The sequence below is a fragment of the Heptranchias perlo genome, chromosome 3, assembly GCF_035084215.1.
Source record: "Heptranchias perlo isolate sHepPer1 chromosome 3, sHepPer1.hap1, whole genome shotgun sequence".
Lineage (NCBI taxonomy): Eukaryota > Metazoa > Chordata > Chondrichthyes > Hexanchiformes > Hexanchidae > Heptranchias > Heptranchias perlo.
In genome coordinates this window covers 13,306,464-13,447,952 of record NC_090327.1, presented here as the reverse complement: position 1 = coordinate 13,447,952, position 141,489 = coordinate 13,306,464, and the positions used below count along the sequence as shown (strand labels likewise).

Genomic DNA, 141,489 nt, shown 5'->3' with positions numbered 1-141,489 from the left:
ACCTAAAATAACCTTACTAGGCACTTTGCATTCTTCAGACCTGAACCACAGCACCCCTGTTATCGACATGCTGTTCCATCAGACTCCTCGCCTACTGGAGCCTGCCAAGTTTTCATGCTTCCCTCTCCACTTAGCTATCCTGCTTTAACTATTCACACATTCTTTGGATCTCATTTATTGCTTCATTTCTTTAGTATCTCTCATTATGTCTCCTTTTGTCTTATGCCATTATCACTTCTGTCATTTAACCCTCATTTGTTCTCAACATGATCACTTTATATGTCATTCCCTTCCTTGCATATGTGGTCTTTCTCTGCCTACCTTTGCTCTGTTCCTTCTTACAGGGGTGGACTGGCCATATGGGAAATCAGGGAATTTCTTAGTGCCCCTGTGAATGGTTCCATACTACTGTATTATCGGCGCCCGCGCCCCCACCCCCAACCTTTTCCAGTATTTTTGGTTTTTGTTTCAGATTTTCAGCATCTGCAATATTTTATTGTTTAATTCACTGCCACTACTCTTCCAGAAAGAAGGTATATTTCTCTGTTCAATATGATTTCCTTTTACCCTGTTTACCTTCTCTGCTATTTCTCTCCCAGTGTGTGTTTGATTATGTATTTGCTAAGACTCGTTTTCACAGCCACATCTCTTCTCTTAGAAACTGTCTCCAGCTCCAACTCATTCCACGTGAATTCCAACTTAAGTTCCACCCTTCCTGTTTAGGATTCATCCATGATCATAGATATCTCTGTGATATTTAATGTTACTCTAACCACTGCACTTGCCTCATCATGAGATCCATCCTCTCCACCATGCATTGCTGCACACATGCTCTCGACCTTTCTCTTCGTTTCACTTTATTTCAGAACTGATCTTGTTCCTAGTTCCATTTCATCCTTCATCTCATCCGGCACTTTAACAATAACTTTTTTCTTCTTTTTAGGTGACAAGGTTCAACAACTCTTGGATGCCAGCGTCTCTCCTGATCCCTCCTCCTCTTGACTTTCTTCTGACTTCATCCCTCCTTCCATTGCTCCCCATGTTGTTTTCTCACTATCTCCTCTGACCTTCCACTCTCTGACCCTGACTGATCTGTCCTCAGCAAAGGTCTGTTTCATCCTCTAATCCCCACACCGCAACGATTTCAAGCTCGACATGACGCTGAGCTCTTCTTTCACCGCCTTCGTCTCTGCGTCCACTTTTTTGGCCAGGAGGCTTCCTTCCACACAGCGGACCTTTTCTCCTGGCTTTAGAATTCCCATTCCACCTGGACCGCTCTCTCAGTTTCTCCCCTCATTCACGCTATCTCCTTCTGAACTGGCAGCACTCCGTTCCCTTAGAAACATAGAAAATAGGAGCAGGAGTAGGCTATTCGGCCTTTCGAGCCTGCTCTGCCATTCAATATGATCAAGGCTGATCCTCTATCTCAATACCATATTCCCGCTCTCTCCCCATACTCCTTGATGCCTCTTGTGTCTAGAAATCTATCTAGCTCCTTCTTAAATATATTCAGTGACTTGGCCTCCACTGCCTTCTTGATAGAGAATTTCACAGGTTCACCACTCTCTGAGTGAAGAAATTTCTCCTCACCTCAGTCCTAAATGTCCTACCCCGTACCCTGAGACTGTGACCCCTCGTTCTGGACCCCCCAGTCAGGGAAAACATCCTCCCTGCATCCAGTCTGTCTAGCCCTGTCAGAATTTTATATGTTTCAATGAGATCTCCTCTCATTCTTCTAAACTCGAGAATGAGGCCCTATCCTAACATCATCATCAAATCTGCTGACAAGCCAGTTGCCATTGTTGTATACCGGAAGGACCTCTATCTTGCTGAGGCTGAATGCCAACTCTGACAACTCCTACCTCCCCCTGGACCATGACCCCCACAACTGAACACCAAGCTATAATTTCCCTAACCATTATCAACCTCATCTCTTCTGGAGCTCTCTACAGCACAGTCTCCAACCCCATAGTTCCCCAACCCCGCACAGTCCGCTTCTATTTGCACCCTGGTATCTGCAAACAGGACAGTTCTGCTAGACCTATCGTTTCAGCCTGCACTTGCTCCACAAAACTTATTTCCTCATACTTCGTTTTTTCTCCCTATGTTCTGTCCCTACCCGTGACTCTTCTGATGCTCTCTGCCACTTCAACGAATTCCAGTTTTCTGGCCCTCACTGTCTCCTTTTCACAATGGATGGACAGTCCCTCTACACCTCTATCCCTCATTGGGACAGCTTGCAGGCCGTTCTTCCTTGAACAGCCCATCCACCACCACCCTCTTCCGTCTGGCTGAACTTGTTCTCACATTGAAGGACTTTTCCTTTAACTCCACTTACTTTGTCCAGATAAAAGGTGTTGCTATGGGAACCCCAATGTGTCCTATCTATACCTGTCTTTTGGTAGGATGTGTTGACCCTTTTTTGTTCCAGTCCTTCTCAGGTCCACTCCCTGATCTCTTCCATTACATTGATGACTGTGTCAGTGTTGCTTCCTATTCTTGCCCTGATCTAGAGAATTTCATTAATTTTGCTTCAAATTTCCACCCCTCCCTTACCCTTACATGGTCCATTTCTAACTCTTTCCTTCCCATCTGTCTCATTTCCTGTAATTTTGCCGTCATCCCCTCTCCACCCTCCCAAAACCATGTCCTTAACTTCCACCACATCAACCTTCGTATTCGACAGATCATCTTCTGCCATGTCCCAGCTCAGAACAACCCAGCAGTGTGGAGAATGCACCCTTCAGGAGAAACTAAGACACAAATTGAGAGCGCAGAGGACCAGAGGTAGATGAGTCAAATAGGATTAAAGTTCTCACAAGTAAGTATAATAGAATTAAAGCAAGGGAGTTCTGGTGTCCTGGCTACTATTATCCCACAACCAATACCCAAATTATCTGGACATTTGTCTCATTCACTGTTTTGGGGGCCTTGCTGTGTGCAAATTGGCTGCTGTGTTTGGCTACAAAACAGGGACTACGCTTCAAAAGTAATCATTGGCTGTGAAGTGCTTTGGGACTTCTTGGAGGGTCTGAAAGGCACTGTATAAATGCAAGTTCTTTTTAAAAAAAATATTAAGACAGTGACTAGAAATTATTAAGAGGAAATAAGTGTTAGTTGCAGGAAATGCATGCTATACAAAAGACTTTTAATGTTACTACTAGATCTCCCATGGCATTGCTCACTATGTCCGAGCAATATGGTCTGTCTTGTCTGCATTGGATTTGTGCTGTTGTTTCAGTCTCCTGATTCTATTTTTTCTACTCATCTCAATTTTTCTTTTCTTCTTTCCTTTGGAGTACCAGTTGATGGATGGTATGGCAGAGAAGGAAGCTGTCTAGGGTGTGGCTGGCAGACCTCAGGAGCTCCGACACCATCCCATCCTTTCACCCACAAACATCTTGATTCTATCCTACCCTTCACACCCTCCCTTTGCGCTATCCTTGGAACTCTCATGACCCAAATGTATCACACTGCATTTATTGACAGTGAAGGACTTCTGCCACATCTGGACCCATTCTGCCAATGTATCAAATCAGGCTGCATTCTATTACTTGCCCAAAGTTCCCCTACACCTTCGTGTCATGGGTAAACTGAAGAAACTGCTACCTTCATCCAAATCATTGATAAAGGTAATGAAGAGTAACGGTCCTAACACAAATCTCTGTAGGATTCCACTAGTGACAGAACCTCACACTAAAACCTGTTACCTTTAATAACCACCCTCTGCCGACGCAAATGTAACCAATTTGCGATCCAGTTTAAAATCTGACTGGCCAACCCACAAGACTCAACCTTAACAGCCTTTTGAGCAACACTTTATTGAAGACTTTTTGGAAATCCAGATACAGGAATAGAAGTGTTGACTTCTGCATATAACGATCTGAGAGGGCTCGACAGCTTAGATGCTGAGAGGATGTTTCCCCTGGCTGGAGAGTCTAGAACTAGGGAACATAGTCTCAGGATAAGGGGTCGGACATTTAGGACTGAGATAAGGAGGAATTTCTTCACTCAGAGGGTCGTAAATATTTGGAATTCTTCACCCCAGAGGGCTGTGGCTGCTCAGTCATTGAGTATATTCAAGACTGATAAATCGATAGATTTTTGGACTCTAAGGGAATCAAGGGATATGGGCATCTGGCGGGAAAGTGGAGTTGAGATCAAAGATCAGCCATGATCTTATTGAATGGTACAGCAAGCTTGAGGGGCCCTGTGGCCCACTCCTGCTCCTATTTCTTATGTTCTTATAATTTACTGGTAAGCAACCAGCTTGACGACTCAAAAGTCTTTTCAATTGATTGGTTACCACTTTCAAACAGTTATGATATTTAAGAGGCAAATAATACAACTACAGTCTATTACATGAGGGATTAATACTTGATGACTTGATTACTGACACCTCCCCCCCCCCCCCCACACGTGCATGTGTGCGCGCACACACACACACACACACACACACACACACACAAATATAACCAAGTCGGTTGTTAGCATATATCTTTATTGTTTTAACAAAAACTTATAGCTAATTTTACACTCAATCCATTTATTCAGTGTAATTCAATGTACTTTTGCCTGTATAAATTTTGAGCAAAACACTGACTACATGGTGGTGTACTTCATCTCGAACACAGGAATGGCAAATACCAGCAGTTTCCATGCTCATCCTGCCAACAGAAACACTGCAAGCACCATTCCATTTGAGGCTGTTAACATATTTAAAACAGACAGAATTTTCTCCCAAACATAACACAAGAAATTACATTCAGCAAAAATTGACATGGTCAAATAATTTCAAAAATGTATATTTCTTTCAAAATTCACTCATTATACAGATTAATCTCCATTAAAAATCAATTAACAGTAGGCATTTCTAAGGCACACCACAACTCTTTCAGTTTAATTTGGCCTATTAGCTGTCATCGTATACAGTTGTCAATTGCAGCTTTCCAATCAAGTATTTCGGAGCTACTGGATTGATTGAGAGACTTTTCAACATCAGATTATCTACACAATTCATATACGAGTGACAGAACTAATCCAATAAACCATCTATTGAGAAACTTACTCTGTACAGTACAAGTGAGGAAAGGTGAAAATATGTTAGCAGAAACATACACAATTACCAGTTCTGCATAAGTAGGCCTTTTTTATTGCACCCCCTCATTCTCTGACAAGGAATTAAGTGTTCTGGAGGAGTATCGACTGTGAGGGTTACGATACTGAAGGTGGGTTGTATCAGCATCACAAGACTGTTCTGCCATAGGAGGAGGAGGAGGAAGAGGAGGAGGAGGAAGAAGAAGGTGGGCATAACTGGACCATCTTGATCCAGCCCGAGCATGGTCCGAAGGGGGAAAGAAATACCTGAAACGATGTAGACGGGAACACACAGGAGTGAGAAAAAATGGGAGAAAAAAGAACAGAAGACAAAGAGAAAAAGTGGTGAATAAGAAAATAAAAGATACACATGCCTAAAAAAAAATAAACAAAACTAAAACGCTGGGTCTTGGTTCAGGAAACAGTGACTACATTAAGGCAATTCCATGCAACAGTTCAATGTCCTTTAAAAGAACAGTTAACTATCTTTCACCTGTATCATCAAACAGATCCTACATAATTGTATAAACAAATATTTATGAATCAATATAAGTATTAGGAGAGAGTTCGGACACTGTGAAACAAATTAATTATAAATACAACACTGATAAAACAAGCACACACGATACTATAGATGTGATCCTTAATTTATTTAATCCATTCTAATTGGAACACATAGAATACTGGTCCCACACTGGAAATAGGGCACATATTTGCTTAGGTTTCTATATCCTCATCAGTAATTTCCAAGGGTAACATTGAAGTGCTCACTGGATGTCTGGTGTCATATGTGTGCAGTTGCTGTTTAGAATGAAGGTTACTGCATCTCAAAATTCAATTTAGTTAAACTGTATTCACCTTTCAGCTGTAATACTTTTGCAGGGTTTTCCTTAAATTTTTACAAAAGAAGTCATTTTTATTGTCATCTTAATATTATATATACATGGCAACAAAAGATGCAAAATAGATTTATTCCAAGCCTGCCTCTGTAATGTAAAGCAACATGTGTCTCTCCTCTGAGTTTCCTGTACATTGATGCCAACTGTTCAAGAACAAAGTCAAACTCATTCGGGAAAAAAATATGTAATTTTATAAAGCCTTCCATCCAAGGTTATTAGTAAGCAGGTTTCTGGTTGGTCTCGGGAGATATCAGAAGACGCTGGGGAGGGGAAAAGGGAGTACACTTTTCATTCCTGTGTGCATGCAACAAGCAGCAAAACAGCAAAGTTATTCCAGTTAGCTTGAGATCAGCTGTGTTTTCTTTCTGTTGAAAAGGGCATAATATGTGCAGAAGGCAAGATGTATCAAGGTTTCCTAAAAGAAAAAAAACGAACATATACCTCTGCTTAACCACATTTCAAATTTGCAAATGTTTGTAATCCTTTCTATTCGATTATATATTTTTGGGTTGGGGAAAAGAGAACATTTCGAATGCAACTTTCACTTCCTTAAGCTTTTACTTCTACAGTTAAGTGGTGAAATCCAAATGTTCTACTGATAGCTCCAAAGGTTTGTTTCTTAGATAAGTCAATACAAACCTTGTACATAGAAGGGATGTGAAAGTCCACAACCACTGTTCTGTACCACAGTATATACAAACTCAAATTAAAAAATTGAGTATTTCTAGAGGGGGGGGGGGGGGGGGGGGTGGGGAGGGGGGGGAGGGGAGGAGGGTGGAGAGGTACTTCCAGATGGCACACTGCTTTGGAACCAATGTTCTGTGCCACCAAGTGAAATATTGTTTGCCCCAACAATTTTCCACACTGCCAAGCTCCTGAGCTTAACCAAATCATAAGGGAAGCACTGCTTCCTCAGAAAGGGATGGGAGAAATCAGAGGCTGAATCGCCAATAAGTTGGGTGAGGGCAGCATTGACAAAAGACTTGGGATCGTGTTGTCTCCCCCCCATTGCCAAGTAGTGGGGCCAGAGAAAAGAAGATTTCTGGCCAGAGAAAACACCCTCATGTTTTCTCCCCTACGAATACTGAACAGTGCTCATCCAGCACCATCTTTATCCGGCTCAAAAATCAGCAACCAAGCAGGTCCTGATTGCAGTCTCCAGGATTTTCTATGAAGCGACTCCAATGCAACCATAATTGGGATAAAAATGAAGTGCCTCCGTAATGTGACAGAAGAGCTTAAAAGGCCTTAGAATCAGTAATGAAATTAAAACCACCTCCAGCTAAGTAGGAATCTTCTTTCCCCCCACCCCCCCCCCGGTTTTTCTTTTAATTACATTGTTTGATATCTGGGTGTTATTTACATTGAAAATGTTCCTCCCCGACGTGTTCCTTTAAGACAATAACACTGATCTACAATAAATTTTACTGGTCTTCACATCCCAATTTCAGCCATTCATTGGGGTGGAAGAAATGCTCTCACATTAAAGAGACCACGTGGCTACTAATGTGTGAAAATAGTGATTGAGTGTCGGTCAAAGAACACGTAGTCCCAGAGCTCCCCTCAGCAAGTTCGTCCAGTGAGTAGCTGAGTTACACAAATCATGAAGGTCCCAGTTTTGATATCTGGTCAGTGCTGACCTCCCTGTGTTAGTGAGGGGAAACCAGCCAGAGTTCCTGCTCTCATTCATTGGCAAGCAACCCATCTCTGACAGGGGAACTAAAAAAATAAGCACTCATAATGTCTGATCTAGATATAAAACAACCTGTGTACACTTTACTATAAACTCCCAGACTACTGCTGTCTCATACATTTTTGGGGTTGGTTTACAATCAGGCAAATTAAATTATAAAATATTTTAACCCATTAAGTACAAGTTCAGAGTTGTGTACATTTAAGTGCAGCAGACACCATTGTGCGCATGAGGATGGTTCAAGTTCTAAGCTTTTGCAATAATGTACAGAATGTATTTAGTGCTTGTCATACTGTTTTTTTTGTTTCTTTTATAAGATTGGACTATCAAACTGTGTTTCATTATTTCAGTGTTACATACATCAATACTTAAAGATAACAACTACATCAGAATTATGGACATCTTGTAGTAAACACAGCATGGAGGTTCTATTGTTATTTCCTCACCGTGACAAGTTTATTGTTATGTCACCTAGCACGTGACTATGACCATATTTTGTTTTTTAAAAATTAATCTGCAGGAATAAATTAAGAATTTAAGAGCAGGTCCTGTTCATTTTTGGAATTTATGCCAGGGGTCAGAGAGATTCCTCTTTATAACTTTGTAATTTTTTAGAAAACAAGAAAGGTGCCACTATCACTCAAAATATCTTCAAAAGTTAAAGCTAATGTAGAGTCAAAAAGGAGCAATAATTTAAAATAAGTAGCAGCATAATTGCATAGCATCTTGATTTTTGAACACAGCTTGCCACAGTACTCAATTCCCCAAATGGGAAGATGCCCATTGGAAGCTAGAGGGTGATCGACACCACCCAGCAGCAGGTTACTGAGTAGCACTGGCAGATGCCCAAATGCAGGTTACCCGCCCACCTTCTCAGTGGGGTATCACTCGCATCACCCCTTACACATTCTTCTCATCAGAAGATTTCTAGCCCCCCCCCCCCCCACCATAAAGAGAGAAAAGTTTCAGTGAAGCCAAAAAGCATTTGCTACAAGATTTGCCCCATGGTCCTAGTTTCCATGGGGCTGGACCCTGTGTTCAAATACCGCAGTGTAATGCCAACATGGCTAACACTTGAAACAGAAGAACAGTCAAAAGAAACTTATTAGCCCCCAAATAATGACCTGGTGGCTACTTTTCTCCAAATCTGCATCCGTGCTTCTGAACCGAAGGCACTTTCAACCTACCTTCCTCCAGCAGATGTTCCATTAAATGTGTTCAGTAAGGATGTATTGCTTGCTGAGGAAGAATTAAGAATTCCCAATGCCTGTTGGCTTAAGCCACCATTTACAGGACTTCCATCGCCTTTCAATACGCCAGTACATTTCCAATTGTCCATATAATTAGCTGAAAGATAAAAAAAAAATCAGAACTTCAGTCAACAGTTTTAAGTATTTCTGCAACCCAGTGAACACAAATTAACATTTTATGCATTTGACAGGATGGATCAAAGTGCTTTCAACCTGAGGCCTATGCCACAGTTACACATAGCGCAGTTATCGTAGTAAAACGTCCCAGAGCGCTTCACCGGAACATTATCAGTCAAAATTTGACACTAAGCCACGTAAGGCGATATTAGGACAAAAGCATGGTCAACAGCAAGTGGATAAATCACCAGGGCCGGATGAAATGAATCCCAGGCTGTTAAAAGAAGCCAGGGAGGAAATAGCGGAGGTTTTAACAATCATTTTCCAAACATCACTGGATACAGGTGTAGTGCCAGAGGATTGGAGGACTGCTAACATTGTACCATTGTTTAAAAAGGGAGCGAAGGATATACCTAGTAATTACAGGCCAGTCAGTCTAACCTCGGTGGTGGGTAAATTATTGGAATTGATTCTGAGGGACAGGATACATTGTCACTTAGAAAGGCACGGACTAATCAAGGACAGTCAGCACGGATTTGTTAAGGGGAGGTCGTGTCTGACTAACTTGATAGAATTTTTTGAGGAGGTGACAAAGAGGATTGATGAGGGTAGCGCAATTGATGTAGTCTACATGGATTTTAGCAAGGTTTTTGACAAGGTCCCAAATTGGTCAAAAAAGTAAAGGCCCATGGGATCCAAGGGAATGTGGCAAATTGGATCCAAAATTGGCTCAGTGGCAGGAATCAAAGAGTAATGGTCGGAGTGTTTTTGCGACTGGAAGCATGTTTCCAGTGGGGTGCCGCAGGGCTCGGTGTTAGGTCCTTTGCTTTTTGTGGTATACATTAACGACTTGGACTTAAACGTAGGGGGCATGATTAAGAAATTTGCAGATGACTCAAAGATAAGCCGTGTGGTTGAAAGTGAGAAGGAAAGCTGTAGACTGCAGGAAGATATCAATGGACTGGTCAGATGGGCAGAAAAGTGGCAAATGGAGTTCAATCCGGAGAAGTGTGAGGTAAGGCATTTGGGGAGGGCAAACAAGGCAAGGGAATACACAATAAATGGGAGAATACTGAGAGGTGTAAGGAAGTGAGGGACCTTGGAGTGCCTGTCCACAGATCCCTGAAGGTAGCAGGACAGGTAGTTATGGAATGCTTTCCTTTATTAGCCGAGGCATAGAACATAAAAGCAGGGATGTTATGCTGGAATTGAATAAAACACTAGTTAGGCCACAGCTTGAGCACTGTGCAGTTCTGGTCACCACATTACAGGAAGGATGTAATTGCACTAGAGAGGGTGCAGAGGAGATTTACGAGGATGTTGCCAGGACTGGAGAATTTTAGCTATGATGACAGATTGGATAGGCTGGGGTTGTTTTCCTTGGAACAGAGGAGGCTGAGGGGTGATTTGATTGAGGTGTACAAAATTATGAGGGGCCTAGATAGAGTGGATAGGAAGGTCCTACTTCCCTTAGCGGAGGGGTCAATAACTAGGGGGCATAGATTTAAAGTGATTGGTAGAAGGATTAGAGTGGAAATTAGGAAAAACTTTTTTACCCAGAGGGTGGTGGGGGTCTGGAACTCACTGCCTGAGAGGGTGGTAGAGGCAGAAACCCTCAACTCATTTAAAAAATACCTGGATGTGCACCTGAAGAGCTGTGACCTGCAGGGCTATAGATCAAATGCAGGAAAGTGGGATTTGGTTGGGTGGCTCGTTTCTCAGCTGGCGCGGACACAATGGACCGAATGGCCTCCTTCTGTGCTGTAAATTTTCCATGATTCTATGACCTTTTATTCCTTACATATGAAATGCTAAGGCTCCAATACAATCACTAACAATACTTTCTAATGTTGGGATATGTGGTAAATGATGAAACTTGTTTTGAACACGGAACATCACAAAGGCATCTACAACAGGCCAAGTAATGAGGACTAAGTCTTAGAGGCTGTGCACGGGGAAATTTTCCAGTTTGATGGTATGGTACCAGACTGATCCCTGGGATGGCAGGACTGTAATATGACGAGAGATTGGGTCGACTCGGCCTGTATTCACTTGAGTTTAGAAGAATGAGAGGGGATCTAATTGAAACATAAAATTCTGACAAGGCTAGACAGACTGGATGCAGGGAGGATGTTTCCCCTGGCTGGGGGGTCCAGAACGAGGGGTCACAGTCTCAGGATACGGGGTAGGACATTTAGGACTGAGATGAGGAGAAATTTCTTCACTTGGAGGGTGGTGAACCTGTGGAATTCTCTACCACAGAAGGCTGTGGAGGCCAAGTCATTGGATATATTTAAGAAGAAGCTAGATAGATTTCTAGACACTAAAGACATCAAGGGGTATGGGGAGAGAGCAGGAATATGGTATTGAGATAGAGGATCAGCCATGATCATATTGAATGGCGGAGCAGGCTCGAAGGGCCGAATGGCCTATTCCTGCTTCTATTTTCTACGTTTCTATTGCCAAAACACCACTCAGTGGGACTTTAAGGAGGGGCTCATAAAAACAAACTGAGCACTGCTGAAAAGTAGAATACCCATGAGCTCTCTCTTTCTTCCGCCCCCCTCTCTGACTTGTAGTTCAACCAACATTGGTTGAAAAAAGATTTATATAGAAGCCTTTCTGCAGTTCCCACAGAGAAGTAGTGTGGAGTCTCTGATATACTGGAGATGTATTCACGTATATACATATACGGGCATACTAATTCACAACTGCTAGTTATGCAATACATTCACAAATAGCAAAAAAAAAATCACAATGACCTTCATCAACAGGTGAAAATCAAGAACACTTTTGTTATAAATAAAAAAATCTTTCAAATTAGTGTTTCTTCCAGTGAAACCATTCTGATTTCTCCCACTGCTTCTTAATGATGTTCTAGAACAACTTTCTTTTTATTTCTCACTAATTTTTTCCCTCCTCTCTCCTGAAGGTGTTGGGTCCTTGCTGGAGTACAGGCTTACAGCACCAGTTATTGTCTGATACCTTGTCTGGTACCAATAAGATGGTGAGTGTAGGCAGGCTTTTCTAATGATGTTGCTCTTCACAGTCATGCCTGAATCTGTCATTCATCAAGATTCACTCCCAGCAGTGATCACTGGACAGCAGTCAGGAGCTAGAATCCCAGCCACTTTCCTCCTCCCTAACCCAGGGGACTGAGGTTAAGTGTAGTGCTTCTTCTGCAAATCCTGATCTGTTGTTACTCATTGGATAAATTTGATGAGCAGTTGAGGGAGCCCGCAATTTGTCTTTTAATTTTAACAAACAATAAGCAAGAGGAAAAAATAGGTGCAGAAGAATGTTGTTTTTTTGTATGTCCCGATTCATAAAACTGCTCTACAAAATAAAATCAGGGAATCAAATTGCATGGCTGAAATTAGATTACAAATCCAGAGCACAACTATAAAATGAGGTCCAAGGAAAGTAGCACCCAATTTCTAGCTGGTGTTTCAAAACTCAGTTTAGCAGCAAAGTAATCAGCTACAAAAGGTGGTACATCTCTCCTTTCCAATTCCTTGGGGCGTGATTTTATCATGGTGGCGGGATCAATGGGTGTGTGGGAAACCCAGGGAAAAAATTCTTATCTCTCTCCACGTGATCGTGACTTAATTGTAGGCCCTTAATGTGGCTTCTGGGTTTCCCACGCACCAGGCAGCCATATTGACAGGCTGGCTGCCTGTCGGCGGTGAAAGGAACTGCAAATCAGAGAGGGGAGTTGGAGAGAGAGCACATGGGGCCTGGGAAAAATCGGAGTGGGGGGGGGGGGGGGGTGTGGTCAGAGACGGCATATTGGGGGGGGGTCATCAGGGGCTCAGGCATGGGGGAGTTGGTGGACATAGTATGAATGCTGCAGTCGAAACCAAAGGTTGAAATAATGCTTTTGCATTATTTATAGTAATGTGACATTTTCAGCTGAGAATGTCACATTACTATAAAACTTGTAGTGAGTAGTTAATGATGTTAATGTAATGTGAGTAGTTAATGATGTTAAATATTTATGTGACAATTTCCCTGTGTAACAGGGTAATAATGTCAACAGCACAATGGGAAGTCACAGTGAAATAAAACCACCCCAGTGATAGTCACTCACCTGGTCTTATTCCTGTCCTGAGATTGGCAAATTACAATTTTCAACCAAACCTCTCAATAATTACAATATTATATAATCAAAATAATTGTTCCACATTATCCTAACTGTGCTTAGAAATTCAAGATCACCTTTCCATAATCTGACACATCCATCATCTCCAGAGGACGCCAGGACTGTACCAGTGATGTTCCAGCTCACGCGCCATACCTGTGAGTTGTGGTTATCGAACTGAGCCACTGTCTGAATTTCAAATTTTGTTGGCCCTCCTGAACCACTCAATTCTTTTCTGGGGGAAAAGATGAGGATAAAGGTTTAATGCTTATTCTTTATTGGTTGTGCAACAGTTTAGAAGACATCAGATTACAATCAAAAGATCGGGGTGAAACAAAATCCAGCTGTCTTGGCGCTGGGAGTATTCATCAAAAAGATGTTTTGAGTAGTATTGTTAAGATTCATAGAATCTTACAGTACCGAAGGAGGTTGTTAAGTTTAACAGCTCTGTGGCTCACTGAAAGCTAGCCAGTTAATCCCATGCCCCTGTCCTTTCCCAGTACCATTTGTTTTTCTTCTTCATTTATCCACTTCCCTTTTAAAAGTTTTATGGATTCTGTGGCGACTGCAGTTTCTAACAACTCTGTGTAAAGAAATCGCTCCTAAGCTCTCTCTTCGTTCTTTTGTTAATAAAACTAACAAAAACATTTGTAAATGTTATTTTTAATTGTTATTGCTTCCTGTCCTAATTGCTGGAATCGCTGTCTTACAATTATGAACAGTTGTAACAGGGAGAGGTACAACTCAACTGGCATCGTAAAATAATGATTACGTTTAGACATACATTAAATTAATAGACAAAATAGAAAAATTTATTAGTACAATTTTACATTCACAGGATATTTTACTTCTGGGAGAAAGTTTTTAAACATTGTTCACATGCTCAGATAAAGTGCTAATCAGCTTAGCTCAGTTCTTGGCACTCCTGCCTTGTAGTCAGATAGTCATCAGAGTTAAGTGGCTCCTTGGTAGCCTCTCGTCTCCAAGTCAGAAGGTTGTGGTTTCAAGTCCCACTCCAGAGACTTGAGCACACAATCTATGCTGGCACTTCAGTGCAGTACTGAGGGAGTGCTGCACTGTCGCGGGTGCCATCTTTCAGATGAGATGTTAAAGCGAGGCCCTGTCTGCCCTCTCAGGTGGACGTAAAAGATCCCATAGCACTATTTGAAGAGGAGTCCTGGCCAATATTTATCCCTCAATCAACATCACTGAAACAGATTATCCGGTCATCACCTCATTACTGTTAGTGGGACCTTGTGTGTGCAAATTGGTTGCCGTGTTTCCTACAGTGACTGTATTTCTAAAATACTTCATTGGCTGTAAGCATTTGGCAGACCATTTGTCTTCAGCCCCCGCCACAAACTCCGATCCCTTGTCATTTATTCCATCCCCTCGCTGGCCACTGTCTCAGGCTGAACCAGACTGTTCGCAACCTTGGTGTCCTATTTGACCCGGAATTCAGCTTCCGACTCCATATCCTCTCCATCATAAAGACCGCCTACTTACACCTCCGTAATATCGCCCGTCTCCATCCCTGCCTCAGCTCATCTGCTGCAGAAACACTCATCCATGCTTTTGTTACCTCCAGACTTGACTATCCCAATGCTCTCCAGGCCGGCCTCCCATCTTCCACCCTACATAAACTTGAGCTCATCCAAAACTCTGCTGTCCGTATCCTAAATCGCACCATGTCCCGTTCACCCATCAACCCTGTGCTCGTTGAGCCACATTGGCTCCTGGTTCGGTAACGCCTCGGTTTTAAAATTCTCATCCTAGTGTTAAAATCCCTCCATGGCTTCGCCCGTCCCTATCTCTGTAACCTCCTCCAGCCCTACGAAACTCTACATTCTTCCAACTCTGGTCTCTGGTGCATCCTGCGCTTCCTTCGCTCAATCATTGGGGGCTGTGCCTTCAGCCGTCTAGGCCCCAAGCTCTGGAATTCCCTCCTTAAACCTCTTTGCCTCTCTCTCCGCCTTTAAGACCCTTCTCAAAACCTACTTCTGTCCTAATGTCTCCTTCTTTGGCTTGGTGTCAATTTTTGTCTGATTACGCTCCTGTGAAGCACCTTGGGACGTTTTACTACGTTAAAGGTGCTATATAAATGCAAGTTGTTGTTGTTGTGGTAGTAGTAGTAGTAGTAAAGTGCTTTGGGACATTCTGAGGTTGTGAAAGATGCTATATAATTGCAAATTCTTTCTTTCTTATTTTTGAAGGAGTGCTCAATGTTGGAAGTGCCAACCTTTGGATGAGACATTCAGGTGGACGATAAAGATCCCATGGCACTATTTGAAGAAGAGCAGTGAGTTCAGGCCAACATTCTTGTCTCAACCAACACATCATTCAAAAAATATTGAACAACTAGTTATCACTACTATTTGCTATTCGCAAAATATCTACTCCTACAAAACAACAGTGATTACAATTCAAAATTATTGTATGTGAGGTACTTTGGAATTCCCTGAGATGTAAGATGCTGTATAAATTCAAATTCTTTCTATCTCATAGCTTAAATATTAAATTGCTTTGGGGATGTTAGATAAATCAGAAATCATGACTGAAGTAATTCCCACCTTAAGGGTTTTAGTGTGAAAATTCGAACATCTTTATTTGCTACTGCAAGAATATGGAAAGATCGTCCCAGGTTTGGTGCAAATGCAATATCGTGCACAGGATCGGTAACTGTAATTAGGGTTTCCGCCTTTGCATACTTCCTAAAAACAAAACACAAATATCAAAATCAGAATTCATATAATTTATTCTTCTTTGCTCATTTTCTTTTTACTTCAACCCTCAAACTGAAAATGCAGCTGCATGTCATAAGCGTTTGATGTAAAGCACATGGATTTTAGCAAGGCTTTTGACAAGGTCCCACATGGAAGAGTGGTCAAAAAAGTAAAAGCCTATGGGATCCAAGGGAAAGTGGCTAGTTGGATCCAAAATTGACTCAGTGGCAGGAAGCAAAGGCTAACGATTGACGGGTGTTTTTGCAACTGGAAGGCTCAGTACTAGGTCCCTTGCTTTTTGTAGTATTTATTAATGATTTGGACTTGAATGTGAGGGGCTTGATCAAGTTTGCAGATGATACAAAAATTGGCCGTGTGGTTGATAGTGAGGAGGAAAGCAGCAGACTGCAGGAAGATATCAATGGACTGGTCAAGTGGGCAAATGGAATTCAATCCAGAGAAGTGTGAGGTAATGCATTTGGGGAGGGCAAACAAGGCAAGGGAGTACACAATAAATGGGAGGATACTGAGAGGTGTAGAGGAACAGAGGGACATTGGAGTGCATGTCCACAGATCCCTGAAGGTAGCGGAACAGTTGGTTAAAAAGGCATATGGGATACTTTCCTTTATTAGCCAATGCTTAGAATATAAGAGCAGGGAGGTTATGCTGGAACTGTATAAAACATTGGTTAGGTCACAGCTTGAGTACTGCATACAGTTCTGGTCACCACATTACAGGAAAGATGTGCTTGCACTAGAGAGGGTACAGAGGAGATTTACAAGGATGTTGCCAGAACTGGAGAATTTTAGCTATGAGAAAAGATTGGATAGGCTGGCGGGAGATTTAATTGAGGAATATAAAATTATGATGGGACTAGATAGAATGGATAGGGAGGACCTATTTCCCTTAGCAGAGGGGTCAGTGACCACGGGGCATAAATTTAAAGTAATTGGTAGAAGGATTAGACTGGAGCGGAGGAGAAATTTTTTCACCCAGAGGGTGCCTGAAAGGGTGGTAGAGGCACAAAAGTACTTGGATGAGCGCTTGAAGTGTCACAACCTACAGGGCTATGGAGCAAGAGCTGGAAAGTGGGATTAAGCTGGATAGCTCTTTCTCGGCTGGCATGGACACGATGGGCCGAATGGCCTCCTTCTGTGCCATAACTTTCTATGATTCTACGAAGAGTTCCTTCACGAGCGGGAGGACAACTAGAACAAGACAGTGACAAAAATGTGCCTCAGTAGACTAAAGTAATTGCTTTAGAGACACTGAATGCATTCTATAGACCTGCAGATTACAAAACTGGGATGAACTGCAGTTACTCTTTTCATTTTCATGCTCATTATTTAACACTGCTGCCGAGGAATGTGGTATCGGTCGCACCCACAGAATAAAAGTTATAATTGTATAGTTATCAGGGAATGGTCCACTGTTTCTAAACTAGTGTTTCAAGTTCCATTATAGTCGTTCTACAACCTAAAATGAGATGGGTGCCACATCTTAGCATCATTTGACAGCTATAGCTTCTGGAAGGGGGCTGAGGGAAAGATATTAATTTTATGTATATATTGTATCATTGCACATCAGCACCACTTGTACTTTCTATAGACAAACTACATCTTGCTCAAGGGATTTTATTGAAAATAATTTGTTCTTTAAACTAAAGTCAAATACCTGCCACAATGTTACAGTTTTAACTCTATTTCAAAAAGAGAAATCAGGGAATTGACCGCATGGAGAAATCTCGGATCGTTACCTGCATTTAATTTTTCAATGATGGCCTTTCATTGACTTTTTCCTTTCTTACAATCCTGCCAGGGCTCAGTCGAACAATAAGATCAGGCAGAGGTAACTTATTTTAAAAATGGCCATAAAGACCTTTGATGGTTCAGCAAAAAAATGCACTTTGTGGAGGGATCCTGAGCTGGACACCCGAGACCAGAAACGTCCCCGGTTTCATCAATATTCTGCGCTTTAAGCAGATCTCAGTTGGGACAGCAGTGAGATAATGCTGCAATTGGTTTCAGAAGCCCCAGGTTAAGGAGGAGATAAAACCCAGCCAGGGTCCAGGGTGTCTGCTTCCGAACATGATCTATTGATACTTGCTGAAATTCCTGGTGTGTCTACGCGGGCTGAGGACAGGTTCAGGATCTGACTTGGTAGGGGTGTTTCCCACACTCAAAAAGCCTGCTGACAACTCACTGTCTGGGTTCACACATGAAGACTGGGCACCTGGGTAATGTCTTGGGGGCAGAAACTGTTTAGGGAACTTTATTCCAGCATGGGTCAGCATCATCAGGAGAGGATGGGAGAAAAATGGCAATAAAAGTATACTTTCCATGCACTCCTTTAAAACTTACCTGGTGTTTTCATTGTATTCATAAATTTGAACTTTCCCACCTACGTTTGTGCTGCTATCGTCACTTCCCACAGCTATCATAGGAGGGTGAGAGCGGGAACTGTGAAGATAAACAACATTAGAACAAAAAGTTTAACATGTGATTCTTAAGCCATATATACACAAACAATGACAGCATGCATTCTGACGATAGGTCATCGACCTGAAATGTTAACTCTGTTTCTCTCTCCACAGATGCTGCCTGGCCGGCTGAGTATTTCCAGCATTTTGTGTTTTTATTTCAGATTTCCAGCATCTGCAGTATTTTGCTTTTGATGCAATTAAATCTGTTGGGTGTCAAAAGAAGTTGCCTCGCTCTCACCATAATAACCTTCGCTGTGCTTGAAGGGCACACTTACCATTAGTAAAAAAAAGAAGTTTGCAAATGGACAGGGGAAACAGAAGGAAAAAAAAGAGAGAATTTGGGCTGAAAGCTTGGCGAGAGCTTCACCGTGGCCGAATGCACGCTCAAATGATCTGGCCTGACACGGAATTGTACGGTGCAGTTCCAGCAGCTCGACGTTCCAATCTCAATTCACAATTTTTTGTATATTTATCCTCAAAGATCCAGCGAGAATTTTTCTTTTACGCAGTGTTATTATGATCTGGAATGCACTGCCTGAAAGGGTGGTGGAAGCAGATTCGATAGTAACTTTCAAAAGGGAATTGGATAAATACTTGAAGGGGAGAAAATTGCAGGGCCATGGGAAAGAACAGGGAAGTGGGACTAATTGGATACCTCTTTCAAAAAGCCAGCACAAGCACGATGGGCCGAATGGCCACCATCTGTGCTGTAAGATTCTGTGAAAGTGAGAGATATTAGTGCTGGGAAATGTAACACGTTTTAATTTTTGCTATCCATTGAACACTCCTTGGTCAAATACAGTAGAAAACAACTGGTGCTGATGGCAGGACAAAACTAATTGACGCTTACCACCTGAGGGGCAGTCATGTAAGATGCAGAGGTGATCATGCATTTCTGGTCAAAATCTCTCTAAATGGACAGTGGTCCTAGTAATATTCTTGGTTTGCAATGGTGTACACAATACAGTGACTGAAGAAACCTCATTAATTTTATCTGCATTTAACAGCCTCTACGGTAGTTGCGATTTTATCCACAATTGGGTTAAGTTAATTTTTCTCAAGTGTGCTGTTAGGTGCACGTACCCATATTGCTTGTGCACACTCTCACCTGGAGGGGTTCCAGGAAATACAGCTGCAGCTCAATTTGCACGAGATCTCGTGCTGTAACGACCACTGACTGAGGTTCATAACATCTGGGGCCTCGTATATTCGCACAACACCGTCTGCAGAACATGTGGCTAAAACCAAACCCATGTGCTTAGGAGCAAATTTCACATCTGTCACCGAGGTTCTGCTGTCCACAAGCGTCGTCCTCTTCACCTGTTTGGATGTAGGCAATTATAGGCCTGTTAATGTGCACGTAACTAGTGACAGTGTTTTTTTTGTTTTATTCCAACATTCTTCCCCATTTTCCCTCTCCTGAAGTATCTGGCTCTTCCTGGGTACAATTCCATGGGTAAAGAAACTCTCCAGTACTTCATCTGCGGCCATTCCTCGTATGTGGGCTCTTACACGTGGCACGTTATTGGATTGTGAGGGGCATCACAGCTGAACCGGACACTGATGCAAGTACATTCCAGTACGGAACTAAGGACAACAATCAGGAGCTCAAATGGAGGAAGCCTCACTGACTTTATTCCCTCTCCCTAATGCAGGGGTAGGCCAAATTGTGGAGGCTAACGGCAATGTTTAGTTAAAGAGAACATTCACCACAGCCACAGCCTTCTAGTGCTGGCTTAATAAGACGTGGACGTAGGGAATATTTTGTCTCACTGAGAGGACTTTGCTTAATTTGTTACAGAACGGTTAAAGAGGGTATTAAAAAATAAAAATCTGATAAAACAGAGGATGGCTAGGCACACCATTCACGCCTCTGAGTCAGAAGGTCGTGGGTTTAAGTCCCACTCCAGAGACATGAGCACAAAATCTAGGCTAACGCTCCCAGTGCAGTACTGAGGGAGTGCTGCACTGTCGGAAGTGCCGTCTTTCAGATGAGACGTTAAACCCAGGTCCCGTCTGCCCTCTCAGGAGGACATAAAAGATATCCTGGCACTATTTCGAAGAAGAGCTGAGGAGTTCTCCCCGGTGTCTTAGCAAATAGTTATCCCTCAAACAACATCACTAAAACCGATTATTTTGTCATCATGTTTGTGGGACCTTGCTGTGTGAAAATTGGCTGCCACGTTTCCTACATTACAGAGACTACATTTTAAAAGTACTTAATTGGTTGTAAAACGCTTTGGGACATCCTGAGGTCGTGAAAGGTGCTATATAAATGCAAGTCTTTCTTTTTTCTTTAGCTAACATCTACCGCATTTCACAATACATCTATCAGCTTACAACCCAGAGTTGACTGACAATTAAGAGATTTCTGACCATTTTTCTAGATGCATAAAAATTTGTAGTTCAACTCGAATCATTCTTTTGCCAATTAATAGAGCATTGTCTTAAGATGATATGATGAGCTTTATAAATTGAAAATTTTTGCCTCAGGTGGATTAGTTGACCGGGGGACTGGAATTTGGTAAAACGGTCATTTATCATGATGCCCCAGTGCAAACATAGTAGCACTGAAGGTCACGAATAGATAGCCTGCAATTCTGTCGGAGACCAATCCCAACCAAAACCCAGCATCACCAAGAAATGAAAAGATCCAAACTTACCCAATGACTCTGTCCCCGCAGTTTGTCATTAGACTCTCCCACTATCTCCTCCCACACAGCTGCGGTCCGATCGAAGGAGCAGGAGGCTAGCACTTGGCCAAACTCAGGATGGGCCCATGTCACACGCCATACTGATCCACTGTGTGTCTACAAAATAGATTTTTTATTAGACACCGTACATCAGGATACAGAGAGCAGAGTTGCTCTATTGGTAAGCACCTCAGTTAGAACGGTAATCATAGAATTAACAGCACTGAAACAGGCCAGTCGGCCCAACTGGTCCATGCTGGTGTTTGTGCTCCACACGAGCCTCCTCCCTCCCTACTTCATCTAACCCTATCAGCATATCCTTCTATTTCTTTCTCCCTCGTGTGTTTATCTAGCTTCCCTTTAATCATCTTTCTTTTGATCAATACATGGTGCATTTTCCAGCTGGAGTCTTTCTACTTCACAAGTGTTCAATTGCTTGCATTAAAAGGTTTACTTCCTCCACTGCCCCCCCCAACTATGACACTTCCCACCAGGACAAGGTAGCACAGCACCCTGGAACTCTCATTCCTGCACCAGAGTGGTAGGATGTTGGTTTTCACTTGCAATCCCCCACAATCCAGATCATAACGATGCCACTGTGTGGAGTTGCTATGTGGAGGTTGGGTGCCTTTCCCACGAGCAAATAGAGGGATTAAGAAAGAAATGGATTTGAGGGAGAATAACTGCTCTCACACTCTCCACCTTCCGGTTAAAGAACAGCATCAGAGACAGACAAATATCTTTCCTCTTTTATGTGTAAAGCTTTACACTATATACCTCTATTCTCTACAGTGTAAATACTTATTTATAATTATTATGTACTAGCGTCTTGCTTGTAAAACTAAAATAACCTAAACTCTTTTAAGCGGTAATACAGAGTCCTGTTCTAGACAAGAAACAGTATTTTATTTAAACAAGGTAAATATTTGAACAACTGCACACCTTGGCATTGACTCAAAAGAACTAAGATTAACTTTAGCAGTTTGATTTTTTAAAATTCATTTCTGTTTTTCAAGATTATTGTACAGGGTTGGAGGATTTACTGATTTGAACATTTGAGCGTTAACACTAGCAGATATGATCACTAACACAGGGTGCTTTAGCTCATCTTTCACCTGTGAACTCAGTAACTCCTCCAGTCATGTTGTCAGTATTTTTTGATGTTTAAGCTGAAACAATGATTATTTGGGAGGAGAGAAGAATGTGGAGTCTGATTTTCTCTAAATTCAGAGTCCTATGAGATTGAGTACAGTGTAAGTTCACATAAAAAGCAGTTGCAATTTGGTATACATGTCAACATGCAAACAGCGTAGTTGAGGTAAGAGGCACTGATCCCTCCACAGCTTATAAGCAACAGGCAGCAGTTCCTTACCTTCCAGCTGGCCGTGCAATGCCACTCCCCAGTTTCACCTTTGTCCCACACCTGTCAAACCAATATTAAAAAAATATTCAGCGGATTCACAAACAGAGATTGTTACATCAATAGTTTCCCCCACATCAGCAGTATCTTTGCTGGTAACAAAAGCTCCTGTAATGGCAGCTCACCAATTGATAATGAGATTTCATTAGACATGATGAAACGAATGAAGTACAAAGTGTGTGGAACATGGGACCATTACAATTGACCACTGATGGACCAATGGGTGCTACTGTTGTAGTACGCCTTGTCCTGAGTGGAGGCCAGGTGCGTCCCCACAGGGAATTATTAGGAGGGAAAGTGCTCTCTTCCCCGCTCCCATATGCCAAGCAGCTCATTACAGGACAATACTGGAACAAACCTAGGATTAAGTCCCTTAAAGGCCAGGGAATGAAAGGCACATAACCAAGGGACGCCAGGAAAGAATTGGAGAAAAAAAAATTGTACCCATCTTCTCTGCTTGTGTCGCATTGTGGCAGCTTTGAACATTTTGCAGGGAGTAATACCTGTACTTTTCCTGATAGCATAAACGAGGCACTAACACTGAAAGTGTAAGAGACCCTTAAGGGACAAATACACGGTGCAATGGTCTTACAGTTAAAGTCACTTCATAAAATATTCAAGCTTTGTTTTTATGGTTTACAATGCCATCTGAACTCTGTAGCTGTATTGCAGCTTGTAACACTTTCGAGCACCTATTAGAATATAGCCAGCATGTTATTCACAAGCTGAAGAGATCAGCCCATTCTAGCTCATCCTTTATGAAAGAACCTCCACCGCAGCATCTGTTTCTTAAATGATTTCCACGTTTTTGCCTCAACTGCCCTACTCAGATATCCATTCCACACATTGATCAAGAGGAATCAGGGGATATGGGGATCGGGAAGGAAAGTGGAGTTGAGGTCGAAGATCAGCCATGATCTGATTGAATGGCGGAGCAGGCTCGAGGGGCTGTGTGGCCTACTCCTGCTCCTATTTCTTATGTTCGTGTGATCAGCTTGGCTCAGTATTCCCACTCTCATCTCTGAATCAGGTGTGGGTTTAAGCCACACACTTGGGATTTGAACACACACAATCTATTCCGATACTAGAGTGCAGTGCTGAGGGAGTACTGCATTGTCAGAGGTGCCACCTGCCTGTTCAGGTGGATATCAAGGATCTCAAGCATCATTCACAGAAGAGCAAGGAAGTTCTCCAGGTGTCCCAGCCAACAGTTATCCCTCACCCAAAGCAGATTAGCTGGTCATTAATTTTATAGCTGTTTGTGGTACCTCATTGTGTGCAAATGACTGAAGCACTTCAGGCCAACCTGAGGATGTGAAAAGTGCTACATAAATGCAAGCTTTTTCTCACTCCAGAATTTGAATGCATAATCTAGGCTGTTACTTGCAATGCAGTGCTGAGAGAGTACTGCATTGCTGGGAGGTTCTGTCCTTCTGGGTAAGACATTAAATAGAGGACGTCTGCCTACTCTGGTGGTTTGGGTGGATGTAGGATCCTATTGCACTATTCAAAAGGACAGAAGGGTGTACTCCTGGTGTCCTATCCAACATTCTTCCTTCAATCCACAGTAGGAAAAAAAAGATAAACTGGTCATTTATCAGTTTGTGCGACCTTGTGTGCAAAACGGCTGCTGTGTTTACCCACACAACAATAGGAATGAATTCCATCCGCAGGGCTTTGGATCAAGAGCCCAGGTTTCTCCCGTTTTTCTTCCTAACTCAGCCGTGACTCTGAGGAAGAGCCTCGCGACTCCACCGTTCTCCCTGGTAGGGTACACTCTTTTGTCCGCATCCACTTTTTCTGTGTTTAACCAATTGATAACTGCACCAGCCAGATTTCTTCAAACCAAACACTGAGCAACATCCATTTCATACAATACTGACACATCTCCTATCTAGACACGTCCAATGCCGCCAACACTCAGCAGGTCAGGCAGAGGGTGTGGACCCATTGCCCATATAGCGTTCAGTAAAAGTAATGGAAGATGTGTCAGTATTGTATGGAATGGATGGATGTTGTATGGAATGGATGTTGCTCAACGATTGGTGGCTCAAGAGTGTGGCGAGATCCCGTCTGAACTTGCCCCTGTTCGGACAGAATGTCTCATCGTGCGAGGCTCCGAATCCTCCCTCAGGAAGCTGCGCCTCACAACTTCAACTGTCTCTCTGAAATTCCCTCCATGCCATCATGCAGTGCGGCGGGATTTCCTGTACAGGCTGCTCCTGCACACTCTCCGCTTCCTCGCCCTCGTCTGGACTTGACGTGCCATCTTGCCGTCCGGCAGAGGCTCCTGCAGCTTTGGGGATCTGGGGTGAAGAGTGTTGCACGGATCCTGTAATTTTTGCGGCCTGGATGAGACTGTCCTTCATATTTTTTGTGTATTGTGAGAGGTTGCAGCCCCCCTTCCGCTATTTGATGAGGCTGCTCCTCAACTTCTGGCAACACTTCAGTCCCACGATCCTGAACTTTTACCTGGTGCGGGCAAGTCGGAGGACATCCTCGTGGGTCTGTTCCTGGGCCTGGGCAAAGTAGCCATCCACAGGTTCAGTCTGGATGTGGCCCACAGTGGAGGGGAGGGGAGGGGGAGTTACCTTCCTCTCTTCTGCAATTGTAAAATTCTCATCCTTGTTTTCAAATCTCTCCATGGCTTCGCCCCTCCCTATCTCTGTAACCTCCTCCAGCCCTACAACCCCCTAAGATCTCTGCGCTCCTCCAATTCTGGCCTCTTGCCCATCCCCGATTTAATTGTTCCACCACTGGCGGCCGTGTCTTCAGCTGCCTGGGCCCCAAGCTTTGGAATTCCCTCCCTAAAACTCTCCACCTCAATCGCCTCCTTTAAGACCCCCCCCCCCCCCCCACCACTTAAAACCGACCTCTTTGACCTGCTCACCTGTCCTAATATCTCCTTACGTGGCTCGGTGTCAAATTTCGTTCGACAATTCGCTCCGGTGGAGCGCCGTGGGACGTTTCACTACATTAAAGGCGCTATATAAATGCAGGTTGTTGTCCGCGCCCGGGCGGCCCTGGAGAGGGAGCGCGCGCGGTGCCCGGGGCGCAGGGGCTGGAGTGTGTGGTGGACACGGGTGTCAATATTATGATTTAATTTTATCCTTTGTTTTGTGATTTAGTTCTTTGTTTAGTTCATAGTTTTAATTTTTAAAAAGGGGCACTTTTGTTTGATGACACTGTGGTGACCCCGGCGGTGTCAGTAACGGACTCTACCTGGCGGTGGAGGGCGGACACGGGCTGGTCGGCCCGATTCCCGGTTGAATTTCCCGCTTTCCCTCCCCTCACTCGCACGGACCCGGGGCCCACTTTCTGGAGCCAGCGTGGGCCGGCGCTCTGTCCGTGGTGAGAAAGACCCACATTCTCGGGCCTCCCTCCCGGACATTTCACCCACGGTGATTCCGTCAGATTTACACTCATCTGAAGGCCGGCCTGTGCGAGGCGAACTAACAGCCCGAGGCCGAGGCCGAGGCCTAGGCCGATTCCCCCCCCCCCCCCCCCAACAACCCCACCTTCACGCTCTGATCGCTGGAGCAGGTCGCCATCCTCCGCCCGTGGAAATCGAAGGAAACATCGTGGATCAGGTCCTTGTGATCGGCCGCGATACTCCGGGCCACGAACATCCCCACCTCGGATACTCGATCGAAATGAAATAAAAAATAAAACAAACCGAGGCGGATGTGCCTCCGCTCAACGACCTCTTACAGGGGGAATCAGGGACACGAATCTTTGGCGCCTCACACTCGGGCTGTAATAAGAGTGAAGCCGGCAGGCGGCGCTATACCCGACTGTTATGGCTCATATGAGCCGGCAGGCGGCGCTATATCAGACTGTTATAGCACATATGAGCCGGCAGGCGGCGCTATATCCGACTGTTATGGCTCCAATGAGCCGGCAGGCGGCGCTATATCCGACTGTTATGGCTCTAATGAGCCGGCAGGCGGCGCTATATCCGACTGTTATAGCACATATGAGCCGGCAGGCGGCGCTATATCCGACTGTCGTATCACTGGCTGACCGAATAGCTAACTGTTGTAGCATAGACGGCCGACAGATGGCGCCGTATGAGGATGTCAAGCTGTTGGAGGAATGACTCAAATGCCAGCAGGTGGTGCTGTGTCAGGATGTCATTTATATTTAAAACAACAGGGACGGACAAGTGGCGCACTCAGGGGATGCCGATGGATCAATGAGGTTGCCTAACAGGGGGTGCCGTGCTAGGATGTTATGTCACACAGGAGGCGACAGGGGGCGCCGTGCTAGGCTGATATGTCACACATGAGGCAACAGGGGGCGCCGTGCTAGTCTGGTATGTCACACATGAGGCGACAGGGGGCGCCATGCTAGACTGTTATGTCACACAGGAGGCGACAGGGGGCGCCATGCTAGGATGTTATGTCACACAGGAGGCGACAGGGGGCGCCGTGATAGGATGTTATGTCACACAAGAGGCGACAGGGGACGCCGTGCTAAGCTGATATGTCACACATGAGGCAACAGGGGGTGCCGTGCTAGGCTGGTATGTCACACATGAGGCAACAGGGGGCGCCATGCTAGGCTGGTATGTCACACATGAGGCGACAGGGGGCGCCATGCTAGGCTGGTATGTCACACAGGAGGCGACAGGGGATGCCGTGCTAGGCTGGTATGTCACACGGGGGGTGCTGTGTTAGGCTGGTATGTCACACGGGAGGCGACAGGGGGCGCCGTGCTAGGCTGGTGCGTCACACGGGAGGCGACAGGGGGCGCCGTGCTAGGCTGGTATGTCACACGGGAGGCGACAGGGGGCGCCGAGCTAGGCTGGTATGTCACACGGGAGGCGCCGTGCTAGGCTGGTATGTCACACGGGAGGCGACAGGGGGCGCCGTGCTAGGCTGGTATGTCACACGGGAGGCGACAGGGGGCGCCGAGCTAGGCTGGTATGTCACACGGGAGGCGCCGTGCTAGGCTGGTATGTCACACGGGAGGCGACAGGGGGCGCCGAGCTAGGCTGGTATGTCACACGGGAGGCGACAGGGGGCGCCGTGCTAGGCTGGTATGTCACACGGGAGGCGACAGGGGGCGCCGTGCTAGGCTGGTATGTCACACGGGAGGCGCCGTGCTAGGCTGGTATGTCACACGGGAGGCGCCGTGCTAGGCTGGTATGTCACACGGGAGGTGACAGGGGGCGCTGCCTCGGGAAGTGAGGCTCAGCCACTCTCCAATACATTTTCTGTTTTTAAGTTAGAACTTTGGAGTAATTGTAAATCACACCACCCACATTACAATCTATGAATTGTTTTTTTGGCAGAGCTTTTTGAAGAAGAATATCCAACCCAAAAACCCTCCAGTAATGTTTACAATGTTTCAGCAGGGCACTTTGGATTGACAAGTTAAATTCCAAACAACTAAGACATAATGGTGAAACTGTAATTTACACAATTTCAGTCAAAAAAAAACATTAAGAGGATGTTGTAAAATCTAGACATATTCAAATATGCAAAGAATTGAGAACAGGATTAAACTGGATAGCTTTTTTTCTGCCGGCACAGACACGATGGGCCGAATGGCCTCCTTCTGTGCCCAAAATTTCTATAATTCTATGAACTGAAGCAAATCCAGAGTTTATGTAGAAACCAAAAAGTTACAGAACACATCACTTAAAGCTCACATTACATTCCTGCCGCCGCCCCCCACCATCAGAGACCTTCTCTTTTTTTCTTTCTTCACCTCCCCCCAACCCCCTTTCCCTGGCTCTGTACTTGCTTAAAAACTGTTTAATCTTCAACTTCTTCCCCTGAAACAATAGCTCTGTTTCTTTCTCCACAGGTGCTGCCTGACTTGCTGAGTATTGCCAGCATTTTCTGTTTTCATTTCAGATTTCCAGCACTTTTGCTTTTGATTCAATGTTTAATTCACCGTCACTTCTCTTCCAGGAACACCCACCTTGAAGAAATTCTGCTCCACTCTCTGGCAGGATTTACGTTTGTCTCTTTTACCTTGTTCACCTTCGTTGCTTTCTGTTTCCCGTCTCGTGTTTGATCAGGTTTCTTCTAAAACTCTCTTTCACAATCACATCTCTTTCCTCAGCAACTGTCTCCGGCTCCGACTTATTCCACGTGGATTCCAGCTTAAATTCCACCCTTCATGTTTCGGATCCATCCGTGATTACAGATATCTCCATGATATTCAGCGTTCCTCGAACCGCTGCTCTCGCCGCTTCCTGAGATCCACGCTCAACGCCATGCGCTGCCACATGCACGCTCTCGACCTCTCTCGCTCCAGCAGCACCGACTCACTCTACTTCAGAGTTATCCTGGTCCGCAGTTCAATTTCATCCTTCGCCTCATCCGGCGCTTTAACAAAAATCTTTTATTCTTCCTTTCAGGTGTCGAGGACCGCAAGCTTCAACAACTCTTAGATACCAACGCCCCTCCCGATCCTTCTTCCCCTTCACTTTCCTCTGACCCCATTCCTCCCTCCAATTTGTCGTGTTATCGCTATCCCTTCTGACCTTCTCCTCTCCGTCCCCGAGCGATCAGTCCTCAGCGAAGGCCTCAGCTTCACCCCTTACGTCCCCACCTCAATGAATTTCGAGCTCAACACGATGCTGAGCTCTTCTTCTGTCTCCTCTGCACCCACTTCTTTGGCCAGGAGTCCTCCCCCCGCACAGCGGACCCTTTCTCCCATCTCCAGAATTCTCGTTGCACCTGGACCCCTCCCTCTGGCCTCTTACCCTCTCTTGATTTTTTCACTGGGAACTGCCGGCGTGACATCGGCCGTGCCTTCATGGAAGAGGACACAAATAACTTCCCAGAAATGCTAGGGAACCAAGGGACTAGTAAGAAAGAGGAATTAAAGGAAATTATTATTAGTAAAAAAAATTGTGCTGGAGAAATTAATGGGACTGAAAGCCGATAAATCCCCAGTGCCTGATAATCTGCATTACAGAGTACTAAAAGAGGTAGCCATGGAAATAGTGGATGCATTCGTTGTCAGCTTCCAAAATTCTATAGATTATGGAACAGTTCCTGCAAATTGGAGGGTGGCAAATGTAACCCCACTATTTAAAAAAGGAGGGAGAGAGAAAACAGGGAGCTACAGACCGCTTAGCCTAACATCAGTGGTAGGGAAAATGCTGGAGTCTATTATAAAGGATGTGATAACAGGACTTTTTTTTTATTCGTTCATGGGATGTGGGCATCGCTGGCAAGGCCAGCATTTATTGCCCATCCCTAATTGCCCTTGAGAAGGTGGTGGTGAGCCGCCTTCTTGAACCGCTGAAGTCCGTGTGCTAAAGGTTCTCCCACAGTGCTGTTAGGAAGGGAGTTCCAGGATTTTGACCCAGCGACGATGAAGGAACGGCGATATATTTCCAAGTCGGGATGGTGTGTCACTTGGAGGGGAACGTGCAGGTGGTGTTGTTCCCATGTACCTGCTGCCCTTGTCCTTCTCGGTGGTCGAGGTCGTGGGTTTGGGAGGTGCTGTCGAAGAAGCCTTGGCGAGTTGCTGCAGTGCATCCTGTGGACGGCACACACTGCGGCCACTGTGCGCCGGTGGTGGAGGGAGTGAATGTTTAAGGTGGTGGATGGGGTGCCAATCAAGGAGGCTCCTTTGTCCTGGATAGTGTCGAGCTTCTTGAGTGTTGTTGGAGCTGCACTCATCCAGGCAAGTGGAGAGTATTCCATCACACTCCTGACTTGTGCCTTGTAGATGGTGGAAAGGCTTTGGGGAATCAGGAGGTGAGTCACTCGCCACAGAATACCCAGTCTCTGACCTGCTCTTGTAGCCACAGTATTTATGTGGCTGGTCCAGTTAAGTTTCTGGTCAATGGTGACCCCAGGATGTTGATGGTGGGGGATTCGACAATGGTAATGCCGTTGAATGTCAAGGGGAGGTGGTTAGACTCTCCCTTGTTGGAGATGTCATTGCCTGGCACTTGTCTGGCACAAATGTTACTTGCCACTTATCAGTCCAAGCCTGGATGTTGTCCAGGTCTTGCTGCATGCGGGCTCGGACTGCTTCGTTATTTGAGGGGTTGTGAATGGAACTGAACACTGCAATCATCAGCGAACATCCCCATTTCTGACCTTATGATGGAGGGAAGGTGATTGAAGAAGCAGCTGAAGATGGTTGGGCCTAGGACACTGCCCTGAGGAACTCCAGCAGCAATGCCCTGGGGCTGAGATGATTGGCCTCCAACAACCACTACCATCTTCCTTTGTGCTAGGTATGACTTCAGCCACTGGAGAGTTTTTCCACTGATTCCCATTGACTTCATTTAGAAAATATCAATGGGATTAGACAAAGTCAACATGGAGTTATGAAAGGGAAATCGTGTTTGACAAACCTACTGGAGTTTTTTGAGGATGTAACTGCTAGAATAGATAAGAGAGAACCAGTAGATGTGGTTTATTTGGATTTTCAGATGGCCTTCGATAAAGTCCCACATAAGAGGTTGGTGTGCAAAATTAAAGCACATGGGATTGAGGGGAATATACTGGCATGGATTGAAAATTGGTTAACAGACAGAAAACAGAGAGTTGGAATAAATGGGTCTTTTTCAGGGTGGCAGGCAGTGACTAGTGGGGTACCGCAGGGATCAGTGCTTGGGCCCCAGCTATTCACAATATATATCAATGATTTGGATGAGGGAACCAAATGTAATATTTCCAAGTTTGCTGACGACACAAAACTAGGTGGGATCTTGAGTTGTAAGGAGGATGCAAAGAGGCTTCAAGGTGATTTAATCAAGTTGAGTGAGTGGGCAAATACATGGCAGGTGCAGTATAATGTGGATAAATGTGAAGTTATCCACTTCGGAAGGAAAAACAGAAAGGCAGAGTGTTATTTAAATGGTGATAGATTGGGGAATGTTGATGTACAAAGGGATCTGGGTGTCCTTGTACATCAGTCACTGAAAGCAAACGTGCAGGTCAGCAAGCAGTTAGGAAGGCAAATGGTATGTTGGCCTTCATTGCAAGAGGATTTGAGTACAGGAGCAAGGATGTCTTACTGCAGTTATACAGGGCCTTGGTGAATGCACACCTGCAGTATTGTGTGCAGTTTTGGTCTCCTTACCTGAGAAAGGATATATTTGCCATAGAGGGAGTGCAGCAACGGTTCACCAGACTGATTCCTGGGATGGCAGGACTGTCATAGGAGGAGAGATTGGGTCGACTCGGCCTGTATTCACTCGAGTTTAGAAGAATGAGAGGGGATCTCATTGAAACATATAAAATTCTGACAGGCTGGATGCAGGGAGGATGTTTCCCCTGGCTGGGGGGTCCAGAATGAGGGGTCACAGTCTCAGGATACGGGGTAGGACATTTAGGACTGAGATGAGGAGAAATTTCTTCACTCAGAGGGTGGTGAACCTGTGGAATTCTCTAGCACAGAAGGCTGTGGAGGCCAAGTCACTGAATATATTTAAGAAGGAGCTAGATATATTTCTAGACACAAAAGGCATCAAGGGGTATGGGGAGAGAGCGGGAATATGGTATTGAGATAGAGGATCAGCCATGATCATATTGAATGGCGGAGCAGGCTCGAAGGGCCGAATGGCCTACTCCTGCTCATATTTTCTATGTTTCTATGTCAATTTCTCTACTCACCTCACTCACTCTAACCTACCTCCCTCTGAACTTGCAGCATTCCGTTCTCTCAGGTCCAACCCTGACATTGTCAATAAACCTGCTGACAAGGGCAGCGCTGCTATTGTGTAGCAAATAGATCTCTACCTTGCGGTGGCTGAACGCCAACTCTCCGACACCTCCTCCGACCTCCCCCTGGTCTATGACCCCACTGCCGAACATCAAGCAATAGTTCCCCAGACTGTCACTGACCTCATCTCCTCTGGAGATCTTCCCTCCACAGCCTCCAACCTCATAGTCCCCCAACTCCACAGAGCCCACTTCTACCTCCTTCCAAAGATCCACAAACAGGACTGCCCCGGGAGACCCATTGTTTGTTGCCCCACGGAGCTTATTTCTTCCTATCTCAACTCTATTTTTCTCCCCTTGCCCAGTCTCTTCCGACCTACATCCAGGACTCTTCTGACGCCCTCTGCCACTTTAACAATTTCCAGTTCCCCGGCCCTAACTGCCTCCTTTTCACCATGGACATCCAGTCTCTCTACACCTCCATCCCCCATCAGGATGGCCTGTGGGCCCTCCGCTTCTTCCTTGAACGGAGGCCCAACTAGTCCCCATCCACCGCCACCCTCCTCTGCCTGGCTGAACTTGTTCTTATGTTGAACAACTTCTCCTTTGACTCCACTCACTTCCTCCAAATAAAAGGTGTGGCAATGGGATCCTGCATAGGTCCTAGCAATGCCTGCCTTTTCATGGGATACATGGATCATTCTTTGTTCCAGTCCTACTCAGGACCCCTCCCTCACCTCTTTTTCTGGTACATTGATGACTGTATCGGTTTCGTTTCCCTGCTCTCGCCCCAATCTGGAGAATTTCATCAACTTCGCTTCCAATTTCCACCCCTCCTTCACCTTCACATGGTCCAGCTCCGACTCTTCCCTTCCCTTCCTCGACTTCTCTATCTCTGGGAATAGGCTGTCAACCAATATCTACTATAAGCCCACCGACTCCCACAGCCACCTGGATTACACTTACTCCCTCCTTGCTTCCTGTAAGGATTCTATTCCCTTCTCCCAGTTTATCCATCTCTGTCGCATTCTGTTCTGATGATGCCACCTTCCACACCAGTGCTTCCGATATGTCTTCCTTTTTCCCCAACTGAGGATTCCCCGCCACTGTAGTTGACAGAGCGCTCGGCCATGTCTATCCCATTTCCCGCACTTCTGCCCTCACCCCTTCCCCTCCTTTGTCCTCACCTTCCACCCCACCTGCCTCCACATTCAACGTATCATCCTCCACCATTTCCGCCACCTCCAGCGCAATGCCACCACCAAACACATCTTCCCCTCCCCTTTCGTTTCAGCATTCCGAAGGGACCGCTCCCTCCGCAACACCCTGGTCCACTCTTCCATCACCCCCAACACCCGCTCTCCTTCCCACTACACCTTCCCGTGCGAGTGCAGGAGATGCAACACCTGCCCTTTCACCTCCTCCCTTCTCAACATCCAGGGCCCCAAACACTCCTTCCAGGTGAAACAGCGATTTACTTGTACTTCTTTCAATTTACTATACTGTATTCGCTGCTCACAATGCGGTCTCCTCTACACTGGGGAGGCCAAACTCAGATTGGGCGATCGTTGTGCCGAACACCTCCGCTCAGTCCGCAACCGTGACCCTGACCTGCCAGTCGCATGCCGTTTTAATTCCCCGTCCCACTTCCACTCTGACCTCTCTGTCCTTGGCCTCCTACACTGTTCCAATGAAGCTCAATGGAAGCACGAGGAACAGCACCTCATCTTTCGATGAGGCTCTTTACAACATTCTGGACTCAACATTGATTTCAATAACTTCAGATCATAACCACTGCTTCCATTTTTTCAGACAGCTAGTGCTGGTAATGGTTCTGCTGTTGCCATTTATAGCTCCTCTAGACCCACCTTTTCTTTCTTTACTTGTCTCATTACCACCCTCCTTGCCTTGCACCATCATCCCTTTTGTCATTTAATCATTCCTGCCCTCCACCCTATCAGAGTCATTCCCTTTTGTTCTTTTCTCCCCTCTCATTCCTCTCTCCCCCCACCTTTTCCCTCGGCTCTGTATTTGCTTAAAAACTGTTTAATCTTCAACTTCTTCCAGTTCTGACGAAGGGTCATCGACCTGAAATGTTAAGCCTGTTTCTTTCTCCACAGATGCTGCCTGACTTGCTGAATATTTTCTGTTTTTATTTCACATTACTACTTGTGTCATAAAAGAGCGTTTGTTATTAGCCGATTGACCAGGATCTGAAGATTCTCTGATTTGGTCTGTTAGTTGCATCATTAGTTTCACTGATAAATCGATTATTCACAGCGGGGGCACAATGAGAACTCTGATGCATTGCACAAAGAGTGCACTGCTCTGTTGAACCTGTATGAGGAACCTGGCAGCCCAGATACTGCAGACTACCTGCTTCAATCATTTCCTGCTCCTCATTGAACCCGCTGGGAAGATACAACTCCACAGATGGATTTTACTCGCTCGTGTCGGAAAAGCTGGAACCTCGTCTGCCGCCTGGGTGCTACTGAACACCCACCTGCATAGGCCCAACCACCTGTGTCGACCAATGCCTTTGCCCGCCACCTACTAAAAGTGGCTTGAGCCCTCTTGTAACAAATTCTTCGAACGGAAAGTACGTGATGAATGGCATCATCTCCATCAAAATGCCCCAAACCAGGAACCCCACCAACCTCATCCATGCCTTTGTTACCTCCCGACTCAATTATTCCAATGCTCTCCTAACCAGCATCCCACCTGCCACCCATCGTAAACTTGAGCTCATCCAAAACTCTGCTGCCCGTACCCTAACTCGCACCAAGTCCCATTCACCCCTCACCCTTATGCTCGCTGACCTACATTGGCTCCTGTTCCGGCAACACCTCGATTTTAAAATTCTCATCCTTGTTTTCTTATCCCTCCATCGCCTCGCCCCTCCCTATCTCTGCAACTTCACCCGGCCCTACACCCTCCGAGATCTCTGCACTCTTCCAATTCTGGCCTCTTGCACATCCCCAGTTTTCTTTGCTCCACCATTGGCGGCTGTGCTTTCAGCTGCCTAAGCTCTGGAATTCCCTCCCTAAACCGCTCCGCCTCTCTACCTCTTTCTCCTCCTTTAAGACACTCCTTAAAACCCACCTCTTTGACTGAGCTTTTGGTCACCTGTCCTAATATCTCCTTATGTGGCTCACTGGCAAATTTTGTTTGATAATCGCTCCTGTGAAGCGCCTTGGGATGTTTTACTACGTTAAAGGTGCTATATAAATGCAAGTTGTTATTATTGCAGTTGTGCTGCGTAACATGAACCTGGTGCCACAGCTGGATACGACAGAATACACCCTGATTTTTTTGAAGAACTTTGGTCCACAAGCTTGTAATTGGCTGTCATGTTTCTTCTCTTGGGTAGTCCTTTAAGGCCGAATCCCAGCTGTATGGCGTTGAACGAAGATCACTGGCCTACTTAAGCCAGGCAGGCCCAACAGTTAGCAGCGAGCTACCGACCATTCTCCCCCCTGAGTGTTTTCCATAAAATGCTCGAGCGACTCGTCGTCCAGCGTATATCTCCAGTAATCGCTGCTGCGCTAAGCTCAGATCCAGCTGGTTTCTGCCGTGGCCGCAGCTCCTGTGACAAAGTACTTGCTCTAACCACCTTCGTTGAAAATGACTTTCAGAAAAGCCTTAAGACTGGTGTTGTCTTCCTCAATTTAACAGCAGCCTATGACACTGTCTGGCATACTGGTCTTCTGGCAAAATTATCGACTCCTGCCGTATTGGGCCACCTGCTTGGTTGAATTGCTGCTAGGAGGCTAATGATTCAGAGTGCACGTGGCCACCCGCACCAGCTCATGGAGATTCAAAACCGAAAGCTTCCCCCGGGGATTAGTTCGAGCATCACTCCTTTTTAATCCACACATAAATAACCCACCTGTTACCAGGTAGTGGAAATTCATCTCTGCTGATGACAGTGCCTTTGCTACTCAAGCTAGTGCCTTTTGCATCCTGGAACCATCACTCACCAATGATATAAATCTTTTGGCGGAGTACTGCGTGAAATGGCATCTTCCATCAAATACCACAAAGACTGTGCCCTCCGTCTTTCACTTGCACCATACCACTGCCTCCCGTGAACTCACTATCATCCTAAATGGTCAACTTTTCAAACATGATGCTCACCCTGTTTACATAAGAACATACGAACTAGGAGCAGGAGTAGGCCTGATGGCCCCTCGAGCCTGCTCCACCCTTCAATAAGATCATGGCTGATCTTCTACCTCAATTCCACATTCCCACCCGATCCCCATATCCCTTTATTCCCTTAGTGTCCAAAAATCTATCGATCGCAGCCTTGAATATACTCAGTGACTGAGCATCCACAGCTCTCTGGGGTAGAGAATTCCAAAGAGTCACAACCCTCTGAGTAAAGGAATTTTTCCTCCTCTCGGTCCTAAATGGCTGACCCCTTATCTTGAGACTATGACCCCTAGTTCTAGACTCTCCAGCCAGGGGAAATAGCCTCTCAGCATCTACCCTGTCAAGCCCTCTAAGAATTTTATACGTTTCAATCAGATCACCTCTCATTTTTCTAAACTCCAGAGAATAGAGGTCCACTCTACTCAATCTCTCCTCAGAGGACAACCCTCTCATCCAAGAATCAATCTAGTGAACCATCGTTGCATTGCCTCCAAGGCAAGTATATCCTTCCTTAGGTAAGGAGACCAAAGCTGTACACAGTACTCCAGGTGTGGTCTCACCAGAGCCCTGTACAATTGCAGCAAGACGTCCTCACTCTTATATTCCAACCCACTTGCAATAAAGGCTAACATACCATCTGCCTCCCTAATTGCTTGCGGTACATGGCTGTCACCATCAACCGGTCACCAACCTACAAAAACCATCATAATTGCTAAGAAACTCAAAACCCAAAATAATCTAAATGGCAAACTTTCTGGCTCTACCAGGGGAGCAAATGTCTCCACTTTACAGTCATCTGCTCTTGTACTCTGCTATTCAGTTGCGGAATGCTGGTTTCCCAGTCGTGCTCGCTCACCAACACTAATCAGGTGTAGACTCAACTGTGTGCTACTATGCGTCTTGTGTCAGGCACATTGCGCCCTATTCACTTCCCATGGTTACCAGTCCTCTGTAACATAACTCTTCCACATCTTCGTCATTCAGATGCAGCTGTAAAATAGACTTAGTGACAAAATCATGTTGTCAATTCACTCTGATTTGTTCTATCCACTAAATGCACAGCTCTCTCCGAGACAGGCGACATGGTTAATATTTCCTGATTCCTTTGACTTTTCCCCACCAACTCGTTGGCGCAAACAATGGACAGTAGATGCTCCTATAAATCACCATATCATCTCTGACCCAAACAGTCCGTCAACCAGGATTCAACTGATCACATTGTAGTCGGGCGCTTCTCAACCACTTTCAAACTGGACAGGGACAGCGCGAATCAAACCTTCGCCTTCGTGACGATGACAAATGTGCTTGCGGACAAATACAAACCATGTCCCACATCGTTGAATCGTGCCACTAACTAAACTATTTCGTGGCCTTACGTGCTTGGCATGCTAGTAATGACAATGCTCTAAGATGGCTGGAATTATATGCTGAGACTGCACATGCTAAATAAATAATAAAAGAGCTTTATACCATTTACATAGATATATACCAAATAGGCTATTGTACCTATCTGAGATGTTAGATAAAAAGGTACTGCTTCTCCATTGCCAATAGCTAAACCTGCTTTCAAATATCAACTTTATTTTTACTGGTAGACACACAGCTTATCTCAGTTTACAGAATACTTTACAAGTGTTGACACTGAGATATACACAAGCCATAGAGCACAATTGAATAGATCATTAATTTTTCCCAATGTTTACTGTACTTATCAATTGCATAATTAATGCAGAAAAATGAAAACATATTATTTTTTCAAGTAATATAACACTTTGTACAACACAAAATTCTCTGTTCTGGCCAAGAATTGGATAGGCCATGAAATTCCTTAAGGCTTTTGAATACATTTTTCAGATTGGTAGGTGCATGTGTTCAACAGTATTAAAATCAATAAACATACTAATTAACAAAAGCAAAAACAAAAACTGAGACTGAGACTTTTTTCCCTGGAGAGTAGGAGGTTTAGGGGTGATCTTATAGAAGTCTATAAAATAATGAGGGGCATTGATAAGGTAGATAGTCAAAATCTTTTCCCAAAGGTGGGGGAGTCTATAACGAGGGGGCATAGATTTAAGGTGAGAGGGGAGAGATACAAAAGGGTCCAGAGGGGCAATTTTTTCACTCAAAGGGTGGTGAGTTTCTGGAACGAGCTGCCAGAGGCAGTAGTAGAGGCGGGTACAATTTTGTCTTTTAAAAAGCATTTGGACAGTTACATGGGTAAGATGGGTATAGAGGGATATGGGCCAAGTGCAGGCAATTGGGACTAGCTCAGTGGTATAAACTGGGCGACATGGACATGTTGGGCCAAAGGGCCTGTTTCCATGTTGTAAACTTCTATGATTCTATGATTCTAAAAAGCAAAAAACTGCAGATGGCAGAAATTTGAAACAAAAACAGAAAATGCTGGAAACATTCAGCAGGTCAGGCAGCATCAGTGGAGAGAACAAAGGAGCTAACATTTTGGGTGTGGACCTTTTGACAATGTTACCCCCTCTTCTTTCCACAGATGCTGCGTAACATACTAATTAAGGTGTGTGGTATTGCTAACATTGCCGCACAACATATTTTCACTTCACGCTTTCGTTGTTAATCATTGTCACTAATGAAACCAACTTTCTCCTGGTTTAATGATAAAGTAACATATAAAAATGCATTTGCAAGATTATGCCATACATAAGAACATAAGAAATAGGAGCAGGAGTAGGCCATCCGGCCCCTCGAGTCTGCTCCGCCATTCAATTAGATCATGGACTGATCTTCGATCTCAACTCCACTTTCCCTCCCGATCCCCATATCCCTTGATTCCCTTAGATTCCAAAAATCTATCGATCTCAGCCTTGAATATACTTAATGACTGAGCATCCACAGCCCTCTGGGGTAGAGAATTCCAAATATTCACAACCCTCTAAGTGAAGAAATTCCTCCTCATCTCAGTCTTAAATGGCCGACCCCTTATCCTGAGACTATGACCCCTAGTTCTAGACTCTCCAGCCAGGGGTGCCTCTCAGCATCTATCCTGTCAAGCCCTCTCAGAATCTTATGTGTTTCAATGAGATCACCTTTCATTATTCTAAACTCCAGAGAATATAGGCCCATTCTACTCAATCTCTCCTCACAGGACAACCGTCTCATCCCAGGAATCAATGTAGTGAACCTTCGTTGCACCGCCTCTAAGGCAAGTATATCCTTCCTTAGGTAAGGAGACCAAAACTGTACACAGTACTCCAGGTGTGGTCTCACCAAAGCCCTGTACAATTGTTAACAATTTTACAACACCAAGTTATAGTCCAGCAATTTTATTTTAAATTCACAAGCTTTCGGAGGCTTCCCCCTCGTCAGGTGAAGAAGGGGGAAGCCTCCGAAAGCTTGTGAATTTAAAATAAAATTGCTGGACTATAACTTGGTGTTGTAAAATTGTTTACAATTGTCAACCCCAGTCCATCACTGGCATCTCCACATCATGTACAATTGTTGCAAGACTTCCTTACTCTTGTACTCCAAATCCCTTGCAATAAAGGCCAACATGCCATTTGCCTTCCTATTTATGATGTGGAGATGCCGGTGATGGACTGGGGTGGACAAATGTAAGGAATCTTACAACACCAGGTTATAGTCCAACAATTTTATTTTAAAATCACAAGCTTTCGGAGATTATCCCCTTCGTCAGGTGAATGAGTGAAATGTTCTCAAATCGCATATCTTATATTAGGCTGGGACAGCATCACACCAATCAAAAGGTGTCGTTGTTGTTCAAACAGGCCAGTCACAGAGAACAGTACGTCCCAGTACACTGAATATACATTGTGTCAATTACACAGACAGAGAGAAAGAGGCCCAAATGGCAGAGAGAGAGAGAGAGAGAGAATATTAAAAACCGATAACTTTTTTTTCCCTTTTGCTGGTGGGGTTACGTGTAGCGTGACATGAACCCAAGATCCCGGTTGAGGCCGTCCTCATGGGTGCGGAACTTGGCTATCAACTTCTGCTCGACAATTTTGCGTTGTCGTGTGTCTTGAAGGCCGCCTTGGAAAACGCTTACCCGAAGATCGGTGGCTGAATGTCCTTGACTGCTAAAGTGTTCCCCGACTGGGAGGGAACCCTCCTGTCTGGCGATTGTTGCGCGGTGTCCGTTCATCCATTGTCGCAGTGTCTGCATGGTTTCGCCAATGAACCATGCTCCGGGGCATCCTTTCCTGCAACGTATGAGGTAGACAACGTTGGCCGAGTCACAGGAGTATGAACCATGTACCTGGTGGGTGGTGTCCTCTCGTGTGATGGTGGTATCCGTGTCGATGATCTGGCATGTCTTGCAGAGGTTGCCGTGGCAGGGTTGTGTGGTGTCGTGGACGCTGTTCTCTTGAAAGCTAGGTAATTTGCTGCGAACGATGGTCTGTTGAGGTTAGGTGGCTGTTTGAAGGTGAGTAGTGGAGGCGTGGGGATGGCCTTAGCGAGGTATTCGTCGTCATCGATGACATGTTGAAGGCTGCGGAGAACATGGTGTAGTTTCTCTGCTCCGGGGAAGTACTGGACGACGAAGGGCACTCTGTTGGTTGCGTCCCGTGTTTGTCTTCTGAGGAGGACTATGCGATTCTTCGCTGTGGCCCGTCAGAACAGTCGATCGACAGAAGACAAACACAGGACGCAACCAACAGAGTGCCCTTCGTCGTCCAGTACTTCCCGGAGCGGAGAAACTACACCATGTTCTCCACAGCCTTCAACCTGTCATCGATGACGACGAGCACCTCGCTAAGGCCATTGCCATGCCTCCACTACTCGCCTTCAAACAGCCACCCAACCTCAAACAGACCATTGTTCGCAGCAAATTACCCAGCTTTCAGGAGAACAGCGTCCACGACACCACACAACCTGCCACGGCAACCTCTGCAAGACATGCCAGATCATCGACACGGATACCACCATCACACGAGAGGACACCACCCACCAGGTACATGGTTCATACTCCTGTGACTCGGCCAACGTTGTCTACCTCATACGTTGCAGGAAAGGATGCCCCGGAGCATGGTACATTGGCGAAACCATGCAGACACTGCGACAACGGATGAACGGACACCGCGCAACAATCGCCAGACAGGAGGGTTCCCTCCCAGTCGGGGAACACTTTAGCAGTCAAGGACATTCAGCCACCGATCTTCGGGTAAGCGTTCTCCAAGGCGGCCTTCAAGACACACGACAACGCAAAATTGTCGAGCAGAAGTTGATAGCCAAGTTCCGCACCCATGAGGACGGCCTCAACCGGGATCTTGGATTCATGTCACGCTACACGTAACCCCACCAGCAAAAGGGAAAAAAAAGTTATCGGTTTTTAATATTCTCTCTCTCTCTGCCATTTGGATCTCTTTCTCTCTGTCTGTGTAATTGACACAATGTATATTCAGTGTACTGGGACATACTGTTCTCTGTGACAACGACACCTTTTGATTGGTGTGATGCTGTTCCAGCCTAATATAAGATATGAGATTTGAGAACCTTTCACTCATTCACCTGACAAAGGGGATAATCTCCGAAAGCTTGTGATTTTAAAATAAAATTGTTGGACTATAACCTGGTGTTGTAAGATTCCTTACATTTGTCCTTCCTATTTAGAGAGTGTTATTCCCATCCCGGTGAATTGTACTAGGTTATCACAGAAAGGTGATGTTATATCTAAAGAGGTGACAGAGCAATTACGAAGCTTGGTTGGTCAGTTGAACTGGTTGTGCACTCAAACTAGACCAGGTGCTAGTTTTGATGTGTTGGAGTTAAGTACTTCAATAAAACACCCCATAGTAGAGAATGTTTTAAGAGCAAACAAAACATTATGAAAATTAAATACAGATAAATGTATGCTTAAGTTCCCATCCTTAGGTGACCCAAAGAAAATGAAGCGAGTTATCTTTAGCGATGCTTCATATGCTAATCTTCCTGATGGGTATTCTAGTGCAGCTGGTTTCATAGTGTTTCTTATGGGTGAGAATGGGAAATATTGTCCTTTAGCTTGGGAAGCTAAGAAAATAAAAAGGGTTGTTAAAAGTACTCTGGCTGCTGAAACACTGGCTCTTGTCAACTCAGTGGATATGGGATTCTATTTGGCAAATAATTTGAGTGACATCCTGTACAATGGGAGGACTGAAGATAGTATACCCATTGTATGTTATGTAGACAATCGTTCATTGTGGGATAATGTACACTCTACGAAAAATGTGAGTGAGGAAAGATTACGGATTGACCTTGCTAGCTTGAAAGCAATGCCGGAGAGAAAGGAAACCTCTAAAATTAAATGGGTAGATTCAAGCCATCAACAGTCGGATTATTTTACTAAAAGAGGTCCAGGTACAATGAATTTATTACTGGTCCTGGAGAAGGGTCACCTCACAATGCAATGCTGTGAATAGTATAGTTTATAAAGAGTTTGGAAGATTTTGATTTTTAAAAAAATATTTGTTTGTATTATATATAAAGTTTATTTTTTTTATTTTAAGAGAGCAGGGAATCTGTTAATTGTATGATTTGTATCAATTGGGGTTAATTATATTCAGGTGGTGGGTATCAATTGGGGACTCTCTTGGATTATTTTTATAGGAGAGCTTAGCTAGGGTGTGTGGTGTGTGCAAGAGGAAACACTGTGAATAAAGGCTTGGAAGCAACTAAAGACCAGGCTCTAGTATTCTTTCCTTCAACATGTGGCTATCCAGTTTTTGACACAGATGCCCTCCCTCCATCACTGCATTCAACAGCTTCTTAAATGATTCCAGGTTGTTTGTTTCCACTACCATATCTGAAAGTCAATTACATGTGTTGCTAACACTTTGTGTTACAAAGAACTTTCTGACACCAGTCCTAAATATGCATTTACTGGTTCGAACCTGTGCCCATGATGTACTGCAGAATGTATAAATGCAGAGATTAGACAAGCATGTAGCAAAGGCAGTGTGGTTTTAACGGGGGATTTTAACTTCCATATAGATTGGGATAAGTGGACGAGTTCATGTCAGAAAGGTAAAGAATTTCTTGACTGTGTTCAGGACAACTTTCTGCAACAATATGTCCTAGAACCAATAAGGGGGCAGGCCACATTAGATTTAATAATGTGTAATGAGCCAGATTTAGTTAACAGCCTAACAGGGCGTGAACATTTATCTAATAACGATCACAACATGATCAAGTTTAACATTGTATTTGAAAGGGAGAAACCCGTAACAGCTCCTAAGATTCTAAATTTAGTTAAGGCCGACTTCAACGGGATGAGACAGAGACCGTCCACAGTAAACTGGGCAAATCTGTTAATGGGTAAATTGACAGAAGATCAGTAGGAAGTGCTCAAAAAAGAATTTAACGTGATACAGAACTAGTTTATACCCTTAAGGGGCAAGAGCTCCACTTGCCAAAAAAAAAGCCATGGACAAAAGAGGTAAGGGACAACATAAAACTAAAAGAAAAAGCAAACAAAAATGCAAAAAATAGCACTGATCCTAGCAACTGGGAAAGATACAAAGAACAGCAAAGGGTGACAAAACAGATAGTAAGAGCTACAAAAAGGGAATATGAAAAGAAACTTGCAAGGGATATCAAAATCAACATTAAAAATTTTTACAATTATGTTAGGAAAAAGAGGGCAGTCAAGAGCAATGTGGGCCCCTTAAAACCTGATAATGGTGATGTTATAAATGAAAATAAGGAAATGGCAGACATGTTAAATAATAACTATGCGTCAGTATTTACACTAGAGGAAGAGGATAACATGCCAGAAACCCCAAGAAAACTAATTTTGAATCAGGGACGGGGACTCACCATAATTAACGTAAGCAAATTAAGAGTAATGAAGAAAATAATGACACTAAAAAGTGACAAATTCCCAGGACCAGATGGTTTCCATCCCAGGGTTTTAAAGGAAGTAGGTGAGAACATTGCAGATGCCCTAACTATAATCTTCCAAAGTTCTCTCGATTCAGGAACTGCTCCTTTAGACTGGAAAATTGCACATGTCACTCTGCTATTTAAGAAAGGTGAGAGAGGAAAACCAGGGAATTATAGACCAGTTAGCCTAACATCTGTTGTCAGGAAATTACTGGAGTCTATAATTAAGGATAGAGTGATTGAACACCTTGAAAAATTTCCGCTGATCGGAGAGAGCCAGCATGGATTTGTAAAGGGTAGGTAATGCCTGATTGAATTTTTTGAAGAGGTGACTAAAGTAGTGGACAGGGCAATGTCTATGGATGTTGTTTATATGGACTTCCAGAAGCATTCAATAAAGTCCCTCATAAGAGACTGTTAGCTAAAGTTGAAGCTCATGGAATTGAGGGCAAATTATTGACCTGGTTAGGAAATTGGCTGAGTGGCAGGAGACAGAGAGTAGGGATAATGGGCAGGCACTCAAATTGGCTGTAACTCGTGGTGTTCCACAGGGACCTGTGCTGGGGCCTCAACTATTCACTGTATTTATTAACGACTTAGATGGTGGGATAGAGAGTCACATATGCAAGTTTGCCAATGACACAAAGATAGGCAGCATTGTAAGCATTGTAGATGGAAGCATAAAATTACAGTGAGATATTAATACTTAAGTGATTGGGCAAAACTGTGGCAAATGGGTTTCAATGTAAGCAAGTGTGAAGTCATCAACTTTGGACCTAAAAAGAATAGATCAGAGTTCTTTCTAAATAGTGAAAAGCTCAAAACAGTGGAGGTCCAAGGAGACTTAGGGTCCATGTACATAGATCATTAAATGTCATAGACAGATACAGAAAATAATCAAAAGAAGCTAACGGAATGCTGGCCTTTACATCTAGAGGACTAGAATACTAGGGGACAGAAGTTATGCTACAGCTATATAAAGCCCTGGTTATTCCACACCTGGAGTACTGTGTTCAGTTCTGGGCACTGCATCTTAGGAAGGATATGCTGGCCTTGGAGGGTGTGCAGTGCAGATTTACTGGAGTGAAAACTGGACTCCAAGGGTTGAATTACAAGAAGAGATTACACAAACTAGGGTTGTATTGGGGAGTCCAGGACTAAGGGATATAGCCTAAAAAATAGAACCAGGACTTTCAGAAGTGAAGTTAGGAAACACTTCTACATGCAAAGGGAGGTAGAAGCTTGGAACTCTCTTCCGCAAACGGCAGATGATGCTAGCTCAATTGTTAATTCTAAATATGAGATTGATAGATTTTTGTTAACCAAAGGTATTAAGAGATATGGGGCTATGGTGGGTGTATGGAGTTAGGTCACAGATCAGCCATGATCTCACTGAATGGTGGATCTGGCTCGACGGGCTAAATGGCCTACTCCTGTTCCTATGTTCTTATGATATAATTTTCTGTGTTCCAGATTTACCTTCACCATACCATTTACTATCATAATATCTCAGCTATATTACCTATTTTTAAGGCAGAACACCCAATTTTCTCCAATCTTTCTTCACATATCAGTCCTCTGATGCTTGTACTAAGTCTCTTGACCCTTTTCTGTACTGCTTTCCAAGGTTGAATGTTTCAATAAGCAGAAATGGACACAGTAGATGTGTTCTGATCAGAGTGTTGTATGATTTCAACACAATTTCCTGCAACCTTTACTCTGCTGTTGTGGCTATATAGTTCTGCATTCTGTATGTTTTGTTGATTGATGTTTTGCAGTGATTAGAGACATTGAGCACTGATCCTACTAATATCCCTAGACCTCTTTCAACTTTACCCTTAGCTAGTTCCTTTCCATTCATGAGTGTGTATATTGACTATTTTATTCCAATGTATAGTACCTTTCACTTCTCCATAGTAAATTTAAACTGCCACTGTTTTTCTCAGTTACATTTTTAACTCATTTGAAGTTCTCTCGGTGTCTCCTTAGGTTTAACTGCTCCCACCCTGACATTACTCCCGTAACAATTAACAAGTAGCCATTGACAATTTTTATCTATTCTTAGGTTCCACCTTGAATCCCCAACGCATTAAGATAAAGTCTCAGCCTTTCATGTGGAACTTTATTAGAGGCTCTTTGGAAGTCTAAGTATGCTATGTTACATCACACAGTCTACTTGGGATGTCACTTCCTTAAAAAAAGTCATGTAATATGTAGCTAGGACCTTCTCTTCTGAATCCATGTTGGTTACTATTTACTAGATTATTGTAATACAGGTAATTCTCAACTATACTCAAGTATAACTCTACTGCCCGTATCCTAACTTACCATGTCCCGTTCACCCATTACCCCTGTGCTCGCTGACCTACATTGGCTCCCGGTCTGGCAACGCCTCAATTTTAAAATTCTCATCCTTGTTTTTAAATCCCTCCATCGCCTCGCCCTTCCTTATCTCTGTAACCTCCTCCAGCCCTACAACCCTCCGAGATCTCCGTGCTCCTCCAATTCTGGCCTCTTGCGCATCCCCGATTTTCTTCGCTCCACCATTGGCGGCTGTGCCTTCAGCTGCCTGGGCCCTAAGCTGTGGAATTCCTTCCCTAAGCCTCTCTGCCTCTCTACCTCTTTGATGTGGAGATGCCGGTGATGGACTGGGGTGTACAAATGTAAGGAATCTTACAACACCAGGTTATAGTCCAACGGTTTTATTTGAAAATCACAAGCTTTCGGAGGCTTTCTCCTTCGTCAGGTGACACTCACCTGACGAAGGAGAAAGCCTCCGAAAGCTTGTGATTTTCAAATAAAACCGTTGGACTGTAACTTGGTGTTGTAAGATTCCTTACAGCTCTACCTCTTTCTCCTCCTTTAAGATACTCCTTAAAACCTACCTCTTTGACCAAACTTTTGGTCACCTGTCTTAATATCTCCTTATGTGGCTTGGTGTCAAATTTTGTCTGCTAACATTCCTGTGAAGTGCCTTAGGATGTTTTACTATGTTAAAGGCACTATATAAATGCAAATTGTTGTTGACAATCAATGCCGTTATTTTACCCGATGTCGATGTGAGACTGATAGGTCTGTGGTTGCCTGGGTATGTTTTGTCACCCTTTTTTAAAAACAGGCACCGCGTTAGTTTGGCAGGAGCTGCCAATAGCTTGCACAACTCTTCCCCTATCTCTCTTAGCACCCTGGGGATTTTATTTATTTTTATCCCTTTCAGCTTCTTAAGGGCCTTCATCTCATTGTTAGTTTTACTTTCAACTCCATTCTGAATCCTGAACCACCAGGATTTTCTGTGTGATTGATCAATGACAGCAGAAAGGCTTAGCTGGCGTTTCCATAGATACTTGAAGAGCTGGCAGACTATTGAATGTAATAGTCCCCATCAAAAGTCTTTGAAATGTTTCAAGTTTGACTGATTGAGTTCCTGGAATTTGCAGTTCTGAGTTAGCCTTTACTAGAAAGTTTAAGGGTTTAACTGTGAAAAGAGTCTGATTCGCATCAGGCCACAGGAGAGCACAATGTATTGACTCCAGCCTGGACTGAGTTCAAGGGCAGACAAGGTAGCTCCCATGCCAATCTGGAGTGAGTGTTGATGTATGTCCTGAATGTTTGGCGGGGCGGGGGGGGGGGGGGAGTTTCAGGAGGAGGTTGGAAAGAACAGCCATTCAAGCTTCCTTATAGTACAGCTGCACTGCAAAAAGTGTCATGCTGACATCACCCTTCTCAGAAAGCAGCACATAGTTAGGAACTCTATGCAGAGGATTTTATTTCAGACAACTATTGAATTATTCCAATTTTAAGAATACAGCAGTTTTCCCTGAATAACATACAACATAATTCTAGGTTTAAAAACAGTTCAGATAATTATAAAATTACTTGAAAGTTTAGAGGAAATTGTTACAATCAGAAATTTAAACAAAGAAACCTCTTTTCTGCGCAGAAGCTCTCTTTGTTACATTACAACAGTGACTCCACTTTTTAAAGTGCTTCATTGGCTGTAAAGCGCTTTGGGACGTCCTGTGGTCGTGAAAGGTGCCATATAGATGCAAGTCTTTCTTCTTTCTTTAATTTATACAGAGAACAGAGTAATAAAGCTCATCCTACTCTTAGCTACCTTTATACAGTGATGTGGCCACAGAACCTGTTACAACTGCCGCTTACCTCCCCCCAAAGAAGACGGTCACTAGTTGAGTCCTCACTAACGAGACAGAAAGAATATTTTTTAAATGGTGAGAAACTATTAAATGTTGGTGTTCAGAGAGACTTGGGTGTCCTCGTACAAGAAAACACAAAAGGTTAGTATGCAGGTACAGCAGGCAATTAGGAAAGCAAATGGCATGTTGGCCTTTATTGCAAGGGCGTTGGAGTATAAGAGTAAGGAAGTCTTACTACAATTGTACAGGGCTTTGGTGAGACCTCACCTGGAGTACTGTGTACAGTTTTGGTCTCCTTATCTAAGGAAGGATATACTTGCCTTAGAGGTGATGCAGCGAGGGTTCACCAGATTGATTCCTGGGATGAGAGGGTTGTCCTATGAGGAGAGATTGAGTAGAATGGGCCTATACTCTCTGGAGTTTAGAAGAATGAGAGGTGATCTCACTGAAACATATCAGATTATTAGGGGGCTTGACAGGGTAGATGCTGAGAAATTGTTTCCCCTGGCTGGAGAGTCTAGAATTAGGGGGCATAGTCGCAGGATAAGGGGCCGGCCATTTAAGACTGAGATGAGGAGGAAATTCTTTAGACAGAGGGTTGTGAATCTTTGGAATTCTCTACCCCAGAGGGCTGAGGATGCTGAGTCATTGAATATATTCAAGGCTGAGATGGATAGATTTTTGGACTCTAGGGGAATCAAGGATATGGGGATAGGGCGGGAAAGTGGAGTTGAGATCGAAGACCAGCCATGATCTGATTGAATGTTGGAGCAGGCACGAGGGGCCGTGTGGTCTACTCCTGCTCCTATTTCTTATGTTCTTATGTTCTTACTAGCAGTTCCTCACAAGCAGCATGGTGACCAAACTGGTAACCACAGCCTGGACACACATACTCTGTGGAAGAGTGATTCCACTAGTTAGAGGTAAACAGTTTCAACAGCAGCTGCTTGCCTCTGTAATGCAGTGCTGACCCCTGGGTATATGAACACACATTTTTACACCTGGCCTCCAGGTAACATCTTCCTTTAGCTGTTGTTCCAATTCTCAAGAGTTTCCTCAAGAGGTATACAATGGAAACCTGTCTTTAGCTATGGCTTAAGTGTTTAATGCAGATCCTCATGTGAGGACTTTGATAAAGAGGCAGGCATGACATAAGGTTGACTCCCCCTCCAGAGTGCTTAGTGAGAGTTTGGTGCAGGCTAAAGACCTCCCTGCCTGCAACTATTTACCCTTTTTGCTATTGGTTCATCTGACAGCTTGGTTTTGGATCTTGGACATGGGCTGGAGGAAGCCCTTGTGTTGTATGCTGCAGAGTTCTGAACCATGATGGAAAACTGTTTGGACATTTGTCTTCCATGTCACTTGATTAATTTGCACTGGGACTTTGCTGTCATTGTTGAAAGACCAAAGTGCCCTTAGTACCTTCTCAACATGTTCCCGTAGCACTGTGTCCAGGATGAAGTTGGTATCCCCAGGTACCAATATCAAACAAATGGGACAGATGCTCCTTGTATCTTCCAATTAGTACCTTTGAGATCCTGTCTTGAGTCATGCAAAGTCATAATAATAGAGAATGAATTAGAAGCACTAACCACCAAATCCCACTGGTTTCAAATGGCAATTACAGCATACTAGCTTCTCAGGTGAATCTGCCAACACAATATCATGTGCAAAAGAAAGCACTGTGGTGCTATCAGACATCCTGTGCTGCCATTACAATGCCATCGAACACATCATTGATAAAGATGTTGAATAGGAAGGATGAGGTGGACCACTTGCCGTACTCCTCTTTCAAGAGCGATAGTTTTGGTGAGTCGCTTATCTACCCGCACAAGAATCTTGGAACTGGACTACTTATCCCAAATAAAATCCAAGATTTGGCCATTTACTTCCATAGCTACTAACTTCTTCATGAGGGCTGCATGGGGAATGAAGCGAAAAGCCTAATGAAATCAATGTAAGAGCAATTCCCCTGAGCTTTACAACGCTCCACTATCTCGTATAAGAACATAACATAAGAAATAGGAGCAGGAGTAGGCCAATCGGCCCCTCGAGCCTGCTCCGCCATTCAATAAGATCATGGCTGATCTGATCCTAACCTCAAATCTAAATTCATGTCCAATTTCCTGCTGCTCCCCGTAACCCCTAATTCCCTTTACTTCTAGGAAACTGTCTATTTCTGTTTTAAATTTATTTAATGATGTAGCTTCCACAGCTTGCTGGGGCAGCAAATTCCACAGACCTACTACCTTCTGAGTGAAGAAGTTTCTCCTCATCTCAGTTTTGAAAGAGCAGCCCCTTATTCTAAGATTATGCCCCCTAGTTCTAGTTTCACCCATCCTTGGGAACATCCTTACCGCATCCACCCGATCAAGCCCCTTCACAATCTTATATATTTCAATAAGATCGCCTCTCATTCTTCTGAACTCCAATGAGTAGAGTCCCAATCTACTCAACCTCTCCTCATATGTCCACCCCCTCATCCCCGGGATTAACCGAGTGAACCTTCTTTGTACTGCCTCGAGAGCAAGTATGTCTTTTCTTAAGTATGGAGACCAAAACTGTATGCAGTATTCCAGGTGTGGTCTCACCAATACCTTATATAACTGCAGCAATACCTCCCTGTTTTTATATTCTATCCCCCTAGCAATAAAAGCCAACATTCCGTTGGCCTTCTTGATCACCTGCTGCACCTGCACACTAACTTTTTGATTTTCTTAAGTATAAAGTCACAAGGTGCCCTAGTGAATCTCAATCTCACACGGAGACAGTTACCGGTGAGTCTGCATCTCACACAGAGTAGACTGACAGTGAGTCTGCGTCTCATACAGAGTAGACTGACAGTGAGTCTGCGTCTCACACAGAGTAGACTGACAGTGAGTCTGCGCCTCACACAGAGTAGACTGGCAGTGAGTCTGACAAAGAGTAGCCTGGCAGTCTGTCTGAGCCTCACACAGAGTAGACTGGCAGTGAGTCTGCGTTTCACATAGAGTAGACTGACAGTGAGTCTGCGTCTCACATAGAGTAGACTGGCAGTGAGTCTGACAAAGAGTAGCCTGGCAGTCTGTCTGAGCCTCACACAGAGTAGACTGGCAGTGAGTCTGCGTTTCACATAGAGTAGACTGACAGTGAGTCTGCGTCTCACATAGAGTAGACTGGCAGTGAGTCTGTGTTTCACACAGAGTATACTGGCAGTGAGTCTGAGTCTGATTCTGTTCTCAGATGAAACAGGCTCCCAGTGAGTCTGTGTCTGTGTCTGTGTCTCATATGGACCAGGCTCCCAGTGAGTCTGTCTGAGTCGGAGTTTGGGTCTCACATGGGCCAGGCTCCCAGTGAGTCTGAGTCTGAGTCTCACGTGGGCCAGGCTCCCAGTCAGTCTGAATCTGGGTTTAGGTCTGACATGGAACAGGCTCCCAGTGAGTCTGAGTTTGAGTCTGGGTCTCACATGGACCATGCTCCCAGTGAGTCTGGTTCAGTGTTTAACATGGACAAGGCTCCCAGTGAGTCTGAGTTTGAGTCTGGGTCTCACATGGACCAAGCTCCCAGTGAGTCTGGTTCAGTGTTTAAAATGGACAAGGCTCCCAGTGAGTCTGAGTTTGAGTCTGGGTCTCACATGGACCAAGCTCCCTGTGAGTCTGGTTCAGTGTTTAACATGGTCCAGGCTCCCAGTGAGTCTGAGTCCGGTTCAGTATTTAACATGGTCCAAGCTCCCAGTGAGTCTGAGTCTGGTTCAGTGTTTAACATGGACCAGGCTCCCAGTGAGTCTGTGTCTGTGTCTGTGTCTCACATGATGTGGAGATGCTGGTGATGGACTGGGGTGGACAAATGTAAGGAGTCTTACAACACCAGGTTATAGTCCAACAGCTTTATTTGAAATCACAAGCTTTCGGAGCTTTCCTCCTTTGTCAGGTGAGTGTAGGATTCCATAAAGGTACAGCATATATAGTCAGAGAACAATGCCTGGTGATTACAGATAATCTTTCCAACTGCCCGTTATCACACCTCGGCAGAGATATAATCAAAGCAATCAAAGGAGTGGATGGTGTTCAGACAGAGAAACATTACATACAAGACTACTGAATACACAAACGGTCAGAACACAAAGACGGAGAGAGAGAGAGAGAGAGAGAGACGCCCGAAAGGCAGCGAAAGAGAGAGAATGACCAGTTGTATTAAAAACAGATAACTTTTTTTTGCTGGTGCGGTTACATGTAGTGTGACATGAACCCAAGATCCCGGTTGAGGCCGTCCTCATGGGTGCGAAACTTGGCTATCAATTTCTGCTCGACGATTTTGCGTTGTCGTGTGTCTCGAGGGCCGCCTTGGAGAACGCTTACCCGAAGATCGGAGGCTGAATGTCCTTGACTGCTGAAGTGTTCCCCGACTGGGAGGGAACCCTCCTGTCTGGCGATTGTTGCGCGGTGTCCGTTCATCTGTTGTCGCAGTGTCTGCATGGTCTCACCGATGTACCATGCTCTGGGGCATCCTTTCCTGCAACGTATGAGGCAGACAACGTTGGCCGAGTCACAGAAGTATGAACCATGTACCTGGTGGGTGGTGTCCTCTCGTGTGATGGTGGTATCCGTGTCGATGATCTGGCATGTCTTGCAGAGGTTGCCGTGGCAGGGTTGTGTGGTGTCGTGGACACTGTTCTCCTGAAAGCTAGGTAATTTGCTGCGAACGATGGTCTGTTTGAGGTTAGGTGGCTGTTTGAAGGTGAGTAGTGGAGGCGTGGAGATGGCCTTAGCGAGGTGTTCGTCGTCATCGATGACATGTTGAAGGCTGCGAAGAACATGGCGTAGTTTCTCCGCTCCGGGGAAGTACTGGACGACGAAGGGTACTCTGTTGGTTGTGTCCCGTGTTTGTCTTCTGAGGAGGTCTATGCGATTTTTCGCTGTGACCAGTCGGAACTGTCGATCGACGAGTCGAGCGTCATCTCCCGTTCTTACGATATTACCATCACACGAGAGGACACCACCCACCAGGTACATGGTTCATACTCCTGTGACTCGGCCAACATTGTCTACCCCATACGTTGCAGGAAAGGATGCCCTGGAGCATGGTACATCGGCGAGACCATGCAGACACTGCGACAACGGATGAACGGACACCGCGCAACAATCGCCAGACAGGAGGGTTCCCTCCCAGTTGGGGAACACTTCAGCAGTCAAGGACATTCAGCCTCCGATCTTCGGGTAAGCGTTCTCCAAGGCGGCCTTCGAGACACACGACAACGCAAAATCGTCGAGCAGAAATTGATAGCCAAGTTCCGCGCCCATGATGACGGCCTCAACCGGGATCTTGGGTTCATGTCACGCTACATGTAACCCCACCAGCAAAAAAAGTTATCTGTTTTTAATACAACTGGTCATTCTCTCTCTTTCTCTGCCTTTCGGGTCTCTCTCTCTCTCTATATATCTCTCTCTGTCTTTGTGTTCTGACCGATTGTGTATTCAGTAGTCTGGGATGTACTGTTTCTGCCCGCTTATGTATTCAGTAGTCTGAGATGTAACACCATCCACTCCTTTGATTGCTTTGATTATATCTCTGCCGAGGTGTGATAACGGGCAGTTGGAAAGATTATTTGTAATCACCAGGCATTGTTCTCTGACTATATATGCTGTGCCTTTATGGAATCCTACACTCACCTGACAAAGGAGGAAAGCTCCGAAATCTTGTGATTTCAAATAAAGCTGTTGGACTATAACCTGGTGTTGTAAGACTCCTTACATGTGTCTCACATGGACCAGGCTCCCAGTGAGTCTGTCTGAGTCTGAGTTTGGGTCTCACATGGACCAGGCTCTCAGTGAATCTGAGTCTGAGTCTCACGTGGACCAGGCTCCCAGTGAGTCTGAGTCTGGGTTTAGGCCTGACATGAACCAGGCTCCCATGAGTCTAAATCTGGTTTGAGTCTGGTTCAGTGTTTAACATGGACCAGGCTCCCAGTGAATCTGAGTCTGGTTCAGTGTTTAACATGGTCCAGGCTCCCAGTGAGTCTGAGTCTGGTTCAGTGTTTAACATGGACCTGGCTCCCAGTGAGTCTGAGTCTGGTTTCACTCTGGTTCTGTGTTTAACATGGACCAGGCTCCCAGTGAGTCTGAGTCTGGTTTGAGTCTGGTTCTGTGTTTAACATGGACCAGGCTCCCAGTGAGTCTGAGTCTGGTTTGAGTCTGGTTCTGTGTTTAACATGGACCTGGCTCCCAGTGAGTCTGAGTCTGGTTTCACTCTGGTTCTGTGTTTAACATGGACCAGGCTCCCAGTGAGTCTGAGTCTGGTTTGAGTCTGGTTCAGTGTTTAACATGGTCCAGGCTCCCAGTGAGTCTGAGTCTGGTTCAGTGTTTAACATGGACCTGGCTCCCAGTGAGTCTGAGTCTGGTTTCACTCTGGTTCTGTGTTTAACATGGACCAGGCTCCCAGTGAGTCTGAGTCTGGTTTGAGTCTGGTTCAGTGTTTAACATGGACCTGGCTCCCAGTGAGTCTGAGTCTGGTTTCACTCTGGTTCTGTGTTTAACATGGACCAGGCTCCCAGTGAGTCTGAGTCTGGTTTCACTCTGGTTCTGTGTTTAACATGGACCAGGCTCCCAGTGAGTCTGAGTCTGGTTTGAGTCTGGTTCTGTGTTTAACATGAACCAGGCGCCCAGTGAGTCTGAGTCTGGTTTGTGTCTGGTTCTGTGTTTAACATGGACCAGGCGCCCAGTGAGTCTGACTCTGGTTCTGTGTTTAACATGGACCAGGCTCCCAGTGAGTCTGAGTCTGGTTCTGTGTTTAACATGGACCAGGCGCCCAGTGAGTCTGACTCTGGTTCTGTGTTTAACATGGACCAGGCGCCCAGTGAGTTTGAGTCTGGTTCTGTGTTTAACATGGACCAGGCATAACATGGACCAGGCTCCCAGTGAGTCTGAGTCTGGTTTGAGTCTGGTTCTGTTTTTAACATGGACCAGGCATAACATGAACCAGGCGCCCAGTGAGTCTGACTCTGGTTCTGTGTTTAACATGGACCAGGCGCCCAGTGAGTTTGAGTCTGGTTCTGTGTTTAACATGGACCAGGCATAACATGGACCAGGCGCCCAGTGAGTCTGAGTCTGGTTTGAGTCTGGTTCTGTGTTTAACATGGACCAGGCGCCCAGTGAGTCTGAGTCTGGTTCTGTGTTTAACATGGACCAGGCTCCCAGTGAATCTGAGTCTGGTTTCACTCTGGTTCTATGTGTGGTGTGTGTGGTGTGTGAACAGGTGATGACGCCGCTTCCGGGTCCGCCCGCGCGATCAAACTCACGGCGCGGAGCACGCATGCGCGATGGGGGCGATTTCTTCCAGCGACACGGGTTCCGTTTAATGTCAGCGGCGGGTCGGAAGCGTCACGGATAGTTTGCGAGTGTTTTGGCATGAAGAAAAGTTGACGAAGGAAAGGAAAAAAAAAAGGAAGCGGAAACTCGACTTTAACCCTTTACATGCTTAAAATATGGAAGAGGAATTCGCCGAGATCGACAGGGAAAGCCGCTGGGCACAGTTATATTCGGTAAGTGGTTTTGGTGAGAGAAAGTAAAGTTCGACTTTATCATTCACGGTACTCTCGGTCCTGAAGTACACCGAACTACAGGAATCTTAAGAAAGTCGTACGGTTGGATTGTTGAGTCCGGTTGTCCGTTAACGGAAGTCGGGCCTTGTTATACCGCTGGAGGCGCGAGATCACCTGCGCAGTGCGCCTGCGTGTCGTTAAGGTGTGTGGTTTTTTTTTTGGGTTGCACAAAGGTTAATTGCGTGTAGTTTTTGTTTTAAAGGGAAAGTTTCGCCGTGGTCTCCACCCCCCCCCCCCCCCAACCCGTGCCCCGGGGTAACAGGTTGCAACTTGGAACTTCACGCCTCTGTTACACGGATCGTTGCAAAAAAAAAAAAAACCAGTTCAGCGTCCTGCAAATCTTCCCAGTCTCACTCATTAGGAGCGACAATCACTAAATTTAGCTTTAGAAAAAAAAATAAAAATAGAACCCATCTCGAAGTAGCCCACTCAAAACCATGACCGCTCCTGCCGTAAATTCAAGTGGGAACGAATGTCACTCTCACTTACTTGTCCGCAACCTTTAAACGTGTGGTTGCACTGCTTGCTTGTTTGGTTCGGCTTGTGGGACACGAGCACCTGTGTGTTGGCTCTCCGTGTTTACACTGGTGAAAGCGACGTAATTTAGATTCTAGTGTTTGTGAGCCAATTTCTAATCTTTACACTGCTAAATCTGTTTTTCGTAGACCAGTGGCCGATTTGTACGCTCGGTTTTACCTGGTCATTGTGCTACCATGATAGAGGAACCAGATTTAGTAGTATAAACATGGTGAGTCGACTTATAGCTCGATGTGATTCTCTTATCCCGGCTCAGAATCATTGGCTGAGCTAATGGAGCTATATTTAATATAAATGCGGGGCAGTAGGTTCGTGGACGCTGGTTTCCTGGAACCCAACTAAATGAGCGATATTGCAAATGTGCTGCACTTTTTGAGGGGAGAGAGATCGAAGTAGGCTAAATAGATTGAGATCACTCGCCTTTCATAGTGCTGACATGCCCTCAGAGTCCCATCATGTTGCAACGCTCCACTACACCCATTGCCAATGCTATGTGACCGTGGGAACACTGTCCCTAATTGTGACACACCCAGATCAATGTTCCAGACACCAGCACCCTCCTCAGTGCTGCTACATCATGGGATTTTCTACCTCAGCTGCTGACAGATCAACTCGCTTATCTTCGGCAACTCCCTTCCTCGCAGCCGCTACCTTTTTGAGGAGGACGAGTGCAGCAATCTTGTGGGAACACCATGATCTCCGCGTTCCCCTCCAAATCATACACTATACTGGCTTGGACATATAGAAATTTACAGCACAGGAGGTCATCAGTGCTGTAAATTTCTATATGCCCATCATGCCTGTGCCGGCCGAAAGAGCTATCTAGCCTAATCGCACTCTTTGTCTGTAGCCTTGTAGGTTACGGCACCTCAAGTGCACACACCCAAGCACCCTTTAAATGCGATGAGGGTTTCTGTCTCTACCACCCCATCGGGCAGTGAGTTTCAGACCCCCACCCACCCTCTGGATGAAAACATTTCTTCTCAACTCCCCTCTAATCCTTCTACCAATCACTTTAAATCTGTGCCCCTGGTTATTGACCTCTCTGCTAAGGGAAATAGGTCCTTCCTATCCACTCTCTCTAGGCCCCTCATAATTTTATACACCTCTTCTTAGCTTCCTCTGTTCCAAAGAAAACAACTCCAGCCTATCCAATCTTTCCTCATAGTTAAAATTCTCTAGTCCTGGCAACATCTTTGTAAATCTCTCCTGAACCCCCTCAAGTGCAATCACATTATTCCTGTAATGTGGTGTCCAGGACTGAATGCAGTACTCTTGCTGTGGCCTAACTAGTGTTTTATACAGTTCTAGCATAACCTTCCTGCTCTTATATTCTATGCCTCTGCTAATAAAGGAAAGTATTCCGTATGCTGCCTTAATCACCTTATTTACCTGTCCTGTTACCTACAGGGATCTATGGACATGCACTCCAAGGTCCCTCTGTTCCTCTACACTTCTCAGTATCCTCCCATTTATTGTGCATTCCCTTGCTTTGTTTGCCCTCCCCAAATGCATTACCTCACACTTCTCCGGATTGAATTCCATTTGCCACTTTTCTGCCTACCTGACCAGTCCATTGACATCTTCCTGCTGTTCCTTCATTGTTGCTGGGTCAATGATGTGGAATTCCCTCCCTTACAACACTGTGGAAGCACCATCGCCAGAAGGACTCAGTTCAAGAAAAAGGCCCAGCACCACCTTTTATGGGTAATTAAGAATGTATAATAAATGTGACCTTGCCAGAAGTATCCACATACCAAGAACTAATATTAAAAAATTCTAGTGCCCCACCCCACGCTCTCAAACCCTGTAATTTCCTGCCGTCCTAGTGCCTGTTAACCCAACACATTCTCCTCCTCCTCCCCCCCCCCCCCCCCCCCTCCTCCCCCGACTACAGCCAGATCACAGGAACAATGCAGTAAACCAACCCCTGTGTTCCTCCTGTAGTGCTACCAAACTAGGTTCCCTCTCCACAATGTTGCAATACCCTGATCCACCCACCAATTATACCAAATACCAGCAAATTCCCCCCTGCCCCCACTCACACTGTTAAGCCTCACATATCTACCAACCATCTATATATTGACCAAATCTTACTATGTATCATGGCATATAAAAAAGGAAATAAGTAAGAGAAGAAACACAGTGTGATCAAGACCACTCCTCTATGGTTTTCACGGAATTCAGTCCCCCAAACACTGCTAAAAGTCCCAGAATCGCATACTTACAATGGAAATTTTCTTAGTTGCTATAAATCCCTGGACCTGTTAATACATTTTGTGCTACAATGCACAACATCTGTTACATAGTAACATAGGAATAAGAATAGGCCATTCAGCCCCTCGAGCCTGTTTCATCATTCAGTTAGAGCATGGCTGTTGATCTATACCTCAACTCAATTTACCCGTCTTTGCTCCGTATCCCTTGATATTCATACCCCACAAAAATCTATCAATCTCAGTCTTAAAAATTTTATTTGACCCAGAATCCACAGTCTTTTGGAGGAGCAAGTTCCAGATTTCCACTATCCTTTGTGTGAAAAAATGTTTCCTGATTTCACTCCTAAATGACCTAGCTCTAATTTTAAAATTATGCTCTCTCGTTCTGGATTCCCAACCAGAGGAAATAGTTTCTCGGTATCTACCCAATCGAATCCCTTTATCATTTTAAATACCTTGACTAGGTCACCTTCAACCATGTAAACTCAAGGGAATACAAGCCAAGTTTATACAACCTGACCTCAAAATTTAACCCTTTAAGCCCTGATGTAATTCTGGTGAATCTGCGCTGTACCCGTTCCAAGGCCAGTATATCTTTCTTGGGGTTCGATGCCCAAAATGAATGCCGTGCTCCAGATGGGGGTGTGACTAAGGCTCTGTACAACTGAAACATCACCTCCTCACTTTTAAATTCCAGCCCCCTTGAGATAAAGGCTGACATTCCATTAGACTTTTTGATTACTTTTTGTACTTATGCACTAGCTTTTTGTGATTTGTATACATGGACACCCATATCCCTTTGTCCCATCACAGTTCCTAGTCTCTTACCATTTAAGAAAATATTCCGATTTGTCTTTCTCGAATCCAAACTGGATGACCTCACACTTCCCCCACATTGAACTCCATCTTCCACAGTTTTGCTCACTCACTTATGTCCCTTTATAACTTCCTGCTCCCATCCTCACAACTTACTGTACCTCTGAACTTAGTGGCATCTGCAAACTTGGAAATACAACTCTCTATTCCTTCACCTAAACCATTAATATATATGGTGAAAAGCTGAGGCCCCAATACAGACTCCTGGGGAACACCAGTTGACATATCCTGCCAATCAAGGAACGTTCCCTTTATCCCTACTCTGTTTCCTACCTCCCAACTACGCCACAAGGTTACCTCCAATTCCGTGCACTCTTATTTTTTGCTAATAGTCTCTTGTGCAAAACCTTATCTAATGCCTTCTGGAAATCCATATTGACAATATCCATAGACAACCCCTATCCACCATGCTAGTGACCTCCTCAAAAAATTCAACTAGATTAATCAGATATGACCTACTCTTCACAAATCCATGCTGACTCTCTGATCTGCTGATACTTGTCCACGTGCTCTGTCATTCTGTCATTGTCTCTGATGGTAGATTCCACCTTGTTGTTATAAAACATTGGCCCAGAATTTGCTGGAGCGGAGGATCTCGCGGTGTGCCCAGTTGGTTAGACTTTTCCCCTCACCCTTCAGCTCGAAAAAGTTTTGTGCTGGCAGTGCAAGCTGATAATGACTGGTGAGGGCAAAGGGGCATCTGGGACCTTGGTGAACAACGGGATCAACAGTCTATCTCCTTAACCAATGAGATTTAAAGATTGAGAAAGAAACTGAGGAATGATGGTGAAGGAAATAGTGGCGAGTCACAATTCACAGGGTATCTCTTCCTCGCCACAAGTTGCTGGACGATTTACACAATAATAATGCCGTGCACATAAAACTTGCCATTATTTTGGCAGCAAATTCTGCCCCAATATATTCTCAGAATTAAAAAAGCATATCTTCAGACTCATCATGCGCAATGCGACAGGACATCCACCGGTATATTAAAAACAGTACAAGTGGCGAACGTTAAACGTTGCCAAGAGTAGTAAACTTGCAAAGGATGATCAAAAAATTGATCAAGAGGGCGAAAATAGAATATGAGAGTAAACTAGCAATAAATATAAAAACAGATTGTAAGAGCTTCTACAAGTTAATAAAAGGAAGAGAGTAGCGAAAGTAAACATTGGGTCCCTTAGAGGCTGAGCCAGGAGAAATTATAATGGGGAATAAGGAAATGGCCGAGACGGTAAACAAATATTTTGTATCTGTCTTCAATGTAGAGGACCCAAAAAATACCAGAAATAGTGGGAACCAAGGATCTAACAAGAGTGAGGAACTTAAAGTAATTAATATTAGTAAAGAAATAGTACTGGAGAAATTAATGGGACTAAAAGCTGACAAATCCCCTGGACCTGATGGCCTATATCCTAGGGTTCTAAAAGAGGTAGTTGCAGAGATAGTGATGTTCCAGAATGGTCCCAGTGGATTGGAAGGTAGTAAATGTAACACCGCTTTTCAAGAAAGGAGGAAGAGAGAAAGCAGGAACTACAAGCCAGTTAGCCCAACATCAGTCATCGGGAAAATTCTGGAATCTGTTATTAAGGACATAGTAACTGGGCACTTAGAAAATCATAATATGATTAGGCAAAGTCAACACGGTTTTATGAAAAGGAAATCGTGTTTGACAAATCTTAGTTTTTTGCTAACTGTAACTAGCAGGGTAGATAAAGGGGAACCAGTGGATTAGGTAAATTTGGCTTTTCAAAAGGCATTCGATAAGGTGCCATACAAAAGGTTGTTACACAAGATAAGGGCTCATGGGGGTTGGGGGTAATATATTAACATGGATAGAGGATTGGTTAATGGACAGAAAACAGAGAGTAGGGATAAATGGGTCATTTTCAGGTTGGCAGGCTGTAACTAGTGAGGTGCTGCAAGGAACAGTGCTTGGGCCTCAGCTATTTACAATCTATGTTAATGACTTAGATGAAGGGATCGAGTGTAATGTACCCAAGTTTGCTGACGATACAAAGCTAGGTGGGAAAGTAAGCTGTGAGGAATTTGCAAAGGGATATAGACAGGTTAAGTGAGTGGGCAAGAAGGTGGCAGATGGAATATAATGTGGGGAAATGTGAGATTATTCACTTTGGTAGGAAGAATAGAAAAACAGAATATTTTTTTAAATGGTGAGAAACTATTAATTGTTGGTGTTCTTGTACACGAAACACAGAAAGTTAAGATGCAGGTACAGCAAGCAATTAGGAAGGTAAATGGTATATTGGCCTTTATTGCAAGGGGGTTGGAGTACAAGAGTAAGGAAGTCTTACTGCAATTGTACAGGGCTCTGGTGAGACCACACCTGGAGTACTGTGTACAGTTTTGGTCTCCTTACCTAAGGATGGATATACTTGCCTTAGAGGCAGTGCAACAAAAGTTCACTAGATTAATTCCTGGGATGAGAGGATTGTTCTATGAGAGATTGAGAAGGATGGGCCTATACTTTCTGGAGTTTAGAAGAATGAGAGGTGATCTCATTTGCAACATACAAGATTCTGAGAGGGCTTGACAGGGTAGATGCTAAGAGGCTGTTTCCCCTGGCTGGAGAGTCTAGAACTAGGAGGCATAGTTTCAGGATAAGGGGTCAGCTATTTAGGACTGATATGAGGAGGAATTTCTTTACTTGGATGGTTGTAAACCTTTGGAATTGTCTGCCCTAGCAGGCTGTGGATGCTCAGTCATTGAGTATATTCAAGGCTGAGATCGATAGATTTTTGGACACTAAGGGAATCAAGGGATATGGGGATCGGGCTGGAAAGTGGAGTTAAGGTCGAAGATCAGCTATGATCTTATTGATTGGCGGAGCAGGCTCGAAGGGCTGCATGGCCTAATCCTGCTCCGATTTCTTATGTTCTTAACTTTGTTACAGATGCAAAATGATCTATAAACAAGAGAAAAATAGTCAATTGCTTAATGCTGGGTGCTTCTCCCCTGGTGCTGAAACTAACAACCACTTTACAAATTTGCAAAGTTCTCTGATCAAACAACAATTAAATTCTACGTGATCTCAGTTTGTATTTGCTAATCAACAATTAATGGAATAATACATTGTGTATTTCACATAAAACTTCTGTCATAAAACAGTACACTGATCAACTTACCACATGTAATGCTATGGAAGATCTGATATTTTAATGTAATAAAATTATATGTATGCATGAGTTTCTGACCAGCAGGATTGCAAACTACGAACAAGAAACTGCCAATTTTTGTGTGGAAATCAATAATAGCTATTGATAGTGGGAAGCAGAAGCAAAGCCAATCAAATTGCGGCAAATATCGTTTGTTTTTCCATGAGTACTTGAGAACAGGTAAAGCATGAACTTTGGAGAGGCACGTTGAGAGTAGGGACAGAGAAAGAAATCTTTGTATCGTGTATTGGACTTGCTGGATGAGAAAAGACTAAGGTTCACCCAATTCACCTTCTACCATCCTGGTAGTTGCACGATATAATGGTAATGGAGTTGTTGACTAATCATAGCAATCAGTCTCTATCAGTTAGTCTACAACAGACCCAGAAATAACACGAGGAACACCCTAGTGGTGGAGAGCTTAGGGAACCATAGGTCATGTCTCATAACTCTTAAAATGTATCCTAAAATGTTATTTCCTGAAAGAATTCGATCTAATTTGTATTTGAATGAATGAATACTAACTGCTTCCACCGTCTCCTGAGGGAGTCTGTTCTATAGATTGGTCACTCGCTCACTGAAATATTGTTTCCGCGGATTAGTTTTGAATTTACTCTTCAAGCGCAGGCCGTGTCCTCTGGTTCTACTCGTCTGGACGTGGTGAAATAGCTTGTCGTGGTCTATGTTCAAATCAGCTATGCTCTGTAAAGTTGAGCTAATTCAAAACTCTACTCTCCTTATCCTATCCTGCACCAAATCCGACTCGCCCATCATACTTGTCTTTGCTGAACTACATTGGCTCCTGGTCTTCCAATGCCTGAGATTTAAAACTCTCATCCTTGTGTTTAAATTCCTTCATGGCCTATCTCCTCTATCCCTACAACCCATTCCCCAAACTCTCAGTTCCTACGACTGTGGCATCTTGTGTATTCCCCCCTCCTTTTGCCCCAGGATTGGCGACCGTGTTTTCAGATGCTCAAGCTCCATGCTCTGGAATTCCCTCCAACTTCCCCTTCCCCTTAAAACATAACTCTTTGACTAAGCGGTTCGTCACCCCTGCTAATATCTCCATTGTCTCAGCTCCCATTTTTTTGATTACTCCTCTGTGAAGCACCTTGAGATATTTTTCTACATTAAAGGTGATATATAAATGCAAGTTGTTGTATTTTTGCCCTTTCCTCAGATAAATGTATCTTTTTTACATTTTAAAGTTAATATTTTCCTCCCTTGTGACTTTGTTACCCTCCCTGCTGCTTTTGGTTCCCCACTATCTCGTTCGCCCACACACAGTCCTCAAGATACCATTCCAACCTTCCCACATTGATCTCAACCATTCTAGTTCTGCTCCCTCTTCTCCCCTACCTGCTCAGGTACTGTTCTTTCTGGTTTTGGCCACATAATGAAGTCTGCCCTGTTAATTGTATGATTTATATAAATTAGTGTTAATTGTATTCAGGTGGTGGGTATCAGTTGGGGTCTCTCGTATCCTTTTTATAGGAGAGCTTATCTAGGGTGTGGTGTGTGTGTGTGTGTAAGGGGAATCTCTGAATAAAGGCTTGGAAGCAACCAAAGACCAGGCTCTGGTAGCCTATCCATCACCACATGGCTATCCAATTTTAACATGCTGGCCTACCCCCACTCTTGCACTGATTTGATTGAGTTGCACTGCTTTAGTGCATTGTTCTTCATTACATTAGCAAGTAGCTACATGTGGATAATTGTGAACTCAGATGTGACTAATTCCATTTCTGACTAAATAAAAAATGAGTAGTAGACACAGTCATTGGGCATGTCATCTTAATACTCGTGTTTGCAGTGTATGCAAATGTACTTCAACCTTTTTATGGGGCATTTCTTGGTAAAATGGTAAGACAAAAAGCAAAGTGTGCAAGTGTTTTTTGATTATTGTGAGTGTTTTACTTCCTTGGTTACTGACTGGTAGATGTTTGTTATGTAAATATACACATGTGAAGTACATTTACTTGTATTGTGAGAGTAGTACACAATTAACCAATGCAACAGGAAAACAATACCAACATGTCACCATAAACCTTTTAGCAGTTTAATTTAGGTTTTATTCTAATACAGCCACCACCTATTGTTCTTCATGCTACAAATTCAGATATCCAGTTTCTATCAAACCAATACATACACATATTAAATGCATTTAGTAACCCCAGTTCTAAACACACATACTTTAAATCTGATCATTGCAGCTATATTATACAAAAAGTATTGTTAGATTAGAAAAAAAAAATTTAAAGATAATCAACCACATCTGTTAACACAGCTTGAAAATCGTGTGTATCATATTCCTTTAAGTGTCAAACTTTCTGTAGGGCTTTCCCCATCATACGTGATTGATAACAGTATATATTTTGACTCACATTAAGTGTTGCATGGGAACCCTACTTGTTTCCATATAAAATTATTGTCTAGTGCTTTTTGTCTGTCACATTTCACTGTTACGTTTTGGGTGTCACACATTAAATATAAATTTCTTGCTGATTAGCTAAAATTTCATTTTTAGCAATACATCAGAATTGAAGACTTAGAGAACGTGTGAATCAAAAGTGAGGTTATTATGATTTTAAGATGGAAACAGTTTAATTCTTCACAAGTTCATGTACCCACCTTTCAAACCTCTCTTAACACAAGAGTTTAATTTTCCTGCATGGAAATCTGTTGATATTGTGTTGGGCTTGCTGTACTAGTGAGCTGCACGTCCTTATTATTGATCAGCTGTATTTCATTTGGTATTCTGATAGGATAGAGTTTTATTTGGGTCAATAAATTGTCCCATTGTTTATCTGGTGTTACAAGTCAGAACTGAAATATCATTTGAACTATTTGAAAAAGACTGTTGATGCTAGGTCAATTGAAATCTTGAATATTTGTGTTGAGTAAGGGTATCGAGGGATATAGAACAAAGGCGAATAATGAAGAAAATAGGTTATCTACCTATCCTTCATTTGTATACCATAATTTTTGAACTATATGCATCCTGCAAACACCAAGCATATTCTGAAGTATCTTCAAAGTTTATTTAACATTGATACCTAGTTCTATTAGGGTTCATGTTGCTTCCATTTGAGTCTTCAGATTTATCCATTCCCACAGACTAAGCAGGGAAATATTTGGATAGGGGTGAGTGTTCTGACTATTTGGTTTCAGTTTAGCTTTTGGTTTAGAACGAATTGGCACAATGGTGTAGGTCCTGGGGTGTTATAGGATGCGGGAGTGATCATAACATGATCGAGTTCACGGTAGTGTTTGAAAGGGGAAAAAAAGTGAATCAGCTGCTAAGATTCTAGACTTGGGTAAGGCCGACTTCAATGGGATGAGACAGAGACTGTCCACAGTAAACTGGGCAAATCTGTTAATGGGTAAAATGACTGATGATCAGTGGGAAAGGTTTAAAGAAACATTTAACGTGATACAGAATCGGTTTATACCCCTGAGGGGCAAGGACTCTACTTGCCAAAAAAAACAGCCATGGACAACTAAAGAGGTAAGGGACAGTATAAGACATAAGGAAAGGGCATACAAAAAGGCAAAAAATGGCACAGATCCTGGCGAATGGGAAAGATACAAAGATCAACAAAGGGTCACAAAACAGATAGTAAGAGCTATGAAAAGAAACTTGCAAGGGATATCAAAACCAAGACAAAGAACTTTTATAGTTATATTAGGAAAAAGAGGGTGGTCAGGAGCAGTGTTGGCCCCTTAAAAACTGAAAGTGGGGATATTGTCATTGACAATGGGGAAATGGTGGACATGTTGAATAATTACTTTGCGTCAGTATTTACAGTAGAAAAAGAGGATAACTTGCCGGAAATCCCAAGAAAACTAATATTGAATCGGGGACAGGGACTCAATAAAATTAACATAAGTAAAACAACAGTAATGAAGAAAATAATAGCACTAAAGAGTGACAAATCCCCAGGACCAGATGGTTTCCATCCCAGGGTTTTAAAGGAAGTAGGTGAGCACATTGCAGATGCCCTAACTATAATCTTTCAAAGTTCTATAGATTCAGGAACTGTCCCTCTAGATTGGAAAATTGCACATGTCACTCCGCTTTTTAAGAAAGGAGAGAGGGGGAAACCAGGGAATTATAGATCAGTTAGCCTAACATCTGTTGTGGGGAAAATGCTGGAGTCTATAATTAAGGATAGAGTGACTGAACACCTCGAGAATTTTCAGTTAATCAGAGAGAGCCGGCATGGATTTGTGAAAGGTAGGTTGTGCCTGACAAACCTGATTGAATTTTTTGAAGAGGTGACTAAAGTAGTGGACAAGGGAATGTCAATGGATGTTATTTCTATGGACTTCCAGAAGGCATTTTATAAGGTCCCACATAAGAGACTGTTAGCTAAGATAGAAGCCCATGGAATCGAGGGAAAAGTACAGACTTGGTTAGGAAGTTGGCTGAGCGAAAGGCGACAGAGAGTAGGGATAATGGGTAGGTACTCACATTGGCAGGGTGTGACTAGTGGAGTCCCGCAGGGATCTGTCTTGTGGCCTCAATTATTCACAATATTTATAACCGACTTAGATGAAGGCATAGAAAGTCTCATATCTAAGTTTGCTGATGACACAAAGATTGGTGGCATTGTAAGCAGTGTAGATGAAAACATAAAATTATAAAGGGATATTGATAGATTAGGTGAATGGGCAAAACTGTGGCAAATGAAATTCAGTGTATGCAAATGTGAGGTCATCCACTTTGGACCTAAAAAGAATAGAACAGGGTACTTTCTAAATGGTAAAATGTTAAAAAACAGTGGATGTCCAAAGGGACTTAGGGGTTCAGGTACATAGATCATTGAAGTGTTATGAACAGGTACAGAAAATAACCAATAAGGCTAATGGAATGCTGGCCTTTATATCTACAGTACAAGGGGGCAGAAGTTATGCTGCAGCTATAAAAAACCTGGTTGGATCTCACCTGGAGTACTGGGCAGTTCTGGGCACCGCACCTTTGGAAGGACATATTGGCCTTGGAGGGAGTGCAGCGTAGGTTTACTAGAATGATTCCCGGATTTCAAGGGTTAAGTTACAAGGAGAGATTACACAAATTGGGGTTGTATTCTTTAGAGTTTCGAAGGTTAAGGGGTGATCTGATCGAAGTTTATAAGATATTAAGGGGAACAAATAGGGTGGATAGAGAAACTATTTCCGTTGGTGGGGATCCTAGGACCAGGGGGCACAGTCTAAAAATTAGAGCCAGACCTTTCAGGAGTGAGATTAGAAAACATTTCTACACACAAAGGGTGGTAGAAGTTTGGAACTCTCTTCCGCAAACGGCAATTGATACTAGCTCAATTGCTAATTTTAAATCTGAGATATATAGCTTTTTGCCAACCAAAGGTATTAAGGGATATGGGCCAAAGGTAGGTACATGGAGTTAGATCACAGATCAGCCATGATCTTATCAAATGGCGGAGTGGACTCGAGGGGCTGAATGGCCTACTCCTGTTCCTATGTTTCTATGTCCTGGGGTGTTATAGGATGCGGGAGTAGGCAGGCATGTATGACATCACCTATCTGCAACATGATAGGTCCTTATGTTGAGCATACACATCAAGCAACTGTGCACTCCTTAAAATATGGAAGGAATGCTTATTATTTGAAGAAGACCCTACCAGGTAGATAATGTATACATTTTCTTTGTTTTCATTGATCTCAGCAAAACACAAAATTGGATTAGTGTCTTAAATTCATGGGCATTGTCCAGTACTAACTATCACCACCAAGAACAGATTAGTCTGTCATCTCATTGCAGTTTGTGGAACTTATGTTGTGCATAAAATGGCTGCCATGCTCATGTACATAATAGTGATTGCATTTCAAAAGTAGTTGGCGACGACCAATGATCCAGAGCCGCAGAGTGCCCACAGCGTCTGGTCTGCCCTAAAAGCCACCATAGTCAGCACCTGCGAGGAGACGCTCGGTCTATCGACCACAGATGGAATCCCCGCTGAAGTACTAAATATGGCGGAGAGGCACTCTTGACACGAATACACGACCTTATCACCCTTGTCTGGAAGGAAGAGAGCATGCTGGGAGATCTCAGACGCCGTAATTGTGACCATCATCAAGAAAGGAGATAGGTCCGGCTGTGGAAATTACAGAGGGATTTCCCTACTGTCCGCCACGGGAAAGGTCATTGCGAGAATCCTCCTCAACCGCCTCCTTCCAGTGGCCGAAGAGCTCCTCCCTGAATTTCAGTGCGGCTTTCGCCCGTCAAGAGGCACAATGGACATAATCTTTAGCGCGCGACAAGTCCAGGAAAAGTGCAGGGAGCAGCATCAACCTCGTACATGGCCACCTTTGATCTCGCAAAGGCCTTCGACTCTGTCAACCCATTATGGAGCATCCTCCTCAAATTCGGCTGCCCGCAGAAATTCGTCACCATTCTCTGCCTGCTCCACGATGCCATGCAAGCAGTGATCCTCACCAACGGATCCACCACAGACCCAATACAAGTGCAAACTGGGGTCAAACAGGGCTGCGTCATCGCACCAATGCTCTTCTCCATCTTCCTCGCTGCAACACTCCACCCCAACACCATGAAGCTCCCCGCTGGAGTGGAGCTAACCTACAGGACAAGCGGGAAACTGTTTAATCTTCACCTCCAGGCCAGAATGAAGACCACCCCAAATTCTGTCATCGAGCTGCAGTACGCAGACGATGCCTACGTGTACGCACACTGAGGCCGAGCTACAAACCATCGTCGATGCACTCACCGAGGCGTATGCGAGAAAGGGCCTCAGGCTAAACATCCGGAAAACAAAGGTCCTCTACCAGCCCGCTCCTGCCATACAACACTCCTCTCCACGCCCCCCCCCTCCCCCAACCATCAAGATCCACAGTGAGCATCTGGACAGCGTGGATCATTTCCCATACCTCGGGAGCCTCCTCTCGAGCAGATATCGACGATGAAATTCAACATCGACTCCAATGCGCCTTCGGACGCCTGAGGAACAGAGTGTTCGAAGACCGAGACCTCAAATCCAGCACCAAGCTCATGGTCTACAGAGCAGCCGTGGTCCCTGCCCTCCTGTACGCATCAGAAAGATGGACAATGTACAGCAGACACCTCAAATCCCTGGAGAGATATCATCAACATTTCCTTCGCAAAATCCTGCAAATCCACTGGCATGATAGGTGTACTAACGTGAGCATTCTCTCCCAGGCTAACATCCCCAGTTTCAAGGCACTGGTCACGCTCAACCAGCTGCGATGGGCGGGCCACATTGTCCGCATGCCCGACACAAGATTCCCTAAACAAGTGCTCTACTTCGAGCTCCGCAATGGCAGGCGATCATTAGGAGGGCAGAGGAAACGCTATAAGGACACTCTCAAAGCCTCCCTTAAAAAAAAATGCAACATCCTTACCGACACGTGGGAATTGCTTGTCCTAGAACGCCCAAACTGGAGAAGAAACATCCGCGAAGGAGCCAATCACCTCGAGCGTCACCGAGTGGAGCACGTGGAGGCCAAGCGTAAGCAGTGGAAAGAGCGCACAGAATCCAGAGCGTCTCACCCACCCGCCTTATTAAACACTACCTGCCCCACCTGTGGCAGAGTCTGCGGCTCCAGGATTGGACTATTCAGCCACCGCAGAACCCACCCTCCCGGAGTGGAAGCAAGTCATCCTCGACCCTGAGGGACTGCCGAAGAAGAAGATGATTGCATTTCAAAAGCAATTCATTGGATGTAAAGTGCTTTGGGACATTTCTGAGAAATAAGGCACTTATCATGTATCTCAAATGACTGAAAACATTTCACATCCAATGAATGAAAGTTCTTTTTCTTTATTGAATTTTTGATAATTTCATTAAAATAGCTTTAAATAGCTCTATTTACTAGAATGATTCCAGGGATGAGGGACTTCAGTTATGTGGATAGACTGGAGAAGCTTGGGTTGTTCTCCTTGGAATAGAGACGGTTGCGAGGAGATTTTTTTTTAGAGGTATCCAAAATCATGAAGGGTCTAGACAGAGTAGATAAAGAGAAACTGTTCCAATTGGCGGAAGGGTGAAGAACCAGAGGACATAGATTTAAGGTGATTGGCAAAAGTAGCAAAGGTAACATGAGGAAAAACTTTTTTACACAGCGAGTGGTTAGGATCTGGAATGCACTGCCCAAGTGGGTGGTGGAGGCAGATTCAATCGTGGCCTTCAAAAGGGAACTGGACAAGTACTTGAAAGGTAAAAATTTGCAGGGCTATGGGGAAATGGCGGGGGAGTGGGACTAGCTGGATTGCTCATGCATAGAGCCGGCGTGGACTTGATGGGCCGAATGGCTTCCTTACGTGCTGTAACCTTTCTATGTTTCTATGACTGTGGCTTATTTGCATTCATGGGTGCTTTCATTAAAACCATGTGATGTAGAATCTTACAGAATAAAACCAATATGATCGACTTTTCAAGGAAGTAGATTATTTTTGCTCAATATAAGTTTCTTTCCTACATGAAATTGTAAAGGTTTGTAATTTGTATAAAACTATTTATAAATGCTGCAGGATGAAAAAAGTACACTTAAAAAAAGATACATTGTGGTACGCTTTGAGTGGAAATGCTAATGAAAGTTTTCTTACTTTTGATGGCAGGAAATTCGAAATGAATCTGAAGACTTCTCCTACAAAGTAGCCAAATATCCAGAAAACCGGAATCGAAACAGATACAGAGATGTCAGTCCTTGTAAGTAGCATGTTTCAGATGTTGTGCTCTGTAAACTCCATATTAATACTAGTCCATCTCATGTGGTGTTGCATGTGGAGAATCAAAACTAAGTATAGTCTTCAGATGAAGTGGGCAGGGAATAATTGCTCCATAGCACTCAGATGTAATTCAGGCCCATTTTAAAGTTGTACATTATTTTTCTTTTCCATTACAAATTCTAAGTGCAAATTTATAACTGAAATTGCTTGTGTTTACTTATGCTATTATTGCATCCTTCTGGCACTGCAGTACTTACAGTGGCAGAAGAGTGTAATTACAAGGTGACAAGTTTACATAGGCAGTTTGCATTTTAACTGTGGACATAGGAATTTATAATGAATAAAGTTGCCAGAAAGTCAATGCAAGATGCAAGATTTCTAGTAATTACCAGTCTGTCTCTATCTGGTCTGGTCTTGTCTTGTCTATGAAACATTTCTTCTGTTTCTCCCAACTTCACCTGTCTTAGACTTGATTCCATGGTAACACTCTCGCCTCTGACTCAAACATCGTAGGTTTAAGCCCCAGTCTAGAGACTTGAGCGTTATGCTGAGACCTGATTTGTCCTCTCAAGTGGATGTAAAAGATTCCAGGGTACTATTTGAAGAGCAATTGTTTGAGAGCCACTGGCTTACTTAGTGAGAGTCAGCAAACTGCTCTACTGTGGGGAGCATCACTGCCTGATTGTATCCTCACCATAGTTGTATATGTGCACATTTTCCAACAGTGGTCACTGGATAGGATCTTATTTTTAAGAAAAAGGGAAAATGTGGGTAAGACTCCTTTTTGAAATTTATACAACCTAACAAGTCTATAGGGTTAAACACTGTTATTGTTTGAAAGGAATTCAGGCCTGTGGGGACATGAAAATAAAATGTACCTGCTGTGGAACATGTGGTTTTGTATAAATTCTGCAGCTGTCTGGTGGTTATTGTACAAAAGTAATGTGAAAGTATTTTAGCTGTTTTCAGTAAATGATGTTATTTCTTGATTGATTACCATGGGACAAAATTCTCAGGGGAGTTGTTAACTATATCAGATGTAATCTATCCAACTGTTCCTTGTAGTAACATCAGAAAGTGTGTGTTTATAATATAGTTAACTGGTTGTAATGTAGTCATGGACTCGCATGAACGCCTAAACTGATAGAGTGAACCATGGTTGGCTTTTGAAACCTTGAAACTATACTAGCAGCCTTGAAACTATACTAGCAGATCTCCTGGTGAGTCAATTTTTTTTTAGTGAGAACCAAGTGTATTTTGGCAAGTAGCATTATCAAGGCCACTGATTTATCAGTATTGGGACAGTCATGGGAACTTGGAGCACTGTAAAGAGAGTCTGGAGTCTGTCAGTACTGGAGTGGCATCTTAGAATCTTAATATTTTAAGAAGGAAGTCCCAATGTCTGAATGAGGAGAAGGGTGGAGGGGGGTGGTCACAGGAACACTGGAAGGCAGGTTCTGGGAATGCTGAGGCAGATCCTAAGATTTGGGAGTATGGTGACGGGTGGTCTTGGGATCAGTGAGCATTGAAGCTGATTCTGGAACCCAGGAGCACTGGGAATGCAGTCTAGTTGGTTGTGAGCAGAGAAGGGGTGCTGGGAATTGGGGGGTGGGGAGGGGTAAGTCGGGGAGGGAACTCCTGGTGTTTAGGATTGGGGAGGGTCTTTTGGAACATGGGTGGGCATAGTCTGGTAGTATTGGGAGTTACTGGGGAGAGAAGCAAGGTCCAGCAGCCTTGTGGGGGAGGCGGCTCAGGAGAATAGGACACATAGCCTGAGGCCACAACTTCACACTACATTCCTGCCCGTCAGACAATACTTCCCAACTTTTTGTAGCCCCATTTGTGCACTAGGCCCTCCCATCACTTTCCCATTGTTAGCGGATTCCTCTCTTTATTTTCCTGCCTTTAAGCACTTTAGGGTAAATTTTTTGCTTCATAAAATGAATAGATGGAAAATTACAAGTTGGAAGTGTGCATTTTCCTGATGTAAAAACTAAAAAATTATCCCTTAGTACAGTGAGTTTGCTAACTTATACAATCTTTAATAAACGTAAATTGCCATAAACAAAAATGATTTCATAAAATGTTTAAAAGCTCATCGTTTGCACAATTTTCAAATCTTTAAGCTTCAAAGTGGTTCAGAAGAGATTTTGTTTAATCAATTTGTTTCTAACCATCAACGAAGAAACCTGACTTGCTCTAATCACAGATGTCTGTGAACAGTTCGTAATGGAAAAATAGCATTTGTTAATAAATTTAAATAAATGTAAGACTTGCCTGAAATAAATCTTGCAGATTTCAACCTCTACATTGTTTGAAAGCCTTTTGGGGGAATAAAGCAAAAGAGCTCTCAAATTCTCTCTGGAGTGTGAACTCACTCTTCTACTCTAGATGTGAGGGGTCTAGACAGAGTAGATAGAGAGAACCTGTTCCTGTTGGCAAAAGGGTCGAGAACCAGAGGAAACAGTTTTATGGTAGTTGGCAAAAGAACCAAAGGCGACATGAGGAAAAACTTTTTTTACGCAGCGAGTGGTTATGATCTGGAATGCGCTGTCTGAAAGGATGCTGGAGGCGGATTCTATCATGGCTTTCAAAAGGGAATTGGATGAGTACTTGGAGGAAAAAAAAATTGGAGGGTTATGGGTAAAGGGCGGGGGAGTGGGATTAGCTGGATTGCTCGTGCAGAGAGCCGACACTGGCTCGATGGGCTGAATGGCTTCCTTCCATGTTGTAACCATTCTATGATTCAATGTCATGCTGATGGACAGATTGAGTGCTGGGAAATTCTGCAAACTGCACATGCTCAGGTTGACAGCTCTGTCTAACTGTTGAGGTAAACATATCCAGTCAAAGTCCTGACGTTTGAGATGGGCTGAGGCCTTGAAGTAAAAACTTTAATGAAGGTGTTCAAAGACACAAAAGACAAATCAGTAAATAATTTTATTATTATGAAATATGCTTTCTTTATTTTGTTTAAAACTTAATTTTAGACATTAGAAATTTCAGCTACTGAGCTGAGAAACGATGGTAAACAAAAATTTATTCAAAAAGCATTTCGAATAATTCAGTTAATTTATTAACAGCTCATAATGGTAAAACATTTACATAAGTTTTTGACATTTTAAAAGTTGACATGGTTTCCCATTATAAATGTTGACCTAAGAATTGTTACAGGAAATATTGGCTCAGAATTTGCTGGAGCGGGGCATCTTGCCACGTGCCCCGTTTGTTAGATTTTTTTTCTCTCGCCCTTCTGCTCAAAAATCTTTTGCACCGCAAATTTCTGGAAGTGCGCGTTGATAATGGGGCATCTGGGACTTTGGTGAATGACGGGACCAACAGTCTATCTCCTTAACCAATGAGATTTAAGGATAGAGAAAGAGACAGAGGACGACGGAAAAGGAAATAAGGTGAATTAGTCATCAGGTACAGAAAGAGAAATAAAGAGAGGGAAAGAAAGATTGGATTGAGAGAGAAAAAAAGAGAAAGGAAAAGTTTTTTAAAAAATTTAAATGTAAAATTTTAAATTTTAAAAACCTCTAGGAACAATTTAGTACCTGCAGGAATGAGACTCCACAGTTTCAGTTGTTCCTTTTCTGGGCCAAAGAGTTTGAGTGGCATTGCAGGAACATAAATCTCCTCATTAAAAGGGTCCTTACATTGCTAAGTACGAGCCCTAATTTTCTGTGGCTAGTTTAATTTGCTTTAACAGCGCAAATGCAGCAGTTTCTTAAAACTCATGGGGAGATTGGTGGCGAGCTCCCGTTTTCTCGAGGCTAACGGTGGAGCGGCACAAATCCTCCAGCAATTTGTGGCGATTCGCAACTCATGGCGTATCTTTTGCTCGCAACAAATTGCTGGGTTATTTATACACTAATAACGGTGTGCGCGTTAAACTCGCTGTTGTTTTCCCAGCAAATTCTGGGCCAATGTTTGTGGATGGGAACAGCATGCCATATGCAGGATTTTTAATGATATATATAATAGATTTAATAAAAGGTTAGATTCTTTTTGCTGAGAGATTGGAAATGAGCGGGAACTGATTGGAAAGAAGGAAGATTCTGCAGCACTTTTCATGTATGTGGGAATACTGCTGTATTCTAATGAGTTACAAAGGTCCAGCTGAGTGTTGCAAATGGAAATAACTCATCTTGCAAAATCCCAATGGCAGTTTTTAAAAAAAAATGATTTGCTGGCTGGAATTTTGCAAGCTAAACATTTACTGTTTGTAGTGCTGAGTTGGCATTTTGTGCTTTATTCCAAGGAGTACTGTGTACTTCGATTGAATGTAGAAATTCCAGTTTGAAATACAATTAGACTACAAATGCACTTCACTTCACTTCATACCCAAACCTAGATTGAGAGTTAGTGCATCCCTTGTGTGCAATAGAAGGAGCCTATTTTCCAGGGAACAATCAAAACTGGCTTCTTCAGTAAGAACGCATGTGGAGAATCCGCAGCTCTCTCCTCCGATAGCCAATGCTTCTCCTTAAACAGGGTCCACATGGCACACCAGTAAAACTGCTGGCCTTCATCTCTATTTCACCCCTTCTCTTCCCTCCTCCACCAACCTCCCCACCTTTATGTGAAGGAAAAGTAATTTAATAAAATGAGAACTTATGGTGGGAAGGGGAGGGAAGAATGAGATATACATTATTTTAGACAAATAGTAGGATCAGTTTAATAATGGAATTATTTTCCATTATGCACAGCCAGATTTGTACTTTAGGTAAACTTTTGGCTGAGATGTGCCCATAAATTCATAATGCATGCAGTAATGGACCATACATAAGCTTCAGACATCCAGTGCACTCCAGCAACTTACACATAACTGTCAGACTTGTGTGTGAATTTCAAAGACAAGATGAGACAAGATGCAAGTAGGAGCATATGTTTAGCCTCTGCACTGTATTTTCCGATGATGAACTTCAGAATTATGTAACCAGTTTAGACTTGTCGAGGCTGGGTGCACCAGAAGAGGTGCTATTGGCTTTGCCCGTAGAATCACTAACATTACAGTTCTTCCAGAAAAAATTTGGTAATTTATATACATTTTTAGAAGTCAAATAGATTAGTGTTCCTGTTAATGTCTGCCTGTCTGACACCAAGTCACTGATGTGCAGAGCTTCTTATTGAATACCAAAGCTATCTTTCCTGGTCCCCACCAAAAGATCTTCTCCCATTTGTGGCAGGGGCTGAAGATGATAGTATTGATTTTCCCAATATTTAGCTGGAGGAAATTGCAGCTCGGCCAAGACTGGATGTTTGACAAGCAGTCTGACAGCACAGAGAAGGGGTCAAGAGAGATGGTGGAGAGATAGATGTGTTGGTGCCATCAGTGTACATGTGGAAGATGACTCTATAATCTGTGGATGATGTTGACCAGAGACAGTGTGTAGATGAGAAAGAGGAGGAGGGCAGGGTTTGATCCCTGATGTAAGGTGACGGTGTTGGGGTGGGAACAGGAGCCATTGGTAGCAATGATCTAGCTTTGATTAGATAGGTCAGAGTTGAACCACACAAGGGTAGTCTTAGCAAATCAAAGGTGGTGGAGGAGGAGGTGTAGTTGACTGTGCCAAAGGCTGAAGAGACGTTGAGGAGGACAAGGAGGGATATATGATCACAATCGCAAAGAATATTATTTGTAATTTTGATTAGGGCTGTTTTGCTGCCGTGGGAGTGGTGTAAACCATCCCTGAATTCCCTTCTCTCTCTAGTTTCTCTCCCATCTCCCTCCGATCTGGATCGGGATATGACAACACATTCAGGTTCCTTGGAGAGGAAAGGGAGGTTGGAGATGGGATGATAGTTGGCAAGGACAGAGGTGTTAAAGGTAGGTTTTTTGAGTTGGGGTGCAATGACAATACTTTTAAAAGGGAAGGGGGTAGTGCCTGAGGAGAGGAAGCCCTTTAAATGCGTGGGCTAGAATGAAGAGAAGCTGGGTGGCTATCATTTAATGGGAATGGAGCTAAGGAGGAGTTGGGTCTCGGATGCAGTAAGCTCGGAGGGAGATGGGAGAGAAACTAGAGAGAGAAGGGAATTCAGGGATGGGGGCCTGGGAAAGGTTTGGCTTGGTGGGCAAGGGAAAGGGGGGAAAGCAGGAGAAACAGCTGAATGGACAGTCTTTATCTTGGTGACAAAGAAGTCTATACACTCCCGACAATTCTTAAGAGGTGAGAGTGGAGGGGATGGAGAGAGTAATTTAAGGAAGGGGTTGGTAGTGGAAAAAAGAATCCAGGGTTATCTTGGCCCTTCAGGGTGATCCTGGAGTAGTGGGCGGTTAAGAACGGGGTAGATGAAGCCACTGAAGATTCATTTCTGTGTAAAGCCTGCTTCCCGTGACTTGATTCTCATTTACAGAATGAAACTGTTATGATGGATGGGACTTTCCACAGTGATTCACAGTAGTTAAAAAGAACAGAGTAATGAAAGTACTGGTAACTTCATTTTTAATAAAATTGCTTTAATAAAAGAGGCAGCTGAGGTTTTTGCTTCACTTTTCTTGGTCAACTCTAACCTCCCTGCAATGCTCCATTCTGTTCTACCATTATGACGAGCATCAAGTTTTATCCGTTGAATTCTCCTTTTCACAGGTCCATACTGTTGCATACTGCGCTTTCACCATTTCATATTGTTGTACGATTGATAGTTTTAACAATTGAGTCATTTTAAATTTGTGTTGTCTGGTAAATGCCTCTCGGAAGATATCTGAGAAGAAATAAAAATTCAAGGTGATAGGCTTAATAGGTTTGAGTACTGGAAAACCTCACCCCTAACTGAATAGTGCTCCAGGCAGTAAGTCCAAAAAACAAAGTACGTCTAAACCTAGAGCGATATGCGTGGACTCGTCACATTAGGCAGGTCAAAACTGATTGATGTCAACTTTGTCAGCTGTGTGGGAGATGCCGGATTACCCAAGTATGACCATTGGCACTCCCCATGCTGTGGCTGCAACCAGTGGTATCAGGGAAGGTGTGTGGCATTAGTCTCCATTGATGCCCTTACCCCCTGGAGCACATACCTCTAAGTGTTTGAATCCTAGGTCTGGGGCCTTCTGTGGCATTTCACTGGTAGAATTCCTCTCATTCATTTCAGAAAAGGGACAAAACATTGAGGGAAAAAATCAGGACGTGTAAATATCTATATAATATAACACAAATACAGTTTCAGAAAAGCAGACATCAGGCACAGACATACCAGGGTAAAAACTACAAATATGACAGACACAAAACTATGTCAGTGAGAAAGGAGAGAGAAGTGCACTGAGAAAGGGGCAAGACATGGCTTTGACTGATCAGCTGACAGAGATGGAACACATTGCACAGTGAATCACAGACAGACACACACATGAGAGACAGATCATGACAAACACTGATAATGGACATGAGGCAATATTATGGAGACAAATCAAGGTACAAAAACAAAGATAAGGGCCAAAGAGAGGCAAGTGAATGGATATATAAGGAGAGTCATAAGGGGGATGAAGAAAGAAAGTAGCAGCTGGCAGCATCTGAATAAGATATACCTAAAGATCAGGGCTACACAGAATCCACTATGGGCAATCCACTATGGGCAACGCCACAAGACGTAGCTGTATTAGTGATCTGATCAAATGTGTAAATCTTTTTGTACATCAAAATAATTTTACAGAAAAAGTTGATAATTTAATGGTTAAATTGCTAATTCAAGAATGTTTCTTTCCAGCAGTTAAAGAGTTAAGCCACAATATTTATGTGTAGGCTGCATCAGGAACTATTCATAGTATTACATTAGTTCGTCTTTCTGAAACAGTGATGTCATCTTTCCGAGAACACTAAAGCTCTGGTTTACCAGAAAGAGTAGAACTTTTCCTGTTGGTACCTGAAATGTAAGCGTTGTAAACATGATTATGGAAACATTATTAGATCCTTAACGATGTAGAAACTAGCTGAATCTGTCATTTTGGAAGGCACAGCTTATTTAGAAGAGTGACTCGTATGCTGCTGCTGTGTTAAATTACTCCAAACAAATGATACTTGTGTTTTATTTAAAATGTAAGCCTTTTCATTACAGTACGACTATTAGTAAATATTTTTGCAATCTACATATAGTCACCATTTTAAAACATAAATTGGGGAGGTTATATTTATAACTCTTGTATAAATATGGGTTAAATAAAATATTACACACACTCCACACATAGGGTGGTAGCACATGCAATTCTACATAATGTAATTTATGTTGTGAAAACCTGGTGAAGCCAAACATTAATGGTCAGGAGAATGTAGGTTTTAATAGTTCCAAATTAGATATTTTTTATTTAAACAAAAAATCTGTTGTAGTCTATTTTTTCTGCTCTTTAACTTTTTTTTCTAAATCATTTTCATCCATTGAATATTAGCAGGGAATTCAAACCATTCTTTAAGTTTTCAACTTTGTCCTAGGTTGAGTTTTATTGAAAATACTGCACAAAGAAGGAATGATGTAATATAAAATAATTAGTTGGGCTGGCTTGATAATAGTGTCAACTTACAGGCTACCACAAGTGGAAATATTGTTCGTTGTGCATTCCTTCAACCCACCTACACTATACTCCACAACAGTTTGTTGTGATTCTTGCCAAATCAGTTTTTCTGCTTTACTAGCAGATCTCCAGTGTCGTTGCTCAAAGTGGTTTTTGTACGTATACAATATATCAAGTAGTATTACCAGGGACATTGATCAGCATTGAGAGTGTTGCTGGCATCTAGCACTGGTACAGGGCCCGAGGTCTGGCAGTACTGGGATGGGGGAGCTGAGGGTTTAGCAGCATTTTGGAGAGGTGTTGGGGGGGGGGGGGGGGTGGGGTGTAAACTGGGTCTGGTAGCACGAGAGAGGAAGGTTCTTGAACACTGGGGCAGATCTCAGGGTGTAGAAGCTTTGGGGCCCCTGAGTTGGAACGTTAAGAGTTCAAGCCCATCTACGGACTTGAACACATAATGTAGGCTGACTCTTCAGTGCGGTGCACAGGGAGTGTTGCATTGTTAGATGTTAAACTGACATTCTGCTTGTCAGTTCAGGTGGATATATTGGACGAAAATAGTATCCTGGCCAATGTTTATTGCTTGACCAACACGATCAAAACAGATTAACTGGTCATTTTATTGTGCATGCTGTTTGTAGGACCTTGCTGAAAGCATATTGGCTTGCCGACATAACAACAGTGACTAACCTTCAAAAGTGGCTATGATACTGTTGGCACTTTCGTATTACTGGATAATAATGCATTAAGGGTTTTAAAAGATCCCTGTTAATTAAATCAGAATTTTAGTGCAGGTTTCCGTTTTATCTGTTGAAAAACAAATATCTCTTGTAGAGTCATAGAATGGTTATTGCACGGAAGGAGGGCATTTGGTCCATTGAGCCCATGTCAGCTCTTCGTAAGAGCAATCCAGTTAGTCTCATTCCCCCACTCTTTTACCATAGCCCTGAAGATTTTTTCCCTTACAAGCATTTTGGGCTCCTTACCTAAGAGAGGATATACTTGCCATAGAGAGGCAAAGGTTCACCAGACTGATTTCTGGGATGGCAGGATTGTTATAGAATCATACAATCATAGAAGGTTACAGCACGGAAGGAGGCCATTCGGCCTATCGAGTCCACGCTGGCTCTATGCATGAGCAATCCAGCTAGTCCCACTGCCCCGCCCTATCCCTGTGTCCCTGCAAATTTTTTTGTTCCAAGTACTTATCCAATTCCCTTTTGAAGGCCGTGATTGAATCTGCCTCCACCAATCCCTCGGGCAGTGCATTCCAGATCCTAACCACTTGCTGTGTAAAAAAAAAAGTTTTTCCTCATATCACCTTTGGTTCTTTTGCCAATCATCTTAAACCTATGCCCTTTGGTTCTTGACCCTTCCGCCAATTGGAACAGTTTATCTCTCTATCTACTCTGTCTAGACGCTTCATGATTTTGAATACCTCTATCAAATCTCCTCGCAACCGTCTCTGTTCCAAGGAGAACAATCCCAGCTTCTCCAGTCTATCTTTTAATTTAGGTCCCTCATCCCTGGAATCTTTCTAATAAATCTCTTCTGCATCCTCTCTAAGGCCTTCACATCCTTCCTAAAGTGCGGTGCCCAGAACTGGACACAATACTCCACTTGTGGCCGGACCAGTGTTTTAGAAAGGTTCATCATGACTGCCTTGCTTTTGTGCTCGATGCCTCTTCTTGTAAAGTCCAGGATCCCGCATGCTTTTTTAACCGCTTTCTCAACCTGCCCTGCCACCTTCAACGACTTATGCACACATACCCCCAGATCCCTCCACCCCTTTTCGAGTTATGCCCTCTAGTTTATATTGCCTCTCCTCATTTTTCCTACCGAAACGCATCACCTCGCATTTTTCCGTGTTAAACTTCATCTGCCACGTGTCCGCCCATGCCACCAGAGTGTCTATATTCTCTTGAAGTTTATCACTGTCCTCCTCACTGTTCACTACCCTTCCACGTTTTATGTCATCTGCAAATTTTGAAATTGTGCCCTGTACTTCCAAGTCCAACTCATTAATATCAAGAAAAGCAGTGGTCCCAGCACCGACCCCTGGCGGACACCACTGCACACCTTCCTCCAGTTCGAAAAACAACCGCTCACCACTACTCTCTGGTTCCTGTCATTTAGCCAATACTATATCCATGTTGCTATTGCCCCCTTTATTCTATGGGCCGCAATCTTAATAGCAAGCCTACCATGTGGCACTTTATCAAACGCTTTTTGAAAATCCATATACACTACATCAACTGCATTGCCTTCATCTACCCTCTCTGTTACCTCATCAAAAAACTTTATTAAGTTGGTTAAACACGATTTGCCTTTACCAAATCCGTGCTGGCTTTCCCTGATCAATCCACACTTGTCTAAGTGACTGTTAATTCTGTCCCGGATTATCGTTTCCAAAAGTTTCCCCACCACTGAGCTTAAACTGACTGGCCTATAGTTGCTGGGTTTATCTTTACACTTTTTTTGACCAAGGGTGTAACATTTGCAATTCTCTAGTCCTCTGCCACCATTCCCATATCTAAGGATGCTGAGGGAAGTAAGGGGGGAAATTGTGGAGGTACTGGCCATAATCTCATCCGGACCAGGTGACATCTATTTTAAGTACAGCTAGCCTTTCTAGTACCTCTTCTTTCTCAATTTGTAGCCCATCCAGTATCTTAACTATATCTTCTTTTACCGAGACTCTGGCAGCATCTTTTTCCTCGGTAGAGACCGATGCAAAGTACTCATTTAGTACCTCAGCCATGCCCACTGCCTCCAAGAGCAGATCTCCTTTATGGTCCCTAATCGGACCCACCCCTCCTCTTACTACCCGTTTACTGTTAACATGTCTGTAGAAGACTTTGTCATATGAGGAGAGATTGAGTAGGCTAGGCCTAGACTCCCTGGAGTTTAGAAGAATGAGAGGTGATCTCATTGAAACATACAAAATTCTTACAGGGCTTGACAGGGTAGATGCAAAGAGGATGTTTCCCCTGGCTGGGGAGTCTAGAGCCAGGGGTCACAGTCTCAGAATAAAGTGTAGGCCATTTAGGACTGAGATGAGGAGAGATTTCTTCACTCAGAGGGTGGTGAATCTTTGGAATTCTCTACCCCAGATGGCTGTGGAGGCTCAGTCATTGAGTACATTCAAAACAGAGATCGATATATTTCTAGATATTAAAGGTGTCAAGGGATATGGGGATAGTGCAGGAAAATGGCGTTGAGGTAGAAGATCAGCCACGATCTTGTTGAATGGCAGAGCAGGCTCGAGGAGCCGGATGACCTACTTCTACTCCTATTTCTTATGTTCTTATTTATCCAATTCCTTTTTGAAAGCCACGACTGAATCTGCTTCCACCATCCTTTCAGGCAGCGCATTCCAGCTCATAACTACTCGCTGCGTTTAAAAAAAAAGTTTTTCTTCATGTGACTTCAGTTTTTTTTGCCAGTCATCTCAAATCTGTGTCCTCTGGTTCTTGACCCTTCTGCCATTGGGAATAGTTACTCTTTATTTACTTTATCTAAACCCTTCATGATTTTGAACACTTCTATCAAATCTCCTCTTAACCTTCTCTGCTCCAAGGAGAACAACCCCAGCTTCTACAGTCTATCCACGTAACTGAAGTCCCTCATCCCTGGAACCATTCTCGTAAATTTTTTCTGCACCCTCTCTAAGGCCTTCACATCCTTTCTATAGTGCGGTACCCAGAATTGGACGCAATACTCCAATTGTGGCTGAACCAGTGTTTTATAAAGGTTCAACGTAACTTGCTTACTTTTGTACTCTATACCTCTATTTATAAAGCCCAGGATCTTGTCTGCTTTTTTTTAAACGCTTTCTCAATCTGCCGTGCCACCTTCAAAGATTTGTGCACATATACCCCCAGGTATCGCTGTTCCTGCACCCCCTTTGGAATTGTATCATTTAGTTTATATTGCCTCTCCTTGTTCTTCCTGCCAAAATGTATCACTTCGCACTTTTCTGCGTTAAATTTCATCTGACATGTGTACGCCCATTCCACCAGCCTGTCTTTGTCCTCTTGAAGTCTATTACTATCCTCCTCACTGTTTACTACATTTCCAAGTTTTGTGCCATCTTCAAATTTTAAACTTGTGCCCTATACACCCAAGTCCAAGTCATTAATATATATCAAAAAAAGCAGTGGTCCTAGTACTGACCCCTGGGGAACACCACTGTATACCTTCCTCCAGTCCAAAAAACAATCGTTCATCACTACTCTGATTCCTGTCACTTAGCCAATTTTGTATCCATGTTGCCACTGCCCCTTTTATTCCATGGGCTTTAATTTTGCTGACAAGCCTATTTATTATGTGGCAATTTATCAAATGCCTTTTGAAAGTCCATCCACACAACGTCAACCGCATTGCCCTCATCAACCCTCTCTGTTACCTCATCGAAAAACTCAATCAAGTTCATTAAACACTATTTGCCGTTAACAAATCCGTGCTGGCTTTCCTTTATTAATCCACCTGCAGCTCATGGCTGAATGCTAAATTGGCCTGGCCCACAAAATGGACACTGGGCCCTCTGTCAGGACTATTGGATGGCTGGTGGCTATGATCTGGCAGCTGGATGCCCAAAGTTTGCCTGGGAGAAAATTTACCCCTTGTATTCATAAACTCTGAGTTGAGTGTTCAGGTTCCCCGTGCCCCATTCTTGTTGAATCATGATGAAGATTGAGCATTTTCCCATTGCAGGCAGCCAGTGTCGCGATCAAGTACCCCCAGAACAGGTATACAGTGAGCTTGGTTAATAGTTTGAGACTGCGCAGTCTCATTTCATTTAAGTCCCATGCCTGCCACCGGTTGAGGAAGGAGACCTTCGTATGATCAGTTCATCTGGATTCAGGTCCCAAAGATTGAAGAACAGTGTGTCAAGGCACTACACCACCCCATTTAAGTTTTAGTACTTATTTTATGTTGCATATATAAGTGTACTATGGTCTAAAATGTTAATTGTGATCTGACTTCGCCATTAAAGTATTAATATTTTTTATTATTTTTTAATTGTAGTTGACCACAGCCGTGTTAAGCTTCAGAAAGCAGACAATGATTATATCAATGCAAGCCTAATTGTCATGGAAGAGGCCCAGAGAAACTACATTTTAACCCAGGTAGGTAGATGTAGAATGAGCCACATAAAGAATGATTGTTGCAGAGTGTGATTGAGAATTTTTGGTAGTGTTATATGAAAAATGCATTGATTCCCAATTCATTTAACCTCCACCCTCAAATGAACAGGGAAAATCCAAAGGAATATGTTTCACTTAAGGTTTTAGTGCTACACATAGAGTACATAGGCTGATGGTCATCTGGCCTTTGCTATTGGCAGGTGTCTATATATAGGCCTTGTTTTGGGAGTGTAATCACAGTTGTTTTTCTTCTTTTGTTGGCACAACGAAAAAAGTAGAGCATGAGTAGATCACCACCACCTTCTCAAAGGCAGTTAGGGATGGGCAATAAATGCTGGCCTCGCTAGCGACGCCCACATCCCAAGAACGAACAGAAAGATTTTTCAGCAAGTTTCTAACTTTGCAAAGTCACTGCTCCTGTGTTCACAGTTGCTCGATTGAGACCTATGTTGCTTCAGTCAACTTATCTTTTTACTTTGGTTAATGCCATTATGACAAATTGGAGATCTATTTTGTTGCATTTGGTAAAGGGCTTGATACATTTTTAATTTTTCTATTTAGTTGTTTCTGTCCGTGATCGCTTTAATGTGGTTACTGTTTTGTCTGAGTTGGAATGTATACATCTGTGACTTAGTTATGTACATACAGTGACTTTGAATTAATTTTCTTCTCTGATGTCTTCAATTATATTTGAGGTAACTGTGCATGGCAATTAACTAGATATGAGTGAGGGAAGCTTTTTGCACCTTATTCTTTAAAAGTAGTTACCCCATCAGGTTGATTGCAACTATCTATTTGATCTGGCAGTCAATCAATTAATAATAGAGGACTAATAGATAACTTTTTCTCACTTTCTCTATCGAGAAAGATTTAATTGTTTAGAAACTTGATTGCCAGTCTGTGGGAAGGATGTGTGAGCTCCACACTATAGAAAGGATATTGAGGAAATAGAGAAGGTAAAGCACAGATTCACTAGGGCATTGCCTGGTATGAAGAAATACAAATATGAAAAAAGACTTGAAAAATTATGGCTGTTTTCATTAGAACAGAGGAGATTGGGGGTGATTTGATAGCGGTGTGAAAATTATTTAGGGATTGGATAGAAGCCCTTGTCCCCAGTAAAACCTTTATTCTCCCATCCTATCCAGTTGTAGCCAGAGAATCACCTGCAATGGCATCTCTTCTCGCTCCTGCACCGTTACCTCTGGAGTCCCCCAAGGATCTATCCTTGGCCCCCTCCTATTTCTCATCTACACGCTGCCCCTCCGCAACGGCATCCCAAAACACAACGTCAGGTTCCACATATATGCTGATGACACCCAGCCCTACCTCACCACCACCTCTTTCGATCCCTCCGCTGCCTCTGATTTGTCATGCTGCTTGTCCGACATCCAGGAATTTCCTCCAACTAAATATTGGGAAAACCAAAGCCATTGTCTTCAGTCCCAACCACAAACTCCGTTCCCTAGTCATCGACTCCATCCTTTTCCCTGGTCACTGTCTGAGGCTGAACCAGACCATTCGCAACCTTGGCGTCCTATTTGACCCTGAGATGAGCTTCTGACCCCATATCTGCTCCTTCACCAAGACCACCTACTTCAACCTCCATTATATTGCCCGTCTCTGCCCCTGCCTCAGCTCATCTGCTGCTGAAAACCTCACACGTGCCTTTGTTACCTCTAGATTCGACTATTCCAATGCTCTTCTGGCCGGCCTCCCACCTTGCACACTGTGTAAACTTGAGCTCATCCAAAACTCTGCTGCCCGTATCTTAACTCGCATCCAATCCAGTTAACCCATTATTCCTGTGCTCGTTGACCTACATTGGCTCCTGGTCCAGCGACGTCTCGATTTTAAAATTTTCATCCTTGTTTTCAAATTCCTCCATGGCTTTGCCCCTTCCTATCTCTGTAACCTCTTCCAGCCCTACAGCCCTCCGAGATCTCTGCACTTCCCCAATTCTGGCCTCTTGCGCATCCCTGATTTTAATCGCTCCATCATTGGCGGCCGTGCCTTCAGCTGCCTAGGCCCTAAGCTCTGGAATTCCCTCCATAAACTTCTCCACCTCTACATCTCTCCTCCTTTTAAGATGCTGCTTAAAACCTACCTCTTTGACCAAGCCTATCCTACTATCTCCTTATGTGGCTCGGTGTCAAATTTTGTATGATAACGCTCCTGTGAAATGCCTTGGGACATTTTGCTATATTAATGGCTTTATATAAATGCAAGTTGTTGTTGTTATTGTGCTTGACTGTCTTCTGCCAAAACTAGGCACTGCTCCAGAATTATTCTGGAGGGCATCAATGACCCCTAGCTTCTTTTCTCCACTATCAAAATCTCCTTAAACTCCTCTCCAAACTCCCTCTACCCTCTCCTCCAACAAGTGTGAGGAGCTCATGGACTTTTTTGTCACTAAGATGAGACCATCCATTTTATTGGTTACTTCCCCCCGCTCCCCATCCCCTTGCCCATGAAGCCAAATGTCCTAACAGGATTCCTCCTGCCCTAACACTGAACCCATCTTTCTTCAGTATCACTCCTATCTCCCCATATGTCCTCAGAACTCATCTTGGCCATGGGACCTACTGCTTGCTCCCGTGACCCCATTCCCACTTAGCTGCTGAACACCCAACTTCCCTCCCTGGACGAGCTGTCTTTGTAAATGGTTCCCACTCTTCAGGTACTGTCCCCCTCTCCTTCACAACCATCGTCATCACTCCCCTCCCAAAAAACCCACCTTTGGCCCCTCTATCTTTGCAAACAACCATTCCATCTCCAACCTCCCTTTCCTCTACAAAGACCTTTAACATATCGCCTGCCAAATCCACTCCCATCTTTCCTGCAACTCCATGTTTGAAACTCTCCAATCAGGTTTCCGCCCATGCCACAGCACTGAAGTGGCCCTAATTGAAATCACAAGTGACATCCTCTGTGATTGTGACCATGGTGCATTATCCCTCCTCGTGCTTCTCAACCGCTTTGTTGCTTTTGACACGGCCGACCATACCATCCCCCCATGTCTCTTCTACATTGTCCAGCTCATTGGGACTGCCCTCTCTTTTTCTACTCTTAACCTATCCGGTTGTAGCCAGAGGATCTCCAGCAATGGCTTCTCTAATTGCCCCCTGACCATTACCTTTGGAGTCCCCCAGGATGTATACTTGCCGCATCTCCTCATCCCCATCTTTGTGACATCATCTAAAGAAGTGGGAGTCAGCTTCCACATATGCTCTGATGATTTCCCGCTCTACATCTCTGCCGTGTCTCTTCACCTCTCTGCCACCTCTGTATTGTCAGATACCTTGTACAATGTCCAGTCTTGGATGAACTGTAATTTCCTCAAATTACGCATTGAGAAAACTGAAGCCGTTGCTTTGACCCATGCCACAAACTCCATAACCGTAGCCCATTTGCTGCTGAATTCTTCATCCATACTTTTGTCACCTCCCGACTATGACTGTTCCGATGCTCTTCTGGCCAACCTCCCATCCTCCATGCTCTGTAAACTTCAGCTCATCCAAAATTCTGCTACCTGTATCTTATCACCACCAAGTTCAGCTCACACATTACCCCTGTCCATGCTGATCTACATTAGCTCTCGGTCCCAACACCTCCAGTTCAAAATTCTTATAATTGTGTTTAATCCCATCAAAGCCTTGCCCCTGTCTATCTCTAACATCCTCCAGTCCTACACCCACCCCAAAGAATTCTCCATTCCTTTGACTCTCGCCACTTATGCACCCCTCCCTTCGCTCCACCATTGACGGCCATGCTGTCAGCTGTTTAGATCTGACGCTCTGGAATTCCCTCCTTAAATCTCTCCGCCTCTCCTCCCTTAAGACCCTCCTTAAAACCTACCTTTTTGACCAAGCTTCTGGTCACCCCTGCTAATACTTGTTCGTTTGGCTCGCCGTCCATTTTTGTCAGATTCCACTTCTTTGAAGCATCTTAGAACATAAGAACATAAGAAATAGGAGCAGGAGTAGGCCAATCGGCCCTTCGAGCCTGCTCCGCCATTTAATAAGATCATGGCTGATCTGATCCTAACCTCAAATCTAAATTCATGTCCAATTTCCTGCCCGCTCCCCGTAACCCCTAATTCCCTTTACTTCTAGGAAACTGTCTATTTCTGTTTTAAATTTATTCAATGATGTAGCTTCCACAGCTTCCTGGGGCAGCAAATTCCACAGACCTACCACCCTCTGAGTGAAGAAGTTTCTCCTCATCTCAGTTTTGAAGAAGCAGCCCCTTATTCTAAGATTATGCCCCCTAGTTCTAGTTTCACCCATCCTTCGGAACATCCTTACCGTATCCACCCGATCAAGCCCCTTCACAATCTTATATGTTTCAATAAGATCGCCTCTCATTCTTCTGAACTCCAATGAGTAGAGTCCCAATCTACTCAACCTCTCCTCATATGTCCGCCCCCTCATTCCCGGGATTAACCGAGTGAACCTTCTTTGTACTGCCTCGAGAGCAAGTATGTCTTTTCTTAAGTATGGAGACCAGAACTGTATGCAGTATTGCAGGTGCGGTCTCACCAATACCTTATATAACTGCAGCAATACCTCCCTGTTTTTATATTCTATCCCCCTAGCAATAAACGCCAACATTCCGTTGGCCTTCTTGATCACCTGCTGCACCTGCATACTAACTTTTTGATTTTCTTGCACTAGGACCCCCAGATCCCTTTGTACTGCAGTACTTTCCAGTCTCTTGCCATCAAGATAATAACTTGCTCTCTGATTTTTCCTGTCAAAGTGCATAACCTCACATTTTCCAATATTGTATTGCATCTGCCAAATCTCCGCCCACTCACCCAACCTTGGGATCTTTTTCTATGTTAAAGGCACTATATAAATGCAAGTTGTTGTTGAAACAGACTGTTTACAGTGATGAGTCTAGAATGAAGGGACTTAAATATAAGATTAAAGATTAGAAATTTAGAACAGAGGGCAGAAGAAACTTTTACACAGAGGATTGTGAAGCAGTGGAATACACTAGTGAAATTGGTGATTGAAGCAGAGACCATGCCAACATTTAACAAGAGGTTAGATTGTGCTTGAAGGAAAAGGGAATAAAAAGGGAACAGGGCAGGCACTTAGGATTAGGACTGCTGCTCATGTGGAGGATAAATGACAACATGGAATGGGTGAGCTGAACAGCTTATTTATATGATGTAATATCTCTAATTCTATATACGCTGCTTGCTGAAGGCAAGTGGCAGTCTTGAGAGGTCATCTCTCATTCAAAAATGTTTCATCAAGGAAGGAAGCTGCGTAAAATACTGCAGAGAACTGCTAAAGTGTTCTTGGCTTTTATTGTTATGAAAGGAACACTGAAGTATTATGTGAGGTATTCTACTTCATTGAAATATGCTGTGTTTATTCATGATTCTGTTTAATTGTACTTAATAAATTTGAACTGTAGTTTATAGCTTGAGAAATATGGTCTGTCAGATTGTTATTTGTCTGTCAGTGGAAGAGACTAAGAGGGTGCAAGGTGAATCATACTATAGAATCATAGAATGGTTACAGCACAGAAGGAGGCCATTCGGCCTATTGAGCTTGTGCCCCGCTATTTACAATAAGCTGATCAGCAGAATGAGATTTATTTGTCACGTCTAAGGCATGCTACTTCTCAGATTTCTTTACACATAAGGTAGATTTTGGTTCAAAAGAAGCATAGGCTTGCCTGTGTAAACGATGCTTTGAGCTGGGCACGAGGAAAAAATGGATAGTGCCATAATTATTACAGCCATCATCAGACTTCAAAATTTGCACATCTTATTATATATTCTTAAAGGTAACCAAAACACCACAAGAAGTACATTGTGTGCTTACCCATGACTCCAGAAGTACATAGCCTGTGCTGAGTTCAGTATCAGGGCCTGTCACGAGTTTTGAATTCTCTGAAAAGAAATACTCTCAAGTCTATTTTTTTCTCTTGCTAGCCAACATACAGAAACTTTGAATTCCAACTTATCGGCAGCTCCGATACAGAATCGAGTGAATAATCTAGCACAAGCACACTAGTTGGACATGTGAACATAAGTCTAGGGATACAGAGTTGAAATCCTTCCAAGACTTTCATAATTTCCTTCAGCTTGGATCATGTGTCTGCTTTCTGTAGCCCCCTGGTGCCTACTAATATTGGAGTACAAGTTATTAAATCGGGTAAAGGATCAATTGTTGCAATCCCTTTTAGAAGATTTACTGCCCATTGATACCAGGCTTGTAACTTAGCAGCATTGATGATTGCAGCGAATGTAGTCAATGCAGCATTTGTGATAATGGAGTCCAGGAATTTCTTCGAAGATGCTCCCATTCCACCTCTGTAACTTCGCTGGAAGTGTGACAGAAAGCCCATTCATGGAGTTTCTGCTGCATTTTCGGTGAACTAATTGGTAATTGACATTTTAGTAGAGTTGTCAGAATCAACGTTGGCTGATGGTGATTCCCATTGATATCGCTTCACAAAATGCATGGAAAAGTCACTGACCAATGATCTGATCTTTAGAACCTTTCTTACGGAGACCTTCCACTCCATGTGCTTAGCCACGTGAAATTTGTTCTGAGATATGACAGCACCTGCATAATCCGTAGCCATAGCAGCGGCAAGTATTTTGGTACCGAGTATTTTGGTCTTTAGGGGAATCAAGGGATATGGGGATCAGGTGGGAAAGTGGAGTTGAGGTTGAAGATCGGCCATGATCTTATTGAATGGTGGAGCAGGCTCAATGGGCTGTATGGCCTACTCCTGCTCCTATTTCTTATGTTCTTATGAGCACTATGGGCACCATGTCCAACCAACACATCATCGAGGCCTTCTTTGGTCTAATGGAAGCGGCTTTCCATTGACTTGAGTCAGTTGAGTCTCGTGAATTATGAGTCTAATGTAGTTGGATCAGAGTTCTTGGATGGTGAAGAGTCAATAGAAGAATGCACTGGCAAGAAGTATGAGGAAACATTTTTCTTGTATGCATCTCAGTAGGAGTCCTTTTTTAAAAAATTGTTTTCCGATTTTCTTTCCTCCCCTGAAGGCTGACTATTGCTGACATATTGTTCCACAGCCTCTGGTACCTTGTGCATATGGTCATTCTTCAAATAGAACCTAATTGTAAATGTCAGCAGGATGTTTGCCCTTAGAGGGCATCACAGTTGCTACAGGTCCTGTTTGCACAGAACACTCACACATGCACATCCAATGGTGGTCACTGAATAGCAGTACGGAGCAAGAACCCTGGTTTCATTCCTTCAACCCCCCCCCCCCCTCCCCCCCCCATCCCAAGCTCAGTGTTGATACCAATTGTTGACCCAATTGCTGTCTTGGCTGAGATCAGTTAATTCAGCATAAACTGAACCCAAGAGCATCTAGATCTAGAGCATCTAGACACATACTTACATCTTACAATCGATGTTATTTTAACCCATTTAAATTTCTTTTCAATCAGGTTAACCCAAGTGTTAAAATAATGCCGATCAGAAAATCTGATCCTTGCAGCAAGGGTCACTGGATAGCGAGCGTAGAAAGGATATGCTACTTGCCATAGAGGGAGTGCAACGAAGGTTCACCAGACTGATTCCTGGGATGGCAGGACTGTCGTATGAGGAGAGATTGGGTCGACTCGGCCTGCATTCATTAGAGTTTAGAAGAATGAGAGGGGATCTCATTTAAACATATAAAATTCTGACAGGGCTAGACAGACTGGATGCAGGGAGGATGTTTCCCCTGGCTGGGGGTCCAGAACAATGGGTCACAGTCTCAGGATACGGGGTAGGACATTTAGGACTGAGATGAGGAGAAATTTCTTCACTCAGAGGGTGGTGAACCTCTAGCACAGAAGGCTGTGGAGGCCAAGTCACTGAATATATTTAAGAAGGAGCTAGATAGACTTCTAGACACAAAAGGCATCAATGGGTATGGGGAGAGAGCGGGAATATGGTATTGAGATAGAGGATCAGCCATGATCATACTGAATGGCGGAACAGGCTCGAAGGGCCAAATGGCCTACTCCTGCTCCTATTTTCTATGTTTCTGTATTATCCCTTCCTAATTCAGGGGTGCTGAAGCTAATTAAAGCACCCCTTCACCATCATGGCTGAGATTAGCTACCTCAGCACAGACCATAAATCAAACCTGGGAACTGCCTGGTCTGTATAGCATAGTAGTACTTACAGTCTCTGAGCCACTGGTGGATTTGGGAACCTACTTTTGATGGAAATTTCTGTGAAGAATGCCAGCTTAGTTAAGGAGGGTTGCTTCCCTTCAATAGTAAGTATCCTCGTGGTATCTTTTGGGATTTGTATTGCAGAAACTATTTTATACCCACTTAATAATTTCTTTTGAAACTGTTTGCTTGCCCTTTTTCCAGCTAAGGGGGTTAGTAAACTTCATGTTTTCATTTATTTTGACACAGATATCTGATGTACAAGACCAAAACACGTCTAAAATTGTTCTGGGGCTCCACTTATTTTGGGAAATTTAAATGGCAGAAATTTATTTCATTACATATTTCCTTTCAAAGGAAGTTCATTTTATTTATGTCCACAGATCATAGCATTCTAGGTTTATAGAACCAAGAACATCTGCTAATTTAGGTAGTAGCAACAAAATGTTAAGTGAATGGACGTATCCCTGTTGTGAGGGGAGGGGTACTTCCTACCTGGCACAAAAAAAGCTTTACCTGTGTGGATTTCTCAGTAGCTTGGTGATGGGTTTCACTGTGTGTCAGATACCCCAGTTGACCAAAACAAGTTGGCAATTGTTCCTGCACTTCTGTGCTCCAAGATGACCATGACATTAAGTTATATTTGGTTCCTTCTGGTTTGCTTTTCTATTTTTCAAGCAGCATTTTCTACATGGAAGTTGAATACATAAAACATATAAGATTCTGAGGGCTCTTGACAGGATAGATGTTGAAAGGTTGTTTCCCCCGGCTGGAGAGTTTAGAACTTGGGGGAATAGTCTCCGGATAAGGGGTCTGCCATTTAAGACTGAGATGAGGAGGACTTTCTTCACTCAGAGGGTTGTGATCTTTGGAATTCTCTACCCCAGAGGGCTGTGGATGCTCAGTCGTTGAGTATATTCAAGGCTGAGATAGATTGATTTTTGGACTCTAGGGGAACCAAGGGATATGGGGATTGGGTGGGAAAGTGGAGTTGAGGCCCCATGATCTTATTGAATGGTGGAGCAGATTTGAGGGGCCGCATGGCCTACTCCTGCTCTTATTTCTTATGTCCTTATGAAGCAGAATATATGGAGGCCGTGGGAGAATTGCAACGGTGATGTCTTCCTCATTCTGTGAATGTAGTTCAGCTACCATATTTAATCTTGCTAAACATGTGCCTTCTGATCTCTTGGAATTTGGAGTGTTTCTTTGGTGCTGCCACCTTTCAAAAGAACTGAGGTGGTCTCCTAGGAAAAGGTCTTTAGCGGAAGGCAGTATGCCTCAGCTATTTTTTTTGTGTGCATATCTCTCAAAAACAGATGCATATCCCCTGATAGTATAATGGATAAAGGCACTGTCCAGTTTGGTACCAAGTCCTACAGAGTAGACAATCCTAGGTTCAATCCTAGTTCTGTGCAGAGTTGGCTGATCTGAGCCAGAGAGCCAATCAAAGCTTTACAATTGGTCTCAGTGTCACTGAAATAGGGAAGGAAAAATTCAGGCTGGATTTCCACTCTTGATTACTTTCCTGTAATTCCTGTACACTGGAAAGTGTACGTGAGTGAACCTTGTGTGAAGACCAGATAGGCTGTGATGCTCTCCACCATCAAATGACTTTACTCTGACCATCTAGCCCTGTACCTGGTGAACAACCACTTGGTTGAGGTACCCAAAGGCTACCAGCACCTATTATACAGTACCCCAGCAGCAGAGGGGAAGAAAAAATACAGATGCACATTGTTGCCAAATAAAATGCCATAGTTTTGTTAGAACTTACTACAATCTAAAGTCTAGATTGTAGTATTTTATCATTTTGTTAACAATATTTCTAACTTTATACCTCTAAGCACTTATATTGTTAAATAGAATGACAAATTAAATTTTTTGTTTTCTTCCTTTTCCTACTTCTCCCATCCCCAATCCTTCTTGATTGGCAGGGTGAAATGGTTGACCCTGCAGACTTATCCACATGTTTCAGCACTGTGGGAAGTGGCTACTTAGCCCAGATGGTTATGTTGAGACTGAAGAAACTTGCTATTTGGAGGAGGGTGAAGCTTAAGTACAAACATAGTCAAGACTGGGATTTGACTGAGCTATTTAACCAATTACATATGGCCCTTTTCTACGCAATCCAGCCTAAAACTTAGTATGTTGTCTTTCTTCCCTGCCTGTCTGATTTACTGGGCAACTTTATGACTAAACAAGGACACAAATAGGGATGTCACAGTATAGAAGTATGGCAACATCTATTTTGATATTCTTGCCCTGTGGTATTAATCCTGGCAACTTTTCATACTGTGATGGTGGTATAATGTTACAGAGGATTTTAGCACTGTGCTGAAGGATAGCTCTAAATAGAAGCAGACCAGGGGACATTTTAAAAACTATTGCTTATTTTGTTTTACTTTAAAAATGTTAAGTCTTATACGTTAACTGACCTGTTAAGTCAATGGCTTTCCAAAACAATGGCCCTGATAGAACTGGCTTTTCAAAATTAATTTCTTCCTGATACAAAAGCCATATGACTTGTATGTACCTTTTTATGGCTCATTTAAAACTTTGAGCTTTTGCAATATTTACATTTTATTCCACTCCAATAAAAAATTTGAGACCGTGACATATGGACCCGTAGAATGTTGGGGTATGCGTTTGACACATTAGAGATGATTGTTTTAAATATTAGAAGACGTTCTATATTTTATGGAGTTTTGGTTGCTGACCAGTTTATGCTCACTTTGGTTAATGCTTGCTAGAAGCATCCTTGCCTACGTACGTGGAATACACAATATCTGCCTAATGTGCAGATCACAATTCAAAGGTGAGTGAGTCACCTGTTAAGTGGTGGATTACTTAACAAGTGTTAAATGAACCCAGGTGTTAGAAACAACTTATATTAACCACTAGGACATCAGTAGGCTAAGTTTATTCATGGCCTTGCACTGGGGGTGGCTACCTGCCTCCATAAAAGTTGCTTTACTTCATAGCTGTAAACCTTTTAACAGGGAAACCAGTCCCATTTCAGATTTCAAAATAAATTTACAGGGCAAAGGAAGATTAAAAGGGTATCTTCCACAATTAAATAAAGTTGTCATAAATAAGCTTTTAAGGCACACAGATTTTCATAGAATCATAGAAGTTTACAACATGGAAACAGGCCCTTCGGCCCAACATGTCCATGTCGCCCAGTTTATACCACTAAGCTAGTCCCAATTGCCTGCACTTGGCCCATATTCCTCTATACCCATCTTACCTTTTCCTGATACAATGTTTGCATCTTTGAAACAAAGCAACTTTCATACTGCAGCTACAAGCAGGCTAGTGGGACCTTCAGTGAATATCTGACTTGACAAACTTTGCCTTAGCAAGCTAGTCTAAACTAAAAATGTTACATCTGAAATCTGTGAGAGCTTTAAGAAATGTTATTGTTTTTTTAAACAGATTTTATAAGTTAGATGAGCCAGTGTGATTTATCTATCTGCTATTTTTGACTTTAACTTCTGCTAGTTTTATTTTTTAACTATCACGTTAGTTAAACACGATTTGCCTTTACCAAATCCGTGCTGGCTTTCCTTAATCAATCCACACTTGTCCAAGTGACTGTTAATTCTGTCCCGTATTATCGTTTTTAAAAGTTTCCCCACCACCGAGGTTAAACTGACTGGCCTGTAGTGGCTGGGTTTATCCTTCACCCTTTTTTGAACAAGGGTGTAACATTTGCAATTCTCCAGTCCTCTGGCACCACCCCACTATCTAAGGATGTTTGGAAGATTATTACCTCTGCAATTTCTACCCTTACTTCCTTCAGCAACCTAGGATGCATCCTATCTGGACTGGGTGACTTATCTACTAAGTACAGCTAGCCTTTCTATTATCTCCTCTTTATCAATTATTAGCCCATCCAGTATCTCAACTACATCTTCCTTTATTAAGACTCTGGCAGCATCTTCTTCTTTGGTAAAGACAGATGCAAACTACTCATATAGTACCTTGGCCATGCCCTCTGCATCCATGAGTAATTCTCCTTTTTGGTCCCTGATCGGCCCCACCCCTCCTCTTACTACCCGTTTACTGTTTGCATGCCTATAGAAGACTTTTGGATTCCCTTTATATGTTTGCTGCCAGTCTATTCTCATACTCTCTCCTTGCCCCTCTTACTTCCTTTTTGACTTCCCCTCTGAACTTTCTATATTCAGCCTGGTTCTTACTTGTATTATCAAGCTGAAATATGCCCATTTTACTGCTTCATCTTACTCTATCTCTTTTGTTATCCAGGGAGCTCTGGCTTTAATTGCCCTACCTTTTGCCCTTGTGGGAATGTACCTAGACTGTACCTGAACCATCTTCTCCTTAAAGACTGCCCGTTGTTTTGCCTGCCAATCTTTGATTCCAATTTGCCCGGGCCAGATCAGTTCTCAATTGGCCCTCGTCCAATTGAGTATTTTTACTTTAGAGTGGTCCATGTCCTTTTCCATAGCTATTTTAAACCTTATCATACCATGATCACTGTTCCCTAAATGTTCCCCACTGACACTTGCTCCACTTGGCCCGCTTCATTCCCCAGAACCAAGTCCAGCAATGCCTCCTTCCTCATTGGGCAGAAAACATACTGTTCAAGAAAGTTCTCCTGAACACACTTCAAAAATTCCTTCCCCTCATTATTACTATCCCAGTCTATATTAGGATAGTTGAAGCCCCCTGTTATTGCTACTCTATGGCTTTTGTGCCTCTCTAATTTCCATGCAAATTTGCTCTTCTGTCTCCTTCCCTCTGGTGGGTGGCCTATCGAATACACCCAGTTGCGTAATGGCACCTCTATTGTTTCTTAACTCTAACCAAATAGATTCTGTCCTTGACCCCTCCAGGACATCCTCTCTCTCCAGCACTGCAATATTCTTCTTAATCAATATTGCCAGCCCCCCTCCTTTCTTCTCTTGCCTATCTTTCCTCTTTCAGGGATATTTAGTACCCAATCCTGCCCTTTTTTGGGCCGAGTCTCCGTTATCGCCACAACATCATATTCCCATGTGGCTAATTGTGCCTGCAGCTCACCAACCTTTTTTTTTAAACACACTTCGTGCGTTTACACACATGCACTGTAAACCTGTCTTAGACTTTCTTGTACTCTCCCTTAGTCTGGTCCCATCTACTACTGTACTATTTCTTGCTCTGGTGGCATCTTTCTCTCTCAATCCTTTGTGCACTTTGTTTCTCCTTTCCAATGCTACATCCTGGTGCCCATCCCCCTGCCAAATTAATTTAAACCCCCCCCCCACAGCACTAGCGAATCTCCCCGTGAGGACATTGGTCCCAGCTCCGTTGAGGTGCAACCCACCTAGCCAGTCCAGGTCCCATCTCTCCCAGAACTGGTCCCAATGCCCCAGGAATCTAAAGCCCTCCCTCCTGCACCATCTCTCCAGCCACGCATTTATCTGCTCTATCCTCCTGTTTCTATACTCGCTAACGTGTGGCACCGGGAATAATCCAGAGATTTTGACGTCCTGCTTGTTAATCTCTTTCCTAACACCGTAAAATCTGCCTGCAGGACCTCATCCCTCTTTCTGCCTATGTTGTTGGTACCGATATGGACCACGATCTCTGGCTGTTTACCCTCCCCCTCCAGAATGTTCTGCAGCCGCTCAGTAACATCCTTGACCCTGGCACCAGGGAGGCAACATACCATCCTGGAATCATGTCTTCGGCTGCAGAAACGCCTGTCTGCTCCCCTAACTATAGAATCCCCTATCACTATTGCTCTCCTGACCTTTCTCCCCACCCCGTACAGCTGAGCCATCCATGGTGCTATGGTCTTGGCTCTGGCTGCATTCCCTGAATACTGGTTAGAGAGCGAGATGCCCTCAGGAGACTCCTGTACTACCTGCCTGCTCATCCTTGTCTGTCTGGCGGTCACCCAGTCCCTCTCTGCCTGCACTTTCTTAAACTGTGGGATGACCACCTCCTGAAACGTGCTATCCACGTTGATCTCGGTCTCATGGATGCACTGCAGTGACGCCAGCTGCTGCTCAAGCTCCGAAACCTGGAGTTCGAGCTCCTCCAGCTGATGACACTTTCTGCACCTGTGGTTGTCCAGGACACGGGAAGTGTCCTGGAGTTCCCACATGGCACAAAATATGCATTCCAGGGGAGTGAGGTGTCCTGCCTTGCCTCTATTTATTATATTAACTAAACTTTACAGAAATAAACTTGAAGACTTAAAAAAAAACACACTCACCAGCTACTCACCAATCAGCTCCTTCCCTTGTGCTGACGTCACTTTGGTTTATTTTTCTCTCTCTCTGATGCTCCTCCGCTCCTGCTCCTCCGCCGCCTCAGCTGCTCTCGGGCCTCCGACTCCCAACTTTTTATGGGCTGCTCCCTCTCCACCACTCCCACGCCTCAGCTGCTCGCGGGCCTCCGACTTCCTTTTTATAGGCCGCTTCCTCTCCTCCGCTCCCACGCCTCATCTGCTCTCAGGCCTCCGACTCCCGCCTTTTTATGGGGCCGCTTCCTCTGCTCCTCCTTTTAAGGTGGTTAAGGAGGCATACGGAATACTTTACTTTATTAGCCGAGGCATAGAATATAAGAGCAGGGAGGTTATGCTAGAACTGTATAAAACGCTAGTTAGGCAACAGCTAGAGTACTGCGTACAGTTCTGGGTCACCACGTTACAGGAAAGATGTGATTGCACTAGAGAGGGTACCAGGACTGGAGAATTTTAGCTATAAGGAAAGATTGGAAAGGCTGGGGTTGTATTCTTTGGAACAAAAGAGGCTGAGGGGAGATTTAATTGAGATGTATAAAATTATGAGGGGCCTAGATAGGGTGGATAAGAAGGACCTATTTCCCTTAGCAGAGAGGTCAATAACCAGGGGGCAGAGATTTAAAGTGATTGGTAGAAGGATTAGAGGGGAGCTGAGGAGACATTTTTTCACCCAGAGGGTGATGGGGGTCTGGAACTCACTGCCTGATGGGGTGGTAGAGGCAGAAACTCTCATCGCATTTAAAAAGTACTTGGATATGCACTTGAAGTGCCACAACCTACAAGGCTACGGACCATGAACTGGAAAGTGGGATTAGACTGGATGACTGTCTTTAGGCTGGCACAGACACGATGGGCCGAATGGCCTCCTTCTGTACCATAAATTTCTATGATTCTATTACAGATTACTTTATCAATAAAATCATGTTTTGGTTCATAGGGAATGGGATCTGTCCTGTGGAAGTGAATCTTTGCCTAGGGCATGAGGAAAAGTATATGAAGTGTGTGTGAATTGTAAAAGTGGATTTGTCTATGTTTCTGCACATGCTGAGTACCTCATCTCAGTTACTGCTGTTGAGATTGGGGACAATAAGCTGAAACTAGATGTCGCTTCACATGATGTGGGTTAGGGAGTCTTATCTCTAGGCTACCCCATATACATAGTGAAGTCCTGGAAGTAGGTTGTCGTCTTGAATACCTGTGGTATTGGAAGACCAGAAAAAGGAGGGAGAAAAAATTGCAATACAGGGAGTAGTTACACTTACACACGACAATTTGAATACCAATTCAAGGAAATTTTTTGAAACCAATAATGTGGAATGAGAAAAATTGTAATAAATCTCTTGTGATTTTCGTAGTTTTTCTGCACAGGAGTAGGCTGTTCAGCCCCTTGGGCATGTTCTGCCATTCAGTTAGATCATGGCTGATCTATATCTCAACTCCATTTACCTGCCTTTGTTCCGTAGCCTTGATACCCTTACCCAATAAAAATCTTTTGATCTCAGGTCGATTAAAATTTTCAAGCTTAACATCCACAGACTCTTGGGGGAGAGAGTTGCAGATTTCCACTACCCTTTGTATGAAGAAGTGATCCCATTTTTAAATGGACTAGCTCTGATTTTAAGATTATTCCCACTTGTTATGGATTGCCCTACCAGAGGAGATAGTTTCTCTGTATCTACCGTATCGAATCCCTTAATCATTTTAAATACCTCTATTAGATCACCCCTCAATCTTCTAAACTCAAGGGAATACAAGCCATGTATATGCAACATGTCCACATAATATAACTCTTTAAGCCCTGGTATCGTTCTGGTGAATCTGCGCTGTAACCCTTCCAAGGCTAATATATCTTTCCTGAGGTTTGGTAACTCAAAACTGAACGCAGTACTCCAGATGGGGTATGACTAAGGCTCTGTACAACTGTGGCATCACTTCCTCAGTTTTGAATTCCAGACCCCTTGAGATAAAGACCAACATTCCGTTAGCCTTTTTTATTACTTTTTGTACCTGTCTACTAGCTTTTAGTGATTTGTGCACTGGACACCTAAATCCCTTTGCTCCTCCACAGCTCCTAGTCTCACCATTTATAAAAAAAAATTCTGATTTGTCTTTCTCAGATCCAAAGTGAATGACTTCACACTTCCCCATGTTCATGAATTCTATCTGCTGTAGTTTTGCCCACTCACTTGTATGTTATGTGTATGGTGTCTTAACTCATAAGGGATCCTTTTAATATTTTTTGCAACTAATCTGCCATGAGTGTGTACAGTAATATATGATGCATGTACTTGCAGTTTGCAGCTGTGTCAAAATATAAGATTCAATTTTTATTCCAAAGACACTGTGAGTGAGGAAGTACAAAGTAGTTTGTGCCGTAAACCTTTTACGTCAATGTTCAGTGTAGCTTTTGTCAATGCTAACCACATAAATTTGACCAGTTGGCTTAAGTGAGGAAATGGACCAATTGAGTTGCTGCTGAGCTATACAGATTAAGAAGGTTGCAGTCTGTGTTAAGTTATCTGATTTTAGCTGGAGTAGCAGTGGGAGCTGCTGATATCTGTGGATGTGTGCTCTCAGCATAAGTCACAGTATAAGGAAAATTGTAGGAAAAAATACTGATCTGACAAGGTCTGAAAGCGAAAGCTGCTTTCCTGCTTGAATCTAAACCTTCCAAAAAAGAAATTGGAGTGTAATAAGCTTCACTAAGAATTGAGAAAATAAGTGTATTGTTGCAGTATGTACACTATGGGCACTAAAAGCTACTACAGCATTTGCAGTACTTCACTGGCAGCCTCCATGGACAGAAGTTGAGAACTATAAACACTACAGTGCTGAGCAGACCTGAAAGTTTTACCTTGAGATGTGAACAGTTGACAGTGTTTAGTACAATCTGAAAATAATTTTAAAATAATATATTAAATGATTTATTGTCACGTACTGTGAAGTGCAAAGACACTTCAGATTCAAAGGTAAGGGCAGTGTCATATATTCTACATGCAGTCATGCATCGCTCTTCTTTTAAAACTACGTTGATTCCATTGTATTACTATATATGTGCTTCTCCTAACAGGGTTCACTTCCCAACACATGTGGTCATTTCTGGCAAATGGTATGGGAACAAAAAAGCAGAGCCGTTGTGATGCTGAATCGTGTCATTGAAAAGGGATCAGTAAGTGAAATATTATCGACTTTAATGTTTGTAGCTTGATTTTAACTTCATGAATTTGGAGTTAACTCGCCAACAAAAAAATACAACTAGTAACTTAGAATTAATGGTGCCTGGAAATGGTAAATTGCCATTCAAGTAATAAGCTGTGAACAGAGGAGGTTCTTTCCTTCCTACTCTAGTTAAACTGACCAAGCTAATTGGCCTGGTGATGCATTGTATTGGTGTTCAAGACTTCCTATGTGTTCGGAAGCAGAGACCCCACATGATTTCCTGATCTCATTCACCCCATCTGGAGGAGGCACTGAGTAGAGTTATGACTACTCCCCTTGAAAAGCATCATTTGCAGTGATGTTGTACATCTTCTATTGGTTGATAGTATTGGTATAGACCTGATGACAGGATGCCTGCTTCCCCTTTCAGTCAGGAAAATAGTGTGACATATGTGGGGTTTTTTGTCTAACCAGATGTTTGATACGTGAAAACCCATGACCATGTTGCAGATTCTCTGAAGAAAGCTACTGACAAATCTATACCCGTAGAATTTTTGTTTGCCCAATACAAAATACATACTGACTTCCCATAAGGGCACAGCCTACTTACCTAAATCCAGAGAGCTTTAAGTGCACATTGGCAGAGTCACGGCTTTGGGACCCTCAAGTGTGCGCAGAGGTTCTGCTGAAGTTTTAAGCGGTTACAACCATGCAGCTTACCTATACAGGGCACTGGTAAATTTTCCTGCTGCATGTCCAGCTAGTATGTTCTTGCCCGTTAAGGTATTGGCTTGCAAGGCAATCTGGAGCCTAGTGTGAAAAATCCTATTTTGTGGTGATCGAACCACGTGGTGGAGGGCGAGAATTTAGGAAAATGATTTATGATTTCTTTTTTAAAAAAATGTTAGCAATGCCGTCCAAATATAATTTGCTACCTGCAATTTAAGCTAAACTGGAAAAAGTTCTTCAGAATGAATGTACTCACAATTGACTTGTTTCCCACACTCGCCCCCACCCAGCATTCTCTCCTTTCCTAACGGCATTGATTCATGCTGGGATATGGTTCCGTGGGGAGCCGCCTACCCTCCATTACCTCACTCAAGTGGCCATTCATCATGTCTGACCCTTAGATAAGCCATCATGCTAATACAGTATTACTATGCAAAGGATAATATTGAAGACATTAAATCAATCTGCTTAGGGATAAAATTATCCTCTAATCAAATTTTCTAACTTCCGCTTCTGTGGGACTCTGTCAAGTAAAATACTGGGTAATAGCGGAATGTAATTTCATTAATGAACCTTCACCCTATAAACTATTTACAGCTTTTGTTTTAGTGAGCTTGTGTGTTTTTTAGTCTCTCCTGGAAAACAAAACTGTAAATATTTTTTTTTGCATTGCAGGTAAAATGTGAAAAGTATTGGCCAAGCAAGGAAGAGGAAGTAATGTCGTTTGAAGACACTGACTTCTGCTTAAGATTGTTGTCTGACGATGTTAAATCATACTACACTGTGCGGCAGCTGCAGTTGCAAAAAACCTCTGTAAGGGGACATATAATTGAAATTGACACAGTTCTACAAATGCACTAGTAGTGATGCTTGGACCTACTTTATAGGGCTGATTTCCCCCCACCCTGACACAAATCAGTCAGAATGCAACCTGTATTTCCAATTTCAGGCCATTACCGTAGGCCTGTTGCTTATTTGGCTCAGGCCTGCTACTTGTAGCACCTTGCACCTAGATGTGGGGTGGGGAAGAAAATGGTTTCAGGGCCTTCTGGCTGCTATTGAAAAATAATGGCCAGAAAGCATCCTTTCCAGTTCCCATCTTGAAAGAAAAAGGAAAATGATTTCAGCTTCCATGGCTTTGAGCCTGCCACTCCTAGATCCTTCAATCTGATGGGACCTGGGCACAATGTCTAAGGCCCACTAATTATAGGCACCAAGTCCATTCAGGCTTCTGACAAGTGGAGATACAGGAAAGCGAGGTGAGGTGATGTCACTCCCACTTCATTTTCATGACCTTTGCAACTGGAGTAGGCACAAATGTTCAATCAACTAGCCTGCCTTTCAGCAAAACCTTGGAAATAAAGGTGGAAATTGCAGGAACTCTGGCACAAATCTTCCAGAAATCACTGCATAGCGGAGAGGTGCCTGAGGACTGGAGAAAAGCAGATGTTACTCCTATTTTTAAAACAGGTAGCAAAAGTGGAAACTACAGACCAATGAGTTTGATGTTCATTGTGGGTAAAGTTATGGAAATCATTTTTAAAAATAAGATCATGGAGCAGCTGGATAGAAATAAAACATAGACGATATGGGTTCATACTGAGATATTTCAACGTAAGGCACTATATAAATGCAAATACTACTTTACTTATATATTAATGAATGGGTATTATGATACTGTGATCATCGAATCATAGAAAATTTACGGCACAGAAGGAGGCCATTCGGCCCATCGTGTCTGCGCCAGCTGAGAAATGAGCCACTCAGCCTAATCCCACTTTCTGGCATTTGGCCTGTAAACCTGCAGGTCATGGCTCTTCAAGTGCACATCCAGGTAATTTTTAAATGAGTTGAACGTTTCTGCCTCTACCACCCTCTCAGGCAATGAGTTCCAGACCCCCACCACCCTTTGGGTGAAAAAAAAATTCCTTATTTCCACTCTAATCCTTCTATCAATCACTTTAAATCTATGCCCCCTGGTTATTGACCCCTCCGCTAAGAGAAATAGGTCCTTCCTAACCACTCTATCTAGGCCCCTCATAATTTTGTATACCTCAATCAAATCACCCCTTAGCCTCCTCTGTTCCAAGGAAAACAACCCCAGCCTATCCAATCTGTCATCATAGCTAAAATTCTCCAGTCCTGGCAACATCCTTGTAAATCTCCTTTGCACCCTTTCAAGTGCAATTACATCCTTCCTGTAATGTAGTGACCAGAGCTCTGCGCAGTATTCAAGCTGTAGCCTAACTAGTGTTTTATACAATTCCAACATAACATCCCTGCTTTTATATTCTATGCCTCGGCTAATAAAGGAAAGCATTCCATATGCCTTCTTAACCACCTTATCTATCTATCCTGCTACCTTCAGGGATCTGTGGATATGCACTCCAAGGTCCCTCACTTCCTCTACACCTCTCAGTATCCTTCCATTTATTGTGTATTCCCTTGCCTTGTTTGCTCTCCCCAAATGCATTACCTCACACTCCTCCGGATTGAACCCCATTTGCCACTTTTCTGCCCATCTGACCAGTCCAATGATATATTATAATATATTATTATGATTATTATAAGATGTTAAGGGGAACAGAAAGGGTGGATAGAGAGAAACTATTTCCGCTGGTTGGGGATTCTAGGAGTAGGGGGCACAGTCTAAAAATTAGAGCCAGACCTTTCAGGAGTGAGATTAGAAAACATTTCTACACACAAAGGGTGGTAGAAGTTTGGAACTCTCTTCCGCAAACGGCAATTGATACTAGCTCAATTGCTAAATTTAAATCTGAGATAGATAGCTTCTTGGCAACCAAAGGTATTAAAGGATATGGGCCAAAGGCAGGTATATGGAGTTAGATCACAGATCAGCCATGATCTTATCAAATGGCGGAGCAGGCACGAGGGGCTGAATAGCCTACTCCTGTTCCTATATCTTTCTGCAGTCTACAGCTTTCCTCCTCACTACCAACCACACAGCCTATCTTTGTGTCATCTGCAAATTTCTTAATCATGCCCCCCATGTTACGTCCAAATCGTTAATGTATACCACAAAAAGCAAAGGACCTAGCACAGAGCCCTGCGGCACCCCACTGGAAACAGCCTTCCAGTTGCAAAAACACCCTTGACCATTACGATCTAATAAAGGTTCTATCAATTTGTATTGGATTCAGTTATTGGAAGACTTTTTTCTGAAACTCATTGAATAGGACTCATCAGATGTCTAAAACTTAAGTATATGTTCTCTTTAAAAAAATGAAATCCCCAGAATGTAATACCTTTCTGAACATTAATTAAAGAGAATCTTGATTCTAGGTAATGGTCCCAAAGAAAGTGGAAATTTTATGGGTTGAGTTATTTTCTTTTTTTGTTACATTTAAAAATTCTTGATCTTTTAGGAGTTTTTATATAGCTTGAAAATGGTGAACTGTATATTTGGAAATGCGTTACTCGAGTTTTTAAATGTTGTTAGCAACAATTTAACTTGTGTTTCTTGTTCTTATTTTGTCTCAATAGACTGGAGAGACCAGAGAGATCTTTCACTTCCATTATACTACTTGGCCTGATTTTGGAGTACCAGAATCCCCTGCTTCATTCCTTAATTTTCTGTTAAAAGTCAGAGAGTCTGGCTCCTTGAATTCTGAGTGTGGACCTGCCGTAGTTCACTGTAGTGCAGGCATTGGACGATCTGGTACCTTCTCACTAGTAGATACCTGTCTACTTTTGGTGAGTAATCATGTAAGAACTTTGAGTTATTGAAAATACCATGTTGTTCCCCCTCCTCTTTAGATATAAATTAAATCTATGCCAGATGCCTATATCCTACAATTCATTATAGCATTATTGTGCATGCCATGTAATGCCCAATTATAATGCCTAAGGCTGATTAATGCTCAGGCAGTAGAACAAGTTACCCATCAAATTTGGAAAGGTGCTGCTAAAATGACTTGGTGGAGTTCAGCTCAAGTTGACTTTCCAGCAAGATAAACTCCGTGAGTCAACTTTCTATAGCTGATTATGTGAACAAATGATCATCTTCCAGGCCCTTGACAACGCAGTTCTCAGCTTGTCACTAGGAGATGTGTAAGATTGTCTTAGGACAACTCCCTGTGATTTTCCTTTATCCTGTGGGCAGGCAACTGGCCCTGCTCACTATACCCCCACTCACTCCCACGCAGAAATCTGAATGTAGCTTAGAGGGTATTGAACCTCTGTCAACCACTGCTATGCCAAGGCATGCTGGTACTTCAATAGTTTGCACCATCATGGTGCCTGAAACAGTCATTATGACAATAAACAAACACTTTTTTAAACTACTTACGTTATGTCTAGGGACTAAATTGTCTGCTGAGCAGGATATTTTTCTTCTAGATGGAGAAACGCAAAGATCCTTCTCCTGTGGACATCAGACAAGTACTATTAGAAATGAGGAAGTATCGTATGGGACTTATACAGACTCCAGATCAGTTGAGATTTTCATACATGGCGGTTATAGAGGGAGCAAAATATATCATGGGAGATTCATCTGTACAGGTAAAAATTAAATGCTTAATTCTGCACTGTGACATTGCTGACTGCAACTGACTTTCCCAGAATAGGATTTCATCTTCTCCAAGGAGAAAGCTGGTGTGAAGGGTGCTTGAGGAGGAACAGCAGTCGCAGGAAGAAGAAACTCTTCCTCATCACTGTTACATTCAGGGAATTAATTGGTCATCTTTTCATGATGGTAACTTCCATATAGCTTCACAGCTGATCTTCATATCCCAAAGAACTTGGCCAGCAGCAAGTTGGCTTGCAAATAAGAATGTTATTCTACCAGACTTATTGATTAGTGCAGCTGCAGCACAGGCATCTCTGGTAGCTGTGGGCAGTGCCCAGGCTGGTCTGGACATTAACAAAATGACAAACAATTGTAAAAGCCCATCATAGAGTCTCCTGATGTGGCCCTGATAGGAAGTAAAAGTGCTACTTGGCTTGAATTTTCTTCCTGGTAATTTCTCCCATGTGGGTATTAGTTTCACATTTTTTTAAAAAAAGAACCTTACCAAAGATTCCCCGCCCCGGTGCTATTTAATTCTTCTTCATTGACCACTTTTTTATTTCCTTGCTAAGTGCTCCAAGGAATTTGTTACTTGGCTTCCATACAAGTACAAGTTCTTCTTGATCAGAAATAGAACTTGGAGGCATAAACCTGTCAGTGGGGACTAGATTCTTTCCATTGTGCTCCAGATAACTCTGCAAGCCTGTAGGGTGAACCTAGTGAGCAAGCAACAAGAAGCTTACCACTGCTCTGTGCTGATATGGAGAATGGTTTTGGTTGGTTGAACTCCAGCAGTAACACTTGGCCCTGTAAACCTGTGCCTGTGCTCTCCTGACTGGTCAGTTTGGTGTGTCCCTAGAGGGAAAGAATGTGCAATCGATATCAGGCAGACCGAAACTCCATCTGTGTGGATCTAGTAATAGATTGGTTTGGTAATGGGTTTCCACCTACGTCAGGCATCTGGCTGACCAAAAAAAAGTGCTTTTAAAAAATTTGTTCATGGGATGTGGGCGTCGCTGGCGATGCCGGCATTTATTGCCCATCCCTAATTGCCCTTGAGAAGGTGGTGGTGAGCCGCCACCTTGAACCGCTGCAGTCCGTGTGGTGAAGGTTCTCCCACAGTGCTGTTAGGAAGGGAGTTCCAGGATTTTGACCCAGCGACGATGAAGGAACGGCGATATATTTCCAAGTCGGGATGGTGTGTCACTTGGAGCGGAACGTGCAGGTGGTGTTGTTCCCATGTGCCTGCTGCTTTTGTCTTTCTAGGTGGTAGAAGTCGCGGGTTTGGGAGGTGCTGTCGAAGAAGCCGTGGCGAGTTTCTGCAGTGCATCCTGTGGATGGTACACATTGCAGCCACTGTGCGCCTGTGGTGAAGGGAGTGAATGTTTAGGGTGGTGGATGGGGTGCCAATCAAGCGGGCTGCTTTGTCCTGGATGGTATTGAGCTTCTTGAGTGTTGTTGGAGCTGCACTCATCCAAGCAAGTGGAGAGTATTCCATCACACTCCTGACTTGTGCCTTGTAGATAGTGGAAAGGCTTTGGGGATTCAGGAGGTGAGCCACTCGCTGCAGAATACCCGGCTTCTGACCTGCTCTTGTAGCCACAGTATTTATATGGCTGGTCCAGTTAAGTTTCTGGTCAGTGGTGACCCCCAGGATATTGATGGTGGGGGATTCGGCGATGGTTGCTGTTGAATGTTAAGGGGAGGTGGTTAGACTCTCTCTTGTTGGAGATGGTCATTACCTGGCACTTGTCTGGCGTGCATGTTACTTGCCACTTATGAGCCCAAGCCTGGATGTTGTCCAGGTCTTGCTGCATGCGGGCTTGGACTGCTTCATTATTTGAGGGGTTGTGAATGGAACTGAACACTGCAATCATCAGCGAACATCCCCATTTCTGACCTTATGATGGAGGGAAGGTCATTGATGAAGCAGCTGAAGATGGTTGGGCCTCGGACACTGCCTTGAGGAACTCCTGCAGCAATGCCCTGGGGCTGAGATGATTGGCCTCCAACAACCACTACCATCTTCTTTTGTGCTAGGTGTGCCTCCAGCCACTGGAGAGTTTCCCCCCTGATTCGCATTGACTTCAGTTTACTAGGGCTCCTTGGTGCCACACTCTGTCAAATGCTGCCTTGATGTCAAGGGCAGTCACTCTCAACTCACCACTGGAATTCAGCTCTTTTGTCCATGTTTGGACCAAGGCTGTAATGAGGTCTGGAGCCGAGTGGTCCTGGCGGAACCCAAACTGAGCATCGGTGAGCAGGTTATTGGTGAGTGAGTTTTTTTTTTATTCGTTCATGGGATGTGGGCGTCGCTGGCGAGGCCGGCATTTATTGCCCATCCCTAATTGCCCTTGAGAAGGTGGTGGTGAGCCGCCTTCTTGAACCGCTGCAGTCCGTGTGGTGACAGTTCTCCCACAGTGCTGTTCGGAAGGGAGTTCCGGTGCCTAGTGGTCCGATGCCGGGTGGTCCGTCCGGTTTTATTCTTATTATGACTTTTTGTAGTGAGATTTTACAACTGAGTGGCTTGCTAGGCCATTTCAGAGGGCAATTAAGAATCAACCACATTGCTATGGGTCTGGAGTCACATATAGGCCAGACCGGCAGGTTTCCTTCCCTAAAGGACATTAGTGAACCAGATGGGTTTTTACGACAATCCGGTAGTTTCATGGCCACCATTACTGATACTAGTATTTTAATTCCAGGTTTTTATTTAATTAATTGAATTGAATTTGCATCTGCCGTGGCGGGATTTGAATTCATGACTCTGGATTTTAGTCTAGGCCTCTGGATTACTAGTCCAGTAACATAACCACTATACTACCGTCCCCTTGATAGCACTGTGCCACTTGATAGCACTGTCGATGACACCTTCCATCACTTTGCTGATGATTGAGAGTAGATTGTTGGGGTGGTAATTGGCCGGATTAGATTTGTCCTCCTTTTTGTAGACAGGACATACCTGGGCAATTTTCCACATTGTCGGGTAGATGCCAGTGTTGTAGCTGTACTGGAACAGCTTGGCTAGAGGCGCAGCTAGTTCTGGAGTCTTCAGCACTGCAGCCAGGATGTTGTCGGGGCCGATAGCCTTTGTTGTATCCAGTGCACTCAGCCGTTTCTTGATATCACATGGAGTGAATCAAATTGGCTGAAGACTGGTTTCTGTGATGGTGGGGATATCGAGAGGAGGCTGAGCTGGATCATCCACTCGGCATTTCTGGTTGAAGATGGTTGCTGTCTCTGGAAGGCAAGAGTGATAGATTTTGAGAGCTGTATGAAGCATTTTTTTCACTATTGTGTGTTGTTTGAAGGGGTATAAGTTTAACAAATCACTATACAATTAATAGGTACTTTATTTAAATATCAAATTGTTTTTAAAAAAAAATATTCAAAATGTAAGCTTTTTTGCCAATTTGTAACAGCACTGGGATATTATTAGAATTTAATCTACAGCATATTTTTAAGAGATTGACATTGGGATCTTAATATTAGTAACTCTATCACCAACAATGTTAATTAAAACATCCAGGTCTTCTAAAGAACAGATGGCCCTATGAATTTCCCTGGTTGGATTTATGACCTGGCTTTGATATTCCAAATATACAATGTATATGTGTTGAATAATATCAAGTGCATTTTAAGCTGGGAAATCCCCTCACTTGTTTTTATTCTTGTTACTGGTTGTCCAGCAACTCTGAAAACACAGATTTTTCTGCTTGGCTTGAGTAATTGGTTTGCAAAGAGTTGTCTGGTTTATAATTGTTATATAAGCTTCTGGTGGTAAGAGATTTAATTGGTAACTTATATCCTGCATGATAATGTGAGATTGAAAATGTCATCTACAAAGGCCATCAACAACAACAACAACTTGCATTTATATAGTGTCTTTAAAGTAGTAAACATCCCAAAGCGATTTTCAAACTAAATTTGAGCCACATAAGGAGATATTAGAACAGGAAAGAGGTATGTTTTAAGGAGCGTCTTAAAGGAGGAGAGAGAGGTAGAGAGGTGGAGAGATTTAGGGAGGGAATTCCAGGGCGTAGGGCCTAGGCAGCTGAAGGCATGGCCTCCAATGGTGGCCCGAACAATATTGCCAGAGCCTCCTTGGCACTCCAATGCTGAACAAATCTTCAGTCTTATATAGTTGCTGGTGGATATCTAATTTAAAATTTTCTTATTTGGTGGAGAAGGTGAAAATTATTTTGCTTATTCTGCTTGCAAAGGCAATTCAATTTGTGTTTTGCATCCCCTTTCTTTTCAACCTGCCATTGGTGCTCGAGCATTCAGCCACATTGGTTGTGCTCTCTCCCTTTGCCTCTCCACTTCCCTCAGCACTGTGGAAAGCCTTCTCAAAGCCTATTTTTTTGACCAAACTTTCAGGCATCCTCCTAATCTCTCCCTCCATTCCCTTACTCCCTAAGTTCCTTGGGATGTTTTCTATGTTAAACGTGCTACATAAATGCAAACTGTTAGGAACATAGGAACAGGAGTAGTCCATTCAGCTCCTTGTCTGTTCCACCATTCAGTTAGATCGTGGCTGGTCTGTACCTCGACTCCATTTTCTGCTGTTGCTCCATATCCCTTGATACCCCTCCCTAACAAAAATCTAGCAATCTCAGTCTTGAAAATTTGAATTGACCCAGCATCCACAGCCTTTTGGAGGAGAGAACTCCTGATTTCACTTTTAAATGGTTTAGCTCTAATTTTAAGATTATACCCCCTTTTTTCCATTTCCCCCACCAGAGAAAATAGTTTCTCTGTTTCTACCCCATCAAATTCCTTTATCATTTTAAATTCCTTGATTAGATCACCCATCAACGTTCTAAACTCAAGGGAATACAAACCAAGTTTATGCAACCTGTCCTCATACCTGCCTTTTAAGCCCCGGTATTATTCTGGTGAATCTGCGCTATACCCCATCCAAGACCAATGTGCCCTCCCTGAGACCAATATATCTTTCTACGGTGCCCAAAACTGAACGGAACACTCCAGATGGAGTCTGACCAATGCTCTGCACAACTGAAGCATCACTTCCTCACTTTTGAATTTCAACCCCCTTGAGATAGAGGCCAATATTCCATTAGCCTTTTTGATTACATTTTATGCCTGTGCACTAGCTTTTAGTGATTTGTATAAATGAACACCTAAATCCATTTGCTTCTCCACAGCTCCTAGTCTCTCACCATTAATAAATTCCATTTTGTCTTTCTCTGATCCAAAGGGGAGGACCTCACACTTCCACATTGAACTCCATCTGCCAAAGTTTTGCCCACTCACTTAGCTTGCCTGTTTATTAAGTGAAGGGTTGTAGTTTTGTTCAGTGCTAATTGTAAGAGCACAATACATTTGTCCTTTAACATTACCAATCTAAATGTTTCATCCATACATATTTAACATCTACATCAAAAACACATTTCTAATGCAGAGTAATAATTTTATTTGCTTTATAGTTGTCACTCATTCCAGTCAATTTTTCTTCACTGAAGAATCACTGTAATTCTCTCCCTGCAAGGATAGCTCTGTGGTGTTCCTTTATTTCCAGTTTATTTGGTCCAGCTTATGCTTTTTTTCTTTTTCAATCTTGTTTTAATAAAAACTTTATTTGTACCTCCTTTACAGCCTTTTTAAAAAAAAATCCGTCTATATTTATTTGCTGCCTTGCCACTCTGTGATCCATATGACAGACTCCCTTCTAGGTGACAGAGTCTGCAGGTGGTTGAAAACATTTTGAAGAAATTACAATGATGTGTATGTAAAGTAATGGGGGTGAAGCAGGATTACTGACCAATGTAGGGCCTGAGAAGGGAATGTGATGCTACAGAATGGCATTACTGTGCATGACAAAAGTAGTGGCAAAGTTGATCATCCATATAGGATTCTATGTTAATTGCTCCCTGCTCAACATATAAACAAGTGAACTACCCCATTCGTCTGCTTGGGAACTGGCTCTGGTAAAAATATAAGGAAGCATGAAACAAGAAAAGCCCATTCTCATCAAACCTACTTCTTCTGCAGACCATGTACATCGATCTTATTGTGGATTTTACCCCACATGTTTGATCTATTTGCCATAATATCTCCCTCACAGGTTTGCAGATAATGGAAAGTTGTCACTGGTTTACTAGTTAAAGCTTACATAAATCTTAACACAGCTTGCTTCTGGATTATTTCTAAAGTAACTTTAGAAAATAAGCCGTAAAACTTTGTTTTTATTGTCTTTGAATTTTATCTTTGTTGATGCCAATGACACTGTTTCGCAACATGAAAGGTCATTATCCAACAAGAACCTCTTCATTTCTAGGGTCTATTTGGTGCAGCATCGTAAAACCAAAACATATAGGTCAGTTTGTAGAACCTGTTTTTGACCAATCAGATATCTAGTTTTAATCTTTTGTGATCCAAAACATATCTGAGAATTTCCTTCCTATCTTTAAAGTGCTACTTTTAAAGTTTCAATGGGTTAGTGATTTATAAGATTTAAAAAATTGAGTTCCTTTGATTCATACTTAGTGTGCTCAAAGAAATATATGACGCTTTGTTACAAAATATTATCTCTTGGGGTGGGTCAGGTAAATGAGATCTTCGGATAAATGATATAGTGGAAATATTAGGTTGTTTGAGAAACTAATACTGTAACAGGGAAACAGTAGGGCTGGTATTGTGAAAGGATCCAACCAATAGGCCAAAGAACCAGCTTATTCTAAACCTGTATTGTGATTTTGTGATCTATTGGATAATTACATTTATGAAAAATATGCAGTTTTGTCATGGATGAGAAGATCGTCAAGACAGTTCAGGCGTATCCAGTTGTAAGCTGAACAGGCATTTGTTTTTTAAAAAAAAGATTTGAGGTTGTTGCTATGGTTTTTCACTTGCTGCAACTTGCTTTTTTTCGTGTGGTGCTGTAATCTTACGGGAACAGAAAAAGGTTTTAATTGTTGTTCTGTACGTTAACAGAAAAGGTGGAAAGAGCTTTCTAATGAAGACCAGGATCCTATAACAGACCACGCACCTCCACCTCCCCAACCTCCAAAACGCGCTGTTCCACGGCATAATGAAAATAGGGCCCCTCATTTATCAGTGGAGGAAACAACAGATGCAGAAATGAACACGCCCATGGAAGAAGCTTTTGGCAAAGTACAAGAAAACACAGACAGCAAAACAAAGTATGTAAAGTGAGATTATGTTTTAAAAATTAAATCAATTACCCAGTACTTTTTCTTCCACCTAGTGTCCCAGGCTTTACACTTTGGACTCTGACTTGGGGCACACACCCCTGTCATCCATGCTAGTGTTGCCTGTGGCGATATTTCTTCTATTATTTTTATGCTTCCTCTTATTGATTTAATTTCTTTGCCTTGATATTTCCCAGATAAGATCGGCAACCTAATTGCGCTTGATTTAATGCAAATGCCTGAGGTTAAGATTTGAAACTTGGTCCCCTGTTTGTAATGTAGCACTGTAATGCATTGTGCTATTTATATTTGGTAAAAATAATCTATTTCTGCCATCCAACACCATATTTTTTCCCCTTCAGCTAGGAGAATGGGAAGATTTATGTTATGGTATCCATGTACTTGATTAGCCAAAAGGAGTGTTTTTTTTTCTCTTGACTAACCCTTGGGAGATGGGGGCCTCATTTATGACAAAATGCTTTATCTGGTGGCTTGACCAATATTTTTCTAATAATAAATCCATGTTTTGGAGGACAATTCAATAAGAATAACGGTACTGTAACTGGAATTTTAGTATATCACTATTAGACTTACTGGATAACTTTTATTAGATGCCCTTTGTGATACTAAATTCACACAGGGTAGTGCTGATGAGATTTTGGGGGGAGGGAATAGAGGAAGCCACTGGGCAGCTTCAATAGTGTTTTAAAAAATGTTTCTTAACATTATAAAATTTTGATTTAGTGTTGTTCCTCGGTAGTCCTGTAGATTGATTATATACGTCTTCTATATAAGTTAACAACATGGGTCTGTTGGTAGTACTCTTGTTTTGAGTAAGTAGATTGTGGGTTCAAACCTCATTCTGGGATTTAAGCACATACTGCATGGAATATTAACCTAGATTATTAAGGCACTGTATTGTCAGAGACATTGGGCTCGAATTTACCAGGCCTGCGGGTTCCCAGCGGGTGGTCCTCCGGGAGCGTGGTCAACACGCTCGGCGAAATTAGTGGGTTGCCCGTGCGATCGTAGCAGGCAACACACTAATAGGAATCAATTACCTGCTCCTCCGGGGTCCACGCTGCTGGTCTGCGCGTCGGGCGGGCTGCGCATGCGCAGTACGATCTGTCAGCTGGAGGCTCTCTAGTTAAAGGGGCAGTCCTCCACTGACAGATGCTGCAACCAATGGAACAAATTGCAGCATGGAGCAGCCCAGGGGGAAGGCTGCTCCCAGTTTAATGATGCCTCATCCCACGTATCATCAGATGGGGTGAGGAGGAGGGGGAGGACACAGATCTTCCCCCCGGCGGGCGGGAGGAAGCGGCCTGCCTCTGCCACCAAGAAGGCCTGGCTCGAGGTGGCAGAGGGGGTCACCTGCGCCACCAACATATGGCCCACCTGCATACAGTGCAGGAGGCGCTGCAATGACCGCAGTAGGTCAGCCACAGTGAGAACACAAAGTCTTTCCCCTACACTCCGTCTGCCACAACACTGCCCCCACCCCACATCTCCTTCGGCACCGCCAACACTACTCTGTCACATCACCCCTCATACCCACTCAAACCCCATCCTCATCTTACCTCCACCTACTCACCTCGCCAGTACTCATCCTGCCACTAACACGCAACCCAATCCTCATACAATCTCATTGCTCCATCCCATACTCACCCTCTCGTGCATCTCCCTCACGGCCAGCCTCACTCAACCTGCCACCACCTGTGCTGCAGCCACAGGGCATGCATCACATATGTGCAGTAGGCAGCGTAAGGCAAACGTGAGCATGAAGGGGGTGCACAAGGGTGTCTGAGGGTTTGTCCTGGGTGTTACCTATATTGAATTTCAGAGCAACAAACAGCACACATTATATTGACACCACCACTGCCATGTCTCCGCGAATCCTGTCCGTTGTGTCCAATAATGCCCGCTCCTGGGTATCACTATGAGGACCCACCACTGATGCCACCCATCGTGTTACTGCAGAGTAGGTGCAGGTGTATTTGCAGGGCTCTTCCGCGCAGACGACTGAGAGACATCGGCGGTGTAGCCGGCTGCACCCTGGAAGGATGCGGAGGAGAAGTTGTGGAGGGCAGTGGTGACTTTGACAGCGACAGGTAAGCAGTTGGTGCTGGGGCCAGCCAGGAGCAGCTCGGCATGAAGGAGCCTGCAGATCTCCACGACTACATGTCGAGCAAATCTGCGCCTCCCTGTGCACTGCTGCTCAGAGAGGTCCGGGGAGCTGCGCCTCGGTCTGTGGACCCTGTGGCGAGGGTAGTGCCCTCTGCGATGCGTCTCTCCCTGCGGTAGCCCTCCCTCCTGCTGTGCAGGTGGGCGTGCAACAACACCGTGTTGGGGGGCTCCACGTCTCTGCGGCGGACGGCGTGGACTGCGAGGCTGCTGGGGCTGGTCATGCTGTTCGTCCTCCGAGGGTGTCCACGCACCACCCAACTGGCAGGTGTTGGTCTGAGGGGTTGTGCAGGGTAGGTGGGTGGTTCCTCGGACTGGGGCTGCGGTTTCGTGTCGGTCTGTCCTCTGGCTTGGAGGGGGGTGGTGGAGGGCAGGGGTTGCACTATGTGACGCGGTGGCCTCCTGCGTGGGTGAGGGCTCTCCCCCGTGGAGTGCACCTTGGCACCTGCCACAGGCTGCTGGCTGCAACACGCCTGGTTGGAGAGAGACTGTTTCCCCCAGTGTGTGAAACTCACTGCCTTGAACCTAAAATCCCACACTTCCTCTTTTGACAGCTGCTTCAGCTCATTAACTGACCTCAACAAGCAAGGTAAGTACACTCAAGTGGAACCCCGCTGGCTTTAATTGCCTGCGGGATTCCCACCAGCGGGGCTTGCGCACGCAGCTCCGCACGTCAGCGCGGTACCCGGAAGTGGCCGGGATTTCGGCGCGATCCGGTCACGTGACCGGATATCGGGATTTTCGGGGCCCCCCCCCCCCCCGCTGGAAACCCGCAGGTAACCCGACGCGAAAATCGAGCCCATTGTCTTTTGGATGTGGCATTAAACCAAGACCCACTCTTGTTCAGATGGATCTAAGAGACTCTGTGTCACTTTTTGAAGAAGAGCAGGGAGTATCCCTGTGACCTGGATGACATTTCTCCCTCAGCCAACACACCAAAAACAGATTACCTGGCAATTCATCATATTGCTGTTTGTGGGACCTTACTGTGTAGAAATCGGCTGCCTTGTTTACCTTTAAAACATCTGTGACTGCCTTTTAAGTTATTAATTGGTTGCAAAGTGCTTTGAATTTCCTAAGGATGTGAAAAGTGCTATATAAATTTAAGTCTGTTCTTATTGAATTACCAGGTGGCATGTAAAATGCAAAATTCGTAACAAGGGTTATAAAGAAATAAACTATCATAATCTATGTAACATATAATCAACAGCCACTGATGTAGCATTCAATGTGTTAAGATGGTGGCCTCAAAAGATCAACCTGCTTGATAGAGTATGATGCAATTCCCCTTCTCATTGCATTCTATTTCCCTTGCATGCATGTTGTATACCGTCACTCATTGCAGGAGGCCACTCCGTCACTTTGGACAAAGTTTGGCCTGCACCACCCTTCTCCTAACCTGTGGCTTCAGCAGACGTAGTGGCAGGTTGCTCTTGTCCACGCCCTGACCAATGAGATGGTTTGCGCGGACGCCCTTTGGGTTTCGGTGCCCGTGAGGGCCCCTCCAAAGACTGCTCCACCTGCACCTGTGCAGGGACAGACTCGGCCACCTGGAGAGGAGGCAGCATTGCGGGTACTGGTCGAGAGGGGGGCAACGGGTGAGGGAGCGCTTTGAGTGGCGTCCCCACTTACATATCCCCTTTCACCATCATCGTTCTCTTGGGCCTTCTGGCATCTCTTCTCCTATCAAGGCAAAACACAGAGAGGAGTGATTGAGTGATGGTTGCATAGTGACCCGCTACATGCATTGGTGTGGATGGGGGTGACCGTGAGGGAGAAGCATGGGAGGGTGCGTGTGAGACATAGCCATGAGATTGTATGAGGATTGGGTTGCATGGTAGTGTTCAAATTGGAACTGGGGCGGTGAGTAAGTGCAGGCAAGGTGAGGATGATGGTTGAGTGGATGTGAGGAGTGATGCGAGAGCGTTGTGGTGGCAGTGTAGAAGGAGATGTGTGGTGGTGGAGGTGATGTGGAAGATGGAGTGTGGGAGAATGCGTAAGTATATGCATTTTGGCTGACCTGGTTAGGTCATTAAAGCGCTTCCTGCACTGGACCCTGGTTCGGGATATGTTACTGCTGCTGCTGACCTTCTCTGCCACCTCGAGCCAGACCTTTTTGGTGGCAGAGGCAGGCCATTTCCTCCCGTCTGCTAGGAAAAGCGTTTCCCTCCTCCTCCTGACCCCATCGAGCAGCACCTGGAGTGAGGAGTCTGAGAACCTTGGAGCGGCCTTGTCTCCTGCTGACAGCCTGTGTTGCGGGTGCTTAGTGCGCCCGCTGCGCAGGCCTGTAACAGGAAACCCGGAGGCACGTGTAAGTACATTCAATTAGGCTGCGATCGCGTGCGGAGCACCCCGATTTCACTGGGCGCGTTACCCACGTGCCTAGTCGACCCCCCCCCCCCCCCCCCCCGCTGCCAATCCGCCTCCCTCCTAATATCGAGCCCCAAGAGTCTGGATAACCTTAAAGTTCTTTGAGATATGTCCAGAACAATTTAGCGAGCATATGCATTGACAACACAACAGTGGTTAGATGCATAACAAGGAGGCATTCAGTCCTGCTCATTCTTTATTGGTGCCATGCATATCTCACAATTATACGTACAAATGAGGGAGGCCATTAGGTTCATCTAGCTTATTGTTTCATCGAGACTTATGGTCCTACGATCGCAATTGCCTCTTGAATTATTGAAGAGTTTTTACCTCCACTGTCCTACCTGTAAGACTATTCCAAGTATCAATCACTGCCTGTGTGCAAAAATGCTTCCTGACATAAGTCTAGAACCTGACTTTTACTAGTTTGAATCTACGTTCACTTGTCCCACTGTCATAATTTAACTTGAAGTCGTCCTCCAAATTAACCTCGTCAAATCCACTTAGTATCATATGGCTCAGGATGCTTCCTAAACAAACTGTCCGTATGAAGTGACTTGCGGTATCTTTGACAGGTGAGGATAGCTGGACACATAACCTCCTTTAATAAGAGACTGCAAGTTTCAAAACCAGGCAGCATTGGCCTTTAATGGCTTATTGATCTCCTGGAAGGAAGTGTTCCTCTTTGTTCATCACCTTTTTTCCCTCAGTGCAGATCTTTCCCAAAATCAGATGGAGAAGATAATTGCAATCCTTACTGGTTGACTAAGATATCTTAGCTGACGTCTTAGTTCTTGGTGTCAGTCGGTTTGTCACGATCTTCCAATTTGGATGGAGGGTTGCATCTGGCACCCTTCCACCTGACAGCCTGGCTGAGGAGAGAATCTGCCTAAAGCAACAGGATTTCCACCAAGCAATAGTGACCATACTGTTGACATCCAATAAACCCTGCACCTTGAAGGCATAATGGAAAAGGTTGCACCATGGATGCTGTGTCACTTCATATGATCTATCAGCAATTCAGTTTGTCACAATCTATCAACAATTTGTATCTATAAATGCTAATCGGAACAAGCACTATCTTCAAGCTCCCTGAAAATCCATGTTGCTGCTATTGATGCCTTTAAAATGCAGCCTTTAAAATGCAATATTTGGTACGAAAGCATCATTCTCAATAAATTGGGATCCAAACTTTTTTTAGTCTACAAGTTCGTGTGGTCTTAAGACTGTGCCAAAATAAGGTCTTATACAGCTGTTGCTGAACTATGCCTTATTTTGGCACAAATGGTAAGGACCTGCATATTTTTAGTGGTGAATCCACTGTAACTTGTTTAGCATATGAGCTGAGTAGTTTCCTATGTCTCAGGAAATCATGTTGGTGATGCTTTCCTGCCACTTTGCAGTCCCTCCATTAACCTGAAGTATAACCCCAAGTGGCCTCGTGGGTAAAAGCAGTGATTTAGTACAATGTCTGAAATTTGATTCTTACCCTGGGCTGAGTTTGTGGATCTTAGCCAGGACGACAGTTAGAGCACTGTAATTGGCTTTAAAACACCTGGGCTTGGGAGGGAAAAATCAGCCCAAGGAGTCATTCTTGATTGTTATCCAGACGTTAAAGTTATTCACTGGTAAGGTACAAGGCACCAGCAAGGTCAAAGTTAACCTTGGATTGACTGTTTTATGGGTCAACATGTAGAGCGGGAATGACCCAAAGATGGGTGCTTTTAATAAATATTACTATGTTAAAAAGGGCTGCAGTGTACCAATGCTGATCTGAAAATGTAAATTCACATGTTTCAGAGGCTGACGGTAGAAACAAAGTGTTCATAAGTGGAGGATGAATGAAGAAGAATGTTTGATTACTGAGGGCCTTCCTCTTCGATTCTCTTTCTGACCTGGCATTTATTTAAGCTACTTATTTTTTGAGAGTTACATTACTGTCACAGTTATGTGTTGGATCTCAATACCATCTTTTCTGGTAAAGGAACTATGATCATGGTTTAAAATGAAGACTTTTATATGTTAGATTGGAGGAAGATCACAACAAAGATGGCTGTACAATTTCCTAAGTTCTTAGAGCGGACATGTTCCTAAGTGAATTTTAAACCTCTCCCCTAAAACCAACAGAGTTATGGTAATTGCTGTTTGTATATGGAGGTAGAAATTCGTTCAAAGAATGACAACGCCCATACCTATGGCAGGTAATCTTGAACTTTCATGAGAGATTTCTTTAATTTCATGATACGCCAAGAGGGCTTGATGAAACACTTTTTTTTTAAAAAAGCAATTTTCAAATCTGAGTGTGCTCCTAATGGAAGTATTCACTTCATAGGAGATGTATAGACAAAAACATCAAAAATAATTGTTTTTACGTTTGTTTTTACTAAAAAAAAAACAACTTTTGTGCAATGGAACTATATGTTTTTTCTTTTTGGTACTGGTTCCATTTTCTTTCCCTTCCTTTCAGACCTTGCATCATCTGTGCGTGACTTGTTCCCAGGCCTCTACAGATGCTGCTCTGAGCTGACCACTAGGAAGTGTAAGATTGGCCTGTTGATGATTTACTCTTTGGAATCCACCCTGCTGCCAATGCAGGGAAGTAATGCTGTCTGCTCAATGCTGCTGTACTCGATGTGGGTGAGATCAGGGTCTCCGTCATAGGTGTGAATCAATGTCCCACAAATCCATGGGCTTCCTCATGCTGCTCATTTGTGCTGTATGTAAGAGAACTACACTGAATAGAATTTTTTGTTTTGAACAGCAGTTCTAGTTGAGCTAGTTATTTATCCTTGGCTTTTGATACATAATTTACTTGTTTGCCTTTCAGTAACCTTCGAAAACGACATCGTGAGGATAGGATAGCAAGTACAGCGCAGAAGGTGCAGCGAATGAAACAGAAGCTAAGTGAAACTGAGATGAAACGAAAAAGGTGGTTATATTGGAGACCTGTTCTCATTAACATTGCTGCAGTTACTACTTTTGCAGTTGGAGCTATTGTTTGCTGCTGTATGTACTTCCAATGATAAATTATGTAACTGTGCATTTAATGGTGTTCAGTGGCATTGCATCTGAGGTGTAAGGTGCTAAGGAATCATATTTCCTTTGCACAAGATCGAGATGTTTTTGAGAATTTACAGGTCAGAGGAAGATGCACTAGAATGGAGTTATTGTTTGAGTTTCACTCAAGTTTGCAACACAGATTCTCAGGTTCTTATATTGTCAGGTGTTTGGATAATTAAAACCATCAAACAGAAAAAAAAATCCTGTTGTAAATACATTATCAGACCAGTGCTGCAATAAACATTTAGTTAAAAATTGTGCTTCCATCAAAAGCAGTCTTTCTCCTGTTCTTGCTGGAGTTGTCCATGAGGAAGTTGGTGTTTTATTTTTGCTCCATGGTGGGACACCTGTACTCAGCAGCCTGGGCATCTGATAGAGCCCATTTAATTTGGTAAGAAGGGTTGAGTGTTCATTCCCATAAATGTCAAACCAGCAAGCAGCAGAAAGCAAATCCATTAACTGCCTTGCCACTGGGCTTCTTCCTTTTGCTTTGGCCTGCTGCTGTTCTGCATTTTCTTAAACTTTTTCTTCTTCTTTCCAATCAGCAGAATTGCTGTGCACTTAGAGCATTATTATAGATTTTAAAAAAAACACCTCAGACGTAAAATATTCAGTATTAAGTACTTTAGATGATGTATTTTTTCTTTGTTTTTGTTTAAAGTGCTGTGCATGGAGTACAGGTGTTCACTTAGCAAAGACATAGGGAGGCTTTTGGAAATACAATTTTTAATTTAAAAAAAAAGTGACTGAAATATTTGTGGATTATTATATATGTATAAAATACTAGTTAACTCATTAACCCATAGAGGTTTCCCAAAAAAATGCACTGCCCTTTCTGTAGCCAGGGCTTTCATTTTCATGGTTCTATGAAGTATGTTTTTCAATTTGTGTATTTTTAAATGGAAAACTTAACAGTAACTTATTTTTAATTATTTAGTCAGAATTTAAATTCCATAGATATACTGTCTATATTTAGAAATAACAACCATATCTTGGATTTTTTTTTTACAAAATACTGACCACATTGTAGAGATACTGCTGTATTAATTCTGGGAAGACATCCAAAGTTGCTTCTGTGGGTTAAAGAGTTGAGAAGTGTTTCTTGCTAGTGATGGTTAATGATGTGACTATCCTGAGATGAAACAGTGGAACAAGCATATGTATTGGGCAGGGAAGGGACAATCTTTTGACGTTAACACAACAGATCACATTTAAAATTTGTTCCAGTTTTACATTCCAGTACGACCAGTTGAATAAAATTTTAGTTTGAGGAGTATTTTGTTATATTGTATATTTGTGTTGGAGATGACGCATCATATTATAAAATGAGGGGTTGTTGTAAACTTACTGGTCCAGGACTTGACTACGTTTAATTGTGGGGACCTGCTCTGCAATGTACTCTTGCAATACTCCAATATTGCCACGAGATATGATTAGTGAGCTCTGTCAGTGCATTAGCGTTTTTAGTGGTGGAAATCTGGTATTGCACATTACAATTTACTATTTATTATTGATGTGTCCCTTGGAGTTCAGACCATTTTTTGCATGTCTCCACCCTTTTTTTAGAAAAAAAGAGAAAATTCCAGTTCTTGGACCAGTTATTATTTCAATCCCATGGGGAAAAAAAAAGTTGTAAGCCTTGTTAACAATGTACTGATGGGCTAAAAATGGATTGTATCAATAATTTATACTTGAGTTGACAACCATAAGCAATATGTAATGCATTGATATCCAGTACTGTAGTTACATTTTTGTATTGAAGAGAAAAGGTTGTTTCTCCCCCCAATTCCTGAATGTAACGTAAGAAATTAAGAAATAGGAGCAGGAGTAGGCCATATGGCCCCGCGAGCCTGCTCCACCATTCAGCAAGATCATGGCTGACCTTCGACCTCAACTCCACTTTCCACCTGATCCCCATATCCCTTGATTCCCTTAGAGTCCAAAAATCTAATAAGAAAAGTGAAAAGCCATAGGTGGTTTCCTTTTAACCACTGAAATTGATTATTGAAAACAGACATCAGGTGAGGTCTGGACCCTGTGTTTTTAAATGGTTATTGTGTGACAGGTGACACATTTGCAGGCAATACTTGTTTTCATGTACTGGATGTGCACTCTTTTCCTGTTCCGTTTCATTAAATCTTTAGTATGCATGTGAACTGTGGACATTTGATAGTTATGTTTCTCATTCTATTTTTCTTCTCATGTAGGACTCATGTTGTAGTCCCATATATTAGGAATTTTCTATGTTCTAGGCATATTTTAGTACTATAAAAGCAATTGCATCTGAAAATTGTGTCAGAGCGTTGTTAACATTTTTGATCCAGCTGACATACATTTAGGGGCTAGTGAGGTTCACTATTGTAGAATTGGAAAAAATGGATAGATCAAATGGCAGATAGCTTGTGCAGATTCACTATGACTCCAACATTCTTCGTTATTTTAATAATTTTAGATGCAGGGCTTTCACATTATAATACCTGTTTGAGCAAGAACTAAGTTGACATTTTTCAGAACCAATTGGCTAATCTGCTACTAAAGTGAAAAGCCATAGGTAGTTTCCTTTTAACCACTGAAATCGATGATAGAAAACAGGCATCAGGTGAGGTCTGGACCCTGAATCTTTTAAATGGTTATAGAATAAAAACACTTGAAATAAAAATTTAAAAAACAAATAATATATTAGTAGTCTTATAGTTTCCCCTAAAAATGTTGGGTGTGAAATACTTTTTCCTCTCTCCTTCCTCATGGATGAAGCACCTGGTACCTTTTTTCCTGATGGCATGATTGAGACCAGGAGAATGGCATGTGAAAAACCGTAGATATGGTGATGTGGCATTATCATTCCTTGGCGCAGCATGTTGTAGCAAATCTGTGTACATTCAACAAGCATTCTACTGGGCAATAACCAAACTATACCCATTGTAATACTGTGTAGAAAATGAGGAAAATTGTAGTCCATCTTTTCTAATGGAACCAAAGTAACTGCAGTTCTAGGAAAAATACCTGAAATCTTAATGGTGTTATTGAAGCAATATGATTAGGTCGCTGTCAAAGATACAGATTTGTGTATCCGAACAGTTTTTCGTTAAAACTTAAACCATCTGATGGGAAGATGAAATTATCCTCCTTTTTGGTCATTGTGTAAATTGAAGTGTAATATCTTTAGATAATTATTCATAATCTGGGGAAGTGCTAATTTAACTTGACGGCAGGGTGGGCAGGGGAGGGGGAAAGATGCGAACCTGATTGGCGAAGGGAAATGAGGCAGGTGGTGATTCTTGAAATCTGCTTTGTAAGCATCTAGCCCATTTTAGCTAATTTGAGGTTTGACACAACAAATCTTTGTTGCAGCCCCATTACATTCAATTACATTGAATGGAAGGTAGACAGAAGAAAAAATGTGCTGAAATCTTAACACTTTACCAAAGCTTCAATGTTTTGATGCAGCTTGTTTTAACTCTATTATTCTTCACCCCACCAACAATTTTTCCACTTGTCTCCTAAAAGTGCTGACTTGTGCTGAGATGCACTTTGACAAGCCATCATTCAGTACCATTTTTCACTGTGTGCCTGCACAGCAAGTGTCAGCTTGCTGTTCAACGATGGATTACATCCAAGCCTGATCTTATCTTCACCCATCAGGAGTGATATGTCCACTTTCCAGCAGGAACTGTTTCATAGTGATTGGAACAGAAATCATGTTGGAGGGTTTAGCTGTTAAATTAAGAACATGCCATGAAATATTTGTTCTGTCCTCTTGAAATGAGCACCAGCCAGGCCAGTGAGGCTGGTGTGTTTAGTAGCAGACTGGTGATGGCAAATATATGACTGGACTGAACCAGTGGCTAGTATCCAACACAAACACACACCGGGACTCCGGAGCTTTGATTTTTCAATCGCTCTTCTTCAAACACTGGCCGTAACCCATTGGGTTATAGCCGGCATTAGGTAGATGCGATTGGAGAATCTAGGCCAGAGTGTTTCTTCTGTAAGGATTTTACAAATCACCTGCAACTAAAATATCAAACTGCAAGATGTATTTGATGTGAAATTACACAATTCATTTCTCTAATCTGCCCAGAGATTTTGTTACCTGCTATTCCTAATGTCTAGTGGTTCCACAGCCTTAACTTCAAGCACTGGTGTCTGTGCTTCAGGGAAACATCCTGGATGCTGGTGGCTGTACAGGGAAGAGCTATGAGGCTGATTGCTAGTGTCAGAGAGTTAAATTATGAAGAAAGATTGGGGAAAGACAGCAACTGTGGGGGGTGCTTACAGATTTATTTCAGGGATTAAATGGAACGCTACTTCAAAGTATGCCACAGAAGTAATATAAAGATGGAGAGGTTCAAACTGGTGCAAGGTAAATTAGGACTGACGTCAGGAAGTTCTCCTTCACATAACGAATGATTGATGGGCTTCATGGTAGGGCACTAGAGGGAAGAGCTAGGATAATTTAAGAAAGAGTTGAATGCTGTCATAGGGGAACCGTAGGATTTCTCAAGATTGATGAGCTAAGATGGGCTGAACTTCTAATCATGTGAATTCGCAAAAGAAAAACTAAATGCACATTTAAAATACACGTCAAACTTAACCCTTTAAAGAGCTTGGTTGCATTTTTGTACAGTGGAACATAGGAACAGAAGTAGGCCATTCAGCCTCTCGAGCCTGTTCTGCCATTCAATGTGATCATGGCTGATCTGTATCCTAACTCTATTTACCTGCCTTGGCTCCATATCCCTTAATACCTTTGGCTAGCAAAAATTTATTGATTTTCAGATTTAAAATTATTAATTTAGCTAGCATCTACTGCTTTTTGTGGGAGACATTTCCACACTTCTACCACCCTTTGTGTGAAGAAGTGTTTCCTAACTTCTCTCCTGAATGGTCTGGCTCTGATTTTAAGGTTATGTCCATGTGTCCTAGACTCCCCAACCAGTGGAAAAAGTTTCTCTCTCTCTACCTGATCAATTCCTTTCAAAATCTTAAAAGCCGTAATCAACTCAGACCTTAACCTTCTATATTCCAGGGAGTACAAGCCTAGCATATGTAATCTCTCCTCATAATTTAACCCTTGGATCCCTGGTAACATTGTGGTGAATCTGCTCTGCACTCCTTCCAAGGCCAATATATCCTTTCTAAGGTGCGATGCCCAGAACTGTACACCCCAGATGTGGTCTAACCAGGGCTTTGGCTATGCTAGTATAGTGGTGATTAATTGTAGATTTGTAAGCAAATAAGAGTTCAGAAGATCAACTTAAGCACCTTTAAATGAGATTTAGTACCAAAATACTGTATAAATATGTCATTATGTGTAATTTCAAACCTTCTAGTTTAGTGAGCACTCTGCTGTCACACCTCTCTAAGTGAATCCGATACTCGGAGCACAAAAAAGGAGAGAAGTAGGAATGCATGATATCTGCATGTACAATTTTGTTAGAGGGTCATTAATTATGAAGCATCCCCATTTAAAAAAAAAATTAGTCCCTCACCTGTTGAGGTTCCGACTTTAAAAAAATGGCACCATGGTACCAAGGATGGCTGAGTTTTGAACTGTACCCAGCTAAAAGTCAATGCCTTCAGATGAGAGCAGAAAAGAATTAGCGAGATTAAAAAAAAAATGTATCTTCATCTAACTGGACATTAGTATGTACTTTTGGCATCCCTTAATTCCTTCCATTGTTGATTTATATCCTATTTGACATTGTATCCCATAATCTAGAGATTAAAGCTACCTGTGCAGCATCCTGCTCACTGTTACTCATCAATGTCTGGCTCATATTGGCATCTGGTGCCTCTAGTTATTTTACATTTGCAAGATGTACCCCTGTTAGTCCATGCAATCCTTCCTTCCTGCTTTGCATTCCTTTTAGTGATCTCTCAGCTCACTTAAGGCATGTGAATAACAACTGCAGTATTCCCATTTGAACCTGAACACTGCCATTTCTGACAACCATGGCAGAACAGAATTGGTACAAATCTATAATCAGTGTCATAAAAAGTAGTTGATTAATTTTAACACACACATGCAGAATAATGGTCTCTAATATTTCCATATATCTTATCAATATTTTTGTACTACATCTTACTTAGACACTTAAGTTGATCTTTTCAGCACTTATTTGTTTGCACATATACAAATACTAAATAATCGGTACGCTTTTATAGGGGATATTTGAAAAAGCTTAAAAATAATCACTACTGGTTTGAGCATTTTTTGTAATTGTAACAGATTTATGCAGTGGCATAAACTCTTAAATAATTACATAGAATGTACAGCACAGAAACAGGCCATTTGGCCCAACTGGTCTGTGCCGGTGTTTATGCTCCACACGAGCCTCCTCCTGCCCCTCTTCACTTAACCCTATTATCATATCCTTCTATATCCTTTTCCCTCCTGTTTATCTAGCTTCCCCTTAAATACATCTATGCTATCCGTCTCAACTACTCCATGTGGTAGCGAGTTCCACATTTTAACCACTCTGGATAAAGAGGTTTCTCTTGAATTCCCTATTGGGTTTATTAGTGACTATCTTATATTTATGGCCCCTAGTTTTAGTTTCTCTCTCAAATGGAAACCTCTTCTCTATGTCTACCCATTCATAATCTTAAAGACCTCTATCACCCCTCAGTCTTTTCTTCTCGAGAGAAAAGAGCCCTAGCCTTATCAATCTTTCCTGATAGGTATGACCTCTCAGTTCTGATATCATCCTTGTGAATCTTTTTTGCACCATCTCCAGTGCCTCTATATCTTTTCTATAATATGGAGACCAGAACTGTTCACAGTACTCCAAGTGTGGTCTAACCAAGGTTCTATACAAACAATATACAATTTATTGTCTTATACATTGGAAAAAGTGATGGTACCTTCTTTTCCTGCATCCCTGAAAATAGTGTACTCCGTATAGAATTGTGAACCATACTCTTCGTTGAATGAAGTTATAAACCTTTCTAACAAAAAAGCAAAATTCAAAGTCAAGATGTGCTCTTCAGTTCTTTCTAAATGAGTTGAGGCAACATTTTCTGTGTTGAAATATTAATGGTTTGTTCAGTGTTTTGTCATAGTGTAATATATTTACAAATAGTTCTCATTAACCTTGCCTAGAATACTTTAGGTTGTGATTTGTAAAGCTGGGATACAGCAAACCATTTTGCACGTTAGTGTATAGTATTGTGCCTTGAAAGCCTGTCACAGATCGTGTGCATCTTGAACAGTTAATTTGCAGGTAAGGAACATTTTATCGTTGTTCAATTGAAGCAGTGACGATAGGATATTGACGCCTATATCTATTATATTAAAAACAGAAAGTGGTCTCAAGATTCTAAAGGTATTGCTGGCACTGTGAAGGTAACATTACAAATTAATTGATTTTGATGGGGACTCCTAATCTTATGTGACAGCCCCTCACACAACCCTCAGAAATCCCAATTTATTTCCCTCAGGGAGAGAAAAAAAAACATGTTTCCGGGCCCCACAAGATCTGCTAAATTGACTAGAACATAACTGCAAAGCATAAAAGCACTAAGAATACGTCTGCCTGCACAAAGCATTAAAACAGTGATGATCCAAACTACTTTTGGCCAGCAAAACTCCACTGGATGATTGCACAAAGAAGCCCTCTTTTGGAAATGGGAGAAGAGCCATTTGATAAAAACATACTGATGTCAAACAAATGACAGAAAAGGAAATTGCAGCCAGAAGAAGGGTCCCTGAAAGCTGCCACAGCCTTCTCAGCCGTGATACTCAAGCAGACAAAGCCTACACACCAACTCTCTGAGCATTTGAGAAGCATAAAGCCCAAGATCATTGTTGAACAGCCAACTGAAAAACTGCAAGTAAGCAGGAAAGGCAATACTGAGCAAAGAGTGCCAATGCACCCCACGTTTCTCTTCTCCCCCCACCGACCAGTGTGAATTGTGATCTTCCTGGAACTAACTCCACAGCTAAAGCTGAAATCTGGAAGCACTCTCAACTAGTGAGCCAGCCTACTGGCATTTGGTGAGCAGAAACCTGCTAATATAACATTGCCTTTCTGCCCCCATCTCCCTCACAGAGTAGGTATTGCGGTAACTCCACTCCAACGTTCCTTCCAACTCTCACCTTTGTCTTCCCTCCCCCACCACGAGCCGATATTGGCACCTTCCACACCACCAGCCACCCCACGCCCCACACCACCTCCCCATCAAGCAGGGATCACAAAGATTACCTAACTTACCCCATCCCCCACCCAATCACTGAAGAAATATTCACGTTCCTCCTATCCCCCCAAACTGAACATACACTTGGTGTTCCCCTTTTCCTGCTAAGAAAAAGAAATCCCCACCCTTCTGAGCTGAGGGAAGCTTCCCCCCCCCCCCCCCCCCCTGCTCCAGTTAGAACAAATTCAGGTCTATTCGTGCTTCCATGAGCAGTAACTCATCCCACCCACTCAATGGCAAAATCAAAATAGATTTTTTGTTTTGTAAAGCCTAGGCGTGGAACTGCTTTTTTTGCAAAGCACGGAGATGAGGTGGATGGCTTTGGACCATGTGGGTAGAAAGGGATTTTGTATTGTAGATTGCTGTGGAAGTGGGTGGCCAGCATTAAAGTTGCTAATTGTGACTGTCAAGTATTTGTGCATGCATTTCAAAACTTTTGAAATTAAGAATTAACAGAACACCCCATAATTTACATTTCTGCATTCTACTTTAAATTTGGGTTCTGAAGGTGCACAAGAAACTTATTAAGTTTGAAATGAGGTGCAGCCTTTGTTTGTGTTCAGTGAGAACATTGCTTTAGTTCCATTAAAATTTTAGAATGCTGTAATTTTCATGGACTTGCTGCAAAGGGCTGTGCTGTATTTACTGATAGCAGAAGATAACGGAGAGTGTCTGTTCCCTACTGAAATAAGAATTGTATTTTCTAGACTTTTTTTTTGTTGCTTCACAATGCATCCAAGCAAGAAACTAAGCCAACACATTTACTTTGTCCTTTAAGCAGCTACACTGGTCAGCTGGTGGGAGACAGACTGACCTGGAAGAAGTTATTTGTGAGTGATGATTCTCTAAACTGGCTGATAGTGGGTACTAGTTTTAATCCAAACTTGAGCTTTCCAACACAAAGTTGTACTGAAATCTCATGAACTTTATAACACTTATGACAGTTCTGAGTAATGCAGAGTTGTGAGATCAGCATGTTGAGCTCTGTTTAGAGGCTCTTTTTTAAAAAAAACTTTGCAGCTTTATCAAATTGATTTATGATATGAAACTTTAACAACATTACAATGCTCAAAGTGTAAACCCTTATCAGTAAAATTTTCAAAGCAGCATAAAAACATAGTTCTCTGAATTGGGCCCTCAAATCAGTATTAGGACAGTTTTCTATTAAGTATAAACTGCATTACATATAGATATTTTACATCATGTAATAGGGTGGGATTTCTAACCCATCCCGCCTAGTGGGCACACATTTAAGATGGGCTGGGTGTACCTACAGCTCTGTTCCCGCCCGATTCCCATCCGCCGCCATTTTAGCCATTCACTTTTAGGTGACTGCCATTGTCTTCGGCCCCCACCACAAACTCCGTTTATTAGCCACCGATTCCATTTCCCTACCTGGCCACTGTCTCAGGCTGAACCAGACTGTTCGCAATTTCGGTGTCCTATTTGACCCTGAGTTGAGTTTCCGACCCCATATCTTCTCCATCTTACTTCCACCGCCGAAACATTGCCCTTCTCCACCCCTGCTTCAGCCCATCTGCTGCTGGAACCCTTATATATGCCTTTGTTACCTCCAGACTTGACTATTCCAATCCTCTCCTAGCTGACCTTTCATCTTCCACCCTCCATAAATTTGAGCTCATCCAAAACTCTGCTGCCAGTATCATAACTCGCACCAAGTCCCTTTCGCCCATCACCTCTGTGCTCACTGACCTGCATTGGCTCCAGGTCTGGCAATGCCTTGATTTTCAAAATTCTCGTCCTTGTTTCAAATCCCTCCATGGCCTCGTCCCTCCCTATCTCTGTAAGCACCTCCAGCCCTACAACCCTCTGTGAATTATGCATTCCTCCAAATCTGGTGAATTGTGCATTCCCCATTTCCTTCGCTCCACTACTGACGACCGTATCTCCAGTTCTCGAGGCTCTAAGCTCTGGTATTCCCTCCCTAAACCTCTTTGCCTCTGTCTCCTCCTTTAAGATGCTCCTTAAAACCTACCGCTTTGACCAAGCTTTGTCACCCGTCCTTAATATCTCCTTTGGCTTTGTGTCAATTTTTGTCTGATAATGCTCCTGTGTAGGGTCTTGGGGCTTTTTACTATGTTAAATGCGCTATATAAATGCAAGTTGTTGTTGTTGAATAAGCACTTACAGCTTAACATGGGTGACATAGAAAATAGGAGCAGGAGTAGGCCATTTAGCCCTTCGAGCCTGCTCCGCCATTCAGTATGATCATGGCTGATCCTCTATCTCAATACCATATTCCCGCGCTCTCCCCATGCCCCTTGATGCCTTTTGTGTCTAAAAATCTATCTAGCTCCTTCTTAAATGACATTCTTGCTTCATTGTTTTGGCTGGAGGAATAGGAACAGGAGCAGCAACAGGCTGAACAACCTGGAAGAGCAGCAGGTGGGCCTGTTAGAAGACAGCAGGTCAGGAGTGGGGTCTGCTCTTAGAAGCCCGTATCCTGCCCACAGGGTCTGTAGGCCAAGTGTGAGTTTGCTGGATATCTCTTGAGAAGCAGTGCATGAGGCTATGCTTCTCCAGGCAGGCTGTTGCTGATCTCTGCAATCGCCTGCAACAAAACCTGCTCCAGCTGGTGGCCATTCTTTGCCAGTGACTGTAAATGTCACCACCGTGCTTCATGTTTTTGCCTCAGGCAATGCACAAGTGCATCAAGTAGGTCACCAATACCCTATTTTCTCGGCCCAACCAATAAATACATCATCTTTTCTTTGGTCGACAATAAGTAAAAATGATAGAGCTTTGGCATTTGCAGCAATGGCTGGCTTCCCTCCTGTGAGGGTATAACAGACTGCACTCGTGTAACCAGCAAGACACCAGAAGACCAGCCAGCAGCTTTCGACACTAGGAAGGGCTTTGACTTGATTGATGTCCATTTAGTTTGTGATCACCGCAGAGGCATCTTGCAAGTTGGTGCCAGTTTCTCAGGCAGCTGACGTGATGCCTTTATCCTGTGACAGTCAACCATTCCCCACTCTTCCACCCTTCGAGAACATAAGAGAATGGCTGCTTGGGCATATGTTTACCTTCTCCACAAATATCTGATGACACCCATCCGCATCCACATCATGCCTGAACATCTTGGGTACAAACCGAGCCATGGGACCACCAGCAACAACATGGAGCACACTATAAGGGCAATTGAAGCAAAGGTTCAGGATCCTGGTTAGGGCAATGTGCCCCAGAAAAAGCCTCCTCATTGTAGTGTACTGCATGTTGCACAACCTGGCAATCCAGAGATTGGATTTGGAGAAGTCCGAAGCAACAGCAACTGTCTTCCTCTGACTAGGAAGACTTGAGCGAAGGCGAAGAAGAAGGAGCGCCAGCACAGCGCCTTGCAGCCAGAGATGCCAGGGATCAGTTGATGGCACAACACTTCCGGTGACCTGCTCATTCCCCCTCCCCTGAGAAGTTGTACAAAGCCCCCTCTGCATTAACAGTCTTTGTTACATCCTTCACCACTCCCTTAATCCTGCATTAAAGAATATTGAAACCATTCAGCCAACTTTTATAGGAATGACATGCTGACAATGCAGATTCAGAAGCTGCTATGAAAAGACATTGCAGATCAAAATGCCAAAAGTGATAAAGGTGATTAATGCCAAACACAATAATTGCCTTGAATTTATTTCTCACTCAAGTGTCAATCCACAGCACCTTTCTTAAAAGAAGTTTTTCTAATTTGACTACCCCTAAGAAGTGCTGTCCCCGTGGCTTGAGCAAAGCAATTGGAAGGTTGCTGTTGTGTTGTTGCTCATGTTGGGACCCTTGAGATGCTCGTGGTCAGTGATTTCTGGGAGCTTGAGTCTGAGATAGCCCAACTGTAGCTCTTCGGCTGTTTCTGGGGCTATCTGGTCCAACTAGCTTTCTGGTATTGGTGGTGAGGGAGTGAATGTGCTGACATCTTGAGAGAGGGCAACATGCGCTGCTCCAGTCACCAAACTGCTAAACCCATGGGGTTGCAGCTTGTCACTCCCACTGAAATGAGGGAGAGCAGACTGTAGGAGATGAGCGATGCCATGAAAGCCGCTATCTATGTGGTCAAGTAGTCTCTCCAAAATAGAGCACACGTTAGAGCCCAGAGTTTGGATGATAGCTGTATCAGCTTCCATCAAAGCTGCAAAGCCTCTTAACAGACTCCTGGCGTGAGGGGCTGGCTGCAGCATCCTTGGAGGTGGCCAGGAGCTCCAAGGTGGACTGTGGAGTGCTGATGGCTTGTGACAGGATGACACCCAAGCAGGAAGTGGACTGTTCCATATTATCAGCCGTGGTGCAGCAATGCCATGGCAGGCCCTCCAATACCGGGTAGAATTACTTGTGGGACGTAAGCAGTTTTCTTTTCGAGGCTGGCCCCCAGAAGTCAGCGTCTCTGTCCTGTTCAGCAGAGCTGGGTGATGACCTCACCCTCCGGCCAGCCATTCCTGGGCTGTCCCTGCCACCATGACCTGCTTCTGCTCCTGCTCACTCGTGCAGACCCGTCTAACTCACTGTCTAACCCACCTGTGGTGTCGGTCTCTGCTGGTACTTGGGAGGAATGAAGCGCATGACGGTGCATCTTCATGAGGGCTGTCCTCCTCCGTGGTGTCTTCGGGAGGGTCTTGCTCCCATGAAGGACTCAGAGGAAAGAGAAAAGGGACAAGAGTTAGCATGACACTGACAGGCTGGACAGTAGCAGATAACAGGCTTCACAATGCAGCTTGAAGTAGTTGTGCTGGCTGGTTGTGTGATTTTCTTTTTTGAGGTACATGAAGTGGTACAAGTAATAGGCAGAGACCCCATTCAGATAAGCCGCCAGCCTTGCCATCTCCAGTGCGCATCACAGTTGAAGGGCCAATGGTTTTCAGAGCTTCTTGCTCCATTAGGTAAGGGCCATGTTGCTGGTTGGCCCCCTCCCAGTCTTACTCCTCTGCTTTGTGTTGTGTGCTGTTTTGTCCCTCAGAAAGAGAGGGTGAGTGTTAATGAGTGGCTACTGAAAAGGAAAGTGCACGTGTGTAGCTTCTGCATGTAGTGCATATGCTGAGAGGGAGAAGAAGCAAGATGCAAGCAGGATGGGGAGGTGTTGAATGAAAAGCAAGTGGCTGGAGTGTGAACTGAGGAGTTCATTGTTTTGCAATTGCTACCATGTGAGAAAAGAATGTGGTTAGTGGCTGCTATGAAGGGAGCCAGCAAGATGTGAGTGGGTTTGGAATGAGAGTGAGAGCTGGTACAGTGTGCCTTTGTCATTGGTGGTGAAGGATGTGATGCAAGGGAGGACTGTTGCCAGGTGTTAGAGAAATGGAGAAATAAAGAGCTGCAATCATCCTTGCTGCTCTTGTCTGGTCATTGAAGCGTTTCCTACATTGAATCCAGGTCCTGGGGGTGATGCTTTGTGAACTGACCATCTCTGCCACCTCTCTCCAGGCCTGGGGCATGTATATCTTAGGAATATTCTTCCCATGTCTATCCCTCAACCACACCAACCAGCTTTGCTGTATGCAAATTGGTTGCTGTGTTTATCTACAAAAACAAGAGACTACACTTGAAGTAATTTTTTTTTATTCGTTCATGGGATGTGGGCATCGCTGGCGAGGCTGGCATTTATTGCTCATCCCTAATTCATTAGCTATGAAGCACTTGAAGGTATCATGATGGAGAAGGCGCTATGTAAACACAAGTCTTTTTGCTCTCTCTAACTCTCTTATCTGTATCTCTCTACTCCACCCACTCCGTCTCTCACACGTCAGTAATTAGAATGTTTATCTTTTCTAAACATGAACAAAACACATGATCATTAAAGGCTTTGTTTGCTTTCAAAGTTCAACTTGTTTCTCTGTTTCTTTAAGAATTTTAATTGGGATCAGTGTTATCAGTTAAAATTAGTATGTAAATGTATGTGTGTGCATGCATGTATCTATCCCTCTCAGCTGAATAGCTTTCTGAAGACTATATATTCACACATCAACCAAAGCAATCACTAATCAGCAGTCCATGTCTGTCTGTCCTTCCTTTCCTTTTTTTTTTACTTCCTCTCTTTCTCTCTCTCTCTGCACACATTTTACCTTTTGTAAACAATTTTACAACACCAAGTTATAGTCCAGCAATTTTATTTTAAATTCACAAGCTTTCGGAGGCTTCCTCCTTCGTCAGGTGAAGGAGGAAGCCTCCGAAAACCTGAATAAGGCTTTTGAAATTTGACTAGGTGCTCTGCAAATAATTTTGAAAAACAACCAGTTAGATTTTGTTGTAATAGTTCCCTCTCATTCTCTTATCATTTGGCTAGCTTAAATGTTACTAAGGCATCATGCTCAAACTGCAGACCCTTCTTCAGGTAACAGAGTCACCGATCTGGGCACAAATATGAAGTCCCAGCCCAGGCTTCTGGGAGAGGCTATGGCCTTCCAAGCAAAAACTTTAAAGGCACAAAAACATTCAGTTGGATAAATTCAATGTTATTGTCAACTATCTAATATTTTGAAGTTTTTATTTGCTTATAATCTTATTTTGGATGTTCGATGGTTCAAATGAGGAACAAATGGCAGATAATTTTTTTCCCTCAAAAATATTGTGATTTGATTCACCAACAAACATAATGGCAAAAGGTTGACACGCTGAGATAGGGTTTTGCGATTATAATTCACATACGGATTTTCATTATAAATGTTGACATTTGATGTTAAATGTTAATACAAAAAGTGTGACTCCCAATAGTAACACAAGACAGGGAAGTTTGTGTCACATGCAAGAATTTTAATAATATATGGATTTTGATTCAAGTTTCCGCCCTGGAAATAATTTAAAATTAAAATCAGGGTATAGAGCTAGGTTTTTTAAAATCCATATAATTAATAATCAGGCTTCTTAAAAGCACATTAAAAGCAAGAAAATGTTACACTTCAACTTCAGTCTAGGATCTTTCTGCAGGCCCACCCTGAGAGGAAACAGTAAGAAAATTAAAACTGTTTTCAAACCATATTTTAACAGACCGTTGCATAGTTCTGTGGGGAATCATCTTAGATCTCAAATATAGGGTTTCATTATGTTTTTGGAGAATAAATATTTTTATATAATTTGTGATGTTAATGTAATTTTTCATTTCATAAAGACATACCACAGTTTTAGAATATTTAAATTAAAGACAGAATAATATAAAATTCTGTACAAACCTTTACGTCCTCAATGATGCATCACAGAACAAAAGATTACTTGCATTAGTTATGTCACTTGAATGTATCCACGTGCAGCTTTGAATACCTTTTAATAATCAAAAAAGACACAATTCTTTACATGTTTTAGGTATGATGCAAAAAAAAATTATACGAATGATGTCAGGAATTTTTTCACACAAGAAGTAATTAATACATGGAATGTGTACAGGTTCTGGGTAGGGTAGTACAGGCATAAGCCCCAGAAACATTTAACAAACTAAGCTTGAAAGCTGTAATGGGGAAGACTGTATTCTTTCTGGATGGATAGGCCTTTCTCATCCATAGCTAGCTTGTGATCTGAGGGATCTTGCCTCTGGTATAAAGCATATCTAGCTCGAGAGTTATTAGCTCAGCCTATTGAAGGGATAAATATTGGATCCCCATCTTCTACTGGTATGCTTTGAAGACTGGTTACTACCAGAAAATAAATATATGCAAATATTTTAGATTATCTTCACTGTAAAGCAAAGTAATTGTTTTAAAATGTACCTCCTAATAGACCAATTTACTGTTTAATATTTGCTCCCAGTTCTGTATTGTAAATACATATAATCAGAGGTAGTAAATCTCCTTTGTAACAGTGTACAAATGCCAATCATATTTAGGTTGTTTTTCTATATACAGTATTAAAAATGATTTGAAATCCTTGGTTACTGTTCTATTTCTCTTTATTAAAACGTGCTCACTGTTTTAAACATGCTTCAGGATCCAGAAAGTTGCATTATAAGATGTAATATGATCTTCACATCGGACAAGTGTTACAGCCAAAATAAAAGGGTTTACATATACACTGAAATGGTTCGATATTTGCTAAGGCCCCGTGGTCAGACTGATTCACTCTGTACACATTGTTCAATTTGAGTAGTTGGCATGAAATTAGAACAAATCCAAGCAGGGCAAACACTAGCCAACCAGAAGCACCTTTTCATTTCAGGATTGGTTGAGTAGAATTGCACAAATTTGAAATATTGGAGCTGATTTTCAATAATCGAAACATTGAAATGTGTTTTTGAACTTGTTTGTTAGCTGGGCAACTATTGAGCAAAGAATGAAATCTGAATATTTGGGGCTTTGTACAAATTGAGATCCATATACTAGCAATTAACATAACAGTTCTTTTAAATTATCTGGAAACTGAAATGCCACCAACCAGCTGTTGTGATCTCTGACAGAACATCCTAAAGAAATCTAATTCAATAACTGTTATCCAGCAGCCATAAATTTTATCCATTGGATTCTTATTACAATGCCTGTGAAGTACTTAGTAATGTATGGATACAGTGGAACTGTTGCACTGAATAAATGTTTTACGTTCTGTATTGTATGTCATAGGCTAAAGACTGTCTGACTGCTAACTCCACAGAACAGATGCCACATTCTGCACCTATTTTTATCAGCCGTGGAAAACAGGAAAAAAAAATCCTACAAGGACAGTGAGGTCTGCTATGTAGGAGACCTCACATGTAACTGTTTACAACGTAAACTACTAGATGCAGGGGACAAACACACACCTGACCCCACGAGACTTCTGCAGAGAGAGTGGATTTCATGTATTGTCACATGTTTTATAATGCTTATAGTCTGTGTTGCAAAAAAATAATAAAAAAGGCTTTGTACTTTAGTCATTTCATTGTGTTGTATTTTTATACCTTTTGATCTGCATTAAAGGTTCTAAATTGAAAAAAATTATTTGTTGCACTTGTTGCTGTGTTTTATAGAGGAACTGTTGCACTGAATAAATGTTTTACGTTCTGTATTGGATGTCATAGTATTATACATCGTATTGTACATAGTATTATACATCACTGGCTTGATTTAAATTGTGAGTAGCCTCTAATTCCATTAATACTACATTTTAATGCAAACACATTTCATTACATACTGAAATTGCTAGTTTTCATTCTTATGCTTGTGAAGTTAAGTTTCTTTTTATTCCCTTGTTCATGGGATGTGGGTGACGCTGGTAAAATCATATTTATTATTCATGGTGGTGGTCTTGTCCTTGAACTGCTGCAGTCCTTGTGATGGTGCTTCCCCAATGGTATTAGCTAGGGAATTCCAGGATATTGGCCCACCAACGATGAAGGAATGGAGATATATGTCCAAGTAGGGATGGTGTTTGACTAGGATGCGATAGTGTTCCTGTGATTCTGCTGCTCTTGTCCTCCGTGTTAAAGGTCATCAAACTTGGAGATGCTGTTGAAGTAACCTCGGTGAGTTGCTGCAGTACATCCTATAGGTAATAACAGCCAAAGTGCGCTGGTAGTGGAGAGGGTGAATATCGAGTCCAATACCAGGGGTGCCAATCAAGCAGACTGCACTCTCCTGTTGTGTAGCTTAAGTGTTGCTGCCACGCAGGCAAGTAGTGAGTTTTCCATCACACTGGACTTGAGCTGAGTAGATGGTGGAGATGCTTTGAAGGGGTCAGGAAGTGAGCCACCCATTGCAGAGTACCCAGCCTCTGCCCTGCTTTTGTGGCTACAGCGTTGGTATAGTTGTTTTGATTGAACTTTAGGTCGGTGGAGACCCCAGCATCTTGATCGTGGGGGATTTGGTGATGGTGGTGAAGATCAGCGTGAGATGGCAGGACTTTCTCTTGTTTGAGATGGTCATCACCTGCCACTTGTCAGCCCAAGTCTGGATTTGTCCACCTCCTGCTGTAGGCTGGCATGGGGCTGCTCCATAATTGGAGGAGTTGTGAATGGAGTTGAACACTGTAGAATAATCGGCAAACAACGCCATTCCTGATTATATATGAACATACGAAATTGATGGGCAGCAAAAGACCAGCATACCATGACGAAGCACTTCTTCCCTGCAGCCGTATAATCTCCTGGGAGAGGCAAAAAAGGAGACAAAGCCCAGGGCCGATAAGGGAAAATATACTCTGGAAAATTCCTCTCAAGACTATCTAATCCAGTCTAGGAGATCACCTGGACCAAGTGTTATCTATAAAGATACTTACCTTCTATATGATGTGATCTCTGCCCCAGTCCAGCTCCCTCTTGAAGGCATGCAGAGTGTCTGCACCCACCACACCAATCAGCAATGTATTCCAGAGGCTCACTACTCTCTGGGAAAAGAACCGCCTAATATCCAGTCTATTCCTACTCTTCCATAGTTTAAACTCGTGTCCCCTGGTCCTCCCCAATCTATTAAACTGGAATAATCTATCACTAGGGATGCTATCCAGCCTTTCAATTATTTATATGACAGAAGGAAGGTCATTGATCAATCAGCTGAAGATGGTTGAGTCAAGGATGCTTTCCTGGGTATCTCTTACAGCGATATCCTGGGGTTGTAATGATTGACCTCCGACAACCACAACTATCTTCATTCGTGTTAGGTGAGAGTCCAGCT

At 43.3% G+C, this 141,489-nt stretch overlaps 2 protein-coding genes across 6 annotated transcripts; one reads left to right on the top strand and one right to left on the bottom strand.

The window, feature by feature from the left end:
- Positions 1–4,484: 4,484 nt before the first annotated feature.
- seh1l (SEH1-like (S. cerevisiae)) lies at positions 4,485–26,266 on the bottom strand. 2 transcript variants are annotated; one of them, XM_067978176.1, is made up of 9 exons: positions 26,035–26,266; positions 22,469–22,519; positions 21,067–21,213; positions 19,512–19,723; positions 18,282–18,380; positions 15,768–15,908; positions 13,275–13,432; positions 8,877–9,036; positions 4,485–5,364 (listed from the first exon to the last, which is right to left on the bottom strand). In XM_067978176.1, the coding sequence occupies exons 1-9, from the start codon at positions 26,143–26,145 to the stop codon at positions 5,151–5,153; spliced, it is 1,293 nt and encodes a 430-aa protein (XP_067834277.1). In that variant the 5' UTR covers positions 26,146–26,266; the 3' UTR covers positions 4,485–5,150. The 2 variants fall into 2 exon arrangements, with proteins under 2 accessions (XP_067834277.1, XP_067834280.1); XM_067978179.1 differs by having other exon boundaries at positions 5,271–6,411.
- Positions 26,267–55,600: 29,334 nt separating this feature from the next.
- Positions 55,601–139,635, top strand: ptpn2b (protein tyrosine phosphatase non-receptor type 2b). 4 transcript variants are annotated; one of them, XR_010960059.1, is made up of 10 exons: positions 55,601–55,842; positions 71,331–71,421; positions 84,973–85,073; positions 102,591–102,689; positions 104,084–104,221; positions 106,913–107,122; positions 107,768–107,929; positions 114,894–115,102; positions 122,133–122,381; positions 122,493–122,581. XR_010960059.1 is itself a non-coding variant. In XM_067978175.1 (10 exons), exons 1-10 carry the CDS (start codon positions 55,786–55,788, stop codon positions 139,475–139,477), a joined length of 1,185 nt encoding a protein of 394 aa, XP_067834276.1. In that variant the 5' UTR covers positions 55,601–55,785; the 3' UTR covers positions 139,478–139,635. The 4 variants fall into 4 exon arrangements, 2 of the variants coding, with proteins under 2 accessions (XP_067834276.1, XP_067834275.1); XR_010960058.1 differs by having other exon boundaries at positions 122,133–122,385; XM_067978175.1 differs by lacking the exon at positions 122,133–122,381 and adding an exon at positions 139,462–139,635 and having other exon boundaries at positions 122,493–122,594.
- The last annotated feature ends 1,854 nt before the right edge of the window (positions 139,636–141,489 follow it).

What these genes read in the sequence shown, in the direction of transcription:
- ptpn2b (XM_067978174.1), top strand. Translation starts at nt 55,786, where the DNA reads ATGGAAGAGGAATTCGCCGAGATCGACAGGGAAAGCCGCTGGGCACAG. An exon ending in GTGTCATTGAAAAGGGATCA is followed by an intron (nt 102,690 to 104,083) that starts GTAAGTGAAATA and finishes TTTGCATTGCAG; the next exon opens with GTAAAATGTGAAAAGTATTG. An exon ending in TGGGAGATTCATCTGTACAG is followed by an intron (nt 107,930 to 114,893) that starts GTAAAAATTAAA and finishes GTACGTTAACAG; the next exon opens with AAAAGGTGGAAAGAGCTTTC.
- seh1l (XM_067978176.1), bottom strand. Translation starts at nt 26,145, where the DNA reads ATGTTCGTGGCCCGGAGTATCGCGGCCGATCACAAGGACCTGATCCAC. An exon ending in ATTGCACGGCCAGCTGGAAG is followed by an intron (nt 21,214 to 22,468) that starts GTAAGGAACTGC and finishes TCTATTTTGTAG; the next exon opens with ACACACAGTGGATCAGTATG. An exon ending in GGAACATCTGCTGGAGGAAG is followed by an intron (nt 5,365 to 8,876) that starts GTAGGTTGAAAG and finishes ACATCGTTTCAG; the next exon opens with GTATTTCTTTCCCCCTTCGG.